General features: G+C 40.2%; 5 protein-coding genes and 3 pseudogenes across 5 annotated transcripts; 7 read left to right on the top strand and 1 right to left on the bottom strand.

The window, feature by feature from the left end:
- The first annotated feature begins 779 nt into the window (after window positions 1-779).
- LOC144255432 (granzyme B-like) lies at window positions 780-3,849 on the top strand. Its single transcript, XM_077800119.1, has 5 exons — window positions 780-855; window positions 1,876-2,023; window positions 2,519-2,654; window positions 2,806-3,072; window positions 3,688-3,849. Exons 1-5 carry the CDS (start codon window positions 801-803, stop codon window positions 3,847-3,849), a joined length of 768 nt encoding a protein of 255 aa, XP_077656245.1. The 5' UTR covers window positions 780-800.
- Window positions 3,850-18,066: 14,217 nt separating this feature from the next.
- Window positions 18,067-21,628, top strand: LOC113200623 (granzyme B-like). The gene is made up of 5 exons (XM_026414117.2): window positions 18,067-18,145; window positions 19,168-19,315; window positions 20,303-20,438; window positions 20,594-20,851; window positions 21,467-21,628. The coding sequence occupies exons 1-5, from the start codon at window positions 18,091-18,093 to the stop codon at window positions 21,626-21,628; spliced, it is 759 nt and encodes a 252-aa protein (XP_026269902.2). The 5' UTR covers window positions 18,067-18,090.
- A 4,480-nt stretch (window positions 21,629-26,108) lies between these two features.
- On the top strand, window positions 26,109-30,761 carry LOC144255431 (mast cell protease 3-like). The gene is made up of 5 exons (XM_077800118.1): window positions 26,109-26,169; window positions 29,069-29,216; window positions 29,647-29,779; window positions 29,966-30,223; window positions 30,600-30,761. Exons 1-5 carry the CDS (start codon window positions 26,115-26,117, stop codon window positions 30,759-30,761), a joined length of 756 nt encoding a protein of 251 aa, XP_077656244.1. The 5' UTR covers window positions 26,109-26,114.
- A 6,250-nt stretch (window positions 30,762-37,011) lies between these two features.
- LOC113200898 (nuclear receptor subfamily 5 group A member 2 pseudogene) lies at window positions 37,012-38,577 on the bottom strand (annotated as a pseudogene).
- Window positions 38,578-43,148: 4,571 nt separating this feature from the next.
- LOC144255430 (granzyme B-like) lies at window positions 43,149-46,479 on the top strand. Its single transcript, XM_077800117.1, has 5 exons — window positions 43,149-43,205; window positions 44,792-44,939; window positions 45,376-45,514; window positions 45,704-45,961; window positions 46,318-46,479. The coding sequence occupies exons 1-5, from the start codon at window positions 43,151-43,153 to the stop codon at window positions 46,477-46,479; spliced, it is 762 nt and encodes a 253-aa protein (XP_077656243.1). The 5' UTR covers window positions 43,149-43,150.
- Window positions 46,480-58,368: 11,889 nt separating this feature from the next.
- On the top strand, window positions 58,369-60,195 carry LOC113200632 (mast cell protease 1A-like; annotated as a pseudogene).
- A 17,776-nt stretch (window positions 60,196-77,971) lies between these two features.
- LOC144255429 (mast cell protease 1A-like) lies at window positions 77,972-81,309 on the top strand (annotated as a pseudogene).
- A 28,705-nt stretch (window positions 81,310-110,014) lies between these two features.
- Window positions 110,015-113,355, top strand: LOC144255380 (granzyme B-like). The gene is made up of 5 exons (XM_077799953.1): window positions 110,015-110,069; window positions 111,667-111,814; window positions 112,275-112,407; window positions 112,601-112,858; window positions 113,215-113,355. The coding sequence occupies exons 1-5, from the start codon at window positions 110,015-110,017 to the stop codon at window positions 113,353-113,355; spliced, it is 735 nt and encodes a 244-aa protein (XP_077656079.1).
- Window positions 113,356-118,444: the final 5,089 nt, after the last annotated feature.

Genomic DNA, 118,444 nt, shown 5'->3' with positions numbered 1-118,444 from the left:
GGGTGGAACCTACCTCAGTCTACACTGAGAAGTAGGAGTAACCTGGCTGAGGTCAATCAGAGGATTCAACTCTTTGAGCCTCAGCAACTTGTTAATTTAGGCCAGTGAATGTTCAGTGTGAGAATTGTACTTGAAACATTGAGATGAGAGGTGGACTCTATCACACTGAGTTTTGATAATTAAATGAGAGATGTATAAAATTGCCCTGGAAAGAAGCTATGATGATGAACGATTTGCAAGGTAGGATTAGATGGTGGTAGATGTGCCTTGTTACTGACTATTCCTCACTCTACTATGGCACTCCAAAAACTGTTCCCTGATCATCTTCTACCAGAAGGTCAGGGAAAGGAGACACATCTCCAACATGCTTGGTCCTACTATAAGAAATGGAGGCACATCTGCTAAATGCATGTCTGCTGCAAAAATTACTCTACTGAGCTTAGCAGCATGGCATGGAGACCATGGATGGTTGTATCACTGGGAACCCAGAATGCTTCACTGACCAATACCACATCCTACAGTCTCCACCTTATGCTCTTGGGTTCCCATTCTGAGCTGGAATAGGTGGGGCACTCTGAGTCATCAGCACTGGGTACTGATGTGGTCACTGCCTGATTCTCACACAACAACTCAGAAGACGTCATCAGGCCAGGCAGTGGGAGTAGGGCGTTTTCATAGAAAGCCTTCTATTATAAAGCACCTTAAGAATAGAAACACAAGATCAAGGAACCATTCCACTTTCTTCTGCCCCTGAGGAAAAAAAGAGAACAAAAGGAAGCTCCACAAGCACTTCTAGGAAGATGCATTTGCACCTGCTCCTGTTGGCCTTCTTTCTGCCCCCCAAGGCAAGGACAGGTGAGTGACCATCCCCTCTCTCAGAGGTCCAATCCTGAACCACAGCTGGCACAGAATTCCTGTCCTTTCTGCACACCCTGATCCATCCCTCTACCCAGAGCCTTCTGAATCCAAGTTCCAGCCCCACTGCAAAACCCCAAGGGAGACACTGGGAGAGTAGAAACAGGAACATAGGGGGCAGGAGACTGATTTGGAGAAGAGTCAGTGGATTCAGTCCCCTGCCTAGACACCATCCTGGTCATCTGGAAAGTGGGGTTTGGCTACAAGTGCACCCAGAGGGTGGAAGAGAGGAAATGTTCAATTCTCCTAGAAAGGGGCAAAGTGGGTCTGGCACTTATGTCTGGGGTGAAACAGGTGCACCCTTGCCAACTGCTTAGCAGAGAACTCTAGAGCCTAGGTGACCTCAGAAATCATGGAATCACTGTCCTCAGAATACTTCCTTTGCTCAGGTCCCAAGCCACTCCATCCCTTTCACAAACTCTGTTTCTCTTCCTAGACCTCTGGTGACTCCCCTGTTTTCTAGTAGGAGCCACTGTGGCAGACACTAACTTCTCTGCTTTCCAGAACCCCAGCAGCACTGCCCTACCAACCCTCACCCAGAGACAAACTAGAGCCATTCCTTTGTGCATCCCAAGGGCTACACGTCAGGTCTAGGAAATAGGACAGAACAACATCTGGAGTAAACTGAAGTCCTGTCCATTAGCAAGCAGCCAGTGTCCTAGGAATCACAGAACTCAGCAGGGCTTCAGAAATTTCTGGAAGCAGAAAGCTCCCCTGGGATTTCATTGTCCCTAGAAATGTATGCTCAACTCCACCTATGTAAGGAAGAAAAACTCATAGACCAACACCTGCTTTCCTTCCCTTTTTAAGAAGAGGAAGTTGAGGCCCCCATCCTCAGCCCCTGCCCAGACTCAGATTATCCAAGATTCCCAAATGTCCCCCCCCTGGATCTAGAGGCATGAAACAGATGCCCACCTGATGGATTCAGTGGGTACACAAGCAGGGTGACTTTTCCTTCAGGGGAGATCATCGGGGGACATGAATCAAAACCCCACTCCCGCCCCTACATGGCCTATCTTCAGTTTGTTGCTCAGGGTGTATGGAAGAAGTGTGGTGGCTTCCTGATAAGAGAAGACTTTGTGCTGACAGCCGCTCACTGCTTAGGAAGGTGAGGACCAGAAGATACCCCAGACCCTCCTGCAAACATTACACAGAGACCTCTGCCTCCTTCCCAGTAGACAAAATGACACCTGGGAGAATATGTGCAGGAGATGCCGTTAGGGGTGAGAAAGAAAGAGGATTGCCAAGTCCTATGGAGAGCAAGGCAGGTGACTCTGGAGGCACTACTGAGTAAGAAAGACCAGAGTGGCCAAGCCTGCCATATCAAGAGCTGGGAACATGCTTTTAAATGACAATGAAAACTAAAAAAAAAAAAAAATTGTATGTGTTTTCCTGGGCATTATTGAGTCCTGAGAACCTATGGCTTCAGAAATCTCCTCAACTGATAACAGAGGGCACTGTCACACAACCCAAGGTCTCCTCTCCTCTCTGTTCCCCCTCAGCTACAGCTCTACCCTGTCTCTGCTGTAGCCTGCTCTTCACAGCTCCTAGATATATTCTTTATGACTCCACATCACCCATGACCACTGCACTCTCTATGCAGGCCAATGAATGTCACCCTGGGGGCACACAACATTAAGAATCTGGAGAAGACCCAGCAGGTCATCCCAGTGAAAAGAACCATCCCCCATCCAGATTATGACGATCATTACTTATACAATGACATCATGTTATTGGAGGTATGTCCCTCTCCCAGCTACTTCTGACTCCCTAGTACAGGTACTACCCTCCCACCATGACCCTGCGCTTTTACTGACTTGCAACCTGGCCATCATGGTGTCCAGGCCCAGAGGCCCTTATCTGAACTGAACTCTTTCTTCTCCCCCATAGCTAGAGAAAAAAGCCAAGTTGAATGCAGCTGTGCAGCCTATCAAGCTGCCCAGGGGCAAGGACAAGGTGAAGTCTGGGAAGGTGTGTCTTGTGGCTGGCTGGGGCAGAATGGCCCCAAATGGCCAACGCTCCAACACACTGCAGGAGGTAAAGCTGAAAGTGCAGAAGCACCAGGTGTGCGAGCGTGAGGAATTCTTAAAAGAGTACTACAAGAGTAGCATCCAGATATGTGTGGGGGATCCAAAGGAAAACAAAGCTTCCTTTAAGGTGAGACTGAGCTTCTGTCTCTCTTGGCTCTGAGGAGAGGGGTGTTTGGGGGAAGATCTGGGGCCAGGAGACCAGGCAGCATGAGCCTCCCTCACCCAGTTGGCTGTCATTTCTCCCTGGAAAGAGAAGAAGGGAGCAGCTGGGAGTACCTAGGGCCTGCATTGAATGAAGCCTGCCTGGAAAGCTGAGCTTGCAATGCTCCACACTGCCTCAGCTCACAGGCATTAGAGACCTGTGCACCTATGTGTGCAGTTGCTCTCACTAAGTGGCTCCTCAGCACTGGCACCCACCCTGGTCCCTGGGCTCATCCTCCATGCTGGTGTCTGTGCCACTCACCTGCTTCCACAACCTTGAACAATGCAACAGTGGTCCCTCACACTTTCAAAGGGAGACGATCCCAGAACCTGGGGAGCAGGACACAGGCTACCCCGGGAAGGAGGTGAGGTAATAACAATGTCCACAGTCAGAACATATCAGCTGAGGGCCTCCAGGGTCCTGCATAGTCCTCTGAAAGCAGACCCTACATTTCATCCTTGTCTGAGAGGGAGCCTGAGATGGCAGGGAGGATCCAACCAGGATGATACAGGCTCAGTCCTCCCTCTTCTCTCTTCACAGGGGGACTCCGGAGGCCCTCTTGTGTGTAACCATGTGGCCCAAGGAATTGTCTCTTATGGAAATAAAAATGGGAAACCTCCTCGTGTCTACACCAAAGTCTCCAGATTCCTACAGTGGATAAAGGAAACCATGAAAAGCCACCAACTGCAGGAGACAGACTAAAGCACCTATGGGACTAAACTTCTCTCCAGAAACTGAGTCTAGAATCACCCTGGAGGAGGTGCCCACAACTGAATAAATGTCCCTTAGCCATGTGAGAAGGCTGGTCTCTTCTTTATTCACTGGCCTTCATTCACAGGGTCTGTGTGCCAGGCAGCCAATGTCACAGTTCTGTATTTTCTGCTTTTCCCTCCTCTTTCTCCCCTCAACACCTGCCTAAATCCCACAGAAAGCTGTGACCCAGCTCCTTCCCACCCCTCCAGTATCTCTGGGGCTTGCCTTTCTGCCAGTGTTGGAGCTGGGCACCACCAGGAGAAATTTTGAATGGCTCTTGTCCTGGGTCTCATGGTGAGTATTCTACCTCCTTCCTTGTATGAGGGGACAGAGAGGAAGGGGAGAGCACCATGGGTCCTAGAGGCCAGGTAGGCACAGCTGAGGTCACTGCTAAAGGACATGGTCCTACCCCCTGGGCACAGGAAGGGCCCTCCTAAACAGGATATTTCTCTTCCCCAGGTTTATCCTTAAGAGGAACAGTCCTTGAATAGCCCCTCATTCTCACATGGAATTACATTCCTTCCCTGACCTCCTCTGAGTTCAGAGTCCACCTTGACCTCAAACTTCATGGCTGCCCATTCTTCTCCATCCCTGCTCATATTCTATCAAATCCTCTCAAGATCACACTGATCTGGGCTGCTCCCTTACTCAAATCCCTCCACCTAGGACTCCCAGATCCCCATGGGTTTCCATCAGGCCTTTCCATTGGGGTGCCAGCCCAACTCATGCCCTGGCAGAGAGGGGACATCATAAGAACCAGGGCAGTGCTGGCACCACGCAGGGTCCATGGAGGACCTGGCTGGCAGGATCTCTCTCCAGAACACTTGGTCCTTCTTTCACTTGGGCACAGCTAAAGCAACCCCTCACTTTCAGATTGGTGTTCTCCCATGTGCTCAGGGTCCACTGGCCACCTGATCACTCAGCAGCCTAAGCCTCTTTCAGCCTGTCCTCTTGGTCACTGCCAGCCTGTAGCCTGAGACATCCTGCTAGTCTTCTAGGCTATACCAGTTGTATAAGTTCCATAAAAGAGTGCTTTTCTGCAGAAGGACTGTGAAACACAGCTTTTTCCATCAATCACACTCATTGAGCACTTCATAATGGCCAGAACTTGGGGATATACCGTTAAAATGATAATAGACCCAAGTGGAATGAACACTGTTGAAGACTTTCCAAATTGTCCTGCTCCATCTGTAATGCCAGATTTGTGGGACCCCAATAGACCTCCAGGAGCCAAATCCAATGCAATCACACAAGAGTCTTTATTGCAAGCTAGAGCCTGGACTCACAACCTTTTCTAATGCAGTGGTCTCAGGGAATGAATCCCTGTCCTTTGTTCAGTGATATTTTGTAGGTTTTGGGGGGTAGAATATGCGTCACAACATCACACAGCAAATCATTCCATACTGCGGGAAAATCAAACAACAACTCTTAACATTGATTAGCACATTCACTGGCAGGAAGAAGTTGGGTATGGATGATTGGTTAGTACAAGAGGGGGATTCCTTTGAACTGATTGGTTTAAGCCACAAGGGGTGTATGTGCTAAACTACATGGTTTCCCAACATGTTATCAGCCACCAAAAACTACTGGGGAGTCATCTGGAATCCCAGGCATTTTCCCTGTCTCATGCTGATTGGAGGTTGCTAGGGGGTTGCTATGGGTCTTCACCTAGCTTAATTGAGTAAGGGACACTTGGCACTGCATATCTCTTGTTATTTATAGACAAACACCTCAGAAGGGTGGGTATGTGCTTAGGAGTGCCCTGTTGGTTTTTCCAGGGACAAGGGTCATGCCCCCTTCCTTGGACAGGCTTTGAGATAGAAACTGTTTTCAAAAATGGAGTCACATCAGTTTCTCACATCCTCGCTATCTGTCTATAAGGCATAGACCCATGTGAGAAATACATTAGAATTTAGAATTCATATCTTAGTTTTATTTCTAGTTACATGCAATATGAATACAATATTGCATGATGCTCTAGGACAAAGACTATGAATTTTGGAAGTGACTTTCGTCATTTAGTTTGTGGATGTGAAGCTGCTGAACACCAGAGCTTCCTTCTTAGGAAAGAGGGCAACAAATAGGGAAGAGATTACCAGGGCAACCTTACTTTATTTGTTTTCAAAGTAGCAGATATAAACGCCAGTGTACAGATTCACATTGAAGGAGACAAGCACATCTAGTAGGACTGCTCAGAAACATAATCCCCGCCATTACTGCACCCCTGCCATACAGAACAACATGAATCAGGGAGGCTCCTGGGGCCTGGGAAAATGGAAACATGGCTCTAATATGCAGGCCATCATGGCTACTGCTCCCATCCATGTCCCCATTGCCACCTGGGAATGCCTTTGGTGGGAAGTTCCTGTCTTGGAGATCACAGATACAGTGTGCAAGTTTTTGTTAAATAAAGGTATGCCTGTGTGGGGCTAACCCCACAGCCCTTGACCAGGGTCTGTTCATTGATTTGAGACACAGGAAGTTTAGCACAAGTTCTAGCTCTAGATTAATGTCCCCTTGTCCCAAACACATACCACTTTACACTCCTTTGTCACATGAAGTAAAATCTTCACCTTCAATTTTGTAACTCTCAAAGGTATGCCCTTTTCCATCCATTTGTGTACACATCATGCTGCCACACAAGCATAATGATCTATAAGGAAAAAGCAATGGATGTCACACAGCTTCACATTTGCGACTGAAAGAAATTCCTGCATCTAAGACATGCTAGGAACAGGCTTCTGCATTAGGAAAAGAAAAGAAGAAGAAGGAGGAGGAGGAGGGGAGGAGGAGGAGGAGGAGGAGAATGAGAAGAAGGAGAAGAAGAAGACACAGAAAGTCAAACAAAAAAAAATAGTATTTCAAAAAGTGACTTGGTCATTTGCCTACATATTCAATTTAGGAGTTACAGCTACTTTGAGGAAAAGGTTCTGTAGTTTAAAATAACTTTTAAAACCATTCTTGTAGGCCTTTATCCTCCTAAGGAAGAGGAAGAAGAAAGGAATGCCCAGGAAAGGGTAATGACTGACCAAAGGTGTTCACACCAAGCCCAGGTCCCCTCACCACCATGCCAGAAAGGGACCTTTAGTGTCTCTAACACTCAGCCTGGGGTGGCTTCCCAGCATCTGCAGGCATGAGATGAGCTGCTTTCTGCTCAGAAACCTCCCTAGAGAGAAAGTCTCTGTGCCCTCCTGCAGTTGCGCAGTGACAGGATTTCACAGCACCTTCCTCTAGTAGTAGAAACCACCCAGAGGCACAAGTGGGTGGATTCAAATGTCAAATAAAAATCTCTCTGGTAAAGTTAACTACATAGATAAATATGAAAGCTAGTATTGTTATATTTTTGGTCTCTAGATCCTCTTTTTCTCCTAAAATATTTAAAAGGAAAATTCATAAAATAATGTTAATTGGCATATAGTATACTAGGACATAATTTGTGATGATAATAAAGAGCGGTATGGATCTGGATAGGAGCAGAGTTAAGGTGTGTTGTTGAAGGTACATTGGTATTAATTCAAACAACATCAGTATACCTGTAGGATATTCACTGTACATTCTATAGCAATCATTAAGAAAGTAACTTAAAAATACACTCAGAAAAGTAAACAAATGATTCAAAATTGTACATTAGAAAAAATCCACCACGAAAGACAGCAATATTGGATGAATGGAGGAGCAAAAAATATATGACTAAAAAAAACACACAGGAAACTGGCAGAAAAAAAGTTTCTTACTATCAATAATCACTTCAGTGTAAGTGGACTAAACTCACCAATTCAAAATCAGGGATTGGAAAAAGGGATTAAAACTGTAATATGACCATATGCTGCTTTGAGACTTACCTTAGATGCTACTACATACTATATAAAATGAAAGGACAGGGGAAGATATTCCATGCAAAAGTAATCTAAAGAGAGCTTCGGTGGCTATGTTAATATCAGACAAAAAAGACTGTAAAATAAATCATATTAAAAGACACAAAGAACACTGCATATTGAATAAAAGTCAATACCTCAAGAAGATAATACATATGTAACCTTCAAAGACATATAGGCACCCAACATCAGCTCTCCAGAAAGATGAAGCAAACATTGGCAGAGCAGAAGGGAGAAATTAACAGTTCCATAAAAATCCTCGGGAGCTTCAATACCTTGCTGTAATAGTGGATAGAATATCTAGACAGAAGTTCAACAGGATACAGAATTGTTGAACAACACTGAAACCATCTAGACTGTCTGACAGCAACAGAATGCACATCTCTCTCAAGTGCATATATAACATTCTTCAGAGTAAACAATACATTATGCTATAAACCAATTTTCAGTGTGTTCAAAAAATATTGAAATAATTCAAATTCTTTTCTCTAGTCACAATAGAAGAAAGCTAGAAATCAATAACAGAAGGAAAATAAGAGTTCTCAAACTTGGAAATTGAAATAGCCAATAACCAATGGTTCCAAGAAGAAATCACAAGAGAAATTAGAAAGTTCTTTGAGATGAAAGGAAATAAAACATAACAAAATGGATGGCATACAGACAAATCAGTGCTAAGAGAGAAACATATAACTGGGAACATGCACATAAAAGAGGAAAGGTCTCAAGTCAACATATAACTTTACAACTGAAAGAACTAATAAAAAATCAAATAACTCAGCCCAGCCAAAGAAAGAAAATTATAAAGTTTAGAAAGAAATCAGTAAAGTGGAAAAAAATCAAACCACAGGTAGTTTCTTTCAAAAGATAACAAAATTGACAAACTCTTGCTAAGATCAACTCAGAACAAAATGATTCATATTACTAAAAGCAGAAATGAAAGTAGAGACATTCCACCCATGAAACAGATTATAAAAGAACAATTGAACCCAGTAAAACTGGATAATCTACATGGAATGAACAAACTCCTAGAAATTCAGAAATTATCACAATTGACTCAAGAAAAATAAGAAAACTGACCAGACCTATAACCAGTAAAAACTTTGAGTCAGCAATTTAAAAATCTCCCAATAAATAAAACCTCAGAAACAGAGAGCTTCACTGGCAATTTCTACCAAACATTTACCTAAGAATATCACCAAATTCTTCTTTTAAAAAAATCAAAGAAGGGCTGGGGTTGTGGCTCATCAGTAGAGCGCTCACTTTGCACATGCAAGGCCCTGGGTTCAATCCTCAGCACCACATAAAAATAAATAAATAAAATAAAGGTATTGTGTCCAACTGCAAATTAAAAAATATACGTTAAAAATTTGAAGAGAAGGTAGCACTTCCTGACATTCAAAGAGACCAAAACACAGATATAAAAGTCAAGTAATTATGTCCAAAGAAAAGAAAATCACACACCATCATTCTTTATAAATATACATACACAAATCCTAACAAAATATAGTAAACCAAAACTTACTGCACAATAAAAGGATCACACATCCATGACTAAGTGAGATTTGTTCCAGGAAAGCAGGGTGTGGTTCAACATAAGGAAATAATCAAGGTGATACACTATATTGAGACAATGGAGAAGAAAGGCCATATTATAATCATCAAAACAGACACAGAAAAACACATTAGAAAAAATTCAAGACTCCTTCATGATTTACAAGATTCATCAAACTAAGGAAAAGAGAAATTCCTTAACATTATAAAGGATGTTTATCCAAAACCCAAAGCTATCATCATGCACATCTTCAACATAAGATGTATATATAAAACACTAGAAAAAACAGGCACAGCAGGAACTTACCTCAACATTGTAAAAGCTATCTATGCTAAACTCAAAACCAACATCATTCTAAATGGAGAAAAATTGGAAGCATTCCCTCTAAAACCTGGAACAAGACAGGGATGCCCTCTTTCACCACATCTATTACACAATCCTCTTTGACCACTTCTACATAATCCTTGAACCTCTAGCCAGAGCAATTAGACAGATGAAAGAAATTTAAGGGGAGCAGATAGGAAAAGGAGAACTCAAATTAGCACTATTTACCAATGATATGATTCTATAAATAGAAGACCCAAAAAATTCCATAGGAAAACTTATAGAACTAATAAATTAATTCAGCAAAGTAGAAAGATATGAAATCAATACCCACAAATCAAATGCATTTCCATATATCAATGATGAAGTCTCTGAAAGAGAAATTAGAAAAACTACCCCATTCACAATAGCCTCAAAAAATAAAATACTTGGGAATTAACTTAACAAGAGGTGAAAGACATCTACAATGACTACTACAGAACACTAAAGAAATAAATTGAAGAAGAACTTAGAAGATAGAAATATCTCCCATGTTCTTGGATACGCAGAATTCATATTGTCAAAATGGCCATACTACCAAAAGCACTAAACAGATTCAATGCAATTCCAATTAAAATACCAATGGCATGCCTTATAGAAATAGAAAGGCAATCATGAAATTCATCTGGAAAAATAAGAGACCCTAAATAGCCAAAGCAATTCTTAGCAATAAGAGTGAAGCAGGAGGCATCACAATACCAGACCTTAACCTATACTATAAAGCTATAGTAACAAAAATGGATGGTACTGGCACTAAAATAGACATGTAGACCAATGGTACAGAATAGAAGACACAGAGACAAACCCACATAAATACAGTTATGCCATACTAGACAAAGATGCCAAAAAACGTACATTGGAAAAAAGATAGTCTCTTTAACAAATAGTGCTGGGAAAACTGTGGATTCATGTGCACCAAAATAAAAATTCTTATCTCTCACCATGCATAAGACTCAACTGTATGTGGATCAAGGGCCTAGGAATTAGACAGAGACCCTGCATCTAACAGAAGAAAAAGCAGGCCCCAATCTTCATCTTGTTAGATTAGGCACTGACTTCCTTAACAAGACTCCTAAAGTGCAAAAATAAAATAAAGAATCAATAAACAGGATGGATTCAAACTAAAAAGTTTCTTCTTAGCAAAAGAAACAAACAATGAGAAGAAAAGAGAGCCTAGAGAGTGGAAGAATATCTTAACCACATGCAAATCAGATAGAGCACTAATCTCCAGGATATATAAAGAACTCAAAAAGCTTAACACATGCACACACACACACACACACACACACACACACACATACACACACACAAAAAGAACAATAACCCAATCAATAAATGAGCTAAGGAACTAAACAGACTACATACATGTACAAGTACAGAACATGTACAAGTGAACAACAAATATATGAAACAATGTTCAACATCTCTAGTAACTAGAGAAATGCAAATCAAAACTACTCTAGAATTTCATCTCACTCCAGACAGAATGGCAGTTATCAAGAATACAAGCAATGATAAGTGTTGGTGAGGATGTGGGGGAAAAGGTACACTCATACATTTCTGGTGGGACTGCAACTTGGTGCAACCATTCCAGAAAGCAGTATGGAGATTCCTTAGAAAACTTGGAATGGAACCACCATTTGACCCAGCTATACCACTCCTTGGTCTATACCCAAAGGACTTAATATCGCATACTATAGTGACACAGCCACATCAAAGTTTATAGCAGGTGAATTCACAATAGCTAAACTGTGGAACCAACCTAGATGCCCACTAATAGAAGAATGGATAAAGAAACTGTAGTATATACACACTATGAATTATTACTCAGCATTAAAAGGGAATAAAGTTATGGCATTTGCAGGTAAATGGATAAAGATGGAGAATATCATGCTAAGCAAAATAAGCCAATCTCAAAAAAAATAAAGGCCAAATGTTTTCTCTGATAAGTGGATGCTGATCCATAATGGGTGACAATGGGAAGAATGGAGAAACTTTGGACTGGGCAAAGAAGAGGATTGGGAGGAAAGGGATATGGTGCAAGAAAGATGGTGGAATGAGACGGACAGAATTACCCTAGGTACACATACAATTGCACAAACGGTGCAACTCTACATGTGTACAATCAGAGAAATGAAAGACTGTGTTCCATTTGTGTACAATGAATTGAAATGCATTTGGCTGTCAGGTACAACTAATCAGAATAAATTTTTAAAGTTTTAAAAAAGACTGTATATAAAGAAAATATCAAAGATCCAAACCAAAACCAGATAAAGTTTAGTAAATGAATTCAGCAATTTGAAAGATGCAAGATTAGTTGTGTTTCTATATACCAGCAATGTGTATGATAGAAAAAAGGAAATTAGGAAAACAAGTCTATTGATGAGAACATACAAAAAAGCAAAATACCCAAAACTAAATTTCACCAAGGAAATGAAAAATTATGCACTGAAAACTACAATGCATTGCTGAAATAAAGTACAAAAGACCTAATTAAAAGGAAAGACATATCTATGTTCACAGACTGGAAGATTATACTGATAAATGGAAATAGTTCCCAGATTCAATATAGTATGAAAATTCCAGTGGCTTTTGTTTTCTCAAATGGAAAAGACAATGCAATGAAATTGCAAGAATCCCCAAAAAGAGCTGCAGCTGTAGCTCAGTGACAGAACACTTGCCTAGCATATGTGAGACACTGGGGTTTGATCCTCAGGACCACATAAAAATAAACAAAGAAAATAAAGGCATTCTGTCCATCTACCAGTACAAAAAAATAATTTTTTTTAAATTGCCAAAAAGCAAAAATCATACTGAAAATGAAAGAAGTTAAAGGACTTCCATTTCTCAAATTTCAAAATTTAATACAAGTTATAGTAATCAAAACATGGTGGTACTGGCATAAAGAGAGACACATGGATCAATGGAATGGAATTAAGGGTTCAGAATTAACCTAACATTTATAGCCAATTGATTTTTAATAAAAGTGGTCAAGGAAGTTTTCACCACTCAGTGAAATAAGAATAATACCTTCAACAAATGGAATCAGGACACATGGACAACCACAGGCAAAAGAATATGGTGGACCTCCATCTCATTCCATGCTTCATAATCAACTCAAAATAGATCAACAGCCTATGTAATAGTTAAAAACATAAAACTCTTAGAAGAAATCCTCAGGGAAATCTTCATGCCCTTCTGATTTGACAATGGATACTTGGGTCTGACACCAAAAGATCAAACAAACCATGAAATAAATAAGTTGGACTTCACAAAAATCTTTTTTTTTTATTGGTCGTTCATAACATTACATAGTTCTTAATACATCATATTACACGGTTTGATTCAAGTGGATTATGAACTCCCGCTTTTACCCCGTATACAAATTGCTGTATCACATCAGTTACCCTTCCATTGATTGACATATTGCCTTTCTAGTGTCTGATGTATTCTGCTGTCTGTCCTATTGTCTACTATCCCCCCTCCCCTCCCCTCCCCTCCCCTCCCCTTTTCTCTCTCTACCCCTTCTACTGTAAATCATTTCTTCCATTTGTATACTCTTGACTTACCCCTCCTTTCCTCTTATATGACATTTTGTATAACCCTGAGGATCGCCTTCCATTTCCATGCAATTTCCCTTCTCACTCCCTTTCCCTCCCACCTCTCATCCCTGTTTACTGTAAATATTCTTCTCAAGCTCTTCGTCCCTACCCTGTCCTTGTTTACTCCCCTTATATCAAAGGAGTCATTTGGTATTTGTTTTTTAAAGATTGACTAGCTTCACTTAGCATAATCTGCTCTAATGCCATCCATTTCCCTCCAAATTCTATGATTTTGTCATTTTTTAATGCAGAGTAATACTCCATAGTGTATAAATGCCACATTTTTTTTATCCATTCATCTATTGAAGGGCATCTAGGCTGGTTCCACAGTCTTGCTATCGTGAATTGAGCTGCTATGAACATCGATGTAGCAGTGTCCCTGTAGCATGCTCTTGTTAGGGCTTTAGGGAATAGACCGAGAAGGGGAATAGCTGGGTCAAATGGTGGTTCCATTCCCAGCTTTCCGAGAAATCTCCATACTGCTTTCCAAATTGGCTGCACCAATTTGCAGTCCCACCAGCAATGAACAAGAGTGCCCTTTTCCCCGTATCCTCTCCAGCACTTATTGTTGTTTGACTTCCTTGTGTATTAAATGATAGTGTTGAGAAAATGAACAGACAACCAGCAGAAAGGGAGAAAATGTTTAAAAATCACATGTCTTAAAATAGTTTGGTATCCATGACATATGAAGAACTCTGATAACTCAACAATGAAACACCAAACAACGTAATTTTTTAAATGGGCCTAGGGCTTGACTTAATATCTTTCCAAAGAAGTTATGCAAATGAATACTCAAAAAAATGCAAAACATTATTAGTCATGAAAGAAATGCAAATCAAAACCGAAGTATCACCCCACTTCACACCACTACAAGTATAATAACAAATCACAAAAAAAAAGTAAGTATTGGCAAGCACGTGGAGAAATAGGAACCCTCACACATTGTGGGTTGGAATGTAAAATGGTGCAGCTACTGTGGATAATGCTTTGGTTCCTCAAAATGTTCAACATTGGATTACCATATGACCCAGAAATTCCATTCCTATATATGTATCCAAGAGAAAGAAAGAAAAATGTATTGGGTAACAGAAATCTGTAAACAAATGTTTAATCTCTGAATTAACCATAACAGTCAGAATGTAGAAACAATATGAATGCTCATCAAGAGATGAATGAATAAATTGTGGTGTAACACAATAGTCATAGGACAGAATAAATACCAATACATGCTGTGGGTTAGATGGATCTCAGCACACTATTCTAAGTGAAAGAAGCCAGGCCCAACAGATACATACATGATTCCAATTCTATGAAATATCCAGAATATGCAAATCCATGGAGACTGAAAGAGTAGCGGTTGTCAGGGGCAGTGTGGAGGATGGTAGTAAAAAGGGGAAAGTGGAGTGACTGACAGGCTACAGAGTGTCCTGGGATGATGAAAAACTTGGAATTACAGAGAGGTTGTGTTTGCACATTTTGAAACCATGAAATGTCACTGAAATTGTACACATTTTTTCTTTTTTGTTCTAATTAGTTATACATGACAACAGAATGCACATATTACATAAATGGAGTATAACTTCTCATTCTTCTGATTTACATGATGTAAAATCTCACTGGTCATGTAGACCTATATGCACATAGGGTAATAATGTCTGGTTCATTCTACTATCCTTCCTAGTGCTATACCTGCCCCCTCCCTGCACTCCACTCTTCCTTATACAAAATAACTCTGTTTTTTCCTAGCTCCCCCTGATACACACTTATTGTGAAATATCATCTACATATCAGAGAAAACATTCTGGTTTTGGTCTTTTAGGATTGGCTTATTTCACTTAGCTTGATATTCTCCAGCTCCACCCATTTACCAGCAAATGCCATCATTCCATTCTTCTTGAAGGCTGAGTAATATTCTACTGGATATGTATACCACATTTTCTTTATCCATTCATCTGTTGAAGGACATTTAGGCTGGTTACATACTTTAGCTATTGTTAGTTGAGCTGCTATAGACACTGATGTGGCTGCATCACTGTACTATTCTGATTTTAAGCCCTTTGGGTATAAACCAAGGAGGGGGATAGCCAGGTCAAATGGTGATTCCATTTTAAGTTTTCTGAGGAATCTCCATACCACTTTCTATAATGGTTGCACCTGTTTGCAGTCCTACCAGTAATGTATGAGTGTACCTTTTTCCCCACATCCTCTCCAACATTCATTGTTGCTTGTAATGTGCAGATTGAAATTGTACATGTTGAAGCAATTAATTGTATATTATATGAATTTTACCTCAATATTTATTTATTTTTCTGCAGTGCTGGGAATCAAAGTCAGGGCTTCACACATGCTAGACAAGCACTTTACCACTCAGCTATACCTCCAGGACCAATCCCAAATAGTTTTTAAATAGACCATACACAATGCTTAGCATAATTTCTTTTTAATTTAAAAAATGAAGATATTACATGATAAAATAGATCACAGAAGACATTAAAGGTAATTATCAATGCATGATAAGAAATCAGCTAATTTTAATTCATTTGCTTAAGTTATTGTATAAATCTTACAACATTAAGAATTAAATGCATATTAATTTTTAACAACTAAGAAAAAGAAACTATAGAAATATTAACTGGTTTGTTTTCTTTCAGTACTAGGGATTGAACTCAGGGCCTTGCATTTGCACAGACTCCACCATTGAGCTACATCTCTAGCCCTGTTTATTTTGAGACAGAGTCTCACTAAGTTGCCCAGGCTGTCCTCAATACTTGTAATCCTCCTGCCTCAGCTCCCATGTGCCTGAGAATAATATATTTTTTTAAAAGCATTAAGAGAATGTTTAAGCTGTAGGGTTGAGGATAAAAGGAAATTGCATTGCATGTACAATATTGTCCCAAGTACAATACACTGCTTAACTTTAAACATCTGTGTGGGAGACAGGCAAACTTGTTACTTTTGCTTTCTATTTTCTACATTTTCTTAATGATACATAATAACCACAATTAGACAAGTAATTTATTTTTTAAATGCTTGCTGTTGGGTACATTAAGTTTCTTTTAAAAGCAAAACTTTAATAAATGTAGATGATTTGCTGTTAATTAGGAGGACGCCTATACTGGAATTACTCATTTTGAAACTTAATGTTCGCCTAGAAAGATTGTAAAATACAGAGAACACAAAGATGGAAACTTAAATCACCAGAATCTAACAATTTCGAGATATAGTTGACTTTTGAACAACATAGGTTTGAAGTGGATAGGTCAGCTTGTATGTGGATTTTGGCGGTCAGGTGGATTTGTGAAAATTTTGAAAAAGAAAAAGAAAAAGGAACCTCATAGCCTAGAATATTGAAAAAAAAAATTTTTAAGGGTATGTCATAAATGCATAAAATATATGTATGTAAGACTCTATTTTACCATTTGCTACCATTCAGTATACATGCATCTATTATAAAAGTTAAAACTTATCAAAACTCACACAAACTCAGATCATACACAATGCCACTCAGTGGAGAGAAAGGCAAAAAAAAAAAAAAAGTGAAGAAGCTGCATTAAATCTTGACTGCATGAATGAACTGCAGCACATCTTCATCCACTGCAGTAATTTCATTGCCATTTCCAGTTACTGTTGCTGTGAGCTCCCATGTTGTGACTCTTTAAAAGCCCCTGTGATGCTGATCATCACCAGGTGAGCTCCACACTTTCAAAGGTGGACAGTAATTAGTTGTTCTTATAAAAGACCTGAGAATGGGCTCAGCTAGAAGCAATCCTTCACTTCCAGTGGAGTATGAACATGGGCATTACCAGTGTCTACTGTGAGACTTCTGTCAAGAGCTTCCCTCTCTGGCCAAATATACGGAGGACTAAAAGGACAATTATTGTCATTTGGCTGCCCAGCATGCTTTCTCATGTCACATTGTATTAGTGACCTGACTATCTTTTAGGATACCAGCCCTCTTTCATCCTTAGTTCAATTGGTTTGGGTGGAACCTAACCCCAGTCTACACTGAGAAGTAGGAGTAACCTGGCTGAGGTCAATCAGAGGATTCAACTCTTTGAGCCTCAGCAACTTGTTAATTTAGGCCAGTGAATGTTCAGTGTGAGAATTTTACTTGAAACATTGAGACGAGAGGTGGACTCTATCACACTGAGTTTTGATACTTAAGTGAGAGATGTATAAAATCTTCCTGGGAAGAAGCCATGATGATGAATGGTTTGCCAGGTAGGATTAGAGGGTGGTAGATGTGCCTTGTTACTTCCTGTCCATCACTCTGGTCATGACCTTCCCCACCCAAACTGTGCCCTGATCATTTTCTACCAGAGGGTCAGCTCTCCAAGGGAAGGAGACAAATCTCCAACATGCTGGTCCTAGCACAAGAGATGGAGGCACATCTGCTAAACACATGTCTGCTACAGAAATTACCTTAATGAGCATAGCAGCAGGGCATGGAGGCCATGGATGGTTGTATCACTGGGAACCCAGAATTCTTCACTGGCTAACACCACATCCTACAGTCTCCACCTTATGCTCTTGGGTTCTCATTCTGAGCTGGAACAGGTGGTGCACTGTGAATCATCAGTACTGGGTACTGATGTGGTCACTGACTGTTCTCCCACAACCACTCAGAAGACGTCATCAGACCAGGCAGTGGGGGTAGTAAGCTCTCATATAAAGCCCTCTATGATGAAATGCCTTAAAAACAGACAGAAACACAAGATCAAGGAACCCACTCCACCTTCTTCTGCCCCTGGGGACTAAAAGAAATCAAGAACGAAGCTCCACAAGCCCTTCTAAGAAGATGCATTTGCTCCTGCTCCTGTTGGCCTTCTTTCTGCCTCCCAAGGCACAGGCAGGTGAGTGACCATTCCCTCCCTCAGAGGTCCAACCCTAACCCACAGGGGGCACAGAACTCCTGTATCCCTTCTGCACACCCCCTGATACAGCCTTCTACCCAGAGCCTTCTGAATCCCAGTTCCAGCCCCACTGCAGAACCCCAAGAGAGACACTGGGTAAGCTAGCAGTAGGAACATAAGGGGCAGAAGTCTTTTTGGGAGAAGAGCCAGTGGATTCAGTCCCCTGCCTAGATACCATTCTGGTCATCTGGAAAGTGGGGCTTGGCTATAAGTGCACCCCAGAGGGTGGAAGGGAGGAAATGTTCAATTCTCCTGGAAAGGGGCAAAGTGGGTCTGGCACCTGTGTCTGGGGTGAGACAGGTGCACCCTTGCCAACTGCTTAGCAGAGAACTCTAGAGCCCAGGTGACCCCAGAAATGCTGGAATCACAGTCCCCAGAAAACTTCCTTTCCTCAGTCCCAAGCCACTCCATCCCTTTCTCCAACTCTGTTTCTCTTCCCAGACCTCTGGTGACTCCTTGTTTTCTAGTAGGAGCCACTGTGGCAGACACTAACTTCTCTGCTTTCCTCAACCCCAGCAGCACTGCCCTACCAACCCTCACCCAGAGACAAACTGGAGCCATTCCTTTGTGCATCCCATCAACTACACGTCAGGCCTAGGAAATAGGACAGAACAACATCTAGAGTGAACTGAAATCCTGGCCATTAGCAAGCAGCCAGTGTCCTAGGCAGCACAGCACTCAGGAGGGCCTCAGAAATTTCTGGAAACAGAAGGCTCCTCTGGGATTTCATTGTCCCTAAAAATGTATGCTCAAGTCCACCTATGTAAGGAAGAAGAATTCGTAGACCAACACCTGCTTTCTTTACCTTTTTCAGAAAAGGAAGTTGAGGCCCTATCCCTCAGCCCCTGCCCAGACTCAGGTCATCCAAGGTTCCCAAATGCCCCACAGTTCTGGAGGCATGGAACAGACGCCCACCTGCTGGATTCAGTGGGTGCACACAAGTGAGGTGACTTTTTCTTCAGGGGAGATCATCGGGGGACAAGAGGCCAAGCCCCACTCCCGCCCCTACATGGCCTATCTTCAGTACTTGAGTCAGAATTCATTGCGCACTTGTGGTGGCTTCCTGATAAGAGAAGACTTTGTGCTGACAGCTGCTCACTGCTTAGGGAGGTGAGTAGCAGGAAACAACCCAGACCCTCCTGGAGACATTCCAGAGATATCCCTGACTCCTTCTCAATGTTAGCACAAAAGGACTGGGCTAGACACAAACTTCACAGATCAGCAAAAGCCTATATTCAGGAACAGAGTCACACCTCTGATGGACTCACTTTCCTGGTAGAAAATGAGCTACTGGCCAAAGTGAGAGCTTATGCTTACATAGGTTACCCTGAGAGGTGATTTTAATTAATAAGCGTATCAGTTTGGGCACTCAGGAATTTGAGATCTGTTATTACCTGGACCAAGGGGAGGGTTCTGGGTCAGTGGTCAGTATTTAGGATTTATATTTATTGGGCCAGATGGAGGAACTGGGCTAGGATTTGTTTTGAGAAGGATCAATGTTTTACCCTCTTTCCAGAACCTGCCATTCCATGCTTGATAAATATCTCCTCCCTGAGAAAGAATGTACTGGGAAGGGATCAATATATTGCCTTCATCCTCATTCTCATTTCCCAGGCCATACAATTTTGCAGTTTGTTGTTTTCCATATTCAGTACTCAGTAGACACACAGATCCCTGGGAGAATATGTACACAAGATAACTTCAGGGATGGAAAAGAGGATGGGAAAATTCTTAGGAGGGGTAGGCAGGCCGACTCCAGAGGCACTACTGAATAAGAAAGACTGGGGTGGCCAACCCTGCCATATAAAGAGCTAGGAGCATGCTTTGCCATGAAATGGAAACTAAAAAATTGCATGTGTTTTCCTGGGCATGATTGAATCCTGAGAACCCATGGTTCAGATATCAATGGCCTCAGAATTCTAACTACCTCAATGCTAAGAAGCAGAGGGCACTGTCACTCAGCCCAAGGCCTCCTGTCCTCTCTGCTCCTCCTCAGCTACAGCTCTACCCTGGCCCTGCTGTAGCCTGCTCTTCACAGCTCCTAGATGTATTCTTTATGACTCCACATCACCCATGACCACTGCACTCTCTATGCAGGCCAATGAACGTCACCCTGGGGGCACACAACATTGAAAAGCAGGAGAAGACGCAGCAGGTCATCCCAGTGAAAAGAACCATCCCCCATCCATATTATGACAATCAATACTTCTACAATGACATCATGTTATTGCAGGTATGTCCCCCTCCCAGCTGCCTCTGCCCTCCCTAGTACAGATGGTACCCTCCCACCATGACTCTGCCCCTTTACTCACTTCCATCCTGGCCATCATGGTGTCTAGGCCCAGAGGCCCTTGTCTGAACTGGACTCTTTTTCTTCTCCCCCCATAGCTAGAGAAAAAAGCCAAGTTGAATCCAGCTGTGAAGCTTATCAAGCTGCCCAGGGGCAAGGATAAGGTGAAGCCTGGGAAGGTGTGCCTTGTGGCTGGCTGGGGGAGAATGGCCCCAAAAGGCAAATACCCCAACACACTGCAGGAGGTGGAACTGACATTGCAGGAGGACCAGGTGTGCAAGAACCACTTCAGCAATTACAATAGTAACATAGAGATATGTGCAGGGGATCCAAAGAAGAAAAATGCTTCTTTTCAGGTGAGACTGAGTGTCTGTCTCTCTTGGCTCTGAGGAGAGGGGTGTTTGGGGGAAGATCGGGGGCCAGGAGACCAGGCAGCATGAGCCTCCCTCACCCAGTTGGCTGTCATTTCTCCCTGGAAAGAGAAGAAGGGAGCAGCTGGGAGTACCTAGGGCCTGCATTGAATGAAGCCTGCCTGGAAAGCTGAGCTTGCAATGCTCCACACTGCCTCAGCTCACAGGCATTAGAGACCTGTGCACCTATGTGTGCAGTTGCTCTCACTAAGTGGCTCCTCAGCGCTGGCACCCACCCTGGTCCCTGGGCTCATCCTCCATGCTGGTGTCTGTGCCACTCACCTGCTTCCACAACCTTGAACAATGCAACAGTGGTCCCTCACACTTTCAAAGGGAGACAATCCCAGAACCTGGGGAGCAGGATAGAGGCTGACCCCAGGAGGAAGGTGAGGTAATAACAATATCCACAGTCAGAACATATCAGCTGAGGGCCCTTAGAGTCCCGCATAGTCCTCTGAATGCAGACTCTACAGGTCATCCTTGTCTGAGAGGGGCCTGAGATGGCAGGGAGTATCCAACTAGGAGGATACAGGCTCAGTCCTCCCTCTTCTCTCTTCACAGGGGGACTCTGGAGGCCCTCTTGTTTGTAACCATGTGGCCCAAGGAATTGTCTCTTATGGGAAAAAAGATGGGAAACCTCCAGGTGTCTATACCAAAGTCTCCAGATTCCTACAGTGGATAAAGGAAACCATGAAAAGCCACCAAGTACAGGAGACAGACTAACTCTGTAACTAACCTCCTTTCCCAGAACTGAGTCTAGAATCACCCTGGAGGAGGTGCCCACAACTGAATAAATGTCCCTTAGCCATGTGGGAAAGATGGTCTCTTCTTTATTCACTGGCCTATATTCACAGGGTCTGTGTGCCAGGCAGCCTTGACACAGTTCTCCTATTTGCTGCTTTTCCCTCCTCTTTCTCCCCTCAACACCTGCTGAAATCCCACACAAAGCTGTGACCCAGCTCCTTCCCACCTACTCCAGTTGTCTCTGGGGCTTGCCCTTCTGCCAGTGTTGGAGCTGGGCACCACCAGGAGAAATTTTAGATGGCTCTTGTCCTGGGTCTCATGGTGAGTTTTCTACCTCCTTCCTTGTATGAGGGGACAGAGAGGAAGGGGAGAGCACCATGGGTCCTGGAGGCCAGGTAGGCACAGCTGAGGTCACTGCTGAAGGACATGGTCCTACCCCCTGGGCACAGGAAGGGCCCTCCTAAACAGGATATTTCTCTTCCCCAGATTTATCCTTAAGAGGGGCAGTCCTTAAATAGCCCCTCATTCTCACATGGAATTACATTCCTTCTCTGCCCTCCTCTGAGTTCAGGGTCCACCTTGACCTCCAACCTCATGGCTGCCCATTTTTCTCCATCCCTGCTCATATTCTATCAACTCCACTCCAGGCCACACTGATCTGGGCTGCTCCCTTACTCAAATCCCTCCACCTAGGACTCCCAGATCCCCTGGGGTTCCATCAGGCCTTTCCATTGGGGTGCCAGCCCAACTCATGCCCTGGCAGAGAGGGGACATCATAAAATGTCAGTGCTGGCATCGTGCAGGGTTCATGGAGGACCTGGCTGGCAGGATCTCTCTCCAGAACACTTGGTCCTTCTTTCACTTGGGCACAGCTAAAGCAACCCTTCACTTTCAGCTTGATGTCCTCCTTTGTGCTCAGGGTCCACTGGCCACCTGATCACTCAGCAGCCTAAGCCTCTTTCAGCTTGTTCCTCTTGGTCACAGCTGGCCTGCAGCCTGAGACTCCCTGCTAGTCAGCTAGGCTTTATCAGTTGTGAAAGTTCCAGAAAAGAGTGTCTTTCTGCAGAAGGACTGTGAAACACAGCTTTTTCCATCAATCACACTCATTGAGCACTTCATAATGGCCAGAACGTGGGAATATACGTTAACACAGTAACACACCCAAGTGGAATGGACACTGTTGGAGACTTTCCAAATTTTCCTGCTCCACCCTCCCTATCAGTCCATAAGGCATAGACCTATGTGAGAAATCCATTAGAATTCAGAATTCATATCTTAGTTTTATTTCCAGTTAAAGGCAATATGAATATGATATTGCATGATGCTCTAGGACAAAGACTATGAAATTTGGAAGTGACTTTCATCATTTGGTTTGTGGATGTGAAGCTGCTGAACTATTCACCAGAGCTTCCTTCTTAGGAGAGAGGGCAACAAATAGGGAAGAAGATTACCAGGGCAACCTTACTTTCATTTGTTTTCAAAGTAGCAGATATAAATGCAAGTGTACAGATTCACACTGAAGGAGACACACACACACACACATGCAGTTGGACTGCTCAGAAACATAATCCCAGTCATTACTGCACCCCTGCCGTACAGAACAACATGAATCAGGGAGACTCCTGGGGCCTGGGAAAATGGAAACATGGCTCTAATATTCAGGCCATCATGGTTACTGCTCCCATCCATGTCCCCAGTGCCACCTGGGAATGTCTTTGCTGGGAAGTTCCTTCTTGGATATGGTGTGTAACTTTTTGTTAAATAAAGATATGCCTATGTGGGGCTAACCCCACAGCCCTGGATCAGAGTCTGTCCATTAATGGGGCACTGGAAGTTTAGCACAAGTTCTAGCTCTAGATTAATGCCCCCTTGTCCCAGACACACACCACACTACATTCTTTTTAGACATGGAGAAAAATCTCTTCAGTTATGTAACTCGCAAAAGTATGCCCTTTTCCGTCCCTTTGTGTACAAATCATGCTGCCACACAATCTCATAATGATCTTCTATAAGGAAAGAGCAATGGATATCACACAGCTTTGCATTTGGGGCTGAAAAAAATTCCTGCATCTAAGGATGCTAGGACCAGGCTCCTGTACTGGAAAAAAAAGGGAAAACACAGAAGAAAAAGCAAACAAAAAATAGTATTTAGAAAAGTGACTTGGTCATATGCCTACATATCCAATTTAGGAGTTGCATCTCCTTTGAGGAAAAGGTTCTGTGGTTTCAATAACTTTCAAAACTATTGTTGTGGGCCTTTAACCTCCTCAGGAAGAGGAAGAAGAAAGGAATGTCCAAGGGTAATGACTGACCAAAGGTATCACACAATGTGGGACAGACCTGGAAGATCCCCGCCCTACATGCCAGAAAGGGATCTATGTGTCTTCTAACACCCAGCCTAGGATGGCTTCCCAGCATCTCCAGACATGAGATGAGTTGCTTTCTGCTCAGAAACTGCCCTAGAGAGAAAGTCTCTGTGCTGAAACCACCCAGAGGCACAAATGAATGGACTCCGAGGCAGGTTAGCACCTTAAACAGGCTGACTCCTTCCCCTCTTCCTGGTCTGAGAAAGAACCCCCAGTCTTCCCCATTTGAAGGGAACCCCTTTCTTTATCTCACCCATTTTTCCCCATTGTCCCAGAAACTGAACACAATTAAGCAACAAATGTATCACTTATAGTAACTTTGAAATCTTTTTCATGTTTTTAGAAGTCTATCCATTCATGGTAAGCCACAGGTAAATTCTAGGGCATTTGAATACACACATATACATACAATAATACATTGGGAGCATATATATAAGCTCCAGATTATTAGTTACAACCTATTTTAATACACCCATGATGCTTTTGTTGAAATACTCACAGAACTGAACTTGGGACTCAATGGGTTAATCTCTAAGACAGGAAATGCTTGGACTCACCAAGACCCACTTCCCCATCCCTCCTTTCCTCCAAGCCCACTGGAAGTCAAATCCCAGCACGGCCAGGGAGAGAGCTGCAACATGGTCCCAGTAGGACACAGAACCAATGGATTGCAAGGTCTGCTCATGTGTTTGGGGATTGTGTGTTGGTATAATTCTGTTTCCCAGCCCAACACCATACTGCTGCCAGCACCAGTCTTGACTCAGCTACAGAACTTACAGGACTTCTTTGGTGTACTGTCTCTCACCCAACACTGCTTTTTACCAACAAACATATTTTACCATAAGAGAAGTGCAGAAGTAGGTTCAGGTGCCATATCACCCAGAAGCAAATAAAATTGTGAAAGAGTCCATGGAAGATAACAAGGACAGATGACAGACCACCACCTGTGAGATTGGGATGCTGCACTGGCTTTAAGCCAGCAGTAAAGGTATGCTTGTGTTTCCCCACAGGAAGAATACCTGGTTCCAGAAACAAAGAGGTGCTGGTAAGAGTTGCCCCTTTGACTATCACATGTAGTGGCTCACACTCAAGCAATTCTGCATCTATCTCCACAATCTTGGTCTTTGTTGGCCTAGAGGTCTTAATCCTTGAGAAATTAATCAACTGTAAAATAAGTGGATTCCTATGGTACCTGGGTGATTGGGACTGACTTCCAGGAGAAAGGGCATTCAAAATAAGTGAACATCAGTGAAAGACAATTCCAGCACAGAAATGGATACTGTTGAGAATCTTCAAGAATAGGGTTGAAGTCGCTATAGGTGAAGAATCCTACCAGGGAGGATATCTGAGGTAAGAGTCTTCCGAACAGCTTCTCAGAAATCACATAAGACCCCTTCTCATAATGGCTTTCCAGCCTTCTTGGCCATGGACCCTAAAAATTCTCCTTAGAGAACTCCCAAGAAAGGAAAAAATCTTGGGATTACCAGGCTCCCTGCTGACACAATCCAGCTGAGACCAACCTATTGCTGGCTTTCACCCTGTCATTGTGGTTTTGAACCACTGAGCTCTTGGGCAGCTGAGGCACACCATCTTCAGCATTGCTCCCACCCCACTCTGCCCATCCCTCTAACCACAGCCCCTCCATCTTCTCTATTTACTAACGTTTTTGTATCCTCTGCCATAGCCAAAGAGGCTCATCTCCATTTATCCAACTCTTACACAGGAAAGGGTTTCAACAAATGATCATCCTGAAAGTCAATGAAAGCCAAGGAAATAAATACTTTCCTGGATCTATCACAATGATATGCAGATTACTGAGTCCCAGGATCCACTACTGGCCAATGTAACACTTCCAGCAACCCTAACTTCTGACCACAGGTTCCAGTTTTCTGTTTCTGTGGTCAGCACTGAATCAAGAGTGATGGGTGCTTAGGCTTGGCCAAATTATTACTCAACCATCAGATTTTGATCAGGCAGTGATGGAAGGCTGAGATCATCTCAGAGGAAAAAGCCCACACACACACCAGAAGAGAACACTGGGAGTTTAAAGACCAGGAGGACGCACCAACCTCTTTGACCAGAGAGGCCTTCCTGGGAAGATGAAGCCACTCCTGCTCCTGTTGGTCTTTCTTCTGTGCCCAAGGTCAGAGGCAGGTAAGTGACTATCCCCAACAACTGAAGCCCAACCCCAAGCTCAGCCCTGCTCAGACGCTGCACCCCACCATCCTGACTCAGGTGCACCTCCAGCAACTTTCTAAACAGTAAGGTAAACCTCACCCAAAGACTGGCAGGTCTCATGGGGATGGAAGCACAAGGGAGGAGCAGGTTAGAAGGCTGGTCTCCATAAGAGCCAATTGGCAATTATCCCTTCCCTAGCTCTACCCTTTCCATCTGGAAAGCAGGTCCTATCACAAAGACATTTGAAAGTATATTTACAAACAGGAAAGAATGAATAAGGGCAGCTTAGAGAAAAGGGCTGGCCTCTGTGATCAAGGTAAAGCCCGGTAATGTTCTAACAATGTCCATCTGCTTCTACAAAGTTTGTCATTCTCAAGGTGCACAGGAAAAAAACTGGAACCCATTTGGTCTCAGAATCCTTGGCATCTTTGTCTCCTTAACAGTTACATGTGAGGTGGTGCGGAGCTGGAGGTGACAGAATTCCCAGAGCGGATGCGGGCCGCATGAGCAGCTGCGCGCTCTTCCTGTGCTGGGCGGTGATGGCGGCGCGAGCCTGCCGGTCTCTGGTGGCCCTCAGCGCGAGTCAGCGCCCGCTAAATACCAGTCCGCCGAGCCGGGCCTTCGCCAAGGAGCTCTTCCTGGGCAAAATCGAGAAGTCTTCCCATTTCCAGAGGTTAGCCAAGATGAACTTAATGAAATCAATCAGTTTGTGGGACCTGTGGAAAAATTCTTCAATGAAGAAGTGGATTCTCAGAAAATTGGGAGGGGAAAATCCCGGACGACACCCTGGAAAAGTTGAAAAGCCTGGGCCTCTTTGGAGTGCAGGTCCCTGAAGAATATGGTGGTCTGGGCCTCTCCAACACCATGTACGCTCGTCTAGGGGAGATCATCAACCTAGATGGCTCCATCACTGTGACCTTAGCAGCACATCAAGCCATCGGCCTCAAGATGAATGGATAAAGAAATTATGGTCTATATACCCAGTGGAATATTACGCAGCCTTAAAAAAGGATGAAATGAAGGCATTTGCTGGTAAATGGATGGAGCTGGAGACCATCATGGGAATCATCTTGGTTGGCACCAAAGAACAGAAGGCCAAGTACCTGCCCAGACTGGCATCAGGGGAGCACATTGCCGCCTTCTGCCTCACTGAGCCAGCCAGCGGGAGTGACGCTGCCTCCATCCAGACCAGGGCCATGCTAAGTGAAGACAAGAAACACTACATCCTCAATGACTCTAAGGTCTGGATCACCAACGGGGGACTGGCCAACATTTTCACTGTGTTTGCAAGACTGAGGTGGTCAGTTCCGATGGCTCAGTAAAAAACAAGATGACAGCTTTCATAGTGGAAAGGGACTTTGGTGGAGTCACTAACGGGAAACCGGAGGATAAATTAGGCATTCGGGGCTCCAACAGTAAGTCATGTGGGTGTCTATGTGTGTGTATGAATGTGACAATGTGTGTCTGGCCCTCTGGTCTGTCCAAATATCCAGGTAAATAAGATTTAAATCCTTACGGAGCCAGGCAAGGAGGCACACACCTGAATCAAGAGGCTGAGGCAGGAGGATCACAACTTTGAGGCTAGCCTCCACATTTAATTATCAGCAACTTAGCAAGACTCTGTCTCAAAATAAAAAGGACTTTGGGTGCAGCTTGGTCATGAAGTACTCCCTGGGTTCACTTCCCAGTCACAAATAAATAGTTTGGGCATGAAGTAAAAAAAAAAAAAAAAAAAAAAAACAGTTACATGTGCCTTGGTTCAGCCTCAGTTTCTTGTCTTGGGTGCAATGGCTTTGCCAGACCCCATCATCCCTGATGCTTACAATCTCACTAGCGTTCCCCTCTAGCCCTCAGCCACAGGCTAATCAGGAGCCATTCCTTCACACATCCAAGACATTTGCTAGGCACCTACTTGGTGTCTGCCTCCAGCAGACAAACATCAAACACGACTCAGCATCCTGACTTTATGTGCAAAACCAGTAGGAGCTCAGTGAGAACTAAGAGGGAAACAGGAGGGGAAAGAAGACTGGGACACTTCAGACAAAGGACTGACCAGGATCTTTAGGGACTTTGCTGCTTGTTCCAAACTCAAATCCTGTCAGTCAACTCAAATCCTGTCAGTCAACTCAAATCCTGTCAGTCAAATCTTGAAGCAGGAATTACAGAGCAAGGACTGCCCTGCTCTTCATCAGAGGGAGTATCTGAGTCTTGTGGGTCACTCTTCAATCCAGGAATGCTGCCTGGAAAACACTCAGGGCCCATGTTTGCTGCTGCTGGCTACTTAGACCCTGCCCCTAGGGACATGTATAAGGGCTTGAGCAACCAGGACTACATGGCAAGTGAGGAGAGCAGGGGCAGGGCCAGAACAAAGGAGCATGGAGAGGGTCTTTGGTGAGGTCAACTTCCTGCTTGATGAAAGTGCTTGAGGACACAAGCCAGGCACCCAATCAGACAGAGACTTCTCTGTTTGTGCTCCTAAGTGGGGGACCCAATAGAAAAAGTAAAACAGAAGTATGCACAGACAGACACCAATCAATAATAGTGAGCAGAGGGTGAACAGGGATAAGATAAAGAACGGAGGAAATTCCAGAGACCATAAAAAAGAACAAACCAAAACTTCCCCCACTCGATATCAGTTCTGGGGACCCTTCTATTCAGAACCATTTTTCTGTCCCTTTGGCAATAAACCTGCTGCTTGCTTGCTTTCTCTACAACCTATTCATCAATTCTTTGCTGAGCAAGGACAATGAACCCCGCACCCCTAGATGGTAACACCACCACACTCAATCCTTCCCTCCCTGGAGTTGATCCCAGTCTCCTCTCTTCAGCCTTTGGCTCCATGAGCACCAAGGGCAGGACAGAACCTTTCTTTCAGGGAAAATCATCGGGGGCCGGGAAGCTGTGCCTCATTCCCATCCCTACATGGCATTTCTTCGGATCAAAACTCCAACTAAAACAAAACGATGTGGGGGTTTCCTTGTACGTGAGGACTTTGTCCTGACAGCAGCCCACTGCTGGAAAAGGTGAGTTCACACATCTAAAGAAAGCCCCACAGGGAATCCTCTCCTTTGGGGCTGAAGACAAGAGCTCTGTGGAGGGCAGGTAAGCTATGGGAAGAGAGGAGCAGGTCAGTGCAGGTGGCTTGTTATACAAAGGGAGAACGTGGATCAAGGCTGGATGGGAAGGAGGCAGATTTTCCCCAAGAGCCCAGAGTGCACATGTGAGAAATTCAGAGTCTCACCTGGAGACACCTGAGCTCCGTGCATGACTGAGCACACTCCATCTGCTCCAGGAACTGCATCAGCCCTGGCTGCCAGAGACACTCAGCCCAGAGTCCTGTTCCCCTACACGTCCTCCCAACTCCACCCTGCCCGGCCCTGAGTAAACATTTTCCTTCAGGGATCCTGAGCTGTATCCCCTGTGACTCAACCTCCCTGTCTGCTCTAGGAGCAGATCCATCACTGTCATCCTGGGGGCCCACGACATCAAAGACAATGAGAAGACCCAGCAGATCATCCCTGTAAAAAAAGCCTTCCCCCACCCAGATTACTACAGCAACTATTTCAATGACATCATGTTACTGCAGGTGAGGAATGCCATTCCAATGGGTCTCGAACACTTCAATCCTGGAGGATTAAATCTGCTGTCCTTCTGTCCACCCCTCCTTCCTAAAATGTAGCCTTCACTTTTCCCAGTGCCATGAAGAAGGCAATCCCATGACTGGAGTTTTGTGGGCTGTTGGTTCATCTGAATTCCTTTTATCTGCCTTTAGTTGAAAAAGAAGGCCAAGCTGACTGCTGAAGTGAGCCTCCTCAAGTTACCCTCAGGAAATTCCCAGGTTACACCAGGGATGGTGTGCACTGTGGCTGGTTGGGGACGCATTGGCCAAAACATATCCACAACAAAACTGCATGAGGTACAGCTTGAAATCCAAAAGGACAAGGAATGTCTCTCTCGTTACACAAAACCATACAACTCCACCATCCAGATTTGTGTGGGGAACCCAAAAGAGAAGAAGAATTCTTTTCAGGTGAGTTCACCTGCTTTGGCTATTCCCTGCCTTGGGCACAGCAAAGTTTGAGGAGAAACAGGGCAAAGGGAAATACTCATGCCCCTGTTTCTCCTCAAATTGCCTTTCATCAATTCAGTCTCTAGTTCTGAGGGTCAGTGGAGACTAAATGCCAATTGTCACTTCATAGACAGAGACTTACTGGAGAAAGAGAGACATCAGTCAACTGGAGGGAATAGTCAGGGTCAGGCTGGAGCCCCCCGGAATGAATGAGGGAACAAGGACTGCCCTGTTTGTGAATTCACAAACACAACCCTCTAACAGTTCCAACCATATGGGGAGGGGATGGTGTGAGAATTGGAGCAAGCCAGCTCAGGGTTGATCTCTCTACCCACAGGGAAACTCTGGGGGTCCTCTAGTGTGTAAAAACGTGGTCCAGGGCATTGTGTCCTTTGGGAAAGAGAAAGGGACACCTCCAAGTATCTACACCAGGATCTCAAGCTTTCAGCGCTGGATTGAAAAAACAATGAAATCCTTCAAACTCCAGGGACAAGACTGAGAAGCCTCCTGAATTGATCTTCATCTTCTCTTGAACAAAAGCCCAAAGTACACTGGGTAGAGGAGTAGAGGGAACACTGCCAGGTGTTTAATAAACTTTCATCTCTAGAACAGAGTTGCTAGATTCCTCCTTTCTTCACCAGCATAACATTTTGTAAGGTTCTGATTGCATGTCCAACAGGATCTGTTTACATTTATGATTCCTTACATGCTTCCCCTCAGGCACACTCCACCTTCCACCTCTAGAATATGAAACCATGCTTTGTTGATAGTAGCTCCAAATGACCTGTCCCAATGCTAGCTCCCTGCAACAGGTTGAGTTTAAGCTACCCAGGAATAAGGACCCTTTCTAGACAAAACTCATTCCTACAATGCCATCTTACCACATTCTGTACCTACACCCATGACTCCACCTTGATTCTGTGCTACTGTGAAAACATAAAAGACCCCAGATTTGTAAAGGGAATTATATTTCCCACCTAGTGGAAATGGATATGTGGCTTTTGGAAAGGTGTGGTTCATGCAGGGCTCCCTCTCCAAATCAGCACAACTGGCAGCTTGGAAGCATGAAGACTTTCAGGAAGAATTTTCAGTGCCCTAAAATGCTTCTTAAGTGGCTGTCACGGCCCTGTCTTAGGGCCAGAGCCAGTACAGTGTCTGGTCTTCCGTCAGCCCATCCTCCCACAATCCCAAATGATCTTCCATCTTAGTCTGAGCCAGCTTCTCTCCACCTCCCATGTCCAGGTTCCCTGGAAACCTGTGAAGATGGGAGCCAACTTTCTATCCTGTGTTCATCAAGATTCTCATCCTTGATGGATCTTGAGCCCTAGCTTATCTTATGCCCCATTCATGAAGGACCAGGAAGAGGGAATGACCTCAAAACCCGAGTCCAGAGCTTTCACTTGGGTCAAGCCCACATCAGTCCTCCTCATGCAGAGTTTTGCTCCTGAGCTCAGAGCCCAACAAAGACAGGTCACACTCAACAGCCTGAACTCTTGCAGGCTCTTCCATTTGGGCACCACTGACAGCCTGGCCTCTGGGACAGAATTCACTGATTGGTACCCTGGACCAAAATGCCCATCTATGTGAGACTGCCTGCCTCTGTAGCAGGAAGGAAGCAACATTCTGCCATCAACCAATACAGCAATGCTCATTGGGCAAATACTGTGTGCCAGGCAGTAGGGTCCCTGCAAAACAGCAGTCATCATGTAATCCATGTGGTTTATCTGATTTGCATGTCACTTTGCTTGAGTGGCTTTTCTCATCTGGATCTGGGTTTTAAATCCACAAGAATCAGAGTCATCTTCTTGTCAAGATAATAAAACTCATTTGAATTGTCTTGGTGTTACATGGTACACTTTTGAGAGCATTATCACAGCAGACCTAAGAACTGCTGATTATGGGGATTAGAGGAAATATATACTTTCTAGTCCTGTCAGTGTACTGGTCTACCTGTCAGTGTTTAAGAGCCTCCCATGAGGCTCAAGGAAGATGGTGAGGAGGACTAGAGTGTGATCAGGCCTGTCCTGATTTAACTTTATAGCATGAAAAAGGCCCTTGTACAGAAACTCAGACTTTAAACATATTCCACATTTTCCTGAAGTCTGGGGTCTGACTTTAAGCCTGGGCCAGTGTGAAAAGTTACCCTCGTTTTTACTAAGGCCTGGCCACACCCACAATTGAACCAAGATAGGCAGGCTTACATGTGCTTAAAAAAATGTAACCTTCCTCTAATCTGTTTTTAATATATTTTATTGCAGTTTTATGCATACTATGTGGGTTCATCTGAAAAACTCACACATACCTGAAAATCAATTTCAGTTCATAATGCCAACATTTTCACTCCCAGCTTTTCCCTACCATCTAACTTCTCCACTCCCATTCTCCTTCATTTGTTCTACTTGACTTCCTTAGTATATCTACTAATTAATTATAATCAGCATAATTAACCAGTTTATTAATTGGGATAATTAATTATATTTGCTTGATTATTTGTAATATTTATTCTTCCCTCCACTTCCCTTAATGTTACTCTAGTTTTTGGCATAAGACAGAAAACATTCAACATATGGATTTCAGAGTTTGGCTTATAAGCATGATATTCTCCATTTCCATCCATTTACAGGCCATAATGTCATTCTTTTTATGGATGAGTCAAATTTCACTGAATAAATATGTACCACATTTTCTTAATCCATTCATCTACTGACAGGCATCTGGGTTGATCCCATAATTTGGCTATTGTGCATTGTGCTGCATAACCATTGAGGTGGTCATATTGCTATAGTATGTCCATCTTTCCTTTGGGAAAATAGCAAGAAGTGAGATAGCTGGATCATATGGTGGTTCTATCCCTAGTTCCTTGAGGTCACCATACTGCTTTCCAGAATGCTTGTACTGGTCTGCCATGCCACCAACAATATACAAGTGTTCCTTTACTGCCCACAATATTGCCAACATTTATTATTGTTCATATTCTTGATCGTTGACAATCAGACTAGAGTTAGATGAAATCATAGGACAGTTTTGATTTGATTTCCCTGAGTCTACAAATGGTAAACCCTTTTTTAACATTTATTTTTTAGGTGTATATGGACACAACACAATGCTTTTATTTGTATGTGGTGCTGAGGATCGAACCAGGTTCCGCCTATTCTGGCTATTCTGGGTCTCTGATTCTTCCAGTTAAGTTTAAGAATTGTTTTTCTAATTCTGTGAAGAATGTCATTAATATTTTGATGAGGATTGAAATGCATCTGTATACTGCTTTTGGTATTTTGAGCATTTTGATAATATCAACTCTGTCTATTGAAGATGGCATGTTTTTTCATCTTTTAAGGTCACCTTCAATTCCTTTCTTTGGTGTTCTATAATTTGTGTGCCAAGCTCTTTCCCTACTTAGATAAATTTTTTGAAGTTATTATGAATGAGATTATTTTCATAATTTCTTCCTCAACGGAATCACTGTTGGAGTATAGGAAAGCTAATGATTTATGGGTGTTGAACTTGTATCCTGCTACATTGCTAAATTCATTTCTATGCTCTAAAAATCTTCTTGTCGGTATTTTGAGTCTTCTAGATATAGATCATATTGTAGGCAAACAGAGATACTTCAACTTCTTTCTTTCCTAATTCTATCCTTTAATTTCTTTTTCATGTCTGATCATCATGGCTAATGTTTCAAGTGTTATATTGAATAGGAGTGGTAGAGTAGATAAATTTGCCTTGTTCCTAATTTCAGAGAAAATACTTTTAGTTTTTCTCCATTCAACATGAGGATGATGTTGGTTTTGGGCTTCTTTCCAAATCCAAAATGCACTAAAACTGTAGCATAGTTTTCATTTGATTTCCCTGATTATTACAGATGTTGCAGTTTTCATATATTTTTATATGGACTTTATGATTTGAGGTAAGTTCCTTCTACTCCTAGTTTCTCCATCACTTTTAACATGAATGGGTGTTGGATTTTATCAAAGGCCTTTTTGGCATCTATTCAGATGATCATGTCACTCTTGTCTTAATTCTGTTTAAGTGGTGAATTACATTTATTGATTTTCATATGTTGAACCAACCTTGCACCCTGCAATGAAACCCACTTCATCATAGTGTATTACCTTTTTATGTACTTTTGAATGTGGATTAAACTCAAGGGCACTGGACCACTGAGCCACATCCTCAGCCCTATTTTGTATTTTGTTTAGTGATAGGGTCTCTTTGAGTTGTTTAGGGCCTTGCTAAGTGGCTGAGGCTGGCTTTGAACTTGCAATCCTCCTGCCTCAGCCTCCTGAGCCACTGGGATTACAGGCGTGCACCACGGCTCCTGGCTGTATTTGACAGTTTTGTAATGTTAAATACCCTCCTTACAGCTCTCCTGATCTCAAGATCACCTCTGCTCATGTCACACACATGGGATGGAACCGACTTCTTGACTGTCCACATCACTGTTCCCCTCCATGTGTCTTCTAATTGACTTGGTTTTTAATGGGGGTAGCAATGATGCTGCCGAGATCTGGGGTGCTTTGGCTGTGAGCTCTGACCAGTGATTCTTCACTACTTTTTGGGCCATGAAGATAACACAGGTGACAGACACGGCACAAGTCAAGGCTGGTCTTTGCTAGCCTGTACCCTTTGGGTGGGTGGGCATTAGAAGTGATTAATAAAAGTAATAAAATAATTATCTTTTTACACGCTGAAGTAATAACTAATATCTTTGGTATATGACTTACAATGCTTGACAGGAAAACCGGGTAAGATTTCACCTTGTTAAATTTACTTGAAAACAGAGGAAGTTACAGATCACATACTTTATAATAGATATTAAATAACTATACTGAGAATTAGAAAGATTTACAGACATTTAATCAAGTGGATGATTTTAATTCATTAAGACCCTTCTAGGTCCCTGAACTATATCCCACTAACTTGAAGACATGCTACAGTAAACACATGTATTTGGTTTCTTCAGTCTTGGCTATATCTTATACAAAGGTGAAACAGAGAACAATAAATTAGCATCATGATTGTCTACAGTTGAAACTACCATATACAATATAAACTATTCAAAAGCCAGAACATTTATGAAAAAAAATTAAAAGACTAGGAGATACTTTTTTTTACAGTTTCTACAAGTGATTGTGCTGCCGATAATCTCAAAAAAGTTAAAGTCTAAATGAGATTCCCGTTTTTTATTTTAGTGTCTCACAACATAGAATAATTAAGTACTGTTAAAAATAGTTAGGAATCAGAAAAATAACATTAAAGAAACTACTATTTCTGTTATCCTGCAATATCATGATCCCCCCAACCTAAAGGACCTAAGGAATGTAAACACTATATTTTATCTGACTTTAAAGTATTAATATTGTATTTTAAAGTTGATCCACATCTGCACATTACTTTCAGAATTGTGCAATAAGGCAAGACTTTGAGGCATCGCATGTTAATATTACTGACGGCATTGTTTGGAGAGTTTGTTTGCAATTCTTTGTCCTCCAATATTTGTTCTACAGCAGACTTTGGTCTATGACTTAGAAAGGTCAGTATCACTCTCTTCCTTTCCCCTTTGGGGAAGGTTTAAATGACTGTAGTATTTTTCCAGGCTGGATTCAAAAATTACCATTCCCATCTCAAGATAGGGAATGCTCAGTGGCAACTAGAATGAACCTTGTGTCAATCAATCTATCCGCTTATCCTTCCTTTTCATTTTCCATAGCTTGACATACTTCAGTTTTTATTTTCAACTACTTCAGACTGTGACTATTTGACATTCCAGCAAAAGATTAATGCTGTATTTTTTTAACGAACTACAAACCTTTATGATTAAAAGGATGGATATGGCCTAACAAGCCTTTCAGCCAGAAATTCTTATGAAGTCCAACAATGCCAAAGCCACATTTCAGCAAATGTGAAATTTCAGCAAATGTCAGTAGCAGAAATAAGATCTAACTTGCTTTAGCTATGGAGCGTTTGCTTTAAAAAATTGTAGTCATTTCCCTTAATATTCATGAATGCTTATATAAGATAGAAGAGGGATACTGCCTGCTCTTTTTAAAAACATGAACACGTGACAAAACAAACTTGAGAACATATTTTAAATGGCAAGCTGACATATTTATAGACTGTTCTTATTAGCTGTTTGCAGGTCTAAGACATAGACATTTGGAATTCATGATTTAGTAGAGCTACTACTGGGCATGGCTGAGCATAGATCCCTTTGTACAGACTTGGTGATCACAGGGCAGAAGGTGCGAGGCCTTCCAAGGAAGAGAGAGGGGCTGGTTTAGGTTCAGCTGATGCATTCTTGAGAATTGTTTCAGTTCAGCTTCAACAGGGAGGAATTCTGTAAGCTCAATTCCCCACTGTATAAACCTAATTAATAACACACATTAGTTCCTAAATTTCTTCATAGTGGAGATCAGTTTAAATATACAAGAACTGGTCTGCCCATTTTTATTCTGACATAGTTTTGGAATCCATCTTGAGTTCAATCCACTCCCTTACAATGTCTTTCACGTGAATCCTTTGGGGACATGAAGCCTTTGATTCACAGTTTGCAATAAAAATACCCTGATACATCATTTATTTGCTATTAAGTATTTGATTAGTATGCCTTTTTAAATTCAGTATCTTTAACCAAGTTTTTTAATTAGTCTTGCTTGGAGGAGTTCAGAGTATTTTTCCCTCTTCCTATTCTTTCCCCCACCCCTCAAATTTCTTTGTGTTCAGGAAGCAGAACTCCTAGGTGTGATAACTTAGGCTCTTTCTGCATGCAATATTTCTATGAGAAGGTTATTGTAGGGCACATCCCATTCAGGTGCTTATGGTAGAGGTATTCCTCAGCCTGCATGCTGATCGCCCAGATTTCAGGTGGTCGCAGAAGTAGCTGCCCAAACTTCTCTGTTTGATGGGGGTAGTTGCATAGGATGTAGTACAGCAGGGCAGAGTTGACTTGTTCCTGAACACCTTCTACCAGCTGGAAGATCTCAAGGTTTTTGACATCCAAACTAAAGAGCACCAAGAATTTCAGACACACAAACTCTCACTGATCAAACTGTAGGGAGCGAAGTTTTGCCACTAGGTCCTGTGCATGACTCATGAGGTTGTTGAGGGTGGCCCCAGCTTGTGATGCGATTATAGAATAGTCCACTTGTTGCCCAGTAACCAGGAAAATGGATCCTTCCTTTCCATGTACCATTTGTCGGTAAATGTGGTCGAGGATTAAGAGCTTACTCTAGCAATTCTGAAGCAGCTTCATTTGGTCATCAATCTTAAATTCTCTGACAAAGATACTACTCCTGGCCCACTCAACAATGGAGAAGAGGGTTTGATCTGCCATTTTGCACACCAGCCCAAATGTGCTCAGCTTTTCTTGCTTGCTTTCAGTTAGCCTGCTCTTGCTGCAAATAGGTCATGATTTGAGCTTGAACTTGAGGCTCATCAGACTCACACTTCAAAGTTTCCAGTATCAGATGTGGAGTGCTTGCTGGGGAGCTTGTCTGGTAACTATCCATATAGGAATAGCCCATTATTGACTCAGGTAAGCTGGTGTACAGGTCTGGGTATTCAGACTTGATGGCCCGGCTAGAAAGGTGGCCATATGCTTGGTAACCTTGCAGGCTGCCATGAGGTGGCATTGCCATGCTAATGGGAGATGTTACAAAGGGACTTCTGTCATAGTCTGTAGGAGGCAAGGCAGCATGGTTCAGAGGTAGGCCTTTGGAGTCAGAATGGATGTTCTGAATGGCAGAAGAGATGGTCAGGTCAGAGGGCATCGCTTGGATCATCTGAGACATGGCTTCCAGATGAAGTTCATTGGCTTGAATGAGAGCTTTTTTCTGTTACTTCAGGGCCCTGTCTCTCTTGTACATTGGTCCAAACTTATTCCTTCCTCCACACAGTCGATCAGCCCTTACCACTTCTAGCTTCATTCCAACATTTAGACATTTTTGAAATCCACAGTAAGGACGTTTTCTCTGTGTTTTGTCAATTTGGCAGTTCTGGTTTTCTATACATATGTACCTTTTATTATTTTGGACTGTTCGCTTAAAAATCCTTGCAACTCTCACAAGTGAGAAGCCTGCAATGGTACCCAGACACTTAATCTCCACACACAGGACAAAGCTCTTGGAGATCTTCATCAGAGGAGTAATTCACCATTTTAAATTGAGACACTTGCATGTTTTCCGGCATCTGCCCCTGTTCCCCATGCAATCGAGCCAGTCCCAGGGCTTCCATCTCCGCTTTGGGCAGCATGACAAGGCGGCGAGGGCCAGAATGGGGAGTAAGTATCAGTCCGGAAGCCCAGCAACCTCCCTCTTCTGCCTGGTTGACTTCTCTCATGTATCAGAGAGCAGCCCCTTCCAGCCCCAAGGGTGACGGTGCTGGGAAGGAGGGAGAAAAATCTTTACCACACATACCTCAGATGAGCACTAATCTCCAGGATATACAAAGAACTCAAAACAAATTTCAAAAAAATCAATAAATGGGCTAAGGGACTGAACACTGAACAATTATAATTGATCAACAAATATATGAAAACATTTTCATCATCTCTAGAAATTAGAGATGCAAATCAAAACTACTCTAAGATTTCACTCCAGTCAGAATAGCCATTATCAAGAATACAAGCAATAACAAGTGTTGGCAAGCATGTGGGGAAAATGGTACACTCATGCATTCTTGGTGGGATTACAAATTGGTGTAACCACTATGGAAAGCAGTATGGAGATATCCCAGAAAACTTGGAATGAATCCACTATGAGACTCAGCTCTCCCACTTCTTGGTTTATACACAAAAGACTGAAAAGCACATTCGACAGCGATGCAGCCACATCAATGTTAATAGCAGCTCAATTTACAATAGCTAAACTATGGAACCAATCTAGGTGCCCTTCAACAGATGAATGGATAAAGAAACTGTAGTACATAAACACAATGGAGTATTACTCAGCCATAAAAAAAGAACAAAATTGTGGCATTTACCAGTAATGGATGGAACTGGAAGTTATCATGGTAAAAGAAATAAGCTAATCTCAAAAAACCAAAGGCCAAATATTTTCTTTGATATGCAGTTGCCAATTTCACAAACAAAGTGGGTGCGGACAGCTATGGTCAAGGAAGAATATAAGTACTTCTGATTAGAAAAGGGGGAATGATGTGAAAGAAGTGGGAAGCGAATAGGAAAGATGGTAGAAGGAATCAGACTTTACTAGACTGCCGCCCCCGACTCGCAAGGGCCACTAAACTAAAGGCTGCTAGAGTGAAATTCCTAGGATACCAAATAAAACACAGACACACACATTACCTTTAATTCAAGCTTCAGGACAGCTCCTCAATTCTCGGCCTCAAGACCCCCAAATGGGAAAGTGAGGAATGTCATGAGAGGCTGGCGAGAGAGAGCTAGCACATTCGGAAGTGAATTTTTATTGGGGGGGGGGAACCATCATTTTTTTCAAAATTCCATCCAAAAAAGGTCTAGATAGGCAGGGTTACAAGGACAGGTAAGGTAATTCGAACCCTGGGGCTGTAAGAGGCCACGCCTATGCATGAAGACACATTCTGCTACTTCCAAGATCAGAGCAGCCACCTGGGGCCACTTTGAATGTGACCAGATCACTACAGTTGTGACCAACAGAGCCTCTACCAATCAGGGAAGGAAAATGCTGGATACTCAGTGCAATGGCCCCCCACACTAGACAGTGCTCATATATGATTATGTGACTAATGTAATTCTACATCATGTATAACAAGAAGAATGAGAAGTTATACTCCATACATGTATGTCAAAATACATTCTATTGTCATGTGTAACTAATTAGAACAAATTTTAAAAACAAGAGTAACAAGTATAAATGCCAGTGTACAGATTCACACTGAAGAAGACACACACACATCCAGTTGGACTGCTCAGAAACATAATCCCAGTCATTACTGCACCCCTGCCATACAGAACAACATGAATCAGGGAGGCTCCTGGGGCCTGGGAAAATGGAAACATGGCTCTAATATTCAGGCCATTATGGTTACTGCTCCCATCCATGTCCCCAGTGCCACCTGGGAGTCTCTTTGGTGGGAAGTTCCTGTCTTGGAGGTCACAGATACAGCGTTTAACTTTTTGTTAAATAAAGGTATGCCTATGTGGGGCTAACCCCACAGCCCTGGATCAGAGTCTGTCCATTAATGGGGCACTGGAAGTTCAGCACAATTTCTAGCTCTAGATTAATGCCCCCTTGTCCCAAACACACACCACAATACACTCTTTTTAGACATGGAGTAAAATATCTCTCTTCAGTTATGTAACTCGAAAAAGTATGCCCTTTTCCATCCCATTGTGTAAAAATCATGCTGCCACACAATCTCATAATGATCTTCTATAAGGAATGAGCAATGGATGTCACACAAACTCGTATTTGGGGCTGAAAAAAATTCCTGCATCTAAGACATGCTAGGAACAGGCTCCTGCACTGGAAAAAAAAAGGAAAACACAGAAGAAAAAGCAAACAAAAAATAGTATTTAGAAAAGCGACTTGGTCATATGCCTACATATCCAATTTAGGAGTTATATCTACATTGAGGAAATGGTTCTGTGGTTTCAATAACTTAGAAAACCATTGTTGTAAGCCTTCATCCTCCTCAGGAAGAGGAAGAAGAAAGCAATGTCCAAGGGTAATGACTGACCAAAGTTATCACAAAAGGTGGGATAGACCTGGACCAAGCCCAGGTGCCCTCATCACCATGGCAGAAAGGGACCTTAAGTGTCTCTAACACTCAGCCTGGGGTGGCTTCCCAGCATCTCCAGGCATGAGATGAGCTGCTTTCTGCTCAGAAACCTACCTAGAGAGAAAGTCTCTGCGCCCTCCTGCAGCTGCTCAGTAACAGGATTTCACACACCTTCCTCTAGTAGTAGGAACCACCCAGTGGCATAAGTGAGTGGAATCCAAGGCAGATGAGAACCTTAATCTGGCTTATTCCTTTCCCTCTCCTTAGTCTGAGAAAGAATCCCAATCCTCTCCATTTGAGGAGAACACCTTCAATTGTCTCACCCATTATGTCCAAAATATGGAACAGCTATTAAAAACAATTGAGCAACAAATGTAGCAATTATGGTAACTTTGAAATGGATTTTATGTTTTTACAAGTCTATTCTTTCATGAAAAGTCACAAGTAAATGCTTAGGGCATTCTAATACACACATATAAATGCACATGCACACATAGAGAGCATATATAAGCTCTAGATTATTATTTACAACCTATTTTAATATACCCATGATGCATTCATTGAAATAGTCACAGAACTGAAAACTTGGGACTCAATGGGTTAAACTCTCTAAGATAGGAAACGCTTCCCCACTTCCCCATTCCTCCTTTCCTCCAGGCTCACTGGAAGTCAAATCCCAGCACAGCCAAGGAAAGATCTGCAACTTGGTCCCAGTAGGACACAGAACCAATGGAATGCAAGGTCTGCTCGTGTGTTTGGGGATTGTGTGTTGGTATAATTCTGTTTCCCAGCCCGACACCATACTGCTGCCAGCACCAGTCTTGACTCAGCTACAGAACTTACAAGACTTCTTTGGTGTACTGTCTTTCACCCAACACTACTTTTTACCAACAAACATATTTCACCATAAGAGAAGTACAGAAGTAGATTCAGGTGCCATATCACCCAGAAGCAGCTAAACTGATAAAATTGTGAAAGAGTCCATGGAAGATAACAAGGACAGATGACAGACCACCACCTGTGAGATTGGGATGCTGTACTCTGGGAGGTAGTATGTGCTTTAAGCCAGCAGTAAAGATATACCTGTGTTTCCCCACAGCTAGAATACATGGTTACAAAAACAAAGAGGTGCTGGTAAGAGTTGCCCCTTTGACTCTCACATGTAATGGCTCACACTCAAGCAATTTTGCATTTATCTCCACAATCTTGGTCTTTGTGGACCTAGAGGTCTTAATCTCTGAGAAATAAGTGGATTCCTATGGTACGTGGGTGATTGGGACTTACTTCCAAGAGAAAGGGATTCAAAATAAGTGAGGTCAGAAAAGACGAATAAAGCACAAGGATGGAAAACCACTGAGACTCTTCAGCAATTAGGGTCAAAAATCACTGCATCAGGTGAAGAATCCTACCAGGGAGGATATCTGAGGTAAGAGTCTTCTGAACACCATCTCAGAAATCACATAAGACCCCTTCTCATAATGGCTTTCCAGCCTTCATGGCCATGGACCCTAAAACTTCTTCTTAGAGAACTCCCAAGAGAGGAAAAATTCTTAAAATTACCAGGCTCCCTGCTGACACAATCCAGCTGAGACCAACCTATTGCTGGCTTTCCCTCTGTCATTGTGGTTTTGAACCACTGAGCTCTTGGGCAACTGAGGCACACCATCTTCAGCATTGCTCCCACCCCACTCTGCCCATCCCTCTAACCACAGCCCCTCCATCTTCTCTATTTACTAACGTTTTTGTATCCTCTATGATAGCAAAAGAATCTCATCTCCATATATCCAACTTTTACACAGGAAAAGGTTTCAACAAATGATCATCCTGAAGGTCAATGAAAGCCCAAGAAATAAATACTTTCCTGGATCTATCACAATGATATGCAGATTACTGAGTCCCAAGACCCACTACTGGCCAATGTAACACTTCCAGCAACCCTAACTTCTGACCACAGGTTCCAGTTTTCTGTTTCTGTGGTCAGCACTGAATCAAGAGTGATGGGTGCTTAGGCTTGGCCAAATTATTACTCAACCATCAGATTTTGATCAGGCAGTGATGGAAGGCTGAGATCATCTCAGAGGAAAAAGCCCCCACACACCAGAAGAGAACACTGGGAGTTTAAAGACCAGGAGGACGCACCAACTCTTTGACCAGAGATGTCTTTCTGGAAAGATGAAGCCACTCCTGCTCCTGTTGGTCTTTCTTCTGTGTCCAAGGGCAGAGGCAGGTGAGTGACTATCCCTAAGAACTGAGGCCCAATCCGAAGCTCAGCCCTGCTCAGACGCTGCACCCCACCATCCCGGCTCAGGTGCACCTCCAGCAAATTTCTGCATAGCAAGGTGAACCTCACCCAAAGACAGGCGGGCCTCATAGGGATGGAAGCACAGGGGAGGAGCAGGGCAGAAGGCTGGTCTCACTGGGAACCTTCCCCTTCCCCAGCCCTACCTTCACCATCTGGAAAGCAGGTCCGTTCATGAACACATGAAAGTACAATTACCAACAGGAAAGAATAAATAATTAATTCCCCAAGAAAGGGAAATTTATAGAAAGGGGCTGGCTTCTGTAATCAAGGTAAAGCCCACTGATTTTTTAACCAAATATTTTAATATCTACCCTCAATGTCCACCTGCTTATCCAAACTTTATCATTCTCACACTGCACAGGAATGCAGCCAGGGACCCATTTGATCTCAGAGTCATGGGCATTCTGGTCCCCTTAACAGTTACATGTGCCTTGGTTCAGCGCCATGTTCTCTCAGGTCATTTTCAGTTACAGATGGGTGCAATGGCTTTGTCAGACCCCATCTTCCCTGGTGCTCACAATCTCACCAGCACTACCCCTCCAACCCTCAGCCACAGGCTAATCAGGAGCCATTCCCTCACACAGCCAAGACCTTTACTGGGCACCTACTTGGTGTCTGGTTCCAGCAGACAAACATCAAACACAACTCAACATCCTGACTTTATGAGCAGAACCCAGTAGGAGCTCAGTGGGAACTAAGGGGGAAACAAGAGGGGAAAGAAGATTCTGGGACACTTCAGAGAAAGGACTGACCAGGATCTGTGGGGACATTGCTACTTGTTCCAAACTCAAATCCTGTCAGTCAACATTGACATCTGAAGCGGGAATTACAGAGCAAGGACTGCCCTGCTCTTGGTCAGAGGGAGTATCTGAGTCTTGTGGGTCACTCTTCGAGCCAGGAATGCTGCCAGGAGCACACTCAGGGCCCCATGTTTGTTGCTGCTGTCTACTTAGACCCTGCCTCTAGGGCTTCAGAGCCAGGCAAGCAAGGAGATCAGGGGCAGGGCCAGAACAACGGAGCATGGAGAGGGTCTTTGGTGAGGTCAACTTTCTGCTTGATGAAAGTGGTTGAGGACACAAGGCAGTACCCAATCAGACACTTTATATTCATGTTCCTAAAGGAGGATCCAGTTGAAAAACTAAAACAGAAGCAAGGACAGAGAAGACACAATCAATAATAGTGAGCAGAGGGTGAACAGTGGACATGATAAAGACAGGAGGAAATTCCAGAGACCATAAAAAAAACAAACCAAAACTCCCACACCAGATACCAGCACTGGGGCATTTCTCTTCAGAGCCATCTCTCTGTCCCTTTGTCAATAAACCTGCTGCTTGCTTCATATATCTGTGTCCTTTTCTTCAATTCTTTGCTGAACAAGGACAATGAACCCCACACCCCTAGATGGTAACACCACCACACTCAATCCTTCCCTCCCTGGAGTTGATCCCAGTGTCCTCTCTTCAGCCTTTGGCTCCATGAGCACCAAGGGCAGGACAGAACCTTTCTTTCAGGGAAAATCATCGGGGGCCGGGAAGCTGTGCCTCATTCCCATCCCTACATGGCACTTCTTCGGATCAAGACTCTAACTAAAACAAAACGATGTGGGGGTTTCCTTGTACGTGAGGACTTTGTCCTGACAGCAGCCCACTGCTGGAAAAGGTGAGTTCACACATCTAAAGAAAGCCCCACAGGGAATCCTCTCCTTTGGGCCTGAAGACAAGACTCTGTGGAGGGCAGGTAAGCTATGGGAAGAGAGGAGCAGGTCACTGCAGGTGGCTTGCTATACAAAAGGAGAACATGGATCAAGGCTGGATGGGAAGGAGGTGGGTTTTTCCCAAGAGCCCAGAGTGTACATGTGAGAATTTCAGTCTCACCTGGAGACACTTAAGCTCTGTGTATGACTGAGCACACTCCATCTGCTCCAGGAACTGCATCAGCCCTGGCTGCCAGGTTAGCAAAGGGCAGAGATGCCCAGCCCAGAGTTCTGTTCCCCTACACGTCCTCCCAACTCCACCCTGCCCGGCCCTGAGTAAACATTTTCCTTCAGGGATCCTGAGCTGTATCCCCTGTGACTCTACCTCCCTGTCTTCTCTAGGAGCAAATCCATCACTGTCATCCTGGGGGCCCACAACATCAAAGACAATGAGAAGACCCAGCAGATCATCCCTGTAAAAAAAGCCTTCCCCCACCCAGATTACAAATGCAGCTATTCCAATGACATCATGTTACTGCAGGTGAGGAATGCCATTCCAATGGGTCTCGCACATTTTAATTCTGGAGGATTAAATCTGCTGTCCTTCTGTCCAACCATGCTTCCTAAAATGAAGCCTTCACTTGTCCCAATGCCATGAAGAAGGCAACCCCATTACTGTCTGGAGTTTTATGGACTATATGTTGAAAAAATTGCCTTTATCTCCCTTTAGTTGGAAAAGAAGGCCAAGCTGACTACTGAGGTGAGCCTCCTCAAATTACCCTCAAGAAAATCCCAGGTTACACCAGGGATGGTGTGCACTGTGGCTGGATGGGGACTCATTGGCCAAAATACATCCACAACAAAACTGCATGAGGTACAGCTTGAAATCCAAAAGGACAAGGAATGTCTCTCTCGTTTCAAATTATTATACAACTCCACCATCCAGATGTGTGTGGGGAATCCAAAGGAGAACAAGACTTCTTTTAAGGTGAGTCACCGGCTTTAACCATTCCCTGCCTTGGGCACAGCAGAGTTTGAGGAGAACCAGGGCAAAGGGAACTACTCATGCCCCTATGTACTCAGCCTTTCACCAATTCAGTCTCTGGTCCTGGGGTCAGTGGAAACTGAATGTCATTGGTCACTTCATGGAAAAAGACTTACTGGGGAAGAAGAGGCCTTAGTCAACTGGAAGGAGTAGTCAGGATCAGTCTGAGGACCCCCTCCCCCGGACTGAATGAGGACTGCCCTATTTCTGAATTCACAAACAAAGTGTCCACCCCCAGTGGAGAGGCCAGGTGTGAGAATTGGAGGAGGCCAGCTAATGGTGTTTTTTTCTGCCCACAGGGAGACTCTGGGGGGCCCCTTGTGTGTCAAAATGTGGCCCAGGGCATTGTGTCCTTTGGGAAAAAGAAGGGGATACCTCCACGTGTCTACACCAGAATCTCAAGCTTTAGGCTCTGGATTGAAAAAACAATGAAATCCTTCAAACTCCAGGGACCAGACTGAGAGGCCTCCAGAACTGATCTTCATCTTCTCTTGTACAAAGGCCCAAAGTGCACTGGATGGAGGAGGCGAGGGGAGACTGCCAGGTGCTTAATAAACTTTCATCTCTAGAACAGAAGTGCTAGATTCCTCCTTTCTTCACCAGCATAACATTCTGTAAGGTTCTGACTGTATATCCAGCAGGATCTGTTTACATTTATGATTCCTTACAAGCTTCCCCTCAGGCACACTCCACCTTCCACCTCTAGAATACAAAACCACACTGTGTTGATACTGGCTCCAAATGACCTGTCCCAATGCCAGCTCCCTGCAGCAGGTTGAGTTTAAGCTACCCAGGAAAAAAAAGGACCTTCTCTAGACAAAACTCATTCCTACAATGCCATCTTACAGCATTCTGTCCCTACACCCTAACCCTACCTTGCTTGTGAGCCGCTATTAAAACACAAAAGACCCCAGATTTATAAAGGGAATTGTATTTCCCACCTGGTGGAAAAGGGTAGGAGCCTTTTGGAAAGGTGTGATTCATGCAGGGCTCCCTCTCCAAATCAGCACCAACTGGCAGCTTGGAAGCATGAAGACTTTCAAGAAAAATATTCAGTGTCCCCAGATGCTCCTTAAGTGTCTGTCATGGCCCTGTCATGGGGCCAGAGCCCAGTACAGTCTCTGGTCTCCTGTCAGCCCATCCTCCCACAATCCCAAATGATCTTCCGTCTTAGTCTGAGCCAGCTTCTCTCCACCTCCCATGTCCAGGTTCCATGGAACCCTTTCTATCTGTGTTCACCAAGATTCTCATCCTTAATGGATCTTGAGCACTAGCTCACCTTCTGCCCTATTCATGAAGGACCAGGAAGCTGGGAATGTCCTCAGAACTCTAGTCCAGAGCTTTCACCTGGTCAAGGCCATGTCAGTCCTCCCATGCAGAGGATTCTTGCTCCTGAGCTCAGAGCCAAAGACAAGTCACACTCGGCAGCCTGATCCCTTCCAAGTTCTTCCTTTGGGTACCACTGAAAGCCTGGCCTCTGGACCGAACTCACTGATTGGTACCCTGGACTATAATGTCCATCAATGTGAGAAAGTCTGCCTCTGTAGCAGGACAGAAGCAGCATTCTGCCATCAACCAATACACCAATACTCATTGGGCAAATACTTCGTGCCAGGCAACAGGATCCCTGCAAATCAGCAGTCATCATGGAATCCATGTGGTTTATCTGATTTGCATGTCACTTCCTTCTGTGGCTTTCCAGGCCTGGATCTAAGTTTAATTTACAAAAATCAAAGGCATGTGCTTGTCAAGATAATAAAACTCATTTGAATTGTCCTGATGTTACATGGTACAGTTTTTGAGCACATTATCACAGCAGACCTAAGAACTGCTGTTTATGAGGTTTAGAGGAAGTAGAGATTTTCTGGTTTGTCAGTCCTTAAGAATACTCCCTTGGGGTTGGGGTTGTGGCTCAGTGGTAGAGTACTCACCTAGCATGCATGAGGCACTAGGTTTGATCCTCAGCACCACATAAAAATAAAATAAAGATATTGTGTCCACTAAAACAAAAAAATAAATATTAAAAGAAAGAGCATCCCTCCCAGGAGGCAGGAGGAAGTTAGGGATGAGTAGTGGAGTGGAACACGCCTATCTTGTTTTAACTATGGCATGGGAAAGGAGCTTGTACAGAAACTCAAACATGGAACATATTCTATCTTTTTCTAAAGTCTGGGGTCTAACTTTAAGCCTGGGCCAGTATGAAAAGTTACCCTAGTTATTACTAAGACCTGGCCACACCCCAAATTGAACCAAGATAGGCTGGCTTAGGTATGCTTAAAAAAATGTAAGCTTCCTTTAATCTTTTTTTAATATATTTTATTGCAGCTTTATATATAGTATGTGGGTTCATCTGACAAATTCACACATACCTGAAAATCAATTTTGGTTCATAATGCCAACCCTGTCACTCCCATATTTTTCTTCCCATTCTCTCCTCCCCCATTTGCCTTCTTCTATTCTATTTGATTTCCTTTTGTTCATCTATTAATTAATTAAATTTAATTAGTAATGGTTATATTGATTAATTAGTATAATTAACCAAATTATTAATTGGTATAAATATGTGCTTATTATATTTGATTGGTTCTTTATGATAGCTATTCCTCCCTCTGCTTTCCTTAATTTTACTCTAGTTTCAGCACAAGAGAGAAAGCATTCAACATTTGGATTCAAAATTTGGCTTATTTCCACTTAGAATGATATTCTCCATTTCCATCCATTACTGGCTATAATTTAATTCTTTTTTATGGCTGAGTCAAACTATACTGAATATATATACCACAATTTCACAATCCATTCATCTACTGGCAGGTATTTGTGTTGATCCCAATATTTGGCTATTTTGCATTGTGCTGCTATAACCTTTGAGGTGATTGTATCGCTATAGTGTATCCATTTTTTTCCTTTTTCTTTTTTTAGTTGTAGTTGAACACAATACCTTTGCTTTATTTATTTACCTTTTTATATGGTGCTGAAGATCAAACCCAGCGCCTCATACATACTAGGTGAGTGCTCGATCACTAGTCACAATCCCAGGCCCAGTATATCTATTCTGTCCTTTGGGAAAATAGCAAGAAGCAGGATAGCTGGATCTATCCCTGGGATAGGGTTCTATCCCTAGTTTCTTGAGGAGTCACCATCCTTCTTTCCAGAGTGGTTGTACTGGTCTGCCATGCCACCAACAACATACAAGTGTTCCTTTCTGCCCATAACCTTGCCAACATTTATTGTTGTTCATATTCTTGATCATTGCCAACCTCACTAGAGTCAGATGAAATCATAGAATAGTTTGGATTTGATTTCCCTGAGTCTAAAAATGGTGAACATTTTTTCATATATTTGTTGTCCATTTGTTTTTCTTTTTTTGAGAAACTTCCATTTTGTTCTTTTGCCCATTTATTGATTAGATATGTTGTGGGGTTGGGGGTGGAGGCATTGTGTGTTAAGGCAAAGTTCTTTTTATATTCTGGATATTAATCCCCTATTGGAGGATTAGTGGGCCAGGATTTTCTCCTATTCTGTCAGCTCACTCTTCACACTCTTAATCATTTCCTATTCTGTGCAGAAGCTTTTCAGTTTGATGGCATCCCACTTTTGAAACTTGATTTTTTTCTTATTCACTGGGGGTCTTATTAAGGAAGTTGGTGCCAGCAACTGCATGATGAAGTATTGACCCTATGTTTTTTTCCAGCAGTTGTACAGTTTCTGGTCTAATTCCTAGTCTTTTATCAATTTCAATGTGAGCTTTGTGCATGGTGTGAGAGAAAATCTAATCTCATTTTTCTTCAGATAGTTATGGCTGAGTCAAACTCCACTGAATATATATATATCAGAATTTCTGAATCCATTTATCTACTGACAGGTTTTGTGTTGATCCCAATATTTGGCTATTTTTCATTGTGCTGCTATAACCTTTGAGGTGATTGTATCACTATAGTGGATCCATTTTTTTTCTTTTTAGCTGTAGTTGAACACAATATCTGATGGGATGCCAGCAAACTGAAAAGTTTCTGCACAACATAGGGTTTCCATTTTTAACAGGCTGTCTTTTCTCCAAGAGGCATTTTAGGTGCCTTTGTAAAATATCAGACAGCTATGGGTATGTGAATATCTCTCTGGGTCTTCTATTCTGCTCCATTGGTCTTCATGTCTATTTTATGCCAATACTATGCTGTTTTTCTTACTACAGTTTTGGATTTAATTACAGATCAGGTATTGTGATACCTCATGCTTTATTTTTCTTGAGTACTATTGCTTTGGCTATTCTGGGTCTCTGATTGTTCCAACTGAATTTAAGAATTGTTTTTCTAATACTGTGAAGAATTATTCACTGGGGGTCTTATTAAGGAAGTTGGTGCCAGCAACTACATGCTGAAGTATTAATATTTTGATGATGATTGAAATGAAACTGTATATTGCTCTTGGTATTTTGGCCATTTTGATAATATTGATTCTGCATATTCAAGATGGCATGTTTTTTCATCTTTTAAGGTCATCTTCAATTCCTTGCTTTGGTGTTCTATAATTTTTATTGCCAGGCTCTTTTCCCTCCTTATATGTGCTTTTAGTTAGATTAATTTTTTGAAGTTACTATGAATGGGATTACTTTCATGATTTCTTCCTCAACTGAATCACTGTTGGAGTAATGTTGGAGTGATGGGGGGTTCAGCAGTTGTCAACTGTTAAAATAATCATAAACTTTATTTTGTTTTAAAGAAAACAGCAGGTGTCAACTATATCATCCACAGCAGTAATGATTATATCAGCACTAATGGAGGTGGCCAGAGTTAATATAAGACAATTAGTTCTGAAAGATGGTAAAAATACACTTTGAGGGAAAGAAAATACATTGGGAAATTAGAATGAGTGCCCAGTTTCAAAAAGTGAACAGAGAGAATGCAGAAGAGATGTAGCATGTGATGTTTATGTAAGACAAAGAGGAAAAATTGAAGCAGCAAAGTATTGGGAGAGAGGGAGAGAGAAAAATAGAATTTAGCCATTAGCAGGAGAAGGTAAGAGAGAAAGAGAAACAAAGATATGAAAATAATACAAACCAAACCAAAATATATAATAAAAATCCTAAACCCTCAAAAGATAATATTACAGAAAATTATATTTGAAAATACTCAAAATAAAGAAAAATAATAAGTTTATGTACTTATGTTCCTCACCATCAGCCAGAATTCACATGTATGCATGAAAACACATAAACACACACACACACACACACACACACACACACACATAAACACATGAGACATATTATAAATAAATAAATAATAATCCCAAAAGGAATGAAGGAAATATCTCCACTGAGATGGTCAAAATAGTTGACCATATTGGGTGGTCACTGCCCCTTTCCAACAATCTTTGTTTCTGTTTCTTTTTGAGCTATGTGCTGATATGGTAAGGGTTGGAGATTTTTGTGTTGCTCTATAGTTGCCGATTGGAGCAGATTAAGATTGAAGCTGTTTGATATAATATTCAGCTTCCCTTCTCACCAGTGTGAGTTGAGATGGGTTAGGATGTACTGTCAGTTGCCATTGTGTCCATTTGAACCAGTTCAGTCCACTCCACTAGAAACCTGTGCCTAATAGAAGAAAAAAATAGATCTAAATCTTCATTATGTTGGCCTAGGATCTGACTTCCTTAACAATACTCCTAAAGCATAAGAAGCAAAATCAATAAACAATAAATGGAATGGGTTCCAATTAAAAAGCTTCTTCTCAGCAAAGTAAACAATCAATAATGTGAAGAAAGAGCCTATGTAATGGGAGAAAACCCCTACTACATGAACCTCTGATAAAGCATTAATCTCTAGAATATATAAAGAACTCACAAAATAAAACACCAAAAAAAAACACAAATAACCCAATTAATGGGCTAAGAAAAAGAACAGACACTTCACAAAAGAAGTAAAATTGATCAAGAAATATAGGAAAAAGTGTTCAACACATCTAGAAATTAGAGAAATATAACTCAAAACTACTCTAAGATTTCATCTCACACCAATCAGAATGGTATTCATCAAGAATTCAGGAGGATGTGGGAGAAAAGGTACACTTATACATTGCTGGTGGGACTGCAAATTGGTGCAATCATAATGGAAAGCACTATGGAGATTCCTCAGAAAACTTAGAATGGAACCATCATTTGATCAGTTATTCTACTCCTCGGTTTATACACAAAGGACTTAAAATCAGCTGTAGTAACAGTGATACAGCCACATCAATGTTTATAGCAGCTCAACTCACAATAGTTAAACTATGGAACCAACCTAGGTATCCCTCAATAGATGAATGGATAAAGAAAATGTGCTCTATATACTCAATAGAATATTACTCAGCTTTAAAGAAGAGTGAAATTATGGCATTTGTCAGTAAATTAATGGAGTTGGAGAATATCATGCTAAGTGAAAGAAGCCAATCCCCCCCCCAAAAAAAGGCCAAATGTTATCTCTAATATGCAGATACTAATACACAATAAGGTGGGGGGCCACTAGAGAAGACTAGTGTTACCTTAGAGTAGGTAGAGGGAAGTGAAGGGAGGAAAAGGGAGGATATGTGGAAATAGGAAAGATAGTAGAATTAAATTATATATATATATATATATATATATATATATATATATATATATATAAATACATACACACACACACACACACACACACACATACTTTTTGAGAGAACTGAGATCAAGATGTTCCAAACTGGGAGTTTTTCACAATGGCAGAATAGAGGCCAGCACATTCCTGGCTGCTTCATGGCACGAAATCAAGAAAGCAGATAGGCATCTAGCTTCTCAGCAAGTAAGGAAATGGTAAGTATTAGGGACATTGTAAGTCCACAGGGTAGAAACTCTAGCCTAAGATCCATACTACTAGAAAGATAGACACATAAAAACATGAAAACCCAATGGAAAATTGTTCCAAACATATCAAAATACTCCCATAACAGAATCCAGCAACACCACAGTGGAAGGAATGTTAGAGAAGGAGTTTAGAATGTGAAGTAAATGACAGTATAAGGAATGAAAGCAGGAAAATACAGGAAGTGAAAGATAACTTGAATAAAGAGATGAACATTCTGAAAAACAACAAAGCAGTAATTCTAAAAATAAATAAATCAAATAAAAAAATTAAAAATTTTAACTGAAAAAATCACTAATTTAAAGAGAATTTAATTGAAGAAATCTCTAATTGAAAAAGACTAGATCACTTGGAAGACAGAGTTTCAGGCAAAGACAAAATATATACTCTGAAAAACAAAGTAAACTGTGGAGAAAAGATGTTAAGAGGCCATGAATAGAACATTCAAAAATATGGGATAACCTGAAAAGACCAAATTTAAGATTTATAGGGAAAGATGAACACACAGAGCCTCGAATGAAAGACACAAACACAATTTTTTCAATGGAATAATATCAGAAAATTTTCCAAACCTAAAAAGTGAAATGGAAAATCAAGTACAGAAGGCAAATAGGACTCCAAATATACAAAATTCCAACATACCAATAATGTTGCCATTACTATGAAAACACTAACATACAGATTAAAGATAGAATCTAAAGGCTGCAAGAGAAATATTATAGGTAATATTTAGAGGAAAACCAACATGGATCCCAGATGATCTCTCAACCCAGCACCTCAAAGCCAGGTCTTAGAATAATGCATACAAAAATCTGAAAGAACATGTATGCCAACAAAGAACTCCATATGCAACAAAATTAAGCTTCAGATTTGAAGACAAAAAAACTTTCCATGAAAAACCAAAGTTAAAGGAACTCACAACTAGAAAGCCTACACAATAAAACACTCTCAACAAAATACTCCATGAAAGAGAAATGAAAAAAACCTGTGGGGGGAGACTAGCAAACAGAGGAATTACATTACAGGAATAGTCAATCAAAGGAGAAACTAATTCAGATTAAAAACAAGAAATGAATGGGAATATAAATCACATCTTAAAGATAACCTTGAATGCAAATGGCCTAAGCTCATCAATCAAAAGACATAGACAGATTGGATTGAAAAAAAAAAGACCCAACAGTATTCTGTCTCCAAGAGATTCACCTCATAAGCAAAAAAAAAAAAAAAATCCATACACTGAAGGTGAAAGTATGGGAATAAAACATATCACTCACATGGATCACCTACACAAGCAGGGGTTTCTATCCTCATATCAGGTAAATTGGACTTCAAGCCAAACTTAATCAAAAGCATAAAGAAGCACTTTTTATACTGCTTAAGGGATAATACAGCAACAAGACATAACATTTGTAAATATCTATACCCCAAACAATGAAACATTTATGTACATCCAACAAATCCTTCTCAATCTCAAGAAGCAAAGAGACCACACATTATAATGCTGGGTGACTTTAATTCATCTCTCTCACCACAGGATAGATCCTCCAAACAAATACTAAAAACAAGAAAACAGAGAACTAAAAAATAAATTAATATTTAGACTTAACAGACATATAGAGAATATTTTGTCCATCAAAGACTAAATACACTTTATTTTCAGCAATAGACGGATCCTTCTCTAAAATAGAAGGTACCTTATACCAGAAAGCAACTCTTAACAAATACAAAAAAAATACAGATAATAACTTGCATCCTATCAGATCATAATGAAATGAAATTAGAAATCAAATCAAATATATAACAGCCACTCTAACACTTGTAGACTAAAAAGTATGCTACTGAATGATAGCAATTACAGAAATGCAAATAGATAGCTTTTGTAATCAAGGTAAAGTTCACTAAGTTTCTAAATTAATGTCTTAAAATCTACCCTCAATCTCCACTTTCTCTTCCAAACTCTGTCATTCTCACACTGCACAGGAATGCAGCCAAGGACCCATTTGATCTCAGAATTGTGGGCATTCTCATCCCTTAACAGATATGCGTGCCTTGGTTTAGCCTCAGTTTCTCTCAGGTCATTTTCAGTTACAGATGGATGCAATGGCTTTGTCAGACCCCATCATCCCTGGTGCTCACAATCTCACCAGCACTGCCCTCCAAACCTAAGCCACGGGATTCTCAGGAGCTATTCCCTTACACAGCCAAGACCTTTACTGGGCACCTACTTGGTGTCTGCCTCCAGCAGACAAACATCAAACACGACTCAGCATCCTGACTTTATGTGCAGAACCCAGTAGGAGCTCAGTGGGAACTAAGGAGGAAACAAGAGGGGAAAGAAGATTCTGGGACACTTCAGAGAAAGGACTGACCAGGATCAGTAGGGACTTTGCTACTTGTTCCAAACTCAAATCCTGTCAGTCAACATTGACATCTGAAGCGGGAATTACAGAGCAAGGACTGCCCTGCTCTTGGTCAGAGGGAGTATCTGAGTCTTGTGGGTCACTCTTCAAGCCAGGAATGCTGCCAGGTGCACACTCAGGGCCCCATGTTTGCCTCACCTCTGTTGGCCCCCAAATTTGGCCTTGGTGCCAGTGGGGGGTGAGGTTCTTTGCCTCACCTCTGTTGGCCCCCAAATTTTAGACCATCACTAGCAGAAGTGAGGAGGATACAGAATGCCACAACACCAAGCCAATTGACGGCTCCTTTGGAAAAATTGCATCACTGGTGACACCATCAGCAAAGATATGGCAGCACTACCACAATTCGCTGCACCAAACGATAGTTCACAATGTACACAAGTGATACATAGTCTAGGAAAGTTCTGCAAGCAGTTCAAAGTGGAGGAGTCTATCAATATGTCCATTTCCTCCCAAAGTAAATCGAGTCCTTGATTGAGCATTACTTGTTGAGTTATATTCATTGATGCATCAGTTTATACGGTTTACTGTGATAGCTATCATAGAAGCTGTAGATTGGTTTTATCTTAGTCTTTACCAGCACTGGGATGGAGATGGGAATTCTGGCAATGATGCTAAAGAGACATTATCCTGAACAGAATTATTAAATATAATGAAAAGGAAAGGTGAAAGTAAACAAACAGATATGTTAACCACCTTTAAAAACAATCCTTAACAGCTGTTTACCTAATTTAAATTGAACCATTTAAATCACGTGAATAAAAAAAAATAATTCGGATCCATTTTCTCATGAGCGCTCTTCATATATGATCTATGGACATACGCACATACAGACATACAACACAAAACACAAATGTGCACACAAACGTACAACACATAAGACAATAATAAAGGCCTTGTACCTTTACCTAGGTGAAATCTCCATCGCAATGTTTAAAAACTCCACAGTCAAAAAATAAAACTGGTCAGAAAAACATTAACCTAGGTCTGTATGAGCTCAAAAAATAAAATAGAACTTTATGATGTGGGAAAAGGCAATAATAAAATAGATATTGAAAAAAGCACCCTGGTTAATCACTGTCGAAGATGTAAGAATAGCCAAGCTGGAGCTCTGGATATCAGCTGTTATGGATTTGAGTCAAATCATCTTCTTTTTGTTCTGTAGAAATTGCTTTGGTTAATCTCTCTGGAATCCAAATCGGCTGCTGTTCTCCCTGTGGAAACACACAAACAGAACCCCGACTCCAGACAATCACTGGGTCAGAACCTTTCCATTGTCCTGTTAGAATATCCTTCCAAAGTACCTTAGGCTTATATACATTTTTTGGATACATATGTCTTTCCGCAGCACTAAGTGTGGATGAATCCAAATTTAAAAAGTTTAGAGTAAAAAGGGTTATTTTAAGTTTATCTTTGGGGGATATATACCCCTTTCCAATTCCCTCTTCTTGCTTTAATGAGTACATTTTAATAGTTTGATGAACTCTTTCAACTATGCTTTGTCCCTGTGGATTGTATGGGATTCCTGTTAAGTAAAACATTAACTGATTTTTTTTCAGGGATGATGTTCCAAAATAGTCTATATGCAAACTTTGGAAATTTAAAGATACTTTTAAATTCAAGTCTTCCAAAAGCATTTTGCCTTAGTTTTAGAATTACTTTAGTCCTTTTAATTTTTGATGTGGTTTTAAACCAATTTCCTTCTAGTTTAATGTTTTGTAAATTGGCTCTTGTCTATAAATTTTAACACCCTCATCTGAGACTTCTAATTTCTGCACCACCAGAAATTAAAGTTGATGGGCCTTTTGAAAAAATTACTAATAATCTCCTTGTTCTTTTATCTAATATTTGACTTTAAACTTTTCTCTTTTACTTTTTTTCTAACTTGAATGTCTGTATCTAATAGTTATCTTAGCTTTTTGTATTTTTTATCTGAAATATCTTTATTTGACATTTTTAACCATTTTTTATCTTGTTTCTATCTTCTAGTTTTTTCCTAAGGTTTGTACATTTACCCTTAGTTGCTTTTTTTCCTCCTAGTTTTTTTCTTCCTATTTTGTGGGTTTAAAATTCTTGTCTTCCTATATCTTTTTTATCTTCCTACATCTTCTTTATCTTTTTTTGTTTTTAACTTTCTATACTTCTGTCGTTAAAGTTTTTCACTTCAAATTTTAAATTGTCTTTATCTAAATATCTTCTATCCTATTATCTTCCCATTTTCATGGGTTTTTTTCCTCCATCATGAAGGCATCTTAACCACCTTCAATTTAACCTTTTAAAGCTTTTTGCAACTTACTTAGACATTTTACAAATTTTTACTTTACCACACAAAGATTATCTCATCTAGAAACATTTCTTTTTATTTTAACCTTTCATATTAAAATATATTTCCACATCTTGAATCTTTTTATATCTCTTTTTTCTTTTTTCCGCCCTGAAGGTACCTCAACCACTTTCAATTTAACCTTTTAAAGCCTTCCAATTATCATCTATACTGTACTTTTAAATGTACTTTTTCACCACCTACAGCTTCACTCTTTTAAATGAGGCTTAGATTCTGTTTAAATCGCTTAATGTTAGTTTACATGGCTAACATTAAGCGATTTAAACAGAATGGAGTTAAAAAAAAAAAAAAGCCTTCAACCAAAGGCTTTTTTTTTTTTTTAACTCCATTAAGAAACTTTGCGAGAACTCAATGAGAACTCCATGGGAACTCAAGAAGCGGGTGCGCCTGAGGCAGCAGGATACGCCCTATTCCCAGCAGGGTACACCTTAAACCTGGAACCGCCCTAAACCCAAGGAGAGCCCTAAACCCGGATCCACCCTAGTCCTTGAGCAAGGTCACCTTACATGCAATGTCACTGCAAATGACCTGGGTCCAATATGGAGAGTCCTTCCTCTAAGCAACATTGGGTAGGCTGACAAAGAAATTGCCATGCGTCATTCCTACTTGGCAATGGCTCTCAGCACTCTTCAGAGAAATCTGCCTGTTGTTCTTGCAATAAACCTGCTGCTTTCTTACTCTCTCTGCATCCTGTTTGTCAATTCTTTGCTGATCAAGGCCAATGAACCCTGCACCCCTAGATGGTAACAACACCACACTCAATACTTTCCTCCCTGTAGTTGATCCCAGTCTCCTCTCTTCAGCCTTTGGCTCCATGAGCACCAAGGGCAGGACAGAACTTTTCTTTCAGGCAAAATCATCGGGGGCCGGGAAGCTGTGCCTCATTCTCATCCCTACATAGCATATCTTTGGATCAATACCACAGAGAAAACAAAAAAAATGTGGGGGTTTCCTTGTACATGAGGACTTTGTCCTGACAGCAGCCCACTGCTGGAGAAGGCAAGTTCACACATCTAGAGAAAACCCCACAGGGAATCCTCTCCTTTGGGGCTGAATACATGAAGACCATGGTGGCAGGAAAGCTCTGGGGAGAGAGGAGCAGGTCAGTGCAGGTGGCTTGTTATAAAAAAGGAGAACATAGATCAAGTCTAGATGGGAAGGAGGCAGGTTTTGCCCCAGATACCAGAGTGCAACTGTGTGAAATTCAGAGTCTCACCTGGAGAGAGTCCCTGTACTTGATTGTGCATGTTCTGTACATGACTGAGCACATTACAATGCTCCAGGACCTGCACCAACCCTGGCTGCCAGGAATCAAAATGAAGATATACTCAGCCCAGAGTCATCTTCCCATGTAGCTTCTCCCAACTCCAACCTGCCCTGTCCTGGGCAAACCATTTTCCATCAGGGATCCTGACCTGTATCCCCTATGACTCTACTTCACTGTCTGCTCTAGGAACAGATCCATCACTGTCATCCTGGGAGCCCGCGATATTGATGAGCAAGAGATGACCCAGCAGGTCATCCCTATAAGAAAAGCCATCCCCCATCCATATTTTAAAAGAAAGTCATTCAATGACATCATGTTACTTCAGGTAAGGCATGCCATTCCACTGGGTCTTATACAGGTTAATCCTAGAAGGTTAAATCCTCATGGCCTTGTTTTCATTATTCATTTCCAAATTCACCCCTTCACTTGTCCCCATGACTGTGTGGATTTTCGGAAGCTGTTGGTTGATCAGAATTCCCTTTATCTGCCTTTAGTTAGAAAAGAAGGCCAAGCTGAATGCTGAGGTGAGCCTCCTCAAGTTACCCTCAGGACATTCCCAGGTTACACCAGGGATGGTGTGCTCTTTAGCCGGCTGGGGATGTATTGACCAAAACATATCCACATCAAAACTGCATGAGGTACAGCTTGAAATCCAAAAAGACAAGGAATGTCTCTCTCATTTCAAAAGACCATATGACTCCACCACCAAGATTTGTGTGGGGAACCCAAAAGAGAAGAAGTATGGTCTTCAGGTAAGTTCACCTACATTGGCTATTCCCTGCCTTAGGCACAGCAGAGTTTGAGGAGAACCAAGGCAAAGGGAACTACTTATGCCCCTATGTACTCAGCCATTTCACCAATTCAGTCTCTGGTCCTTGGGAATCAGTGGAGCCTGACTGCCATTGGTCATTTCATGGAAAGAGACTTACTGAAGGAGGAGAAGCATCAGTAAAAGTGGAAAGAACAGTCAGGGTCAAGCTGGAGCCCCCCAAACTGAATGAGGACTGCCCTGGTCCTGATTTCACACACACAGCCCTCTAACAGTGCCCACACACACTTGGGGAGTGGGTGGTGTGGGATTTGGAGAAAACTAGCTAAGGGTGGCCTTTCTCTGTCCACAGGGATTCAGGAAGTCCTCTTGTGAGTAAAAACGTGGCGCAAGGCATTGTGTCCTATGGGAAAATGGAGGGGACACCTCCAAATATCTACACCAGGATATCAAGCTTTCTGTGCTGGATTAAAACAACAATGAAATTATTCAAACTCCAAGGACAAGACTGAGAGGCCTTCAGAATTGATATTCATTTTCTCTTGAACAAAGGCCCAAAATGCACTAGGTGGAGGAGTCGAGGGGAGACTGCCAGGTACTTAATAAACTTTCATCTCTGCAACAGAAGTGATCGATTCCTCCTTTATTCGCCAGCATAACATTCTGTAAGGTTCTCATTGCATGTCCAGCAGGATCTGTTTACATTTATGATTCCTTACACACTTCCCCTCAGACAAACTCCACCTTCCACCTCTAGAATATAAAACCATGCTGTGTTGATCCTAGCTCCAAATGACCTGTCCCAATGCCAGCTCCCTGCCACAGGTTGAGTTTAAGCTACCCAGGAATAAGGACCCTCTCTAGACAAAACTCATTCCTTCAGTGCCATCTTACCTCATTCTGTACCTACATTCCTACCCCACCCTACATCAGGGCCAGTAACACAATACAAAAGAACCCATATTTGGAAAGGAAATCACATAATTCCCACCCTAGTGGTAAAGATAGGAGCCTATTAGAAAGGTGTGGTTCAGGCAGGGCTCCCTCTTCAAGTCAGCACAACTGGCAGCTTGGAAGCATGAAGAATTTCAGGAAGAATTTTCAGTATCCCCAGATCCAACTTGAGTTACTGTCATAGCCCTGTAGTGGGTCCAGAGCCCAGTGAAGAGTCTGGTCTCCTGAGAACCCATCCTCCCATAATCCCAAAAATCTTTCATCTTAGTCTGAGCCAGTTTCTCTCCACCTCCCAGGTCCAGGTTCCCTGGAATCCTGTGAGGATCCAAGTACCCTTTCTATCTGTGTTCACCAAGATTCTTATCCTTGATGCATCTTGAGCACTAGCTCACTTCTGCCCCATTCATGAAGGACCAGGAAGCAGAGAAAGAACTCAGAGTCTCTAATCCAGAGCTTTCACCTGGGTCAAGGCCATATCAGTCCTCATGTAGAGGAGTCTTGCTCCTGAGCTCAGAGCCCAACAAAGACAGGTCACACTCAGCAGCCTGATCTTTTGCAGGCACTTCCTTTGGACCACCACTGACAGTCTGGCCTCTGGGACAGAACTCACTGATTGGGATCCTGGACTATAATGTCCATCTATGTGAGACAGCCTGCCTCTGTAACAGGACAGAAGCAACATTCTGCAAAGCAGCAGTCATCGTGGAATCCATGTGGTGTTTCTGTGGCTTTCCAGGCCTGCATCTCAGTTTAAAATTTACAAGAATCACAGGCATCTTATTTTCAAGATAATAAAACTTATTTGAATTGTCCTGATGCTACATGGTACAGTTTTTGAGCATATTATCACAGCAGATCCAAGAAGTGCTGATTATGGGGTCTAGAGGAAATAGAGACTTTATAGTCTGTCAGTGCTTAAGAGCATTCCCTCCCAGGAGGCAGGAGGAAGATGGGAAGAAGGACCACAGTGTGAGCAAGTCTGTCCTGATTTAACTTTGTGGCATGTACACAAACTCAGACACGAATCATAGTTCACATTTTTCTGAAATCTGGAGTCTGACTTGAAGCATGGGCCAATGTGAAAAGTAACCCTAGTTATTACTGAAGCCTTGCCACACCCACAATTGAACCAAGAGAGGCCTATTTAGGTATGCTTGGAAAATGGAAGTCTTCTCTAATCGTTTTTAATTTTTTTTTACTGCAGGTTTTAGAGTGAAACATTGTAACTGGGTTCATCCTGACAAACTCACACATACATGAAAATCTATTCAGTTCAATCTTTTCACTCCCCTCTTTTACCTCCCATCTTCACTCTTCTCTCCCATTCTCCTTCATCTACTCTACTTGACTTCCTTTTGCTCATCTATTAATTAATTATATTTAATTAGTAAAGTTAGCCAAATTATTAATTGGCATAACTAATTATATTTGCTTGATTCTTTGTAATATCTATTCTTCCCTCCACTTTAGTTTCAGCATAAAACAGTAAACATTCAACATTTGGATTTCAGAGTTGGCTTATTTCACTTAGAATGATAGTCCCCATTTCCATTCATTACTGGCCATAACTTTATTCTTTTGTATGACTGAATCAATCTCCACTGAATATATATACTACAGTTTCTTATTCCATTCATCTACTATCTGGATTGATCCCATAATTTGGCTCTGTGCATTGTCTTGCAATAACCATTGAGGTGGTTGTAGTATGTTGATTCTTATATTTGGGGAAATACCAACGAGTAGGATAGCTGAAAGACATGGTGTTTCTATCCCTAGTTCCTTGAGAATTCACCATACTGCTTTCCAGAGTGGTTGCACTGGTCTGCCATGCCACCAACAATGTACAACTATTCCTTTGCTGCCCACAACCTTGCCAGCATTTATTGTCTATATTCTTGATCATTGCCAATCTGACTAGAGTCAGATGAAATTATAAGACAATTTTGATTTGATTTCCCTAATTCTACAAATGGTGAACATTTTTCATATATTTGTTGCCCATTGTGTTTCTTCTTTTGAAAAACTTCTGTTTTGTTCTTTTGTCCATTTATTTACTGGATGCTTTGTGGGGGGTGGGGGTGTTTTGTGTTAAGGCTTTAAGTCCTTTGTATATTCTGGATATTAATCCCCTATTGTAAGATTAGCATTACAGGACTTTCTCCTGTTCTGCAGCCTCTCTCTTCACACTCTTAGTCATTTCCTTGGCTGTGCAGAAACTTTTCAGTTGAATGGCATCCCACTTTTTGAAACTTGTTTTTTTTCCTTATTTACTGGGGGTCTCATTAAGGAAGTTGGTGCCAGCAACTATCTGCTGGAGTATTGAACCTATGTTTTCTTCCAGCAGTTGTACAGTTTCTACTCTAATTCCTAGTCTTTGGTCCATTTCAAAGTGGGTTTTATGCATGGTGTGAGAGAAAAGTCTAATTTCATTTTCTACAGATACCTATCCAGTTGTCCCAGCACCGTTTGTTTTAACAGGCTGTCTTTTCTTCAAGAGGCATTTTTGGTGCCTTTGTCAAATATCAGACGCTATGGATATGTGAATATCTCTCCGGGTCTTCTATTCTGTTCCATTGGTCTTCATGTCTATTTTGATGCCAATACCATGCTGTTTTTATTACTACAGTTTTGGATGTAATTACAGTTCAGGTATTGTGATGTCTCATGCTTCACATTTCTTGCCTAGTATTGCTTTGGCTATTCTGGGACTCTGACTTTTCCAATTGAATTGAAGAATTATTTTTCTAATTCTGTGAAGAATGTCATTGATATTTTGAGGAGGATTGAAATGCATCTGTATATTGCTCTTGGTGTTTTGGCCATTTTGATAATATTGATTATCATATTGATTGATTCTGCTATTGAAGATGGCATGTTTTTTCATCTTTTAAGGTCATCTTCAATTCTTTGCTTTGGTGTTCTATAATTTGTATTGCTGTGCAATTTTCCCTCCTTAGTTAGATTAATTTTTGAAGTTACTATGAAGGGGATTGTTTTCATGATTTCTTCCTCAACTGAATCCCTGTTGGATTATAGGAAAGCTAATGATTTATGGGTATTGATCTTGTATCCTGCTACATTGTTAAACTGATTTCTAAGCTCTAGAAGTCTTCTTATGGTATTTTTTGAGTCTTATTGATATAGGATCATGTTGCAGGCAAACAGAGGTACTTCTACTTCTTCCTTTCCTAATTCTATTCCTTTGATTTCCTTTTCATGTCTGATCACCATGGTTAATGTTTCAAGTGTTATACTGAATAGGGGTGGTGAGAGTGGATAATTTTGCCTTGTTACTAATTTCAGAGGAAATGCTTTTAGTTTTTCACCATTGAATATCAGGATGGTGTTGGCTTTGGGCTTGTTTCCAAATCCAAAATGCAAATAAAATTTTAGCATAGTTTTCATTTGATTTCCCTGATTGTTACAGATGTTGAACAGTTTTCATATATTTTTATTTGGCCTATATGATTTTGAAGTATGTCCTTCTATTCCTAATTTGTTCATCATTTTTAACATGAATGGGTGTTGGATTTTATCAAAGGCCTTTTTGGCATCTATTCAGATGATCATGTTGCTCTTGTCTTAATTCTGATTAAGTGGTGAATTACATTTATTGATTTTCATATGTTGAACCAAACGTTCACCCTGAAAAGAAACCCATTTCAGCATGGTGTAATTTTTTATGTGTTTTTGAGTGTGGTTTGCTAATATTTCATTAGGGATTTTTGCATCTACATTCATCGGGGATATTGCTTTATAGTTTTCTTTCCTGGATGCATCTTTGTCTGGTTTTGGTATCTAGATGACACTACTTCATAAAATATATTTGGGAGTGTCCCCCTTTTACAATGTCATGGAATATTTTTTAAAAAACAAATGGTGTTAATTCTCCTGTAGATATTCGGAAAAAATCAGGTGAGAATCCATCAGGTCCTGGAATTGTCTTTTTCTTAAAGCTTTTATTTGCTGTTTTCATTGAGTCTGGGATTTTTATTTTTCAGAAAGCTTTCAATTACAAGTTCATTACTGAATATTGGTATGTTTAGGTTTTCTATACATTCTTGTTTCAATTTGGGCAGATCATAGGTGTCTAGAATTTGTCAATGTCTTCCAGATTTTCCAGGTCATTGAAGGATAAATATTCAAACTACATTTTGTTAATGCTTAGGGTTTCAGAAGGATCTAGAGTAATATCTCCTTTTTTCATCTCTGATCTTGTTGATTTGCTTCTTCTCCATATTTCTTTTGGTTAGTTTGGCTCAGGATTTGTCAATTTTATTCAGCTTTGCAAGAACGAACTTGTCATTGCATTCATCCTGTGTATTATTTTCTTATTCTCAATTTCATGGATTTAAGTTGTAATCTTAATTATTTGTTCTCTTCTACTGGTTTGGAGTTTGTTTGCTCCTTTATTTTTAAGGCCTTGAGGTGGAACATAAACATTTACTAGTGATTTCTCTAATATTTTAACATAGGCCTCTATAGTATCAATGATCCTCTTAGAACTGCTTTCATACTCTCTCGAGATTTTGATATGTTGTGTCTTTATTCTTGTTCATCTGTAAGAATTTTTTGAGATTTATTTTCATTTCTGCTTTGCTTCATTCACCAAATAAGAGAGTATTGTTCAATCTCCATGTGTTTATGGGGTTTCCATGATTTTTCTTGCTATTGATTTCTAGGCTCATTCCATCATGATTTTATGATCTGATAGGATACATGCAATTTTATCAACTTTTTTGTACTTGCTAAGATTTGCTTTGTGTATCAGAAAATGGTCTATTTTGGAATAGGTTTCATGCACAACTAAGAAAAAGGTAAATTCATTTGGTTTTGATGGAATATTCTGTAGATGTACATTAGGTCCGTTTGATTTATAGTGTGGTTCAGCTCACAGATATCTTTCTTGATTTTGTGCTTTGATGACCTGTCTAGTGGTGATAAAGAGTCATTAATATCATCCAATATTATTGTGTTGGGGTCTATTTGGGACTTACTCTCCTAGAATGGTTTTTCCATGTAATTGTGTGTATTGACATTTGGGGCTTAAATGTTAACTATTGTTATATTTTCCTCTTGGATTGTTATCTTTACTAGAATGTAGTGACCCTTTTTTGTCTCTTCTGAAGATCACCCAAATTCAAGTGGTGGAAATCATATAGTCTAATTATTAGTGTTGGTTTTTGTCTTCTCTCTTCTTTGTATTAAAGGATAGCTGAATATTGAGTGGCATTATTCCACTTGTGGAGTAAAGTTTATTGTCTTTGGTAGAGTTTAGGTCAGCAACAAAGCCTCTATCTTGTGAACTTTATGTATACCTATAGGATCCCAGAACCTCACAGAATGGGCAAAGTAAGCAATAGTAATGATAATTGTAAAGGATACACAGCATTAAAATAAATGCCCAATTCCTACTGTGAAGTCTTGAATGTTAATCTAAGAAATGGAGGGTTCAGCAGTTGTTAACTGTTAAAACAATAATCACAAACTATATTTTGCTTCAAAGAAAACAGCAGGTGTCATCTATATCATCCACAGCAGTAATGATTATATCAGCAATATCGGAGGGGGCCAGAGTTATATGAGACTATTAGTTTTGAAAGATGGTAAAAATACACTTTGGGGGAAAGAAAACACATGGGTAAATTAGAAAGGACTTCCCAGTTTCAAAAAGTGAATAGAGAGAATACAGAAGAGATGTAGCATGTGATGTTTAAGTGAGACAAGGGGAAAATTGAAGAAGCAAAGTATTGGGAGAGAGTGAGAGAGAAAAATAGAATTTGGCCATTAGTAGGACAAGGTAAGAGAGAAAAAGAAATAAACATGAAAATAATACAAAAAAACCAAAATATATAATAAAAAGCCTAAACCCTCAGAAGATAATATTACAGAAAATTATAATTGAAAATACTCAGAATGAAAGAAAAAAATACTTATGTTCCTAACCATCAGCACAGCCAGATTTCACACATATGCATGCGCACACATACACACACACACACACACACATACACACACACATAAACACATGAGAAATATTAGAAATAAACAAATAATGATCTCAAAGGAATGAAGAAAATATCTCCACTGAGATGGTCAAAATAGTTGACCATACTGGGTGGTCACTGTCCCTTTCCAACAATCTTTGTTTCTGTTTCTTCTTGAGCTATGTGCTGATATGGTAAGGGTTGGAGATTTTTGTGTTGCTCTATGGTTGCCAATTGGAGCATATTAAGATTGAAGCTGTTTGATATAAGATTCAGCTTCCCTTCTACAAGTGTGAGTTGAGATGGGCTAGGATGTTCTGTCAGATGGCATTTCATCCATTTGGACTTGTTCAGTCCCCTCCCAGAATACAATTTCTGCCACATTTTATGAGGGGAGTTCCAGCAGGTGGCATTGAGGTCTAATCAGGCCTCAGGGCCTTTGTTGGGGGAGGCTTGCTTTCAAGAGATTATTCCACTTCTCCCTAGGGCTTGACAGTAGCCCATCTCTGTATGAGTTTGTTTCTCAGGAACCTCCAAAGTAAAACAACTGTGGGGTTAAGGGGCTGGTCCTCCACTCACTGCAGACCAGGGGCACAGCCTTCCCAGGCTTATTTTGTAAGTGTACTTATCCCCCACACACACACTCAGATTCCCATCCTACACCAACTGGGCATATGAGCTGCAGGACACAAAGGAGAAGTGAACTGGGCTCCCCTTCACCCCTCCAATTTGAATCCCCTTGGATATATTCTACTCCAAGCCTATTTCACTCATATATTTCATCCATAAAAACTAAATATACTTTCTTCTCAGCAGCACAAGGATCTGTCTCTAAAACAGACCATTTATTATGCCACAAAGTAATTCTCAGCAAATACAAAAAATACCAATGCTAACCAGAATTCTATCTAATCAAAATGGAATGAAACTAGAAATCAATGATAAATTAAAAAAATAAAATATCCTCCAACACCTGGTGAATACATAGTAACTTATTGAATGAACAATGGATAGCAGAAGACATCAGAGAGGAGATTAAAAATTCTTAGACCACCGGTACAGAATAGAGGACACAGAGACAAACCCATATAAACATAGTTATGTCATACTAGAAAAAGGTGACAAAAACATTCACTGGAGAAAACATAGCCTCTTCAACACATGGTGCTGGCAAAACCAGAAATCCATATGTAGCAAAGTGAAATTAAACCTCTCTCTCAGCCTGCACAAAAATCAACTGAAAGTGGATCAAAGACTTAGGCACTAGAACAGAGACTCTGCACCTAGTAGAAGAAAAAATAGGCCCAAATCTTTATTATGTCAACCTAGAATCTGACTTCCTTAACAATCCTCCTAAAGGGAATGAAGTAAAATCAAGAATTAATAAATGGGATGGATTCAAATTAAAAAGCTTCTTCTCAGCAAAAGAACAATCAGTAAAGTGAGAAGAGAGGCTACAGACTGGGAGAAAATCTTTATCACATGCAGCTCAGATAAAGAATTAATCATCGAATATATAAAGAACTCAAAAGACCTAACACCAAAATAACAAATAATCCAATTACAAAATGGGCTAAGGAAATAGAAAAAGAGGGAGAACTTCCAAATTCATTCTACGAGGCCAACATCACCCTGATTCCGAAACTAGACAAAGACACTTCAAAGAAAGAAAACTACAGACCAATATCTCTAATGAACCTTGACACAAAAATCCTCAATAAATTCTGGCGAATCGGATTCAAATACATATCAAAAAATTATACATCATGATCAAGTAGGATTCATCCCTGGGATGCAAGGCTGGTTTAATATATGGAAATCAATAAATGTTATTCACCACATCAATAGACTTAAAAATAAGAACCATATGATCATCTCAATAGATGCAGAAAAAGCATTCGACAAAGTACAGTATCCCTTTATGTTCAAAACGCTAGAAAAATTAGGGATAACAGGATCATACCTCAACATTGTAAAAGCAATCTATGATAAGCCACAGGCCAGCATCATTCTGAATGGAGAAAAATTGAAGGCATTCCCTCTAAGATCTGGTACAAGACAGGGATGCCCTCTCTCACCACTTCTATTCAACATAGTCCTCAAAACACTGGCCAGAGCAATTAGACAGACGAAAGAAATTAAAGGCATAAAAATAGGAAAAGAAGAACTTAAATTATCACTATTTGCAGATGATATGATTCTATACCTAGCAGACCCAAAAGGGTCTACAAAGAAGCTATTAGAGCTAATAAATGAATTCAGCAAAGTGGCAGGATATAAGATCAACACGCATAAATCAAAGGCATTCCTGTATATCAGCGACAAATCCTCTGAAACGGAAATGAGGACAACTACTCCATTCACAATATCCCCCCAAAAAATAAAATACTTGGGAATCAACCTAACAAAAGAGGTGAAAGATTTATACAATGAAAATTACAGAACCCTAAAGAAAGATATAGAAGAAGACCTTAGAAGATGGAAAAATATACCCTGCTCATGGATAGGCAGAACTAACATCATCAAGATGGCGATATTACCAAAAGTTCTCTATAAGTTTAATGCAATGCCAATCAAAATCCCAGCAGCATTTGTTGTAGAAATAGATAAAAGAATCATGAAATTCATATGGAATAATAAAAGACCCAGAATAGCAAAAACAATGCTAAGCAGGAAGTGTGAATCAGGCGGTATAGCGATACCAGACTTCAAACTATACTACAGAGCAATAGTAACTAAAACAGCATGGTACTGGTACCAAAACAGGAGGGTGGACCAATGGTACAGAATAGAGGACACAGTAACCAACCCACAAAACTACAACTATCTTATATTAGATAAAGGGGCTAAAAGCATGCAATGGAGGAAGGATAGCATCTTCAACAAATGGTGCTGGGAAAACTGGAAATCCATTTGTATCAAAATGAATCTGAATCCCTATCTCTCGCCATGCACAAAAGTTAATTCAAAATGGATCAAGGAGCTTGATATTAAATCAGAGACACGGCATCTGATAGAAGAAAAAGTAGGTTATGATCTACATACTGTGGGATCGGGCTCCAAATTCCTCAATAGGACACCCATAGCGCAAAAGTTAACAACTAGAATCAACAAATGGGACTTACTCAAACTAAAAAGTTTTTTCTCAGCAAAAGAAACAATAAGAGAGATAAACAGGGAGCCTACATCCTGGGAACAAATCTTTACTCCACACACTTCAGATAGAGCCCTAATAACCAGAATATACAAAGAACTCAAAGAATTAGACAATAAGATAACAAATAACCCAATCAATAAGTGGGCCAAGGACCTGAACAGACACTTCTCAGAGGAGGACATACAATCAATCAACAAGTACATGAAAAAATGCTCACCATCGCTAGCAGTCAGAGAAATGCAAATCAAAACCACCCTAAGATACCATCTCACTCCAGTAAGATTGGCAGCCATTAGAAAGTCAAACAATAATAAGTGCTGGAGAGGATGCGGGGAAAAGGGCACTCTTGTTCATTGCTGGTGGGACTGCAAATTGGTGCAGCCAATTTGGAAAGCAGTATGGAGATTTCTTGGAAAGCTGGGAATGGAACCACCATTTGACCCAGCTATTCCCCTTCTCGGTCTATTCCCCAAAGACCTAATAAGAGCATGCTACAGGGAAACTGCTACATCGATGTTCATAGCAGCACAATTCACGATAGCAAGATTGTGGAATCAGCCTAGATGCCCTTCAATAGATGAATGGATAAAAAAAAAATGTGGCATTTATACACAATGGAGTATTACTCTGCATTAAAAAATGACAAAATCATAGAATTTGGAGGGAAATGGATGGCATTAGAGCAGATAATGCTAAGTGAAGCTAGTCAATCTTTAAAAAATAAATACCAAATGACCCCTTTGATATAAGGGGAGTAAACAAGGACAGGATAGGGATGAAAGTTTGAGAAGAAGATTTACATTAATCAGGGATGAGAGGTGGGAGGGAAAGGGAGTGAGAAGGGAAACCGCATGGAAATGGAAGGCTATCCTCAGGGTTATACAAAATGACATATAAGAGGAAAGGAGGGGCAAGACAAGATAATACAAATGGAAGAAATGATTTACAGTAGAAGGGGTAGAGAGAGAAAAGGGGAGGGGAGGGGAGGGGAGGGGGGATAGTAGAGAATAGGACAGACAGCAGAATACATCAGACACTAGAAAGGCAATTTGTCAATCAATGGAAGGGTAACTGATGTGATACAGCAATCTGTATACGGGGTAAAATTGGGAGTTCATAACCCACTTGAATCAAACTATGAAATATGATGTATTAAGAACTATATAATGTTTTGAACGACCAACAATAAAAAATTTTAAAAAAATGGGCTAAGGAATTAAACAGCCTCTTCACAGGAGAACAAATACAATCCCCCAACAAATATATGCAAATGTGCCCACATAGGTGGCCTGTGTCAACCCATCCACCAGCAGGCACCTACCAGAGCCCAGACTCTGGCACAGGACAGCCTCTTCCAACCAGCAGACTACCACAGGAGTCCAGGCCCAGCCCAGATCCATCCACACTGACTTGTGAAGAATCCAAGTCCATGGTAGGTCCGAGTTCGCCCTCCCAACAAACACACACCTAGGAGCCTCAGCCTAGCCCGCTTCCACCTTGGAACACTGCAGTCATCACCAGAGCCTTCCCTACAGAGTAGCCCCTAACTTTTTGACAACACACACAGCCTAGAAGCAGCTGCATCTCAGAGCAGGCATCCGAAAGGGAGTGTCAGGTCCACTTTTTCAGCCCCACCTCTGTAAGACATTGCTTCCATCTTGGGGCACCTTAACTATTATCTCAAGTTACCTCTGCTATTGCCACCATTAACTTTACATGCAGTAGCATACACTGAGGGACACCAGCAGGGTATGGAAGCCCAACATCAAGGTGAGATACAGAAAATCTACATGGGTACTACAAGAATATAGGGTAGAAACTGTAACATCTCAGATCCACACTGCAAGAAAGGAAGACACATACACAACATAAAAAACAAGGTCAGAAAGTGCCCCAAACAAACCAGGATACTATAATAACATATCCCAAGGACAGTGAAGTTGATAAAATGTCAACTTCAGTTCAGAAGGTTCATACTTAAAATGACCTGTGAATTAAAGAGTGACCTTAAGGAACAATTACAGGCAAAAATTGATCACTCCAACAAAGACATGAGAGAGAAAATACAGGTAGCAAAAGATTACTTCAAGAGAGAGATAGAGACTCTGGAAAAAAAACAATCAGAAATCATTGAAATGAAGGATACAATAAATCAAATAAAAAAACTCAATAGAAAGCATAACCAACAGATTACATCACTTGGAAAAAAGAACATCAGATAAAGAAGACAAAGTATACAATCTGGAAAATAAAATTGATCATACAGTGAAGATAGTAAGAGACCATGTACAGAACATCCAAGAATTATGGGACAGCATCAAAAGATCAAATCTAAGAGTTATTGGTATAGAGGAAGGCACAGAGTTTCAAATGAAAGGAATGCACAATATCTTCAAAGAGATAATATCAGAAAATTTCCTAAGCATGAAGAATGAATGGAAAACCAAATACAAGAGGCTTATAGGACACCAAATGTACAAAATTACAACAGATCTATACCAAGGCACATTATAATGAAAATGCCTAGCATACAGAATAAGGATAGAATCTTAAAAACCACAAGAGAGAGGAGTCAGATCACATATACGGGGAGACCAATTCGTATCTCAGGAGATTTTTCAACCCACACTCTCAAAGCCAGGAGATCATGGAAAAACATATATCAAGCTCTGAAAGAAAATGGATGCCAAACAAGGATCTTATATCCAGCAAAACTAAGCTTTAGATTTGATAATAAAACAAAAACCTTCCATGATTAAAAAAAAATGTTAAAACAATTTACAACTAGAAAGCCAGCACTACAGAACATCCTCAGCAACATATTCCAAAAAGAGGAAATGAAAACAATGATGAAAATCAGCAGAGGGAGAGATTACCCAAAAGGAAAATCTAATCAGAGGAGAATGCAAGTCATGTTAAATAACAAAAATGGCTGGGAATACAAATCATGTCTCAATAATAACCCGGAATGTTCATGGCCTAACCTCATCAATCAAAAGAAATAAATTAGCAGATTGGATAAAAAAAGACCCAACAATACACAGCCTAAAAGTGACTCATCTCATAGGAAAAGACATTCACAGACTGAAGATGAAAGGCTGGGAAAAATCATACCACTCACATGGACTGCGGAAGCAAGCAAGGGTTTCCATCCTCATGACAAATAAAGTAGGCTTCCAACTAAAGTCAATCAAAAAGGATAAAGAAAAACACTACATACTGCTCAAGGGAACTATACACCAACAAGACTTAACCATCATAAATATGTATGCCCCAAACAATGGAGCATCCACGTTTATCAAACTCTTCTCACGTTCAAGAGTTAAATAGACCACAACACAATAATTTTGGGTGACTTTAACATACCTCTTTTATCGCTAGATAGATCTTTCCAAAAAAAACTGAACAAAGAAACTATAGAACTCAATTATACAATCAATAACTTAGACTTAACTGACATATAAAGAATATTTCATCCTTCAACAAGAGAATATATTTTCTTCTTGGCAGCATATGGATCCTTCTCTAAAATAGACCATATAAAAATCAAAAACATTGATAAACCTTAGCCAAGCTAACAAAGGGAAAGAAAGAGAAAACTCAAATTACTAAAATTCACCATGAAAATGGAAATATCACAATAGACACTATTGAAATACAGATGAAAATCACAAGCTATCTTAAAAATTTATACTTTAATAAAATAGAAAATCTTGAAGACATGGAAAAATCTATAGAGATATATTATCTACCCAGATTGAATCAGGAGGACATAGAAAATTTAAACAGATCCATTTCAAGCTAGAAAATTGGATGCTCCATCAAAAGCCTACCAAGAAAGACAAGCCCAGGACCAGACAGATTCTCAGCTGAGGTCTACAAGACCCTCAAAGAAGAATTAAAACCAATCCTCCTCAAATTATTCCATGAAAGAGAAAAGGAGGGAACACTTCCAAACTCATTCTGTAAAATTAGTAACAACCTGATGCCAAAACCAGACAAAGACATATCAAGGAAAGAAAATTCAAATCGATATCCTCCTGATGAACATAGATGCAAAAATTCTTAATAAAATACTGGCAAATCACTTCTGAGAACATATTAAAAAGCTACTGCACAACTATCAAGTGGGGTTCGTCCCAGGGATGCAAGGTTGGTTCAACATATGGAAATGAATACAAAGATCATTAATCACATCAATAGACTTAAAGACAAGAATCACATGATTATCTCAATTGATGCTGAAAAAGCATTTGACAAAATACAGCATCCATTCATGCTCCAAACACTAAAAAAAACTAGAAATAGTAGGACATACTTCTACATTATGAAAGCTATCTGCACTAAGCCCAAGGCCAACATCATTCTAAATCAAAAAAAAAAATTGACAGCTATCTCTCCCAAAACTGGAACAAAGCAGAGATGCCCTCTTTCACTATTTCTATTTAACATAGTCCTGGAAGCTCTAGCCAGAGGAATAAAACAGAAAAAAAAGATGTTAAAGGGATAAAAATAGGAAAAGAAGCACTCAAACTATTCCTATTTGCTGACAACATGCTTCTATATTTAGAAAACCAAAAAAACTCCAGCAGAAAACTTCGAAAACTCACAATAAATTCAGCAAAGTAGAAAGACATCAAATTAACACCCCATAAATCAAACGCGTTCACATATATCAGTGATAAATCAATTGAGAAAACTATCACATTCACAAGTGCCACAAAAAAAAAAGCTAAAATAAAGTATCTGGGAATAAATCTAACAAAACAGGTGAAAGATTTCTGCAATGAAAACTACAGAACACTAAAGAAAGAAATTAATGTTGTCAAAATGGCCACACTACCAAAAGCACAATACAGATTTAATGCAATTCCAATTAAGGCTTCAATGATGTTCTTCATAGAAATCGAAAAAGCAGACATAAAATTCATTAAGAAAATAAGAGGACAAAAATAGCCAAAGCAATCTTCCACAGAAAAGTGAAGTTGGAGGCTTCACAATACCAGCTTAAACTATATACTACAGAGTCGTAGTAACAAAAATATCATAGTAATAGAGAATAAAATCATGACATTAGTAGGTAAATGGATGGAGTTGGACAATATAATGCTAAGTGAAGTTAGCCAATACCAAAAAAAAAATGCCAAATATTTTCTCTGATAGAAGGAGGCTGATTAATAGTGGGGTTGGGAGGGAGCACAGGAGGATTGGACAAACTCAAGAAAGGGCAAAGAGGTGGGAGGCAAAAGGACGGGGCATGCAGGTAAAAAAGAAGGTGGAATGAGATGGATATCATTACCCTAAGTACATGTATGAAGACACAAATGGTGTGAATATATTTTGTATACAACCAGAGATATGAAAAATTTGCTCTGTATGTGTCACATGAATTATAATACATTCTGCTGTTGTATATAACAAATTAGAATTAAAAAAACGAATTTAAAAACATACCATGGTATTGGCACCAAAACAGACATGAAGACCAATAGCAAGGACAGAAGAAAAAGAGATAAATCCACCTAAACCCAGTTATCTCAACTTACTAGACAAAGGTACCATAAACATACATTGAAAAAAGATAGCCTCTTCAACAAATGGTACTGAGAAAACTGGATATCCACATGTAACAAAATGAAATTAGACCCCTATCTCTTATTCTGCACAAATCTCCAAGTAGATCAAAGACATAGGCACTAGAACAGAGACCCTGTGCCTAATACAAGAAAAAGCAGGCCCAAATCCTTATCCTGTTGGCTTAGGATATGACTTCAATATATGGAATGGATTCAAACTCAAAAGCTTCTTCTCAGCAAAAGAAACAATCAATAGTGTGAAGAGAGAGCCTACAGAATAGGAGAAAATCTTTAAAACCTGCCCTCAGATGGAGCATTAATCTCCAGGATATATAAAGAATACAAAAAGCTTAACAACATAAAAACAAATAACCCAATCAACAAAAGGCCAAAGGAACTGAACAAACACTTCAAACAAGAAGAAGAACAAATGGTCAACAAATACATGAAAAAATGTTTAACATCACTAGCAATTAGAGAAATGCAAATCAAAACTACACTGAGATTTTATCTCACTCCAGGAAGAACGGCAATTATCAAAAATACAACTAACAACAAATGTTAGCAAGGATGTGGGGGGAGCATACACTCATAAATTCCTGGTGGAACTGCAAATTGGTGCAACCACTCTGAAAAGCAGTATAAAGATTACTCAGAAAACTTGAAATGGAACCACCATGTAACCCAGCTATCTCACTACTCACTTAATAACCAATGGACTTAATTTCAGCATACTATACTGATGTGGTCACATCAATGTTCATAGAAGCTCAATTCACAATATCTAAGCTATGAAAACAACCTGGGTACCCTTCAATAGATGAATGGGTAAAGAAAATGTGGTACATATACACAATAGAATATCAGTCATAAAGAAGAAAGAAAATATGCCATTTGCCAATAAATGGATGAAACAGGAGGCCATCATGCATACTGAATGAGCCAATCCCAACAAACCAAAGGCCAAATGTTCACTCTGATATGTGGATGCCAATGCACAATAGGCAGAGGGGAGGCAAGAGTGGAGGTTCACTCTATTGGTCAGGGGGAAATGGGATTATGGTGGAGAGATGGGAATGGGAAATGGGAAAGACAGTAGAATAAATCAGACATAACTCTCTTGTGTTCATATATGAATACATGACTTGTGTAACTCCATACCATGTACAACAACAAAAATGGGAAGGTACAATCCATATATGTATGATATGTCAAAAAAAACATTCTACTTTCATGTTTCACCAAAAAAATTATTTTTTAAAGAACAGAGATGTTCCAAACAAACAATATTTTTGAGTTTATGATTCTTCCTTTTTTTTCCATGCAGGGGGAATCATCAGGGTCATTTATGTAGCAAATGGTAGTGGGATGCCAGAAAGGGAAATTTCTGAACAGTGCACAAATATTACTACTTTGGCTCTCTGGCTTTGGATTCCAATTCACACGATATCATTCATTTGTTAAACAGAATATCATTGGGAGAAAAGACTTTCTTTCATTTCTGCATGGTTTAAACAAAGCAGACGCACAAACTTATCCAAAGGCAATAACCTACTGGTGGTTTAGTTCCTCTGATCAGATTTACAAACACCCAAAGTGGTTGGCAGATAACACACAACAACTGTGTGTCTCCCATCCCACCATCTTTACTTACAACATCATTCAATGCCCTTCTATAGGCAAGGTCTGTCCCTGGCTGTTTACTCTGGGTGGGGTTGAGATTGATGCAAGCAATGAAATATGTTAGAGTTGATACCACCTGACTTTTAAAATTTGGGTGAAAAAGAACACAACTTCTGCCTCTTTGCAATTAGGAGAGAATGGTCTCTCTGGAGAAGCCAATCATCATGTTGCAAGGAACAAACCCCTGCAGGGAGACCACATGACAGAACCTCCTGGAGAGGAAAGGAGATTCCCAGGTGACAGCCAGCATAAGCACTGACCTGTGAGGCAGGGAGCCTTCATACAATTCCCCTCTCTGCATCTCAAGACCAGCCTGGTGACACACAGAGGAGCAAAGACAAGCTGTCCTCAGCAACCATGACCAAACTGGGCTTCCTGGGCAAAGCATATGTCATTGTTGTTTTGAACACTGAGTACATGGGTCACTGAGGCACACCGTCTTCAGCACTGCCCCCACCCCATTCTTCCCATCCCTGTAACCCCAGCCCAACCATCTTGTCTATTCACTAATATTTTCTTTTCTTCTGCCACAGCCAAAGAATCTCATCTCCAATGTCCTGAGTCTTACAAAGAAAACGGTTTCACCAAATGATCATCTTTCCATGATCATTATTCAAAGAGAACCAAGGAAATGAGCATATTTCTGAGACCACAGGACTCACTATGGCCAATGTTTAGCACCTATAGCACCCCATCTTGTGACCATAGGTTCCTGTTTCCGGCTTCTGTGGTCAGCACTGAATCAAGAGTGGTGGGAGCTAAGCCATGGCTAAAGTCTAACTCAACCATCAGATCTTGATCAGACAGTGAGGCAAGGGTGAGATCATCTCAGAGGAAAAAGCCCACACACACCAGAAGAGAACACTGGGAGTTTAAAAGACCAGGAGGACACAACAACATCTTTGATCAGAGAGGCCTTCCTGGGAAGATGAAGCCACTCCTGCTCCTGTTGGTCTTTCTTCTGTGCCCAAGGACAGAGGCAGGTGAGTGACTATCCCCAACAACTGAAGACCAGCCCCAAGCTCAGCCCTGCTCAGACTCTGCACCCCACAATTCTAGCTCAGGTGCACATCCAGCAACTTTCTGCTTATCAAGGTAAACCTCACCCAATGACTGGCGGGCCTCATGGGGATGGGAGCACAAAGGAGGAGCAGGGCAGAAGGCTGGTTTTCATGAGAGTCAGTGGCCACCTTCCCCTTTCCCAGCTATAACCTTTACAACTGGAAAGCAGGCCCTTTCACAAAGACATATGAAAAAATAAATAAACAATTGCCCAAGAAAAGGCAGCTGACAGAAAGGGGCTGGCTTCTGGAATCAAGGTAAAGCCCACTATGTTTGTAAATTAATATCTCAATATCTACCTTCAATATCCACCTGCTTCTCCAAATTTGTCATTCTCACACTGCCCAGGAATAAAGCCAAAGATCCATTTGATCTCAGAATTGTGGGCATTCTCATCCCTTAACAGATATGTGTGCCTTGGTTCAGCGCCATATTCTCTCAGGTCATTTTCAGTTACAGATGGGTGCAATGGCTTTGTCAGACCCCATCTTCCCTGGTGCTCACAATCTCACCAGCACTGCCCCTCCAACCCTCAGCCACAGGCTAATCAGGAGCCATTCCCTCACACAGCCAAGATCTTTACTGGGCACCTACTTGGTGTGTGGCTCCAGCAGACAAACATCAAACATGACTCAGCATCCTGACTTTATGAGCAGAACCCAGTAGGAGCTCAGTGGGAACTAAGGGGGAAACAAGAGGGGAAAGAAGATTCTGGGCCACTTCAGAGAAAGGACTGACCAGGATCTGTGGGGACGTTGCTACTTGTTCCAAACTCAAATCCTGTCAGTCAACATTGACATCTGCAGCAAGAATTACAGAGCTAGGACTGCCCTGCTCTTGGTCAGAGGGAGTATCTGAGTCTTGTGGGTCACTCTTCAATCTAGAAATGCTGCCTGGCAAACACTCAGGGCCCATGTTTGCAGCTGCTGGCTACTTAGACCTTTCCCCTAGGGACATGTATAAGGGCTTGAGCCAGACAAGGCTACATGGCAAGTGAGGAGACCAGGGGCAGGGCAAGAACAGAGGAGCATGGAGGGTCTCTGGATGAGGTCAACTTCCTGTTTGATGAAAGTGCAGGAGGACACAAACCAGGGACCCAATCAGACAGAAATTTTTTTGTTTGTTCTCCTAAGTGGAGAATCCAATAGAATAACTAAAAGAGAAGTATTCACAAACACCAATCAATAATAGTGAGGAGAGGGTGGACAGGGGAGATGATAAGGAAAGGAGAAATTCCTTGGACCGTAAAAGGAGATCAAACTATCCAACCAGATTCCAAACGTTGTGGAACTTTCTCTTCAGAACAGTCTCTCTATCCCTCTTGCAATAAACCCACTGCTTGCTTCCTCTCTCTGCATCCTGTTGTCAATTCTTTGCTGAACAAGGATAATGAACCCAGCACCCCTAAATGGTAACAATACCACACTCACTCCTTCCCTCCCTGTAGTTTACCCCAGTGTCCTCTTCTTCAGCCTTTGGCTCCATGAGCACCAAGGGCAGGACAGAACTTTTCTTTCAGGGAACATCATCGGGGGCCAGGAAGCTGTGCCTCATTCTCATCCCTACATGGCATTTCTTCATATCCAGACTCCAAATAAAACAAAAGGATGTGGGGGTTTCCTTGTTCGTGAGGACTTTGTCCTGACAGCAGCCCACTGCTGGGGAAGGTGAGTTCACCGTTCTAGAGTAAACATCACAGGGAATCTTCTCCTTTGGGCCTGAAGACAAGAGCTCCATGGAGGGCAGGGAAGCTATGGAGAGAGAGAAGCAGTCAGTGCAGGTGGCTTCTTATACAAAAGGCGAACGTGGATCAAGGCAGAATGGGAAGGAGGTGGGTTTTGCCCCAGATCCCAGAGTGCAAATATGTGAAATTAAGAGTCTCACCTGGAGATAGTCTCTGTGCATGACTGTACATGTTCTGTACATGACTGAGCACACTGCGATACTCTAGGACCTGCACCAACCCTGGCTACCAGGAAGCAAAGGGAAGAGATATTCAGCCCCGAGTCCTCTTCCCATGTAGATTCTCCGAACTCCAACCTGCCCTGCCCTGGGCAAACCATTTTCCTTCAGGGATACCAACTTGTATCCCCTGTGACTCTGCCTCACTGTCTGTTCTAGGAACAGAACCATCACTGTAATCCTGGGAGCTCATGACATCGATGAGCAAGAGACGACCCAGCAGGTCATCCCTATAAGAAGAGCCATCCCCCATCCAAATTTTAAAAGAAAGCCATTCAATGACATCATGTTACTTCAGGTAAGGCATGACATTCCACTGGGTCTTACACAGGTTATTCTTAGAGGGTTAAATCCTCATAGCCTTGTTTCCATCCCTCCTTGTCAAATTGACCCCTTCACTTGTCCCAGTGCCATGAAGAAAGCAACCCCATGTCTCCGTCAATTTTCGTGAGTTGTTAGTTGATCAGAATTCCCTTTATCTGCCTTTAGTTGGAAAATAAGGCCAAGCTGAATGCTGAGGTGAGCCTCCTGAAGTTACCCTCAAGAAATTCCCAGGTTACACCAGGGATGGTGTGCACTCTGGCCGGTTGGGGACACATTGGCCAAAACATATCCACAACAAAACTGTATGAGGTACAGCTTGAAATCCAAAATGACGAGGAATGTCTCTCTCATTTCAAAAGTATATGACTCCACCGCCCAGATTTGTGTGGGGAACCCAAAAGAGAAGAAGAATTGTCTTCAGGTAAGTTCACCTGCATTGGCTATTCCCTGCCTTGGGCACAGCAGAGTTTGAGGAGAATCAGGGCAAAGGGAACTACTTATGCCTCTATGTACTCAGCCTTTCATCAATTCAGTCTCTGGTCCTGGAGGCTGATTTCCCTTTGGTCACTTCATGAACAGAGACTTACTGGAAAAGGAGAGGCATCTGTCAACTGGAGGGAATAGTCATGGTCAGGTTGGAGCCCTCAGACTGAATGAGGACTGCCCCAGTCCTGATTTCACACACACAGCCCTCTAATAGTGCCCACACACACCTGGGGAGTGGGCAGTGTGGGATCTGAACCTGGTCAGCTAAGAGCTTCTTTTCTCTGCTCACAGGGAGACTCAGGAAGTCCCCTTGTGTGTGAAAATGTGGCTCAGGGCATTGTGTCCTTTGGGGAAGACGAGGGGACACCTCCAAGTGTCTACACCAGAATCTCAAGCTTTCTGCGCTGGATTAGAAAAACAATGAAATCCTAAAAACTCCAGGGGCAAGACTGAGAGGCCTTCAGAACTGATCTTCATCTTCTCCTCAACATAGGCCCAAAGTGCACTGGGTGGAGGAGTCAAGGGGAGACTGCCGGTTGCTTAATAAACTTTCATGTCTGAACAGAAGTGATAGATTCCTCCTTTCTTCACCAGCATAACATTCTGTAAGGTGCTCACTGTATGTCCAGCAGGAACTGCTCACATTTATGTTTCCTAACATTCTTTCCCTCAGGCACACTCCACCTTCCACCTCTAGAATATAAAACCTTGCTGTATTGATACTGTCTCCAAATAACTGTTCAATACCAGCTCCCTGCAGGATGTTGAGTTTAAGCTACTCAGGAAAAAAGGATGCTCTTTTGACAAAACTCACTCCTTCAGTGCCATCTTACCTCATTCTGTACCTACATCCCTGCCCTACCCACCTTCAGGGCCAATATGAAAACACAAAAGAACCCAGATTTGGAAAGGAGATTACTTAATTACCACCCGAGTGGTAATGGTAGGAGCCTCTTGAAAAGGTGTGGTTCATGCAGAGGTCCCTCTCCAAGTTAGAACCTTTCAACTTGGAAGCTTGAAGACTTTCAGGAATAATTTTCAGTATCCCCAGATGCAACTTGCGTTCTGTCATAGCCCTGTCATGGGGCAAGAACCCAGTGCAGTGTCTGGTCTCCTGAGAGCCCATCCTCCCAAAACTCCAAATGACCTTCCATCTTAGTCTGAGCCAGCTTCTCTCTACCACCCAGGTCCAGGTTCCCTGGAATCCTGTGAGGATCCAAGCACCCTTTCTATCTGTGTTCACCAAGATTATCATCCTTGATGGATCTTGAGCACTAGCTCAACTTCTGTCCCATTCATGAAGCACCAGGAAGCAGGGTATGTCCTCAGAACTCTAGTCCAGAGCTTTCACCTAGGTCAAGGCCATATCAGTCCTCCTCATGCAGAGGAGTCCTGCTCCTGACCTCAGAGCTCAACAAAGACAGGTCACACTCAGCAGCTTGATCCCTTGCAGGCTCTTCCTTTTGGGCACCACTGACAGTCTAGACTCTGGGACAGAACTCACTGATTGGTACTCTGGATTATAATGTCCATTTATGTGAGACAGCCTGCCTCTGTAACAGGACAGAAGCAACATTCTGGAAAGCAGCAGTCATCGTGGAATCCATGTGGTGTTTCTGTGGCTTTCCAGGCCTGCATCTCAGTTTAAAATTTACAAGAATCACAAGCATCTTCTTTTCAAGATAATAAAACTTATTTGATTGTGTCCCATAGATTCCGATATGTTGTGTCTGTATTTTCATTTATCTCTAAGAATTTTTTGATTTCCTCCTTTACGTCTTCTGTAACCCATTGATCATTCAGTATCGTATTGTTCATTGTCCATGTGATGTAGGATTTTTCCTTCCTTCTTTTATCATTGATTTCCAGTTTCATTCCATTATGATCAGATAAAATGCATGGTATTATCTCCACCCCTTTATATTTACTGAGGGTTGCCCTATGGCATAATATATGGTCTATTTTTGAGAAGGATCCATGTGCTGCTGAGAAAAAAGTATATCCACTTGATGATGGTTGATATATTCTATATATGTCAGTTATGTCTAGGTTATTGATTGTGATATTGAGGTCAATAGTTTCTTTATTCAACTTTTGTTTGGAGGATCTGTCCAATGGTGAGAGAGGTGTGTTTAAGTCACCCATAATTATTGTGTTGTGGTCTATTTGATTCTTGAACTTGAGGAGAGTTTGTTTTATGAACGTCGCAGCGCCATTATTTGGTGCATAAATATTGATAATTGTTATGTCTTGTTGGTGAATGGTTCCTTTTAACAGTATATGATGTCCTTCCTTATCCCTTTTGATTAACTTAGTCTTGAAGTCGATTTTATTCGATAAGAGAATGGCCACCCCTGCTTGCTTACAAGGACCGTGTGCGTGGTATATTTTTTCCCAACCTTTTACCTTGAGCCTGTGTATGTCTTTTCCAATCAGATGTGTCTCCTGGAGTCAGCATATTGTTGGATTTGTTTTTTTAATCCATGTTACCAGCCTATGTTGCTTTATTGGAGAGTTTAAGCCATTAACGTTTAGAGTTACTATTGATATATTGTTTGTACTTCCTGCCATATTTGATTATTTATCTCTTTTTTTTTAATTTAGTTTGTTTCTCCATGATTAGCTTTCCCCTGTCCTCTGTCTTTACCGAGGCACTTCCCACTGATGGCTTTGGTTATTGTTTTTCATTTCTTCCTCGTATAGTGTTTTGCTCAAGACGCTTTGCAATGCTGGTTTTCTGGCTACAAATTCTTTTAGCTTTTGTTTATCATGAAAGATTTTTATTTTGTTGTCATACCTGAAGCTTAATTTTGCTGGATACAGAATTCTTGGTTGGCATCCATTGTCTTTCAGTGTTTGAAATACATTGTTCCAGGATCTTTCGCTTTCAGCGTCTGTGATGAAAAATCCGTTGTTAACCTTATTGGTTGACCCCTAAATGTAATCTGCCTCCTTTCTCTTGTAGCTTCTAATATTTTCTCTTTGTTCTGTATATTGGATATCTTCATAACAATGTGTCTTGGCATTGGTATACTGTGATTTTGTGTGCTCGGTGTCCTGTATGCATCTACAATTTGTATATCTGTTTCCTTTTTTATTTCTGGAAAGTTTTCTGTAATTATTTCATTCAGCAGGTTACTCATTCCCTTAGTATGAATCTCTTTGCCTTCCTCTATCCCGATGACTCATAAGTTTGGTTTTCTTATGTTATCCCAAATCACTTGGATGTTTTTCTCATGATTTTTTACCAGCCTCTCTGAGTTGGCTAGACTCTTTTCAAGATGATATATTTTGTCTTCATTATCTGACGTTCTGGCTTCTACTTGCTACACTCTATTAGTGATACTCTCGATTGAGTTTTTAATTTGATTTATCGTTTCCTTCATTTCTAGAATTAGTATTTGATTTTTTTTATAATCTCTATCTCCTGATAAAGATGCTTAACTTCTTCTTTTATCTGTTTATGTAATTCATTTTCAAAGTGATCTTTAAGGTTCCTTTCCATCTGTCTAAGGTATTCCTTGAGTTCTTTATATGGCCATTTTTCTGATGACTCTAGGTCCTCCTGAATATTTAGGCTGTCCTTCATTGTTTGTACTCCTTTTCTTCCTTGCTTTTTTATGCTCATGTTACTTCTTGTTCTGTTTGACTGCTGAGTTACTGTTTACTCTTATAAATTTATTTAATGCTTGGGAGGAGAGATATTAGAAGGGAAGGGAAGAAGTCACTAAAAAGAATGAGTGTAGGCAGGTAGAATTCAAGGAACGGTGAATAAGAAAATTGAAAAGAAATTGCCAGAGCAATTAGACAGACGAAAGAAATTAAAGGCATAAAAATAGGAAAAGAAGAACTTAAATTATCACTATTTGCGGATGACATGATTCTATACCTAGAAGACCCAAGAGGGTCTACAAAAAAACTACTAGAACTAATAAATGAATTCAGCAAAGTGGCAGGATGTAAAATCAACACACATGAATCAAAGGCATTTCTGTATATCAGCGACAAAACTTCTGAAATGGAAATGAGGAAAAACATTCCATTCACAATATCCTCAAAAAAAATAAAATACTTGGGAATCAACCTAACAAAAGAGGTGAAAGAATTATACAATGAAAACTACAGAACCCTAAAGAGAGAAATAGAAGAGGATCTTAGAAGATGGAAAAATATAACTTATTCATGGATAGGCAGAACTAACATTATCAAAATGACAATATTACCAAAAGTTCTCGATAGGCTTAATGCAATGCCAATCAAAATCCCAATGGCATTTCTTGTAGAAATAGATAAAGCAATAATGAAATTCATATGGAAAAATAAAAGACCCAGAATAGCAAAAAAATTCTAAGCAGGAAGTGTGAATCAGGTGGTATAGCGATACCAGATTTCAAACTATACTACAGAGCAATAGTAACAAAAACAGCATGGTACTGGTACCAAAACAGGCGGGTGGACCAAAGGTACAGAATAGAGGACACAGAGACTAATCCACAAAGCTACAACTATCATATATTTGATAAAGGAGCTAAAAACATGCAATGGAGGAAGGATAGCATCTTCAACAAATGGTGTTGGGAAAACTGGAAATCCATATGCAACAAAATGAAACTGAATCCCCTCCTCTCACCATGCACAAAAGTCAACTCAAAGTGGCTCAAGAGCTAGATATCAAATCAGAGACTCTCCTTCTGATAGAAGAAAAAGTGGGCTACGATCTACATATTGTGGGGTCGAGCTCCAAATTCCTTAATAGGACACCCATAGCACAAGAGTTAATAACAAGAATCAACAAATGGAACTTACTTAAACTAAAAAGTTTTTTCTCAGCAAGAGAAACAATAAGAGAGGTAAATAGGGAGCCTACATCCTGGGAACAAATCTTTACTCCTCACACTTCAGATAGAGCCCTAATATCCAGAGTATACAAAGAACTCAAAAAATTAGACAATAAGAAAACTTATTTGACACGTCACATGGTAGAGCACATTACCACATCAGATCCAACAAGTGCTGATTATGGGGTCTAGAGGAAATAGAGACTTTATAGTCTCTGAGTACTAAGAGCATTCCCTCTCAGGAGGCAGGAGGAAGATAGGAAGAAGGACCACAATGTGAGCAAGTCTGTCCCGATTTAACTTTGTGACATGTACACAAACTCAGACACGAATCATAGTTCACATTTTTCTGAAATCTGGGGTCTGACTTGAAGCATGGGCCAATGTGAAAAGTAACCCTAGTTATTACTGAGGCCTTGCCACACCCACAATTGAACCAACATAGGCAGGCTTAGTTATGCTAAGAAAAAGGAAGCTTTTCTAGTCGTTTTTAATTTCTTTATTGCAGGTTTTACAGTGGAACATTGTAACTGGGTTCATCCTGACAAACTCCCACATCATGAAAATCAATTCAGCTCATAATGCCAATCTTTTCAATCCCCTCTCTTACCACCCAGCTAAACTCTTCTCTCCCATTCTCCTTCACCTACTCTACTTGACTCCCTTTTGCTCATCTAATAATTAATTATATTTAATTAGTAAAAATACCAAATTGTTAATTGGTATAATTAATTATATTTGCTTGATTCTTTGTAATATCTATTCCTCCCTCCACTTTCCTTAATGTTATTCTAGTTTCAGTGTAAAACACTAAAATTTCAACATTTGGATTTCAGAGTTGGCTTATTTCACTTAGCATGATATTCTCCATTTCCATTCATTACTGGCTATAACTTTATTCTTTTTATGGCTGAGTCAACTCCACTGAATATATGTACCACAGTTTCTTGTTCCATTCATCTACTGATGGGTATCTAGATTGATCCCATAATTTGGCTACTGTTCATTATCCTGCAATAACCATTGAGGTGATTGTAGTATGTCGATTCTTATATTTGGGGGAATACCAACGAGTAGGATAGCTGGAAGACATGGTAGTTCTATCCCTAGTTCCCTGAGGAGTCACCATACTGCTTTCCAGAGTGCTCGTACTGGTCTGGAGTACAACCAACAATGTACAAGTGTTCCTTTCTGCCTACAACCTTGCCAGCATTTATTGTTGTTCATATTCTTGATCATTGCCAACCTCACTAGAGTCACTTGAAATCATAGGACAGTTTTGATTTGATTTCCCTAATTCTACAAATGGTAAACATTTTTCATATATGTGTCGCCCATTGTGTTTCTTCTTTTGAGAAACTTCCATTTTGTTGTTTTGTCCATTTATTGATTGGATGCTTTGTGGGAGTGGGGGTTTTTGTGTTAAGGCTTTAAGTTCTTTTTATATTCTGGATATTAACCCCCCTATTGTAAGATTAGCATTACAGGACTTTCTCCTGTTTTGTAGCCTCTCTCTTCACACTCTTAATCATTTCCTTGACTGTGCAGAAGCTTTTCAGTTGGATGGTATCCCACTTCTTGAAACTTGGTTTTTTATCTTACTCACTGAGGGTCTCATTAAGGAAGTTGGTGTCAGCAACTACCTACTGGAGTATTGAACCTATGTTTTCTTCCAGCAGTTGTACAGTTTCTAGTCTAATTCCTAGTCTTTGATCCATTTCAATGTGGGTTTTGTGCATGGTGTGAGAGAAAAGTCTAATTTCATTTTTCTATAGATACCTATCCAGTTGCCCCAGCACCATTTGTTTTAACATTCTGTCTTTTTTCAAGAGACATTTTGGGTGCCTTTGTCAAATATCAGACGCTATGGATATGTGAATATATCTCCGGGTCTTCTATTCTGTTCCATTGGTCTTCATGTCTATTTTGATGCCAATACCATGCTGTTTTTATTACTACAGTTTTGGATGTAATTACAGTTCAGGTATTGTGATGTCTCATGCTTCACATTTCTTGCCTAGTATTGCTTTGGCTATTCTGGGTCTCTGACTTTTCCAATTGAATTGAAGAATTATTTTTCTAATTCTGTGAAGAATGTCATTGATATTTTGAGGAGGATTGAAATGCATCTGTATATTGCTCTTGGTATTTTGGCCATTTTGATAATATTGATTCTGCATATTGAATATGGCATGTTTTTTCATCTTTTGAGGTCATCTTCAATTCTTTGCTTTGGTGTTCTATAATTTGTATTGCCAACCTCTTTTCCCTCCTTAGTTAGATTAATTTTTTGAAGTTACTATGAAGGGGATTGTTTTCATGATTTCTTCCTCAACTGAATCCCTGTTGGATTATAGGAAAGCTAATGATTTATGGGTATTGATCTTGTATCCTGCTACATTGTTAAACTGATTTCTATGCTCTAGAAGTATTCTTATGGTATTTTTTGAGTCTTATTGATACAGAAACATGTTGTAGGCAAACAGAGGTACTTCAACTTCTTCCTTTCCTAATTTTATTCCTTGAGATTTCTTTTTCATTTCTGATCACCATAGTTAATGTTTCAAGTGTTATACTGAATAGGGGTGGTGAGAGTGGATAAATTTGCCTAGTTCCTAATTTCAGAGGAAATGCTTTTAGTTTTTCTCCATTTAATGTCAGGATGGTGTTGGCTTTCAGCTTGTTTCCAAATACAAAATGCAGATAAAATTTTCGCATAGTTTTCATTTGATTTCCCTGATTGTTACAGATGTTGTACAGTTTTCATATATTTTTATTTGGCCTATATGATGTTGAAGTAATGTCTTTTTATTCCTAGTTTTTTCATCATTTTTAACATGAATGGGTGTTGGATTTTATCAAAGGCCTTTTTGGCATCTATTCAGATGATCATGTCACTCTTATCTTTAATTCTGATTAAGTGGTGAATTTCATTTATTGATTTTCATATGTTGAACCAAACTTTCACCCTGAAAAGAAACCCATTTCATCATGGTGTATTTTATGTTCTTTTGAATGTGGTTTGCTAATATTTTATTAGGGATTTTTGCATCTACATTCATCACGGATATTGCTTTGTAGTTTTCTTTCTTTTATGCATATTTATCAGTTAGTATCTGGATGATAATGGCTGCATAAAATATATTTGGGAGTGTCCTCCTCTTTCAATTTCATGGAATAATTTTTTTTAAATGGTATTAATTCTTCTGTACAGATTTGGAAAAACTCAGGTAAGAATCCATCAGGTCCTGGATTTTTCTTTTTCTTAAAGCTTTTATTTGCTGTTTTCATTGGGTCCTGGGATTTTTATTTTTCAGAAAGCTTTCAATTACAAGTTCATTACTGAATATTGGTATGTTTAGGTTTTCTATAAATTCTTGTTTCAATTTGGGCAGATCATAGGTGGCTAGAATTTGTCAATGTCTTCCAGATTTTCCAAGTCATTGAAGGATAAATTTTCGAACTACATTTTGTTAATGCTTAGGATTTCAGAAGGATCTAGAGTAATATCTCCTTTTTTCATCTCTGATCTTGTTGATTTGCTTCTTCTCCATCTTTCCTTTGGGTAGTTTGGCTAAGGATTTGTCAATCTTATTTAGCTTTGCAAGAACAAACTTGTATTGCATTCATCCTGTGTATTATTTTCTTATTCTCAATTTCATGGATTCAAGTTCTAATCTTAATTATTTCTTCTCTTCTACTGGTTTGGAGTTTGTTGGCTCCTTTATTTTTAAGGCCTTGAGGTGGAACATAAATATATTTACTAGGGATTTCTCTAATATTTTAACATGGGCCTCTATCTATGAATTATCCTCTTAGAACTGCTTTCATACTGTCTCAGAGATTTTGATATGTTGTGTCTTTATTCTCGTTCATCTGTAAGAATTTTTTGAGATTTATTCTCATTTCTGCTTTGCTTCATTCACGAAATTAGAGAGTATTGTTCAATCTCCATGTGTTTATGGAGTTTCCATGATTTTTCTTGCTGTTAATTTCTAGGCTCATTCCATTATGATTTTATGATCTGATAGGATACATGCAATTTTATCAACTTTTTTGTACGTGCTAAGATTTGCTTTGTGTATCAGAAAATGGTCTATTTTGGAATAGGTTTCATGCACAACTAAGAAAAAGGTAAATTCATTTGTTTTCACTGGAATACTCTGTAGATGTACATTAGGTCCGTTTGATTTGTAGTGTTGTTCAGCTCACAGATATCTTTCTTGATTTTGTGCTTTGATGAACTGTCTATTGGTGATAAGAGTGCATTAAAATCATCCAATATTATTGTGTTGGGGTCTATTTGGGACTTACTCTCCTAGAATGGTTTTTCCATGTAATTGTGTGTATTGACATTTGGGGCTTAAATGTTAATTATTGTTATAATTTCCTGTTGGATTGTTATCTTTACTAGAATGTAGTGACCCTTTTTGTCTCTTCTGATTACTTTTTGCTGAAATCAGCTTGGTCAGATATGAGAATAGCTACACAAGCCTGCTTTTTTGGATCATGGGAATGAAGTCTATTTTGCCATGCTTTTGCTTTCTGCCTCTGGATGTCTTACCTCTAAGATGAGTCTCTTTTAAACAGACTATTGTTTGATCATATTGTTTATCCATTCTGGTAATCTGTGTCTTTTAAAGGGGAGTTGAGACACTTAACATTCAGCATTCATATGGATTTGTGATTATGATTTCCTGCATTTTGCTTTTTTTTTCTTTGCTATATTTTTCTTGTATTGATTCTCATTTAGTGAATTATTCTTCAACTGAACTTTCTCTAATTTGGAGCTCTGGGGATTGTTTTGTAGTTCCTCTATGCACAATTTTTCTTTGAATGTTCTTTTAGTGCTAGCTTTTTGCTCATGAATTGTTTCAGCTTATTCCTGTTGTGTAAAGTTTTTACTTCTCTCTCAAAATTGAAATGAAGCTTTCCTGATATACTAACCATGGCTGGCTGTTGTTTTCTTTTAGGGCTACGAATATCTCACTCCTCCTTGATTTTAGAGTCTGAGTTGAGAAATCAGAAGTGAGCATTATTGGTTTCCTTCTAAATGTGATGTGGTGTTTCTTGTGGGTTGTAATACTCTTCCCTTACTTCTATCTTAGACATTTTGATTATTATGTGTCTTGGCAAGCTCCTCATTTGTCTAGGTCTCTTTGGGGTCCTTCAAGTGTACTATATGTGGATGTTCTTCCTGTTTCTTATATGGGAGAAGTTTTCTGGAACTATCTCCTGGAAATATTCTTTGTGCTTTTACCTTTCATCTTCATATTTCTTCTACCCCAATGATTCTCAAGATTGGTCTTTCAATGTTGCCCCCAAATTCTTGTATTCTGGTCATCTTCTATAATTTTTCTCTTTATTGCCTTTTGTGTGTTCACGATCATATGGGTCTGCCTTCAATTCCTGAAGTTCTGTCATTAAGGACTGACCTATATTTTCTATGCAATCTAATCTGTTAGTGATGCTTTTAACTGTGTTTTTAATTTGATGGATTGTGTCCTTCATTTCTAAGCATTCTTATTGGCTTATTTTTACTATTTCTATTTCTTTTTTAAGCTATTTTATATCTCCTGAAATTGCTCCCTGATTCCTTCCTTGGATCTTCTTTAGGTCAATGGACACTTTAATAATCTATTTCTTATCATCTTTTGGGGGGTTTTCATCCACCATGCTATCAGTGGCTTCTTTTGTTCAGGTATTGTGAATTTGGGTGTGATTCAAGGGGTGACACCTCAGTACCCTTTCAGATAGCCCCTCCTAGGTTCCTTGTTGTTGGTTTGGGGCTTTTGTATCTTCACTTCTTTGAACTGAAGTAATGTCAGGGCTCAGGAGGAGAAGACTGTGTGTGAAGGGAGACTCACTGTTGCTGGTTGAGATCTGAGTATTTCTCAGCTGCCAGATATCTATTCTGTGCTCTTGAAGTGCCCCAATCCGTTTTCTGTCCCTCCTTTAGAGGGACAAGAATCTAGGAATGACACTAATGTCAGCAGAAAATGTACAACTTTATGTTAAATATCTGGTATCTAGTTCAATGTCTATAATACTATTTGCCACCTAAGTAGTAATGGTGGTTTCTGCATTTAACAATAATACCAACAATAAATATATAAATATTCATTATCTAACTTATATATATATATATACAAATACTTAATAAACTCTTGATCTAATTCATTTATATTTACTAAATATATATATTTAATTAATAAATATACATTTATGTATTTATCACATAAATATATATAGAATATATATTTTAAAATATAATATTAAGTATATATTTAAATACATATTTTTGTATATATTTAAATACATATTTTATGTGTATAGTAAATAAACACATAAAAATATGTATTTAAATATATACTTAATACTTATAATAAGTAAATAAGTATATATAGATTATATATTTTAAAATACAATAAGTAAATATATAAGATATATATATACATTTATATATTAAATATATATGAACTAAATCAGGAATTTAACTGAAGATGTCTACTATTTTATCAAGTATATTGATGATCACCCCAATTCAAGTGGTGGAAATCACATAGTCTAATTATTAGTGTTCGTTTTTGTCTTCTCTCTTCTTTGTATTAAAGGATAGCTGAAGATTGAGTGGCATTATTCCACTTGTGGAGTAAAGTTTATTGTCTTTGGTAGAGTTTACTTCAGCAACAAAGCCTCTAACTTGTGAACATTATATATACCTACAGGTTCCCAGAACCTTACAGAATGGGCAAAGTAAGCAACACTAACCATGACTTCAAAGGATACACAGCATTAAAATAAATACCCAATTCCTACTATGATGTCTCCAAAGTTAATCACCACCAATAATAAGAAATGGAGGGTTCAGCAGTTGTCAACTGTTAAAACAATAATCACAAACTATATTTTGCTTCAAAGAAAACAGCAGGTGTCATCTATATCATCCATAGCAGTAATGATTATATCAGCACTAACGGAGGGGGCCAGAGTTATATAAGACAATTAGTTTTGAAAGATGGTAAAAATACACTTTGGGGGAAAGAAAACGCATGGATAAATTAGAAAGGACTGCCCAGTTTCAAAAAGTGAACAGAAAGAATACAGAAGAGATGTAGCATGTGATGTTTAAGTAAGACAAAGGGAAAATTGAAGAAGAAAAGTATTGGGAGAGAGTGAGAGAGAAAAATAGAATTTGGCCATTAGTAGGACAAGGTAAGAGAGAAAAAGAAATAAACATGAAAATAATACAAACCAACCAAAATATATAATAAAAAATCCTAAACCCGCAAAAGATAATATTACAAAAAAATTGTAATTGAAAATCCTCAAAATGAAAGAAAAAAATACTTATGTTCCTAACCATCAGCACAGCCAGATTTCACATGTAGGCATGCGTGCGCACACACACACACACACACACACACACACATACACATGAGAAGTATTAGAAATAAATAAATAATGATCTCAAAGGAATGAAGGAAATATCTCCACTGAGATGGTCAAAATAGTTGACCATATTGGGTGGTCACTGCCCCTTTCCAACAATCTTTGTTTTTGTTTTTTCTTGAGCTATGTGCTGATATGGTAAGGGTTGGAGATTTTTGTGTTGCTCTATGGTTGCCAATTGGAGGATATTAAGATTAAAGCTGTTTGATATAATATTAGGCTTCCCTTCTACCAGTGTGAGTTGAGATGGGTTAGGATGTTCTGTCAGATGGCATTTCATCCATTTGGACCTTTTCAGTCCCCTCCCAGCATACAGTTTTGGCCACATTTTATGAGGGGAGTTCCAGCAGGTGGCATTGGGGTCTAATCAGGCCTCAGGGCCTTTGTTGGGTGAGGCTTGCTTTCAAGAGATTATTCCACTTCTCCCTAGGGCTTGACAGTAGCCCATCTCTGTATGAGTTTGTTTCTCAGGAACCTCCAAAGTAAAACAACTGTGGGGTTAAGGGGCTGGTCCTCCACTCACTGCAGACCAGGAGCACAGCCTTCCCAGGCTTATTTTATAAGTGTACATATCCCACAATCACTAAGATTCCCATCCCACACCAACATGGCACATGAGCTGCCAGACACAAAGGAGAAGTGAACTGGGCTCCCCTTCACCCCTCCAATTTGAATCCCCTTGGGTATATTCTACTCCAAGCCTATTTCACTCATATATTTCATACATCAAAAACTAAATATACTTTCTTCTCAGCAGCACATGGATTTGTCTCTAAAACAGACCATATATTATGACACAAAGAAATTCTCAGCATATACCAAAAAAATACAGATGCTAACCAGAATTCTATCTAATCATAATGGAATGAAACTAGAAATCAATGATAAATTAAAAAATAAAAGCTCCTCCAAAACCTGGTGACTATATAATAACTTATTGAATGAACAATGGATAGCAGAAGACATCAGAGGAAGACACATACACAACATGAAAAAACAAGGTTGGAAAGGGCCCCCAAAAAACCAGGATACCATAATAACAGAATCCATGAACAGCAAAGTTGAAAAAATGTCAGAGAAGAAGTTCACAAGGTTCATACTTAAAATGACCTGTGAATTAAAGACTGACCTTAAGGACCAATTACAGGCAAAAATTGTCACTCAAAAAAAGACATAAGAGAGCAAATACAGGTAGCAATAGATTACTTCAAGAGAGAGATAGAGACTCTGAAAAAAAACAATCAGAAATCATTGAAATGAAGGATACAATAAATCAAATAAAAAAACTCAACAGAAAGCATAACCAACAGATTACATCACTTGGAAAAAAGAACATCAGATAATGAAGACAAAGTATACAATCTGGAAAATAAAGATGATCAAACAGTGAAGATAGTAAGAAACCATGAACAGAATATCCAAGAATTATGGGACAGCTTCAAAACACCAAATCTAAGAGTTACTGGGATAGAGGAAGGCACAGAGTTTCAAACCAAAGGAAGGCATAACCTCTTCAAAGAGATAATATCAGAAAATTTCCTAAGCATGAAGAATAAATGGAAAACAAAATACAAGAGGCTTACAGGACACCAAATATACAAAATTAAAACAAATCTACACCAAGGCACATTATAATGAAAATGCCTAGCATACAGAATAAGGATAGAATTTTAAAACCCACAAGAGAGAGGAGTCAGATCACATATACGGGGAGACCAATTCGTATATCAGCAGATTTTTCAACCCACACTCTCAAAGCCAGGAGATCATGGAAAAACATATATCAAACTCTGAAAGAAAATGGATGCCAAACAAGAATCTTATATCTAGCAAAACTAAGCTTTAGATTTAATAGTGAAATAAAAAACTTCCATGATGAAAAAAATTAAAAGAATTTACAACTAGAAAGCCAGCACTACAGAACATCCTCAGCAACATATTCCAAAAAGAGGAAATGAAAAACAATGATGAAAATCAGCAGAAGGAAGTATTACACAAAAGGAAAATCTAATCAGAGGAGAAAGCAAGTCACGTTAAATAACAAAAATGGCTGGGAATACAAATCATGTCTCAATAATAACCCGGAATGTTCATGGCCTAACCTCACCAATCAAAAGAAATAGACTAGTAGATTGGATTAAAAAAAAAAAAGACCCAACAATACACAGCCTAAAAGTGACTCGTCTCATAGGAAAAGACATTCACAGACTGAAGATGAAAGGCTGGGAAAAATCATACCACTCACATGGACTGCGGAAGCAAGCAGGGGTTTCCATCCTCATGACAAATAAAGTAGGCTTCCAACTAAAGTCAATCAAAAAGGATAAAGAAAAACACTACATACTGCTCAAGGGAACTATACACCAACAAGACTTAACAATTATAAATATGTATGCCCCAAACAATGGACCATCTGCATTGATCAAACTCTTCTCAAGTTCAAGAGTTAAATAGACCACAACACAATAATTTTGGGTGACTTTAACACACCTCTTTCTTCACTAGATAGATCTTCCCAACAAAAGCTGAACAAAGAAACTATAGAACTCAATTATACAATCAATAACTTAGACTTAACTGACATATAAAGAATATATTCTCTCCTTCAATGAGAGAATATATTTTCTTCTCGGAAGCATATGGATCCTTCTCTAAAATAGACCATATAAAAATCAATAACTCTGATGAACCTTAGCCAAGCCAACAAAGAGAAAGAAAGAGAAAACTCAAATTACTAAAATTCACCATGAAAATGGAAACATCATAATAGACACTATTGAAATACAGATGAAAATCACAAGCCATCTTAAAAATTTATACTTTAATAAAATATAAATCTTGAAGACATGGAAAAATCTATAGAGACATATTATCTACCCAGATTGAATCAGGAGGACATAGAAAATTTAAACAGATCCATTTCAAGCTAGAAAATTGGATGCTCCATCAAAAGCCTACCAAGAGAGACAAGCCCAGGACCAGACAGATTCTCAGCTGAGATCTACAAGACCCTCAAAGAAGAATTAAAACCAATCCTCCTCTAATTATTCCATGAAAGAGAAAAGGAGGGAACACTTCCAACCTGATTCTGTGAAACTAGTAACACCCTGATGCCAAAACCAGACAAAGACATATCAAGGAAAGAAAATTCAAATCGATATCCCCCTGATGAACATAGATGCAAAAATTCTTAATGAAATACTGGCAAATCACATCCAAGAACATATTAAAATGCTATTTCACAAGTATCAGTGGGATTCCTCACAGGGATGCAAGGTTGGCTCAACATATGGAAATCAATACAAAGATCATTAATCACATCAATAGACTTAAAGACAAGAATCACATGATTATCTCAATTGATGCTGAAAAAGCATTTGACAAAATACAGCATCTATTCATGCTCCAAACACTAAAACAAAAACTAGAAATAGTAGGACATACTTCTACATTATGAAAGCTATCTGCACAAAGCCCAAGGTCAACATCGTTCTAAATAAAAAAAAAAAAAATTGACAGCTTTCTCTCCCAAAACTGGAAAAAAACAGAGATGCCCTCTTTCACTATTTCTATTTAACATAGTCCTGGAAGCTCTAGCCAGAGGAATAAAACAGAAAAAAAGAAATTAAAGTGATAAAAATAGTAAAAGAAGCACTCAAACTATCCCTATTTGCTGACAACATGCTTCTATATTTAGAAAACCAAAAAAACTCCAGCAGAAAACTTCGAAAACTCACAATAAATTCAGCAAAGTAGCAAGACATCAAATTAACACCCCATAAATCAAACGCGTTCACATATATCAGTGATAAATCAATTGAGAAAACTATCACATTCACAAGTGCCACAAAAAAAAAGCTAAAATAAAGTATCTGGGAATAAATCTAACAAAACAGGTGAAAGATTTCTGCAATGAAAACTACAGAACACTAAAGAAAGAAATTAATGTTGTCAAAATGGCCACACTACCAAAAGCACAATACAGATTTAATGCAATTCCAATTAAGGCTTCAATGATGTTCTTCATAGAAATCGAAAAAGCAGACATAAAATTCATTGAAAAAATAAGAGGACAAAAATAGCCAAAGCAATCTTCCACAGAAAAGTGAAGTTGGAGGCTTCACAATACCAGCTTAAACTATATACTACAGAGTCGTAGTAACAAAAATATCATGGTAAAGAGAATAAAATTGATTTAGATCATGGCGGCGGGAAGGGAGTGAGCACCCTTGTGACCTGCACTGCTGCACCAGCAGGATGTGAATTCAGAAGGGCCGGAGGCTCTCTTGTCAGGAATATTCAGCGAAGTTGTCTACATGGAACCTGAGGCAAGAGTTTGAGCACCTGAGGGACACGGACATAGCTCAGATTGGAGAGAACCCCAGCCGCCCTGTGCCCAGAGATACTGGCCAGATAAACAGTAACCCGCAGCAGCTGGAGGAATATGAACCCTGCGGAGATTTGTCAGTGCAAAGAAACAGAACTTAGGATCCTGTGAAGATCTGCCAACCGCGCTTTTGCGCCTCCACAGGCACTGGACCAAGAACTGAAGTTGGGAATTAGTGGAGAAACAGCCCAAATCAAAGAAATGGGTGGCCACCATATTAGACAACTTTTGTCATCAGCATTCCACAGATAGGAATGAATGGCAGCAAGTTTGGCGACAGATCAGGTGTGTGACCCCCAGCCCCCCCTCCATATAGCTGGGATAACTCAAAGAATCTCTCCCTAGCCCTCCCTGGGCGTGAATATCAAAGCCGAGGGAAACTGAAAAGGCACCTGACCTCCAACTCCCCCTCCCACCAGCAGCAAAAACCAAAACCTTTCTCCCCAGCTCTTGGGGGTGTGGCTATCAGAGGGAATCAGGCAGAATAGGTCCCTGGTTTCCAACTTCTGCTCTTGCTCTCCACAGCCATGATGGCTGGGTGAATAACAAACAAAGAGAACACCCAGTCATTCAAGAGAGTGGGGCATCCAGGAAACTGCAGGCCCCGAGTGTAGCTGGAACTGTGGAGAAGTGCCCCAGTAAGTGGGGCCTGGCAGGCAGGAGAAGCGAGGGGGCTAGAGACCAGGAGCAACCCTAAGTGACTGGGATTAGAGAGACACCCAGCTGGGGAGAGTGAGCCGCCTCACAAGGATTGCTTCCTACAACCCAGGGGCAGAGATTTAGCCTGGAAGGCACAACTCCACCTACTGGGAGAGAAGAAAATAAAACTCTAAGAGTGCATTTTTGTTGTTGTTTCTTTCTTTTCCTTTTATATATATTTTTCCTCTTTCTCCTTTTTTTCTTTTCTCTCTTTCTTTTTCTTTTTTCCTTTTCTTTCCTTTTCCTTTCCTCCCAAGCATTATTACTTCTACTACATGTAATTTACTAAATGCAAATAGGTGAATGTTTTGAGGCTTTCTATAGACCACCTAAGTACTTAGCTACCCCCAAATACTCCTGTCTATTCTCCTGTTAATATCCCCCTTCATTAGAGCTATCCTCCAAAGTAGCTAAGATGTATTAACCCCCATATCATCACATCTTTCTACCTAAAAAGAAAGTTCTAAGACCAAACCTCAGTTCTCTATATACCATCAGAATCTGTATGCCTTTTATGAAACTACTTAATTTGCTTTCAATTACAATTAAACCCAACATGTCTAGACATTGTCTCCCATCACAAAGGAGAGATGTCAGAGCTATACAAAACCAAAACAAATTTATAGGAGAAAATAATAACACAGCAGTCACACATAGCTGGAAAGAAACATGAATATCATGAAAAAAACAAGGAAAAAAAGGAACACAAACAATGCAGTACAGCTCAACATTAAAGGAGATGCTAGACACAGCAGAGAGATGGTCAGATAAAGATTTCAAGAAATACTTGCTTCAGTTGGTATGGAGCCTTAAAGAAGACCTTAGACAGCAAATGCAAAGAATGAAAGATCACTTCAACAATGAATCACATAAACAAATCCAAGAAATAAAAGAACAACTCTACAGGGAGATAGAGGTTATACAAAAAATCAAACAAAAATCCTGGAAATGAAGGAAATTATAAACCAAACTAAAAATTCAAATGAGAGTATCACCAGTAGAGTAGACCAAGTAGAAGTCAGAACATCAGACAACTAAGACAAAAAATATCATCTCAAAAAGAGTCTAGTAAACTCAGAAAGGCTGGTAAGAAAACAAGAGCAAAACATCCAAGAGATATGGGCTATCATAAAAAAAAAAAACTTAAGAGTCATTGGGGTAGAGAAAGGTATAGCAGTCCAAACCAAAGGAATGAGCAACTGTTAAATGAAATAATTTTACAAAACATTCCAAACATGAAGGATGAAACAGAAATCCAAATCCTAGAAGCCTACAGGACGCCAAATGCACAAAAGCACAAGAGACCCACACCAAGACACATTATAATAAAGATATTCAACATACAGAATAGGGAGAGAATATTAAAAGCTACAAGAGAAAGGAGACAGATTACATATAGGGTAAACCAATTAGGATAACGGCTGATTTTTCATCACAGACGCTGAAAGCTAGAAGATCCTGGAACAACATGTTTCAAAAGCTGAAAGATAATGGGTGCCAACCAAGAATATTGTATCCAGCAAAATTAAGCTTCAGGTATGACAACCAAATAAAAACCTTCCACAATAAACAAAAGTTAAAAGAATTCACAGCCAGAAAAACAGCACTGCAAAGCATTTAGGGCAAAACACTACACGAAGAGGAAATGAAAACAACAATGAAAATCAACACTGGAAATTAGCTCAGTAAAGGAAAAAAACTAATCAAAGAGGAAAAACAAATCAATTTAAATATCAAAAATAAACAAACATGTCTAGAAGTACAAACCATATATCAATAGTAACCCTAAATGTTAATAGCTTAAATTCACCAATTAAGTGAGTTTAAGTGACATAGTGCCTTAAGTGACATAGGCTAGTAATCTGGATTAAAAAAAAAACAGATCCAACAATATGCTGCCTACAGGAGACTCATCTGATAGGAAAAGAAATACACAGGCTGAAGCTGAAAGGTTGGGAAAAATCATACCACTCACATGGACTTCAGAAGCAAGTAGGGGTTACCATATTCATATCAAATAAAATTGGCTTCAAGCCAAATTTAATCAAAAGAGATAAAGAAGGACACTATATACTGTTAAAGGGAACCATTCACCAACAAGACATAACAATCATCAATATATATGCCCCAAACAATGGTGCTGCTATGTTCATAAAACAAACTCTCCTCAAGTTCAAGAGATAAATAGACCACAACACAATAATTATGGGTGACTTTAACACACCTCTCTCACAACTGGACAGATCTTCCAAGCAAAAGTTGAATAAAGAAACTAGAACTCAATAACACAATTAATAACCTAGACTTAACTGACATATATAGAATATATCAACCATCATCAAGAGGATATACTTTTTCTCAGAAGCATATGGATACTTCTCAAAAATAGATCATATACTATGCCATAGGGCAATTCTTAGCAAATATAAAGGAGTAGAGATAATACCATACATTTTATCTGATCATAATGGAATGAAACTGGAAAGCAACAATAAAAGAAGGAAGAAAAACTCCTACATCACTTGGAGAATGAACAATATGCTACTGAATGAACAATGGGTTACAGAAGACATCACGGAGGAAATCAAAAAATTCTTAAGAGATAAATGAAAACACAAACACAACATATCAGAATTTATGGGACACAATGAAAGCAGTTCTAAGAGGAAAATTCATTGCTTGGAGTTCATACCTAAAAAAAAAAAGAAAAAAACAACAAATAAATGATATCACATTTCATATCAAAGCCCTAGAAAAAGAAGAGCAAAACAACAGCAAATGCAGTAGAAGGCAAGAAATAATTAAAATCAGAGTTGAAATCAATGAAATCAAAATAAAAGAAACAAATAAAAAATTGACAAAACTAAAAATTGGTTCTTTGAAAAAATTAATAACATCGACAAACCCTTAACCATGCTAACAAAGAGAGAGAAGTCAAATTACCAACATACGGGATGAAAAGGCAATATCACAAAGACACTACAGAAATACAAAACATAATTAGAAATTAATTTGAAACCTTATATTCCAATAAAATAGAAGATAGTGAAGGCATTGATAAATTTCTTAAGTCATATGATCTGCCCAGATTGAGTCAGGAGGATATACACAGCTTAAACAGACCAATTTCAAATGAGGAAATAGAAGAAGCCATCAAAAGACAACCAACCAAGAAAAGCCCAGGACCGGATGGATATACAGCAGAGTTTTACAAAATCTTTAAAGAAGAACTAATACCAATACTCTTAAGGCTATTTCAGGAATTAGAAAAAGAGGGAGCACGTCAAAATTCATTCTATGAGGCTAATATCTCCCTGATTCCAAAACCAGACAAAGACACTTCAATGAAAGAAAACTACAGACCAATATCTCTAATGAACCTTGATGCAAAAATCCTCAATAAAATTCTGGCGAATCAGATTCAAATACATATCAAAAAGATCATGCACCATGATCAAGTAGAATTCATCCCTGGGATGCAAGGCTAGTTTGATAAATGGAAATCAATAAATGTAATTCACCACATCAATAGACTTAAAGATAAAAACCATATGATCATCTCATTAGAAGCAGAAAAAAGCATTCGACAAAATACACCATCCCTTTATGTTCAAAACACTAGAAAAACTAGGGATAACAGGAACTTACCTCAATATTGTAAAAGCTATTTATGCTAAGCCTCAGGCCAGAATCATTATAAATGGAGAAAAATTGAAGGCATTCCCTCTAAAATCTGGAACAAGACAGGGATGCCCTCTATCACCACTTCTATTAAACATAGTTCTAGAAACACTGGCCAGAGCAATTAGACAGATGAAAGAAATTAAAGGCATAAAAATAGGAAAAGAAGAACTTAAATTATCACTATTTGCAGATGATATGATACTATATCTAACAGACCCAAAAGGGTCTACAAAGAAACTACTAGAGCTAATAAATGAATTCAGCAAAGTGGCAGGATATAAAATCAACGAGCATAAATCAAAGGCATTCCTGTATATCAGTGACAAATCTTCTGTAATGAAAATGAGGACAACCACCCCATTCACAATATCCTCAAAAAAAAAATAATAAAATACTTGGGAATCAACCTAACAAAAGAGGTGAAAGATCTATACAACAAAAACTACATAATCTTAAAGAGAGAAATAGAAGAAGACCTTAGAAGATGGAAAGATATACCTTGCTCATGGATAGGCAGAATTAATATCATTAAAATGGCCATATTACCAAAAGCACTTTACAGGCTCAATACAATTCTGATCAAAATCACAACAGCATTCCTTGCATAAATAAAAAAAGCAATCATAAAATTCATCTGAAAAAATAAGAGACCCAGAATAGCTAAATTGATTCTAAGCAGGAAGAGTGAAACAAGTGGTATAGCGATGCCAGATTTTAAACTGTACTACAGAGCAATAGTAACAAAAACAGCATGGTACTGGTACCAAAACAGGTGAGTAGACCAATGGTACAGAATAGAGGACACAGAGACCAATTGACAAAATTACAACAACCTTATTTTAGCAAAGGTGCTAAAAGCATACAATGGAGAAAGGATAGCATCTTCAACAAATGACGCTGGGAAAACTGGAAATCCATATGCAACAAAATGAAATTGAATTCCTTTCTCTCACCATGCACAAAAGTTAACTCAAGATGGATCAAGGAGCTAGGAATCAAACCAAAGACTCTGCATCTAATAGAAGAAAAAGTTGGCCCTAACCTCCATCTCGTGGGGTCAGGCTCCAAATTCCTTAATAGGACACCTATAGCACAAGAGCTAAAATCAAGAATCAACAAATGGGACATATTCAAACTAAAAAGTTTTTTCTCAGCAAGAGAAATAACATGTGAGATAAATAGGGAGCCTACATCCTGGGAACAAATTTTTACCCCTCACACTTCAGATAGAGCTCTAATCTCTAGAGTATACAAAGAACTCAAAAAGTTAAACAAAAAAATAAATAACCCAATCAACAAATGGGCCAAAGACCTGAACAGACACTTCTCAGAGGAGGATATACAATCAATCAACAAATACACGAAAAAATGCTCACCATCTCTAGCAGTCAGACAAATGCAAATTAAAACTACTCTAAGATACCATGTCACTCCAGTAAGAATGGCAGCCATTATGAAGTCAAACAATAGCAAGTGCTGGTGAGGATGTGGGGAAAAAGGTACACTCATACATTGCTGGTAGGACTGCAAATTGGTACAGCCAATTTGGAAAACAGTATGGAGATTCCTTGGAAAGCTAGGGATGAAACCACCATTTGACCCAGCTATTCCCATTCTCAGATATTCCCAAAAGACCTAAAAAGGGCATACTACAGGGACACAGCCACATCAATGTTTATAGGAGCACAATTCACAATAGCTAGACTGTGGAACCAAGCTAGATGCCCTACAATAGATGAATGGATTAAAAATGTGGATTTACACACAATGGAATATTATGCAGCGCTAAAAAATAACAAGATCATGGCATTTGCAGGGAAATGGATGGCATTAGAGCAGATTATGCTAAGTGAAGTTATCCAAACCCTAAAAAACAAATGCCGAATGTCCTCTCTGATATAAGGGGGGTGACTCAAAATAGGGTAGGGAGGAAGAGCATGAGAAGAACATTACCATTAAATAGGGAAGAGAGGTGGGAGGGAATGGGAGGGAGAATGGGAGTTCCACTGAAGATGGAAGGAGACCCTCATCGTTATACAAAATACATGCAAAAGAGAGAGAAATGTGTCACATTAGATTGGGTAGAGACAGGTGATGGGAGGGAAGGGGAGGGGAAGGAGGGATAGGAAGGGCAGCAGAATAAAATAGACACTAGTATTGCGGTATGTATATACATGGCTGTATAACCGATGTGATTCTGCAACCTGTACAGTTGGAAAAATGAGAAATTAAACCCCATTAGATTCAAAAATATGATATGTCAAAATCTTTGTATTGTCAGGAGGAACCAATAAAAAAAGAGAGAATAAAATCATGGCATTAGAAGGTAAATGGATGGAGTTGGACAATGTAATGCTAAGTGAAGTTAGCCAATCCCAAAACAACAAATACCAAATATTTCTCTGACATAAGTAGGCTGATTAATAGTGGGGTTGGGATGGAGCACGGGAGGATTAGACAAACTCTAGACAAAGGGGTGGGAGGCAAAGGGACGGGACATGCAGGTAGAAAAGATGGTGGGATGAGATGGATATCATTACCCTAAGTACATGTATGAAGACACAAATGGTGTGAATATATTTTGTATACAACCAGAGATATGAAAAATTTGCTCTGTATGTGTCACATAAATTATAATGTATTCTGCTGTTGTATATACCAAATTAGAATAAAAAATGAATTTAAAAACATACCATGGTATTGGCACCAAAACAGACATGAAGACCAATAGCAAGGACAGAAGAAAAAGAGATAAATCCACCTAAACCCATTTATCTCAACTTACTAGACAAAAGCACCACAAACATACATTGAAAAAAGATAGCCTCTTCAACAAATGGTACTGAGAAAACTGGATATCCACATGTAACAAAATGAAATTAGACCCCTATCTCTTATTCTGCACAAAACTCCAAGTAAATCAAAGACATAGGCACTAGAACAGAGACCCTGTGCCTATTACAAGAAAAAGCAGGACCAAATCCTTATCCTGTTGGCTTAGGATATGACTTCAATATAGGGGATGGATTCAAACTCAAAAGCTTCTTCTCAGCAAAAGAAACAATCAATAGTGTGAAGAGAAAGCCTACAGAATAGGAGAAAATCTTTAAAACCTGCCCTCAGATGGAGCATTAATCTCCAGGATATATAAAGAATACAAAAAACAACATAAAAACAAATAACCCAGTTAACAAATGGGCAAAGGAACTGAACAGACACTTCAAAGAAGAAGAAGAACAAATGGTCAACAAATATATGAAAAAAAAATGTTCATCTTCACTAGCAAATAGAGAAATGCAAATCAAAACTACACTAAGATTTTATCTGACTCCAGGAAGAACAGCAATTATCAAAAATACAACTAACAACAAATGTTAGCAAGGATGTGGAGGGAAAGATACACTCATATATACCTAGTGGAACTGCAAATTGGTGCAACCACTCTGAAAAGCAGTATAGAGATTACTCAGAGGATTTGTCGCTGATATACAGGAATGCCTTTGATTTATGCATGTTGATTTTATATCCTGCCACTTTGCTGAATTCATTTATTAGCTCTAATAGTTTCTTTGTAGACCCTTTTAGGTCTACTAGGTATAGAATCATGTCATCTGCAAATAGTGATAATTTAAGTTCTTCTTTTCCTATTTTTATGCCTTTAATTTCTTTCATCTGTCTAATTGCTCTGGCCAGTGTTTCGAGAACTATGTTGAACAGAAGTGGTGAGAGAGGGCATCCCTGTCTTGTTCCAGATTTTAGAGGGAATGCCTTCAATTTTTCCCCATTCAGAATGACGCTAGCCTGAGGCTTAGCATAGATTGCTTTTACAATGTTGAGGTATGTTCCTGTTATCCCTAGTTTTTCGAGAGTTTTGAACATAAAGTGATGCTGTACTTTGTCGAATGCTTTTCCGCATCTATTGAGATGATCATATGGTTCTTATTTTTAAGTCTATTGATGTGGTGAATAACATTTATTGATTTCCGTATATTGCATACCAGGGATGAATCCTACTTGATCATGGTGCACAATTTTTTTGATATGTTTTTGTATCCGACAAATCCTCTGAAATGGAAATGAGGACAACCACTCCATTCACAATATCCTCAAAAATAATAAAATACTTGGGAATCAACCTAACAAAAGAGGTGAAAGACTTATTCAATGAAAAATACAGAACCCTAAAGAGAGATATAGAAGAAGACCTTAGAAGATGGAAAAATATACCCTGTTCATGGATAGGCAGAACTAACATCATCAAAATGGCGATATTACCAAAAGTTCTCTATAAGTTCAATGCAATGCCAATCAATATCCCAACAGCATTTCTTGTAGAAATAGATAAAACAATCATGAAATTCATATGGAAAAATAAAAGACCCAGAATAGCAAAAACAATGCTAAGCAGGAAGTGTGAATCAGGCGGTATAGTGATACCAGACTTCAAACTATACTATAGAGCAATAGTAACAAAAACAGCATGGTACTGGTACCAAAACAGGCGGGTGGACCAATGGTACAGAATAGAGGACACAGAAACCAATCCACAAAATTACAACTATCTTATATTTGATAAAGGGGCTAAAAGCATGCAATGGAGGAAGAATAGCATCTTCAACAAATGGTGTTGGGAAAGCTGGAAATCCATATGCAACAAAATGAAATTGAATCCCTTTCTCTCACCATGCACAAAAGTTAACTCAAAATGGATCAAGGAGCTTGATATTAAATCAGAGCCGCGGCATCTGATAGAAGAAAAAGTTGGCTATGATCTACATACTGTGGGGTCGGACTCCAAATTCCTCAATAGGACACCCATAGCGAAAGAGTTAACAACTAGAATCAACAAATGGGACTTACTCAAACTAAAAAGTTTTTTCTCAGCAAAAGAAACAATAAGAGAGGTAAACAGGGAGCCTACATCCTGGGAACAAATCTTTACTCCTCACACTTCAGATAGAGCCCTAATATCCAGAGTATACAAAGAACTCAAAAAATTAGACAATAAGATAACAAATAACCCAATCAACAAATGGGCCAAGGACCTGAACAGTCACTTCTCAGAGGAGGACATACAATCAATCAATAAGTACATGAAAAAATGCTCACCATCACTAGCAGTCAGAGAAATGCAAATCAAAACCACCCTAAGATACCATCTCACCCCAGTAAGATTGGCAGCCATTAGAAAGTCAAACAATAATAAGTGCTGGAGAGGATGCGGGGAAAAGGGCACTCTTGTTCATTGCTGGTGGGACTGCAAGGCCAATTTGGAAAGCAGTATGGAGATTTCTTGGAAACTTGGGAATGGAACCACCATTTGACCCAGCTATTCCCCTTCTCGGTCTATTCCCTAAAGACCTAATAAGAGCATGTTACAGGGAAGCTGCTACATCGATGTTCATAGCAGCACAATTCACGATAGCAAGATTGTGGAACCAACCTAGATGCCCTTCAATAGATGAATGGATAAAAAAATGTGGCATTTATACACAATGGAGTATTACTCTGCATTAAGAAACGACAAAATCATAGAATTTGGAGGGAAATGGATGGCATTAGAGCAGATTATGCTAAGTGAAGCTAGCCAATCCTTAAAAAACAAATGCCAAATGACTTCATTGATATAAGGGGAGTAACTAAGGACAGGGTAGGGACGAAGAGCTAGAGAAGAAGATTAACATTAAACACGAATGAGAGGTGGTAGGGAAAGGGACAGAGAAGGGAAATTGCATGGAAATGGAAGGCGATCCTCAGGGTTATACAAAATGTCATATAAGAGGAAAGGAGGGGTAAGAGAAGAATAATACAAGTGGAAGAAATGATTTACAGTAGAAGGGGTAGAGAGAGAAGAGAGGAGGGGAGGGGAGGGGAGGGGGATAGTAGAGAATAGGACAGACAGCAGAATACATCAGACACTAGAAAGGCAATATGTCAATCAATGGAAGGGTAACTGATGTGATACAGCAATCTGTATACGGGGTAAAAATGGGAGTTCATAAGCCACTTGAATCAAACTGTGAAATATGATATATTAAGAACTGTGTAATGTTTTGAACGACCAACAATAAAAATTTAAAAAAAATGACAGTAAAAAAAAAAGATTACTCCGAAAACTTGAAATGGAACCACCATGTAACCCAGCTATCTCACTACTCACTTAATAACCAATGGACTTAATTTCAGCATACTATACTGATGTGGTCACATCAATGTTCACAGAATCTCAATTCACAAAATCTAAGCTATGAAAACAATCTGGGTACCCTTCAATAGATGAATGGATAAAGAAAATGTGGTACATATACACAATAGAATATCAGTCATAAAGAAGAAAGAAAATATGCCATTTGCCAATAAATGGATGAAACGGGAGGCCATCATTCTTACTGAATGAGCCAATCCCAACAAACCAAAGACCAAATGTTCACTCTGATATGTGGATGTCATAGGCAGAGGGGAGGCAGGAGTGGAGGTTCACCCTATTGGTCAGGGGTAAACGGGATTATGGTGGAGAGATGGGAATGGGAAATGGGAAAGACAGTAGAATAAATCAGACATAACTCTCTTCTGTTCATATATGCATACATGACTTGTGTAACTCCATATCATGTACAACCACAAAAATGGGTAGGTATAATCCATATATTTAAGATATGTCAAAATAAACATTCTACAGTGATGTTTCACTAAAAAGAACAAATTTTTTTAAAAGAACAGAGATGTTCCAAATAAATAATATTTCTGAGTTCGTGATTCTTCCTTTTTTTCCATGCAGGGGTAATCATCAGGATCATATATGTAGCAAATGGAAGTGGTATTTCAGAAAGGTACATCTCTGAACAGTGCACAAAGGCTACTAATTTGGCTCTCTGGCATTGGATTCCAATTTACATAGTATCATTCATTTATTAAACAGAATATCGCTGGGAGAAAAGACCTTCTTCCATTTCCACATGGTTTAAACAAAGCAGACTCACAAACTTATCCAAAGGCGATGACTTTAGATTAGGGGTTTAGTTTCTCTGATCAACTTTACAAACACCCAAAGTGGTTCGCAGATAACTTTTTCTTAAATGACAGCAACTGTGTGTCTCCCATCCCACCAGCTTTTCTTACATCATCATTTAATGCCCCCTCTACAGGCAAGGTCTGTCCCTGGCTGTTTACTCTGGGTGGTGTTGAGATTGATGCAAGCAATGAAATATGTTAGAGTTGATACCATCTGACTTTTAAAATTTGGGTGAAAAAGAACACAACTTCTGCCTCTTTGCAATTAGGAGAGAATGGTCTTTCTGGAGAAGCCAATCATCATGTTGCAAGGAACAAACCCCTGCAGGGAGACCACATGACAGAACCTCCTGGAGAGGAAAGGAGATTCCCAGGTGACAGCCAGCATAAGCACTGACCTGTGAAGCAGGGAGCCTTCAGACGATTCCCCTCTCTGCATCTCAAGACCAGCCTGCTGACACACAGAAGAGCAGAGACAAGCTGTCCTCAGCAACCATGACCAAATTGAGCTTCCTGAGCAAAGGATATGTCATTGCTGTTTTGAACACTGAGTACATGGGTCACTGGGGCACACTGTCTTCAGCATTGCTCCCACCCCAATCTGCCCATCCCTGTAAACCCAGCCCAACCATCTTGTCTATTCACTAATATTTTCTTGTCTTCTGCCACAGCCAAAGAATCTCATCTCCAATGTCCTGAGTCTTACAAAGAAAACGGTTTCACCAAATGATCATCTTTCCACGATCATCATTCAAAGAGAACCAAGGAAATGAGCATATTTCTGAGACCACAGGACTCACTATGGCCAATGTTTAGCACCTATAGCACCCCATCTTGTGACCATAGGTTCCTGTTTTCTGCTTCTGTGGTCAGCACTGAATCAAGAGTGGTGGGAGCTAAGCCATGGCTAAAGTCTAACATAACCATCAGATCTTGATCAGACAGTGAGGCAAGGGTGAGATCATCTCAGAGGAAAAAGCCCCCACACACCAGAAGAGAACACTGGGAGTTTAAAAGACCAGGAGGACACAACAACATCTTTGATCAGAGAGGCCTTCCTGGGAAGATGAAGCCACTCCTGCTCCTGTTGGTCTTTCTTCTGTGCCCAAGGACAGAGGCAGGTGAGTGACTATCCCCAACAACTGAAGCCCAACCCCAAGCTCAGCCCTGCTCATATGCTTCACCCCACCATTCCGGCTCAGGTGCACCTCCAGCAACTTTTGGCTTAGCAAGGTAAACCTCACCCAATGACTGGCGGGCCTCATGGGGATGGGAGCACAAAGGAGGAGCAGGGCAGAAGGCTGGTTTTCATGAGAGTCAGTGGCCACCTTCCCCTTTCCCAGCTATAACCTTTACATCTGGAAAGCAGGCCCTTTCACAAAGACATATGAAAAAATAAATAACCAATTCCCCAAGAAAAGGCAGCTGACAGAAAGGGGCTGGCTTCTGTAATCAAGGTAAAGCCCACTATGTTTTTAAATTAATATCTCAATATCTACCTTCAATATCCACCTGCTTCTCCAAATTTGTCATTCTCACACTGCCCAGGAATAAAGCCAAAGATCCATTTGATCTCAGAGTCATGGGCATTCTCATCCCTTAACAGATATGTGTGCCTTTGTTCAGCGCCATGTTCTCTCAGGTCATTTTCAGTTACAGATGGGTGCAATGGCTTTGTCAGACCCCATCTTCCCTGGTGCTCACAATCTCACCAGCACTGCCCCTCCAACCTCAGCCACAGGCTAATCAGGAGCCATTCCCTCACACATCCAAGACCTTTACTGGGCACCTACTTGGTGTCTGGCTCCAGCACACAAACATCAAACATGACTCAGCATCCTGACTTTATGAGCAGAACCCAGTAGGAGCTCAGTGGGAACTAAGGAGGAAACAAGAGGGGAAAGAAGATTCTGGGACACTTCAGAAAAAGGACTGACCAGGATCTGTAGGGTCATTGCTACTTGTTCCAAACTCAAATCCTGTCAGTCAACATTGACATCTGAAGCAGGAATTATAGAGCAAGGACTGCCCTGCATTGGTCAGAGGGAATATCTGAGTCTTGTGGGTCTCTCTTCAATCCAGGAATGCTGCCTGGAAAACACTCAGGGCCCATGTTTGCTGCTGCTGTCTACTTAGACCTTTCCCCTAGGGACATGTATAAGGAATTGAGCCATCTAAGGCTACATGGCAAGTGAGGAGACCAGGGGCAGGGCAAGAACAAAGGAGCATGGAGGGTCTCCAGATGAGGTCAATTTTCTGTTTGATGAAAATGCGAGAGGACACAAACCAGGGACCCAATCAGACAGAAATTTTTTTGTTTGTGCTCCTAAGTGGGGAATCCACCAGAATAACTAAAAGAGAAGTATTCACAGCATCAATCAATAATAGTGAGGAGAGGGTTGACAGGGGACATGAATAAGGAAAGGAAAAAATTCCTTGGACCATTAAAGAAGACAAACTCTCCCACCAGATTCTGAATGTTGTGGAACTTTCTCTTCAGAACAGTCTCTCTGTCCCTCTTGCAATAAACCTGCTTCTTGCTTGCTCTCTCTGCATCCTCTTTGTCAATTCTTTGCTGAACAAGGACAATCAACCCAGCACCCCTACGTGGTAACACCACTACACTCAATACTTCCCTCCCTAGAGTTGATCCCAGTCTCCTCTTCTTCAGCCTTTGGCTCCATGAGCACCAAGGGCAGGACAGAACTTTTCTTTCAGGGAACATCATCGGGGGCCAGGAAGCTGTGCCTCATTCCCATCCCTACATGGCATTTCTTCGGATCAAGACTCAAACTACAACAAAACGATGTGGGGGTTTCCTTGTTCGTGAGGACTTTGTCCTGACAGCAGCCCACTGCTGGGGAAGGTGAGTTCACCCTTCTAGAGAAAACATCACAGGGAATCTTCTCCTTTGGGCCTGAAGACAAGAGCTCCATGGAGGGCAGGGAAGCTATGGAGAGAGAGAAGCAGTCAGTGCAGGTGGCTTCTTATACAAAAGGCGAACGTGGATTAAGGCTGAATGGGAAGGAGGTAGGTTTTGCCCCAGATCCCATAGTGTAAATATGTGAAATTAAGAGTCTCACCTGGAGATAGTCTCTGTGCATGACTGTACATGTTCTGTACATGACTGAGCACACTGCGATACTCTAGGACCTGCACCAACCCTGGCTACCAGGAAGCAAAAGGAAGAGATGCTCAGCCCCAAGTCCTCTTCCCATGTAGCTTCTCCCAACTCCAACCTGCCCTGCCCTGGGCCACCCATTTTTCTTCAGGGATACCAACTTGTATCCCCTGTGACTCTACCTCACTGTCTGCTCTAGGAACAGAACCATCACTGTAATCCTGGGGGCCCATGACATCGATGAGCAAGAGGCGACCCAGCAGGTCATCCCTATAAGAAGAGCCATCCCCCATCCAAATTTTAAAAGAAAGCCATTCAATGACATCATGTTACTTCAGGTGAGGCATGCCATTCCACTGGGTCTTACACAAGATAATCCTAGAGGGTTAAATCCTCATATGGACTTGTTTCCATTCCTCCTTGTCAAATTGACCCCTTCACTTGTCCCAGTGCCATGAAGAAAGCAACCCCATGTCTTTGTCGATTTTCGTGAGTTGTTGGTTGATCATAATTCCCTTTATCTGCCTTTAGTTGAAAAATAAGGCCAAGCTGAATGCTGAGGTGAGCCTCCTGAAGTTACCCTCAAGAAATTCCCAGGTTACACCAGGGATGGTGTGCACTCTGGCCGGTTGGGGACTCATTGGCCAAAACATATCCACAACAAAACTGCATGAAGTACAGCTGGAAATCCAAAAAGACGAGGAATGTCTCTCTCATTTCAAAAGTATATATGACTCCACCACCCATATTTGTGTGGGGAACCCAAAAGAGAAGAAAAATTGTCTTCATGTAAGTTCACCTGCATTGGCTATTCCCTGCCTTGGGCACAGCAGAGTTTGAGGAGAATCAGGGCAAAGGGAACTACTTATGCCCCTATGTACTCAGCCTTTTACCAATTCAGTCTCTGGTCCTGGAGACTGATTTCCCTTTGGTCACTTCATGAAGAGAGTCTTACTGGAAAAGGAGAGGTATCAGTCAACTGAAGGGAATGGTCAGGGTCAGGCTGGAGCCCTCAGACTGAATGAGGACTGCCCCAGTCCTGATTTCACACACACAGCCCTCTAATAGTGCCCACACACACCTGGGGAGTGGGCAGTGTGGGATCTGAACCTGGTCAGCTAAGATCTTCTTTTCTCTGCCCACAGGGAGACTCAGGAAGTCCCCTTGTATGTGAAAATGTGGCCCAGGGCATTGTGTCCTTTGGGGAAGACGAGGGGACACCTCCAAGTGTCTACACTAGGATCTCAAGCTTTCTGCGCTGGATTAGAAAAACAATGAAATCCTAAAAACTCCAGGGGCAAGACTGAGAGGCCTTCAGAACTGATCTTCATCTTCTCCTCAACATAGGCCTAAAGTGCACTGGGTGGAGGAGTCAAGGGGAGACTGCCGGTTGCTTAATAAACTTTCATGTCTGAACAGAAGTGATGGATTCCTCCTTTCTTCACCAGCATAACATTCTGTAAGGTGCTCACTGTATGTCCAGCAGGAACTGCTCACATTTATGATTCCTTACATTCTTCCCCTCAGGCACACTCCACCTTCCACCTCTAGAATATAAAACCTTGCTGTATTGATACTGGCTCCAAATTAGTGTTCAATGCCAGCTCCGTGCAGCAGGCTAAGTTTAAGCTACCCAGGAAAAAAGGACCCTCTCTAGACAAAACTCATTCCTTCAGTGCCATCTTACCTCATTCTGTACCTACATCCCTACCCTACCCACCTTCAGGGTCAATATGAAAACACAAAAGAACCCATATTTGGAAAAGAAATTACATAATTCCCACCCTAGTGGTAATGGTAGGAGCCTTTTGAAAAGGTGTTGTTCATGCAGGGCTGCCTCTCCAAGTCAGCACAACTGCCAGCTGGGAAGCATGAAGATTTTCAGGAATAATTTTCAGTATCCCCAGATGCAACTTGAGTTCTGTTATACCCTGTCATGGGGCAAGAACCCAGTGCAGTGTCTGGTGTCCTGAGAACCCATCCTCCCAAAACTCCAAATGACCTTCTATCTTAGTCTGAGCCAGCTTCTCTCCACCACCCATGTCCAGGTTCCCTGGAATCCTGTGAGGATCCAAGCACCCTTTCTATCTGTGTTCACCAATATTCTCATCCTTGTTGGACCTTGAGCACTAGCTCACCTTCTGACCCATTCATAAAGGACCTGGAGGCAGGGTATGTCCTCAGAACTCTATTCCAGAGCTTTCAACTAGGTCCAGGCCATATCAGTCCTCCTCATGCAGAGGAGTCCTGTTCCTGACCTCAGAGCTCAACAAAGACAGGTCACACTCAGCACCCTGATCCCTTGCAGGCTCTTCCCTTTGGGCACCACTGACAGTCTGGTCTCTGGGAAAGAACTCACTGATTGGTACTCTGGTTTATAATGTCCATCTATGTGAGACAGCCTGCCTCTGTAACAAGACTGAAGAACATTCTGCAAAGCAGCAGTCATCATGGAATCCATGTGGTATTTTTGTGGCTTTCCTGGCCTGCATCTCAGTTTAAAATATACAAGAATCACAAGCATCTTCATTTCAAGATAATAAACTTATTTGAAGTGTCCTGATGTCACATGGTAGAGCACATTATCACATCAGATCCAGAACTGCTGATTATGGGGTCTAGAGGAAATAGAGACTTTCTAATTCTATCAGTGCTTAAGACTTTCCCCCTCAGGAGGCAGGAGGAAGATGGGAAGAAGGACCAAAGTGTGAGCAAGTCTGTCCTGATTTAACATTGTGGCATATACACAAACTCAGACACGAATCATAGTTCATATTTTTCTGAAATCTGGGGTCTGACTTTAAGCATGGGCCAATGTGAAAAGTAACCCTAGTTATTACTGAGGCCTAGCCACACCCACAATTGAACCAAGAGAGGCAGGCTTAGTTATGCTTGGAAAATGGAAGCTTTCTCTAATCGTTTTTATTTTTTTTACTGAAGGTTTACAGTGAAACATTGTAACTGGGTTCATCCTGACAAACTCCCACATACATGAAAATCAATTCAGCTCATAATGCCAATCTTTTCAATCCCCTCTCTTACCACCCAGCTAAACTTTTCTCTCCCATTCTCCTTCATCTACTCTACTTGACTCCCTTTTGCTCATCTAATAATTAATTATATTTAATTAGTAAAATTAACCAAATTGTTAATTGGCATAATTAATTATATTTGCTTGATTCTTTGTAATATCTATTCCTCCCTCCACTTTCCTTAATGTTATTCTAGTTTCAGTGTAAAACACTAAAATTTCAACGTTTGGATTTCAGACTTGGCTTATTACACTTAGCATGATATTCTCCATTTCCATTCATTACTGGCTATAACTTTATTCTTTTTATGGCTGAGTCAACTCCACTGAATATATATACCACAGTTTCTTGTTCTATTCATCTACTGATGGTTATCTAGATTGATCCCATAATTTGGCTACTGTTCATTGTCCTGCAATAACCATTGAGGTGATTGTAGTATGTCAATTCTTATATTTGGGGGAATACCAACGAGTAGGATAGCTGGATGACATGGTGGTTCTATCCCTAGTTCCCTGAGGAGTCACCATACTGCTTTCCAGAGTGCTCGTACTGATCTGGAGTACAACCAACAATGTACAAGTGTTCCTTTCTGCCTACAACCTTGCCAGCATTTATTGTTGTTCATATTCTTGATCATTGCCAACCTCACTAGAGTCACTTGAAATCATAGGACAGTTTTGATTTGATTTCCCTAATTCTACAAATGGTAAACATTTTTCATATATGTGTCGCCCATTGTGTTTCTTCTTTTGAGAAACTTCCATTTTGTTGTCTTGTCCATTTATTGATTGGATGCTTTGTGGGAGTGGGGGTTTTTGTGTTAAGGCTTTAAGTTCTTTGTATATTCTGGATATTAACCCCCCTATTGTAAGATTAGCATTACAGGACTTTCTCCTGTTTTGTAGCCTCTCTCTTCACACTCTTAATCATTTCCTTGACTGTGCAGAAGCTTTTCAGTTGGATGGTATCCCACTTCTTGAAACTTGGTTTTTTATCTTATTCACTGAGGGTCTCATTAAGGAAGTTGGTGTCAGCAACTACCTACTGGAGTATTGAACCTATGTTTTCTTCCAGCAGTTGTACAGTTTCTAGTCTAATTCCTAGTCTTTGATCCATTTCAATGTGGGTTTTGTGCATGGTGTGAGAGAAAAGTCTAATTTCATTTTTCTACAGATACATATCCAGTTGCCCAGCACCATTTGTTTTAATATGCTGTCTTTTTCAAGAGGCATTTTGGGTGCCTTTGTCAAATATCAGACAGCTATGGATATGTGAATATATCTCTGGGTCTTCTATTCTGTTCCATTGGTCTTCATGTCTATTTTGATGCCAATACCATGCTGTTTTTGTTACTACAGTTTTGGATGTAATTACAGTTCAGGTATTGTGATGTCTCATGCTTCACATTTCTTGCCTAGTATTGCTTTGGCTATTCTGGGTCTCTGATTTTTCCAATTGAATTGATATTTTTCTAGTTCTGTGAAGAATATCATTGATATTTTGAGGAGGATTGAAATGCATCTGTATATTGCTTTTGGTATTTTGGCCATTTTGAAAATATTGATTCTGCATATTGAATATGGCATGTTTTTTCATCTTTTGAGGTCATCTTCAATTCTTTGCTTTGGTGTTCTATAATTTGTATTGCCAACCTCTTTTCCCTCCTTAGTTAGATTAATTTTTTGAAGTTACTATGAAGGGGATTGTTTTCATAATTTCTTCCTCAACTGAATCCCTGTTGGATTATAGGAAAGCTAATGATTTATGGGTTTTGATCTTGTATCCTGCTACATTGTTAAACTGATTTCTATGCTCTAGAAGTCTTCTTATGGTATTTTTTGACTCATATTAATATAGGATCAGGTTGTAGGCAAACAGAGGTACTTCTACTTCTTCCTTTCCTAATTCTATTCCTTTGATTTCCTTTTCATGTCTGATCACCATGGTTAATGTTTCAAGTGTTATACTGAGTAGGAGTGGTGAGAGTGGATAATTTTGCCTTGTTACTAATTTCAGAGGAAATGCTTTTAGTTTTTCACCATTGAATATCAGGATGGTGTTGGCTTTGAGCTTGTTTCCAAATGCAAAATGCAGATAAAATTTTAGCATAGTTTTCATTTGATTTCCCTGATTGTTACAGATGTTGAACAGTTTTCATATATTTTTGTTTGGCCTATATGATGTTGAAGTAATGTCCTTCTATTCCTAGTTTTGATGGAATATTCTGTAGATGTACATTAGGTCCATTTGATTTATAGTGTTGTTCAGCTCACAGATATCTTTATGATTTTGTGCTTTGATGACCTGTCTGTCTATTGGTGATAAAAGTGCATTAAAATCATCCAGTATTATTGTGTTGGGGTCTATTTGGGACTTACTCTCCTAGAATGGTTTTTCCATGTAATTGTGTGTATTGACATTTGAGGCTTAAATGTTAATTATTGTTATATTTTCCTGTTGGATTGTTATCTTTACTAGAATGTAGTGACCCTTTTTGTCTCTTCTGATTACTTTTTGCTGAAATCAGCTTGATCAGATATGAGAATAAAAGCTACACAAGCCTGCTTTTTTTGGATCATGGGAATGAAGTCTATTTTGCCATGCTTTTACTTTCTGCCTCTGGATGTCTTACCTCTAAGATGAGTCTCCTTTAAACAGACTATTGTTTGATCATGTTCTTTATCCATTCTGCGAATCTGTGTCTTTTTTTTCTTTTTTTTTATTTATTGTTCCATACATTACAGAGCTCTTGATAAATCATCTTTCATACATTTGACTCCATTGGGTTTTGAACTCCCATTTCTACCCCAAATACAGATAGCAGAATCACATCTGTTACATACTCACATTTTTACATAATGGCATATTAGTGACTGTTGTAATCTGCTACCTTTCCTATCCCCTACTATCCCCCCTCCCCTCCCCTCCCACCTTCCCTCTCTGCCTCCTCTGCTGTTGTTCAATGCTCTCCCTTTTTTCCCCCTCCCCCTTGCCCATCATAACCTCTTATACTTTTGTGTATCACTGAAGGTCTCCTACCATTTGCATATTAATCTGTGTCTTTTAAAGGGGAGTTGAGACACTTAACATTCAGCATTCATATAGATTTGTGTTTATGATTTCCTGCATTTTGCTTTTTTTTTTTTCTTTGCTATATTTTTCTTGTATTGATTCTCATTTAGTGAATTATTCTTCAACTGAACTTTCTCTAATTTGGAGCTCTGGGGATTGTTTTGTAGTTCCTCTATGCATAATTTGTCTTTGAATATTCTTTTAGTGCTAGCTTTGTGCTCATGAATTGTTTTAGCTTATTCCTGTTGTGGAAAGTTTTTATTTCCCT

The sequence above is a fragment of the Urocitellus parryii genome, chromosome 6, assembly GCF_045843805.1.
Source record: "Urocitellus parryii isolate mUroPar1 chromosome 6, mUroPar1.hap1, whole genome shotgun sequence".
Taxonomy (NCBI): Eukaryota; Metazoa; Chordata; class Mammalia; order Rodentia; family Sciuridae; genus Urocitellus; species Urocitellus parryii.
Note: the sequence above shows the minus strand (reverse complement) of the source record. Positions and strands in the feature narration are given on the sequence as shown.

What these genes read in the sequence shown, in the direction of transcription:
- LOC144255432 (XM_077800119.1), top strand. Translation starts at nt 801, where the DNA reads ATGCATTTGCACCTGCTCCTGTTGGCCTTCTTTCTGCCCCCCAAGGCA. An exon ending in ATGACATCATGTTATTGGAG is followed by an intron (nt 2,655 to 2,805) that starts GTATGTCCCTCT and finishes TCTCCCCCATAG; the next exon opens with CTAGAGAAAAAAGCCAAGTT. An exon ending in AAAACAAAGCTTCCTTTAAG is followed by an intron (nt 3,073 to 3,687) that starts GTGAGACTGAGC and finishes CTCTCTTCACAG; the next exon opens with GGGGACTCCGGAGGCCCTCT.
- LOC113200623 (XM_026414117.2), top strand. Translation starts at nt 18,091, where the DNA reads ATGCATTTGCTCCTGCTCCTGTTGGCCTTCTTTCTGCCTCCCAAGGCA. An exon ending in GCCTCCCAAGGCACAGGCAG is followed by an intron (nt 18,146 to 19,167) that starts GTGAGTGACCAT and finishes CTTTTTCTTCAG; the next exon opens with GGGAGATCATCGGGGGACAA. An exon ending in AGAAAAATGCTTCTTTTCAG is followed by an intron (nt 20,852 to 21,466) that starts GTGAGACTGAGT and finishes CTCTCTTCACAG; the next exon opens with GGGGACTCTGGAGGCCCTCT.
- LOC144255431 (XM_077800118.1), top strand. Translation starts at nt 26,115, where the DNA reads ATGAAGCCACTCCTGCTCCTGTTGGTCTTTCTTCTGTGCCCAAGGTCA. An exon ending in GTGCCCAAGGTCAGAGGCAG is followed by an intron (nt 26,170 to 29,068) that starts GTAAGTGACTAT and finishes CCTTTCTTTCAG; the next exon opens with GGAAAATCATCGGGGGCCGG. An exon ending in AGAAGAAGAATTCTTTTCAG is followed by an intron (nt 30,224 to 30,599) that starts GTGAGTTCACCT and finishes CTCTACCCACAG; the next exon opens with GGAAACTCTGGGGGTCCTCT.
- LOC144255430 (XM_077800117.1), top strand. Translation starts at nt 43,151, where the DNA reads ATGAAGCCACTCCTGCTCCTGTTGGTCTTTCTTCTGTGTCCAAGGGCA. An exon ending in GCAGCCCACTGCTGGAAAAG is followed by an intron (nt 44,940 to 45,375) that starts GTGAGTTCACAC and finishes TGTCTTCTCTAG; the next exon opens with GAGCAAATCCATCACTGTCA. An exon ending in ATGACATCATGTTACTGCAG is followed by an intron (nt 45,515 to 45,703) that starts GTGAGGAATGCC and finishes ATCTCCCTTTAG; the next exon opens with TTGGAAAAGAAGGCCAAGCT.
- LOC144255380 (XM_077799953.1), top strand. Translation starts at nt 110,015, where the DNA reads ATGAAGCCACTCCTGCTCCTGTTGGTCTTTCTTCTGTGCCCAAGGACA. An exon ending in ATGACATCATGTTACTTCAG is followed by an intron (nt 112,408 to 112,600) that starts GTGAGGCATGCC and finishes ATCTGCCTTTAG; the next exon opens with TTGAAAAATAAGGCCAAGCT. An exon ending in AGAAGAAAAATTGTCTTCAT is followed by an intron (nt 112,859 to 113,214) that starts GTAAGTTCACCT and finishes CTCTGCCCACAG; the next exon opens with GGAGACTCAGGAAGTCCCCT.